Source organism: Rhinatrema bivittatum, chromosome 1 (genome assembly GCF_901001135.1).
Source record: "Rhinatrema bivittatum chromosome 1, aRhiBiv1.1, whole genome shotgun sequence".
Lineage (NCBI taxonomy): Eukaryota > Metazoa > Chordata > Amphibia > Gymnophiona > Rhinatrematidae > Rhinatrema > Rhinatrema bivittatum.
The window spans coordinates 133,708,206-133,852,384 of record NC_042615.1 but is presented as its reverse complement, the minus strand read 5'-3'; positions in this window follow the sequence as shown (position 1 = coordinate 133,852,384).

The following is a 144,179-nucleotide window of genomic DNA, read 5'->3' as shown; positions in this document are numbered from 1 at the left end:
AAAATATTAAGATATTCTAAGCGGAGGTCAGCCTAAAATCCTGCATAAAGGGGTTTATGTGTTTTCCCCCTAAGATACACAGACCCTCTGAGCTACATTGTTTTAAGCATAAGATGCCAAGTCGACAAATAACATTCTGTTGTAAATGTTGGTAAGTCTACAAATTTGGATAAATTGAGTCTTATTATAGTTGTTAGAAAATCCTATTATGCTATGATTTTGCACATGAAGCAGAAGATGCATTGTGTATGCAATGAACCGATGCTAGCAGACTTTGATAAACATGGCACTAAGTTTGTGCTAAAGCTCATTATTCTCATTATGTATTGCATTAGCTCATTATGTATTGATTTTGATGTTGCAGCAGATTTGCAACAGTGACATCCGTTGATAAATTGATGCTGGTCATATAAAGTGAAGCAAATTTCTAGTTGTTATATTAGTCCTAGAGAAAACAGAATTCTTTGCAGATAGCAGATGTGTTTGAAGAAGAGATCTATTTTTTCTTAAAGGTCATGTACAACAATATGTTCAATAATTCTTAAATTTTAAACAAAATATATCTCTACTATCCACAAATTGAATGGGGGAAAAACAATATTTTTCAGTAGTTTATGGTTGCTTTTGAATGTATAAATATTTTGCATTATATCCTATAGCAAAATATTGTGAGACCGCACTATTGTTGATTTTTTGCCACAGTATTCATGATATTTTCTACAATTTATTTATTCATTTTTAACAAATGAAAGGCATGGATTGGCAGTAGTTGAAATGTACTAAAACTAAATCATACATTAAGTTCCCACTATTTTATCTTTTCTCATCTTGATATTTGTTTTAAAAATAAGCGTGAACATGTAATGCTTTACACAATTGCTGGGAATGCCTGTCCTGAAAAGCAAATAACGGAAGATTGATTCACCCTGGCTATTTTGGGCTACCTTCTCTTGAATTATGAAAGATATTCAGGTTTTCCCAGATAGCAATCATGATAAAATGATTTATTTGGGACATATTTGAGGCTGTATTTATCCATGTAAATGCATGCTCAAATATTTATCATAATGTGCCCCCCCCCCCCTATGCTACTAGAAGGTGTATTGGAAAAGACATGGTGAAATTCTATGCTAAATATCTGATTTTTCCTTCAGGAGGAAGTTCCTGATAGGACATTGGTATACTTCTAAGAGGAAAGTTCCATAAAAGGAAGTTCATCCAAAGGACTCACGGCAAGGGGTGTTAGTACTGCTAATGTGATTGACAAGTGCTACTGACCCTCTTGGGCAGGTACTTAAGGAATATTATATAACCCATTGCTCAGAGTGAGTCTGGGCTCTTCTCAAGGTAACTGTGTGGACTGAAGATGTAGTTGGCACTCCCTGCTTTGGTGTAAAGGAGGGGGATAGGAGTTTTTTCAGGTGGGGTGCTTTTCCAAGAAACAGGAAATCTAGAAGAAATAAGGAGAGCACTGAAGAGCCAATGTGGGAGTGTTACAAAGTGAGACAGACCTATAAGGAGGACCAGCAGGATCAGAAGGAGACCTGTGCCTGTTTGGAATCTCTGAGCAGGGCTGGGAACTGTATTCATTCACAGAAGGTGGGATAAGGAGCATGGAAGCCATCCTGGAAGTTTTCATGAGAAGTGAACTTTGAAAAAAGTAATTGTGGGAAGAGACTGAGTTATTTTGGACCTGGATCCAACCTGGGTTTGGGATTGAGAGGAGAAGAAGAGTAAGTAGGAGTTAATTGTGTGAAAAGTGAATTATGATCTGTTTGATCTTTTGAACTGTTTGTTGAAATTTTTCTTGCAGTACTGGCTAAGAGTGGTGATTTGTAGGGATGTGAATCGTTTTTTGACGATTTAAAATATCGTCCGATATATTTTAATTCGTCAAAAATCGTTAGGGCCACGATACAATACCAATTCCCCCGATTTATCATTAAAAAATCGTAAATCGGGGGAAGGGGGAGGGCAGGAAAACCGGCACACTAAAACCCCCTAAAACCCACCCCCGGCCCTTTAAATTAAATCCCCCACCCTCCCGAACCCCCCCCAAAAGCTTTAAATTACCTGGGGATCCAGCAGTGGTCCAGAACGGCGGTGGTCCGGAACGGCCCCCTCAATTGAATCCTGTTGTCTTCAGCCGGCGCCATTTTGCAAAATGGCGGCGGCCATAGACAAAAACGATTCGACGCAGGAGGTCGTTCCGGACCCCCGCTGGACTTTTGGCAAGTCTTGTGGGGGTCAGGAGGCCCCCCCAAGCTGGCCAAAAGTTCCTGGGAGTCCAGCGGGGTTCAGGAAGCGATTTCTTGCCGTGAATCGTTTTCCGTACGGAAAATGGCGCCGGCAGGAGATCGACTGCAGGAGGTTGTTCAGCGGAACCCCGCTGAACGACCTCCTGCAGTCGATCTCCTGCCGGCGCCATTTTCCGTACGGAAAACGATTCGCGGCAAGAAATCGCTTCCTGAACCCCGCTGGACTCCCAGGAACTTTTGGCCAGCTTGGGGGGGCCTCCTGACCCCCACAAGACTTGCCAAAAGTCCAGCGGGGGTCCGGAACGACCTCCTGCGTCGAATCGTTTTTGTCTATGGCCGCCGCCATTTTGCGGCGGCCATTTTGCAAAATGGCGCCGGCTGAAGACAACAGGATTCAATTGAGGGGGCCGTTCCGGACCGCCACCGTTCTGGACCACCGCTGGATCCCCAGGTAATTTAAAGCATTTGGGGGGGGTTCGGGAGGGTGGGGGATTTAATTTAAAGGGTCGGGGGTGGGTTTTAGGGGGTTTTAGTGTGTCGGCTCACGATTTTAACGATTTTCACGATAGTTTACACACCCAAACGGCAACAATACGATTCCCTCCCCCTCCCAGCCGAAATCGATCGTTAAGACGATCGAGGACACGATTCACATCTCTAGTGATTTGTTGTTTTTTTTTCCTAGACTTTTGCACTGAATTGATAAACCTCACAGTAAACAATTTTATTTTGGAGCACAAAATTCTGGAGTGAAATTATTTTTGTATGTCCTTGGCTCAGTTTAACCCTGCAGATTAGCCTGCCCCCAGCCTATGACAAGAGTAATTACATCTCACCCTGAAAGAGTTACCCTTGTGCTCCCTAGGGCTGGGAAGTTATCCCAAATAGAAGACTTGTTACACTAGTTATAAAAACTAGGGATGTGCATTCATTTGGGATGAAATAGGAAATAGAGATGATATTTCCTATTTTGTCGCATTCTAGGGGGGGCTATGAAACGATAAGAAAACCCACTAAAAGTTTGTGTGGTTTTCTTATCATTTTTTTTTGAGGGGGGGAGAAAGGGCACATTAAAAACAAACAAACTCAAACCCAACCCAACCCTTCAAATTTAATTAATTGCAACCCCCCCAGCCTCCTGACCCCCCAAGACTTGCCCGACCCCTCCCCCCCCAAGAGTTACCGAAAGTTCCTGGTGGTCCAGCGAGGTCCAGGGAGCGATCTCCCCCTCTCGAGCCGTCGGCTGCCACTAATCAAAATGGCGCCAATGGCCCTTTGCCCTTAACGTGTGACAGGGGCTAACAGTGCCATTGGTCGGCCCCATCACATGGTAGGAGCAATGGATGGCCCGCACCATTTTATAAGATGGCGCCAGCTATCTATTGCAATTAATTAAATAAAATCGAAATTTCCCGTGGCGGGCCGATAATGAAGGCCGAATCGAAAAGTTCGGCTGAATCACATCTCTAATAAAAACTGAGTGGTAGGAGATGCACAGTTTATAAAATACTATGCATTTCTGCCTCAACAATACACGGCCCCTGTGACATAGTGAGGGCAAAGGCGATCGGCGCCATTTTGAATACTGGCATCCGATGGCCAGAGTGCAGGAGGTCGCTCCCGGACCTCCGCTGGCTATCGGCGCCATTTTGAAACTGGCAGTGAGAGTGTGAGTGCAGGGGATGGCTCCTGGATCCCCCGCTGGACCACCAGGGAGTTTTGGTAAGTCTTGGGGGGCTCAGGAAGGTGGGGGGTTGTAGTTAATTTAATTTTAGCGGGGAAACGAATAGGAATTAATCGATGAATGTATCGGGGGGGGGGGGCCCTTGCCGAATGCAACGTATCTGCCCCCCGACGAATCCGAATCCCGAATGCAATGTATGGCGTCCCTCTGCACATCCCTATAAAATCCAATGGCCATGCACACATGCACACAGGATTTTATAATCTGCGCATGAATATGCAGGCGGCACACGGGGGGGGGGGGGGGCAATTTTACAAGATTACACGCGGTGATGCAATCGGGCCTCCCCGACTTCCCTCCAGGTCTGCTCCCTACCCATACTCCCTCCCTCTTCCCCTCTCCTCCCCTCTCCTCCCCACCCTCTAAACCCATTCTCCTACCTTCTCCTTTTTTTGTTTTGTTGCTTACTGCTCCATGGGAGCAGAAGCAAGTTGCATGCGCTGGCTGACTGCTAGTGCACACTTCCCTGACATATTGGCAAATGGCTGCTCTACTGGCTGCCTCCAGCCCCGCCCCTCCCCCTGGACTGCCTCCTTTTCAGGCCCCGGCATTTATTCGTGTACCGGGGTTTACGCACGTGGTCGGGCCCATTTGAAAATCTGCCCGGCGAGCGTAAGGCCCAGCCACACATATAAACGATGGGATTTAGGCGGGCAGGGGTATGTGCATGTAAAGATTAGAAAGTAGCAACTTGTGTGTGTATTTTTGAACCCTAATCTGGAATGCCGATAAACTGTCCCATTATTCTCCTGTTCACATTTATGAACGACATTGCAAGTACACATGTTCTCTCAAGGTTTATAACAAACATATGCATGCGTACATACTACTTAGATACATATACAGTATATGCTATACTTATGTGCACAAGCCTTGCGCAATTCTATAAAAAATTCCCTCCTTTAAGCACAACTTGAGTAATGTAATTTGGGGCATACAGAAGGCAGAGCCACCAGAGACTCTGTTAATGTCCTCTGCTTGGCCCCCAAATCAGTCCACCAGGAGTTTAATGTTCACATTTATGTGGTTTATTCACCTCCTAGAGAGATCTCTACCTCAAATGTTACTTTTGCCCGGGACTAGAGTAAACCCATCTGGGCCTCAATTTTTCCTATCAGCTCCCATTATCTTGAATTGTATTACATTTATTTTCTTTTCCTCTCATGAGGAATAATGGGAGCTGAACTGTGCCATCTTCTATCTTTTTACACTTTCATATTCCACTCGTATGGAATATGCATAATGTTTGTTTAAAGATCTAAAAAAATACCCCTGCTGCAGTCTTTTTTGCTACTTTATTTAGACAATACAGCTTTCTTTGACAGAGATTATGGTATTTATTTTTTTTAAAGCACTGTCAGACTCTATCCTCTGCACAGGCATCCTAATACTCACACTAACCACAGATACAAACCCCCTCACTATCATTCATACCTCATCTGCACATCCCGTCCCACATAAATATGCTATCGGTACCCACTTTGTATGCATTCATCCCTACTCCTGCACACCTATTACTCATACTTCTTGGGCATCCCCAGTGTCCTCTGGCTAGCCCTAGTGCCAAAGGATGAATGTGTCATGGTGGGGCTGAAAGAGATGAAATGATAAATCAAAAGGGATGCTTCACAGATCACATAGAACAGCACATGTAAAAAACAATATATGAAACAGCACATAAATTCCCACCTGCAAAAGGATCATCTCTTCCACTCCACAGTAAACAAAAAAACCATGTACGCATCCTCTAGTGGCAAACCTGGACTTGAAGACGTGAGTCCTTTTGAGAAGCAAAATCTTAACCACTTCTCTTTAAGAAATACACTTTCCATAGATTTGTTTGTCATATATATGTCTTTACTTGATTGTAAACTCCATGGAGTAAGGATTATCTCTTGGGTGTATCTGTATTGTAGTCCCTTAAGTGGTATTAGTCATCTCTATGATCTGTGTACTTTTAGGGAAAAAAGAAACAACCAATACAAATTTTAAAAACATGGTAAAAATATTGACATATAAACTTAGCCAAGTTTCAGAATGTTATAATGATGTTAGAAAGAAAATATAACAATGGGTAGGACAGGTAGGAACCAAACTGAAATATGATTCACACTCTGGATATGAACAACACGTGCATTTCCTTTGCATGCAACATGGACCTGCAACTAAAGCACAGAATCAAAACTAGGATATAACACACATGGGGCCGATGCAACAACTCTGTGTGGAAAATGGACGCTCAATGTTGAGCGTCCGCCTTCCTAATGTGTACCCAGCCACCTCTCCTAGGTGCGTGATCGGATTTTTAAATGAGGGGTCGCGCTGTCAAGGAGGCTCTAGGGACAAACATGTGCCCCTAGTGCCTCCTTGGCAGCGGGCACCCAGGAGAGGTGGCTGTCAATGGGTTAGGAAAATGGATGCTCAATTTTACGAGTGTCTGTTTTCCTAACATTTGCACAGCTATGGGTTAGGAAAACGGACGCTCGTTAATTGCGCGCCCCTTTTCCTAACCTGACCACAGCACAATTTAAAAAAAATTATTTTTTAAACATTCTGGTCCATTTGGTTCCTGTGACTTAATATCACCATGATATTAAGTCACAGGAACCATGATATTAAGTCAGAGGAAGTACAGAAAAGCAGTATTTCTGCTTTTTTTGTTCAATTTTTGGGCTGCTCAGAAATTAACGCTTGCTCTGGGTAGACGTTAATTTCTGAAGATAAAAATGTATGCATCGGGTGCATATATTTTTTCAATTGGGGAGAATGTCTAATAGCCTCATTAACATGCACATGCACTAATCCTCTTCTAGAATAAGGGGTTGTGGACATGCTTCCAAAACCCACGTCCAACCATGGTTTAACCAGTGCACTCAGAACAGTAGGTGCAGGGCTTCTGGAAACTGGGGCTGTGGAGTTTGAATCCTGGATCACTCATGGTGACCTCTGGAGTTCTCTCCTAGGTGATGCTGGGAACAGTATGCAGATGATCCTTCTGGTCCTCTTCTACCGCAAAGAGTGCAGGGCCTCTGGAAGCTGGGGCTGTGGAGTTCGAAGCCTGGATCGCTTGCTGTGACCTCTGGAGTCTTCTCCCAGGGGATACTGGGAACAGTATGCAGATGAGCCTTCCGGTCATCTTCTACTGGGAGAGCATGTGAGAGTGAAAGCGTGTGTGTTTGTGGGAGAGCATGTGTGTGTTTGTGTGTGTGAGTGTGTACTTTTGGAAGAGCATGTAAGAATGAAAGCTTGTGTATATATTGGGGAGAGCATATGAGAGCAAGAACTTGTGTGGGGAGGAGAGCATGTGAATGTGTCTGTGAGGGCGGAAGGGAAGAGGAGAGAAACAAAACAGATAGAGACCATGCTAAATTAATTAGGAAAAGACCATCAAGGGGAAATTGGAAAGCAAAGACCAGGACTAATCATTTTAGGAAAATAAAAAGATCAGACAACAAATGTAAAAACATATATGTACATGGAGAAGCCCTGGCTGAGTGAGGAGAATGCTGGGGAGCCATGAAAGAACAGACCCGCTGTGTACTGTGTGACATCACTTTTTGGTACCTGAACTGCTCTATAAATTCTCCCACCTGTGGCCTGCAGCCACCAGCATGCTTCAACTGCGCACTAAAGGGGCTCACCCCCTATGTCCATTTCCTCCTCTGCTTGGAATTGCTTTGATGGGGAGAGAGCAAAAGGGGAATGTGCATGTGAATACAGCGACTGCATGAGCTACTCCTTTTTCTACCCAGTCAAGATTCAAAACTTTTTTTTTCTGGAACTGTGGCAGCTTCAAGAATTGGATGTATCCTCTCTGCCACTGGATTTTAATAAATCTCTTAGTCCTGAAGCTAGGCTACTATCTCCTGCTAGGGGGACAGAGAGGCTTGCAGCACTGGGTGCTGAGGATGTTATGCCAGAGAGTGTTAAAATCCTTTGAGCCAGGATGTGCTCACTTCTGACAAAATGAATACATCCCCTGAGTCTGTCGCTGTTGGGATGGAATGGGTACTGCAGGGAGATCGTTAGCTCCTTCCATCCTGGTTAAAGCACCTCCGGTTACCCTAGAGATGCCGTAGATTGCAGTCATGTCTTTACAGGGGTCTCTCTCTCCAAGGATTAATAAGGCATAATCCTCAGTTGAGCAATGGCACATTCAAGTACTTAATCATTCTGAAGTTATTCGGGATTGTCAAAGAAGAATGGGGATAATGGAGGGCCAGAGATCCACTTTACAGAATACTTCTCTTACCTTGATTAAGGATAATGACATTCTTCAGAATAAGTTAGAAAATCGGGATAACTATCTTAGAAATTGAATTTGCATTTTATTAATTTTTTCTTTGTTGCTTTCAATATCTCCTTTAGCAATGCTGAAAAGATTTTATCTCAGAGTTCTCCAGTTACCTTCTAATGAGATCCCAGATCTTGTCAAGGCTTATTATTTTCTGAGGAGAGGTTTTGTAACTCTTTTACCTGACCCTTCTGTTGTTGTTTTGTCCCCACCTGAAGGCATTTATTTTACTACTCCCCCCAGTTTGACTCAAGACCTTCTGTAGTGCAGATGTAATACTTTTGGTTTCTTCAGAGCTAGGCAGGGATCGAAGTCTGAAGTTGTTTTTAAGCTTACAGAGAAGACTTTTCTGAGGAGGAAATTACAGGCAGGCAGAAGTTATTTCTCCAGAAAAGCCGAGGGTTTATTGCTCTGAGTGCCACCTTTCTGTTATGGTTTCCCTGTAAATGCCATATTAAATTAGTGGATACTAAATCTATATTCTGTGATCCTGATGTCAGAGAGATTCCTGCAAGATAATACTGTGGGTTCATAATTTGGGTTACTGAACTTGTATATAATATGCCCAGTTGTTTTTTTCTTATAATTTTTCTTCTTATCATCTCTCCCAGTTGCGGTTTATACACAGATAAGTCCTGTATTATTTTTTTGTCTCATATTAATATTTATTATGTTGATTATTCTGTTTGTTTTTTTCAACTTTTATTAAAATATATTTACTTGAAATCAATAAAAATATGAATAATAAAAAAAATCTAGATCTATAAATATCCATATTGGAATATCTATTTATTTATTTAGATTTTTATATTCTGCTTTTTGCACCTTTTTTTTAAGCACTTCAAAGCGGATTACATTCAGGCACTGTAGGTATTTCCCTATGCCCTCTTTGGAAAGGTGCATTTCTTATATTTTTGCTCTTTTTTAGAGCTCCACTGTTTAGAGTCTAGTTTCTTGGCCTTTCTGTTTCAGTTTTGTCTGCTTGTTTCTGTTTCTAAATTGTAATCCATTATTTCTGTATTAAATAGGGATGTGAATCGTTTTTTGATGATTTAAAATATCGTCCGATATATTTTAAATCGTCAAAAATCGTTAGAAGCGATATTTAATAGGAAGTCCCCCGATTTATCGTCAAAAATCGTAAATCGGGGGAAGGGGAAGGGGAGGGGAAGGGGGAGGGCGGGAAAACTGGCACACTAAAACATCCCTAAAACCCACCCCGACCCTTTAAAATAAATCCCCCACCCTCCTGACCCCCCCAAAATGTCTTAAATTACCTGGGGTCCAGTGGGGGGGTCCCGTTGTGATCTTCCACTCTCAGGCCACGGGTGCGTTGATAGAAATGGCGCCGGCGCTATCTTTGCCCTGTCATATGACAGGGCAAAGGTAGCGCCGGTGCCATTTTGCTTCCTGTCCCCCGACGTCACGAGCGTAGGAGATCGCTCCCGGACCCCCGCTGGACCCCAGTGGGGGTCCAGCGGGGGTCCGGGAGCAATATAAGCAATATAAGTAAAAGGTTAAAAACATGCTAAAAATGCCTAAAAAACTCCTATGTTAATTTTACTCATCTGCATATGCTTGCCGGAACAGCCATGTTTTTAGTCCTTTCCAAAATTGTTTCTTATCTTGCTGTAATCTCAGTTCTAGTGGCATTTTGTTCCAATATTTGAGACCTGCAATCGGTATAGCTCGCTCTCTTACTTTGCATAAGTGGGCTGATCTGATGTTTGGAATTGTGAGTAATCTCTTATTTGATTATCTCAAGTCACGTTGCGGTATGTGTAATCTTATTGAGGTATTCAACCAATCTGTCATATCTCCGTGAAGAATTTTGTTGATGATACATAAAACCTTAAAAATTATCCTCTGTTCAATTAGCAGTCAATATAAATCCTTCAAGACTGGAGTTATATGATGTCTTCTTCTAGTACCTGTCAGTATACGTGCCGCGGTATTCTGTAAAATCTGCATGGGCCGGAGTGCGACTTTTGGTAGGCCAAGAAGCTTCGCATTACAATAGTCTATTCCTGTAAATATTAGGGATGTGAATCGTGTCCTCGATCGTCTTAACGATCGATTTCGGCTGGGAGGGGGAGGGAATCGTATTGTTGCCGTTTGGGGGGGTAAAATATCGTGAAAAATCGTGAAAAATCGTGAAAAATCGAAAAAATCGAAAAATCGCAAACCGGCACATTAAAACCCCCTAAAACCCACCCCGACCCTTTAAATTAAATCCCCCACCCTCCCGAACCCCCCCCCAAATGACTTAAATAACCTGCGGGTCCAGCGGCGGTCCGGAACGGCAGCGGTCCGGAACGGGCTCCTGCTCCTCAATCTTGTTGTCTTCAGCCGGCGCCATTTTCCAAAATGGCGGCGAAAAATGGCGGCGGCCATAGACGAACACGATTGGACAGCAGGAGGTCCTTCCGGACCCCCGCTGGACTTTTGGCAAGTCTCGTGGGGGTCAGGAGGCCCCCCACAAGCTGGCCAAAAGTTCCTGGAGGTCCAGCGGGGGTCAGGGAGCGATTTCCCGCCGCAAATCGTTTTCGTACGGAAAATGGCGCCGGCAGGAGATCGACTGCAGGAGGTCGTTCAGCGAGGGTTCCGGCGCCTCGCTGAACAACCTCCTGCAGTCGATCTCCTGCCGGTGCCATTTTCCGTACGGAAAATGGCGCCGGCCATACGCGTATGGCCGGCACCATTTTCCGTACGAAAACGATTCGCAGCGGGAAATCGCTCCCTGACCCCCGCTGGACCTCCAGGAACTTTTGGCCAGCTTGTGGGGGGCCTCCTGACCCCCACGAGACTTGCCAAAAGTCCAGCGGGGGTCCGGAAGGACCTCCTGCCGTCCAATCGTGTTCGTCTATGGCCGCCGCCATTTTTCGCCGCCATTTTGGAAAATGGCGCCGGCTGAAGACAACAAGATTGAGGAGCAGGAGCCCGTTCCGGACCGCTGCCGTTCCGGACCGCCGCTGGACCCGCAGGTTATTTAACTCATTTGGGGGGGGTTCGGGAGGGTGGGGGATTTAATTTAAAGGGTCGGGGGTGGGTTTTAGGGGGTTTTAGTGTGCCGGCTCACGATTCTAACGATTTATAACGATAAATCGTTAGAATCTCTATTGTATTGTGTTCCATAACGGTTTAAGACGATATTAAAATTATCGGACGATAATTTTAATCGTCCTAAAACGATTCACATCCATAGTAAATATCATTGTTTGTAGTACCATTCTAAAATTTTCTTGGGATAACAATGGTTTAAGACATCTCAACATCATTAGCTTACCGTAACCTTCCTTAACTTTCTTAGAAATATGTGCTTGACAGTTAAATTCAATATCTATATAGAAACCTAGTTCTCTTGCATCCCTGCTTTAAGCCTGTGCTCTTATCTCCTTGCTATATCCATCTTGCATCCCTGCTTTAAGCCTGTGCCCTTATTTTATCTCCTTGCTATATTCATCTGCTAATCCCGTGAAAAAGGGGGCGGGGTGAAGGGGGGGGCGGTCCAGCGAAAGGCCACATCTGTTCGCACCACGGTGGTGCAATTTTGCCGGCCATGGTGGGGCCGGCTGCAGCCTTTCGCAATGAATAGCGACACCGGAAAAAGTGTTGCTATTCACTGCACTACTGCAGGCAATAATATTCCTCACATTATCGCCGGCAGCGGTGCCATGGCCGACTCCTCCCACTCCCCACCCTGACTCCTCTTCTCCCCGCCCTGACTCCTCCCCTCCCCCTAATTTGCATTATATCAAATGCAAAAGGCCCTAAAACATGTGATAATGCTTTGAAAAATAACCCCTTTAAGCAGCTAACTCATAATATTTGCATTAGGGTCTTATTAAAACAGGACTGTTTCCAATTCAGCATCTATAAAAAGAACCTTAATTGAAGCAGGTCCTTAATTTGGAGAAGATGGATGACATTTTTTATCTAGCACAATCCTTTTAGCAAACTTAAGCCAAAACTTTATATGAAAAATCTGCAACTATATTATTCTGTACAGAACTGGGCAAATTCAGATCTATTTATTGCTAAAGCTGTAAATAAGAGCATCAATCTAATCTAATAATGAGAACATTTGAAATGAGCATTATTGTTTCTTAACTTCTTCCATATTTTGTATTATTTTAGAAATATATAACCTTTATTCAGAAAATACATTTTCTATTGACACATGATGGGAAAAAATTAGTTTTTAATAAAGTCCTAGGTATAAAAGAAAAAGAAAATGCCTGAAATTCAAATGAAAAGCATCTTAAAATATATATTTTTTTACATTCACAAAAGATTGTTCAGCATTTGAACAGTTAGAAAAATGATAGGGAGGGTAATTTGCAAAACCAATTGCGCAAATAAAATGCATTTTTTTCCTGAGATATCGGCCCGCTGAAAATGATCTAACCTGAATACCTGCAGTTCCACGACCCGCATACTTACACCTGCATTTGGGAGAGGCATTTACAGTGTTATGATCGTGAACCCTTGGGCCGGTTAGGAGATGATGATGCAGAGCTGAGGGGTGGCCGGCAGCAAAGTCATAGATGGGAGGTGGACCAGAGCCAGGAGACAAACTGGATCTTCACCATTGGAGACCTGAGATCCCCCCAGGAGGAACCCTTGGGGACCCGAGCTGCTTGGACTTATGTGTGGTCTCCTGAAGACGAGAGTCTGAAGAGAATCCCGGGATTCTAGAATCCAGAGAGGAGCCGGAGCCAGGAAACTAGCGGGATCATTAACACTGGAGACCCAAGATACCCCCGGGAGAAGCCCTTGGGGACCCTAGCCGCTTGGACTTATGTGCGGTCTCCTGGAGACAAGAGTCTGAAGAGAGTCCGAATTGGGACAGGTAGCAGGAAGAGAAGCCAGGAGTCAGAACGAGCAGTAAAGCAGGATACCAATGAACGAACCGAAGTCAGGAGCCAGGAAGACAAGCCAAAGGGATGCAGGAACCGAAGCAGGCGAGGGCGGGATGGAAACACAAACAAGGCTGGAATGGAACAGGAGTCAGGAACACACTGGTACAGGAATCAGGAACAAGCCAGGACAGGAACAAGCAGCATCTAGAAGACTCCAGGGAGCAAACCTCGTTGCAAGGCAAAGATGAGAGTCTGGGCAAGATTTAAATACCTGAGGAGCATCTGATGTCACTTCTTCGAGAGTGGTTTCCCGCGCTGGTCCCTTTAAATAATCAGCCCCTGTGCACGCGCGCGCCTAGGGGGCGGGGCTAGGAGCGAAGGAGGAAGTGCAGGAGCTCAACGGCATCTTCCTAGTGGAGATGCCGCCTCAGAGTGCCCGAGTTGTGGCCTAGGAGGAGTTTTATTCGAAAAAATTACCCAAAAAGAAGGTGCAAGTAGGTGCGGTTATCTATTTTTCAAGCCAGTTTTCACAGTGGAAGCACCTGCTTACTTTCACCTTGAAAACAATGAAAATCCACAAGCAAAAAGTACCCACAGACTATGCATACAGTGCTGACAGTTAAAATTAACATTTTTCCCCTACATGGCCAATTGTTGATGTGATTTCCATGGAAATTTGCCCACGGAAAATTGACTTAAAACTGCTATCCCTCACCACAGTTAGCAGTCTGTGCATTGCCCCACAATGCTCATACTTTTAGCTGTATTGAGAGAAGACATTCTTAGGAGCTGCATTTAGAAGGTAAATTCTTGTCTGTCTTCAATATGCACTCGGGCGGATTTTAAAAGCCCTGCTCGCGTAAATCCGCCCGGATTTACGCGAGCAGGGCCTTGCGCGCCGGCGCACCTATTTTCGATAGGCCGCTGGTGCGCGCAGAACCCCAGGACACGCATAGGTCCCAGGGTTTTTGGAAGGGGGCGTGTCAGGGGCGTGTCGGGGTCGGGGCCGAACGACGTGGTGTTTTGGGGGCGGGACGCAGCATTTCGGGGGTGGGCCCGGGGGTGTGGTTTTGGGCCGGGGCATTCCGGGGGCGTGGCCATGCCCTCCGTAACTGCCCCCGGGTCAGGTCTCAGCGCGCCAGCAGCCCGCTGGCGCGCGTGGATTTACGTCTCCCTCCGGGAGGCGTAAATCCATGGATAAAGGTAGGGGGGGGGGATTAGATAGGGCCGGGGGGGTGGGTTAGGTAGAGGAAGGGAGGGGAAGGTGAGGGGAGGGTGAAAGAGAATTCCCTCCGAGGCCGCTCCGATTTCGGAGCAGCCTCGGAGGGAACGGAGGCAGGCTGCGCGGCTTGGCGCACGCCGGCTGCCCAAAATCGACAGCCTTGCGCGCGCCAATCCAGGATTTTAGAGAATACGTGCGGCTATGCACGTATCTTATAAAATCCAGAGTACTTTTGTTTGCGCCTGCTGTGCAAACAAAAGTACGCAGTCGCGCATTTTTTAAAAATCTACCCCACTGTGAGCTTCTACTGACTTAAACACCAAGGGGCCGATGCAATATCAGGTGCTCCAGTCAGTGGGAGGCTGAACGTGTGGTTGGACACATGTGTTGAACGCGCTAAATAGATACCCATGCAGTACAGGGATTAGCAAGTCCATAACACAGGTGCAAACTCGGCACATAGCAAATAGTGCTGATGGCATGTAAATCCTATTTAAATGCAACTATTATCTATTACTACCCAATCCAGTAATGCTTGCCAAAAACATGTGCGTCCATAACGAGTTTTTTTACGTTCAGAATTTTGCGCCTGCTTTACCCTGACATTATTGTACTGGAGCTAGTGATAGCTGGCGGTTCATGAAGGCTTCTCTGCTTTTCAATTTTGGAAACTCTTTGCTTTGCATGTGCAAGCAAGAAAAAGGGCAGCCAGATGAGGGAGGGTGATTGTTAATAGAAACAATCCTGCCAAGGATAGAAGACCAGAGGACCATGCGGTGGCACAAGCACAGGTTAGCAAGTAGCTCATTTAAATAAAACCTGTAAATTTCTTGTCTCTTTGATGCCCAATTCTGGGCCGTTACAAGATGCTCTGGACTTCGGTGTCTGTTACATTCAACACAAGGTCGCCAGAGGACTGGCCTAATAAAGAAGCCCAGAACCTGGGTGTTCGTGAACGGCCATTACTAGACAATGGACACCCAAGTCTGGGGCTTCTGTGAAAGGCCCAGCTCTTTAGAGTGCCCATAATTAACAAGGGCCTTTTATGAACGCTCAAGTCGTGAGCCTGTTTAAAAATGTGCACTTTTGGATCCCACCACCCCCACAGCTGTGATAGGCCAATGATTTGGTTAGAGCGGTTGGTTTAGCAGGGATTAAAAAAACCTCTGGTAGTTCCTAGAGTGGAAGTCCATAACACGTTATTGACCAATAAGAAATAGTAGCTTGTTTGTGTACTTGCGACTTTTGGATTGTACACTGTTGGACTTGATGGACCCTTGTTCTGACCCAGTATGGCATGTCTTATGTTCCTATATTGTTATGTTTTCAGGTGCAGCCCAGAGCCATCCAAAGACCTGCAAGTAGTGAAGTATGGATTTTGCTTACACACAAGCAGAAGCAGAGAAAGAAGCATGGCAGCCTCCAAATGTACTCAGACGAACAAGGAAAAGCATGATGTTCTAAAATAAAGAAGTATATTAATTAAAATAACAAGAAGAAAATAAAGGAAATAACTGGGGTTGATGACCAACTTGTATACAATGCTGCTTGAAAGTAAAATCTGAGGAGAATTGAATTTTTTGTATGCAGTAAAAATTTATAAGGCAATCATGAAATATTCAGCTGGCACACTAATGAAATTTATTCATTCTGCACCTCATACCAATGTCTCTCTTTTATTCAGTCTTGCTCTATACTTATCGAATCAAAACATTTGAAAGAAGTAGACCTAATGGCAAAACATCATTTGGAATCCTAGATTAAATTTGAAATATAATTCAGTAATCCCTTCACATATTCTCCCTGTTTTCAAAGGGTAGGTGCAACCTAAGTGGTCCCATGGTGCCATACCTAATTAAGAACATATTTTTCTATTAGAAAACAGCAGGATACATTTCTAATTTAGCCTTATCCCATTGTGGGGGAAAGAAGGGGTTGTTATTTATCCTTTCCCAATGACCTTTTAGTCTGCCAAGTTTCAACTCGGTGGCTTTAATAATCCTCATAAGAATTTGCATCTTAAAGTGTTGTTATTCAGAGGAGAATAACTGACAGTGTTAATGTTGCCTACCAAAACTGCAGAAAATAAAAGATACTTTCTTTGAACCTTGTGAAACTGGGCTGTACCTTTCATGACAAACTTAGTACAAACAGGATATGTTGAAATGTTCTATTTTTTTCAATTGGAACACAATTTACCAGCATAGATGTGGTACTGAGTGTTCAGGACTAGCCAGAGACAGACTCCAAGCTGGACTCTGGCAAAAATCTTTATATACTTCTTTATTGGTGAAAAGTAACAAAATAAACAACTTGGCTGTTTCATGCAGTTCAACAAAACAAACATAGCAATTACAACTTACAATTCAGTTTTGTTCACATTCTCAAGGCTTAATCATCCCTTTGGGCTCTGGTCTTTTAACCTAGGCTACCAGGGTCCAGCCTAGTCCAGAATTCCTTGCTGGGTTGGGACTTAAGGAGAAGCAGTACAGATAGCTGTGGCCGGTCATTTAAGGTGTTCTGAGGGTGTTTCTTCTACACTCCTTCACATACCCTCCCCGTCAGCTTGGCCTTGCCAGGCCAGGTGTCTGTCCAGCTATGCCCGGGATATTTCTAACTCCTCCTGCTAGATGACACATCCCTGGGTGGCCTTCCCTGATTCCCTGTAAGCTGGATCCATAGGATCATAAACTGGGGACAATCACATCCCAGAATAACTGGGTGTGGGAGCTCAGGAAGAACTCTGCTGCTATAAGGGCTTGACCTGCCTGGGTTGTCAGCAGGACCTGACTGTTTGGGTATTCCTGTTTGTCCCCATGTTTACAGGTAAGGGTCTCTTTTCCCTTATGATTGATGTGTTCTTTTTGGTGTAGGTCCTCATGAATGAGAGTCTTTCCAGACCCTGAATGCCAAAGCTTGGGTGGAACTCCATCTAGTTCTACCTGGATCACAATTCCTTATGACACTGGTGAGGAATATCCACTAAGCTAGAGTTTTGAAGTTTTGCAAACATGTTCACCCAATCCTGTTCCCATTGCTCATTCTCATTCTGGGGTTCTGCCACTGCTCCTTGATCTTTCTTGTGCTGTTCCTCCAATTTGCATTCCCACTCCATGTCTTCTAACCATAGATACTCTTCATCAGCATGATCCACTGTCTTTCAAAAAGAGCATGCCCACAGAGTAGATTTCCCTTTAGCCATTCCCCTCAAGGGTTCTTCAGTTTTGGCCTTTCCAAATGGAGAGCAGTCATCTTGATGACCATTCCCTGCACAAGAAGTAAAAGTATCTGTAGTTTCATTCCTGGGGTGATTTGAACACTCTGGTGTTACAGAATTATGGAAAACTGTACCTTATTTCATTTCCAAAAATCTTGACATCAGAATATATTGCTTTATAGGTCCGTCTTTTGTCTCCAAAGCAACTATAATATGATACAAACAGGCCACACTGAAATTAGTTGCAAAAAGCCAATCTTGAATAGGGAAAAATAAAACTAACAGTTGCTATGCCTATAATCACATGGGCAGATCATTATATACTTTTCCTTAACTTTACAAACATAGCAAACCAAACAATTTCTTTTTCTTCTTGCTCATTTCCATTTTCTCATACTCTTCTATTTCTGTCTATTAGGATTTGTAAGTATGTGGACCCTTAGACCGAGGTGAGAGGTGGAACCGCCCAGGGGGAAGAGCCCCACTGAGCCTCGCCGTCGGGAGGAGGAGTCTCGGCTGCGGGATGGGATACAGCACCGGGTAGTATGAGAGAGAGAGTGACCCCTGGAGGCAGGCCATGGAACAGCAGTGCAGCTGCTGATGTCAGACTCAGCTGTGAAACTGGAGTAGACAATTAGTAATGGCACTACCCAAGGAGCAGGGGTGCCGGTAGAAGTAACTAAAATACATTGGGTCCGTAGAGATGGTAAATGAGAGGGTCCCTCGTGGGAGGTCACGGTAGTGGTCCACAGAGCCAGGTACACCGGTGAGGGTTCCTCTTCAGATGTCACGGTAGTGGTCTGCAGAGCGGGGTACACCGGAGAGAGATCCCACATAGAGAAAACACAGGAACTGCAGCGTAGTACTCATAGAGACTGAAGGCAATAGTAGGTACGGAGAAGCCTCGGGAAGTGAGGCAGAGAGGAATCCATGTGAAGGCCCTCCAAGGAGCGGATAGCCAAGAGATGAGAGAGGGCCTCTGAGGAGCGGGTACCCGGTAGTTTCCAACACGGAAGCAGGAACCGGAACAGCGTTGCAGAGAGAAGTTTTAGCAAGTGAACTCGTTGCCAAGTCACTGTCTGGGCTGGTGAGCTTAAGTATCCAGGTTGAGTGATGTCATCTGGTGGGGATGCCCCCAAGGTTCCCGCCATGATGTGATTAAAGCAGGTCGAGGAGCGCGCCTAGGGAACCCCGTGGGTAAGATGATGGTCAGCAGCATCCATGCTGCTCGAGGAGGACCGAGAACGGAGTGTGGAAGGCTGGTGGTAGCTGGCAGAGGCCGCGAGTTCTCCTAACGGAGCTAATACAGCAAAGAAAGAGGTGAGCAACAGCAGCCACAGCTGCCTGGGCTGCGGAGCATAACAGTACCCCCCTTCTTAGGGCCCCTCCCCGGGGGTTTGAGTTTCCTAGGATGAGCCATGTGAAACTGCCTGATTAATTCTTTGTCGAGAGAATGTTAGCTGCGGGCTCCCAGCTGTTTTCCTCTGGTCCAAAGCCTTCCCATGCTATTAGGTATTCCAATCATCTTCCTCTTTTCCGTATATCCAGGACATCCTGTACCTGATAAGTGATATCTTCTTCTGATGCCAGAAGTTGAGGTTTAGGCGGCTTTTTGGAAAACTTGAGACAATAAGAGGCTTAAGTAGTGAGATGTAGAAAGCGTTATGTATCTTGAGTGACATGGGTAGCTGTAGCCTGTATGTAACTGGACCCAGGCAACGAAGTACGGGAAATGGTCTGATGTATCTGGGAGCAAAGCAGGCAGAAGATAGTATCAGGCAAATGAATTGAGTACTAAGCCATACTTTATCTCCCGGGCTGAATTGAGGGGCTGCTCGATGATGGATATCATAGCATATCTTGGACTTTAGAGCAGCTTGTTGATTGAGTCGTTTAGTGTCTTCCCAGAGTTGATGCAACACTTGAGCTGTAGCTTGTGCCGCAGGAGATGCCACTGACAAGGGTAATGGAAGTGGAGGCAGGGGCTGATGTCCGTACAACACTTGGAATGGAGAAGACCCAGTAGAAGCAGAGAGATGAGAATTGAGGGCAAATTCAGCCCAAGGTTGTTATGGTTTTGAGGTGTTGGAGTAGATTCTTGGGTACTGCGGTGATGGCCCCTCCCATGGGGAGGAGCCCCATGAGGAACCGCAGTACTAGGCTAGACTCAAGACACGCAAACATAGATTTGTCTTTATTATACAGCTGAATGATACCACCAGAGCTGGCAGTAGTGAGGTGATCCAGTAGTAGCAGTCCAGAGGCCCTCGGCAGAGGAGACCCATCACACAATGGTAGATGTTAGCAGCACACGGTAGTATAAGGAGTTCCAGATGCATGTTCCCAGTGCTGATCTGTAGATGAGACAGACTGACAAAGGTTAGATTATTCAGTAAGTTGGTAGCTGTATTGATGAAGATCCAGACAGGCAGAAATTGTTTGATTGCAGGCACCAAGGCAGGGAGAGCAGGCTCTAGAGGAGCAAGTACCTGGTATCTCAGATAGGCACCTGAAAGAAAGCATAGGGCCCCTAGGAGCAGGTACCCAGGTTAGATGAATAACCCCGAAGGGCAGAGAGAGCTCCAGCAGAAGCACAGAAGCGGCAGAGTAGCTTAGACCAGAGGCATTCCAATCCTTGCTAACTCGAGTTGTTAGCAAATGAAGGGCAGGCTAAATACCCGGATGGCGTGACGACACTTGAGGAGGACACCCCCGAGGTTCCCGCCATGATGTGGATAAAGACGTGGCTGGCGTTTGTGCGTGCACACCACCCACGGAGGCCCTCAGGAGAACATGGCGGATAGCCTTGCCATTGCCTTGCCATTGCCGTTCCGGGGACGCCGGAGAGAGCGGCATGAAGACGTGGTGGCAGCCATCTTCTCAAGGCTAGAGGAGAGAGCAGGAAGAAAGGTGAGGCACAGAGGTCGAAGCCGTCTGAGACCAATGGACACAACAAAGGTAATAGCTCAGACCAGTTAATTTGTCGTGAGTTGACGTAGACCTGAAGAAACTGTTTCAAAGTCCGATTAGTCCTTTCCATCTGACCATTGGCCTGCGGGAGGTAAGCCGACTTGAGATCCAATGCGAAGTCAAATTTATTACATAAGGCCCTCCAGAACCTGGCCATAAATTGCACTCCCCAGTTGGAGAGTATATGCCTCGGAAGGCTGTGGAGTCAGAATATGTGGTAGATGAACAATCTTGCCAGTTCTGGGGCAGAAGGAAGCCAGGTAGAGCCACAAAGCAAGCCATTTTTGAGAACCGGTCCACCATGACCCAAATAGTATTATTTGGGTCACGGTGGACCAAATAATACAGGAAGGACCAAATAATACAGGAAGATCCACTATAAAATCAGTGGCAATGTGTGTCCATGGTTCACTGGGTGCGAGCAGTGGTTGCAAGAGACCCCAGGGTCAACCTATCAGTGGATTCTGATGGGCACAGGTGGGACATGACTCCACATAGGCTTGGGAGTCCTTCCTCATAGTTGGCCACCAGTAAAACCTCTGAAATGATGACAGGCTTGGCCAGGATGGCCCGCAAACAGGGAATCATGCACTGCAGAGGGTTAATTTACAGAAGCTAGAGTCATTCTGTTGAAAAACCTAATAAAGATCCCTTATTAGTTCAAAATGATCTACCTACTTCCATTATTAATTTGGATTATAAAATATATGCAACATTCCGGCATTAAAATTGGTGAAAGTTATCATTTCTATTATATACAAGGATAAGAATGCTAGATAAAATGATTTTTTATAATGGTAATTTGCTTTGTAATGTTCTTTCTCTTGCTATTAGTTCAGACACTCATGGCCTTTTTAGGGGATGCTGAAAAATCCTTTGACCAATTCTGAGTGGGGATATATCTTCTCTGTCCTAAATTGGTTTGGTTTTCACCCTAGATTCATTCAGAGGATACAGTTCACCAAAGCCAAGACTGTTTATAAATAATCATATTTCAGAAATTCTACATTTTCAAAGAGGAAACTGGTACATAAGAACATAAGAACATGCCATACTGGGTCAGACCAAGGGTCCATCAAGCCCAGCATCCTGTTTCCAACAGTGGCCAATCCAGGCCATAAGAACCTGGCAAGTACCAAAAAACTAAGTCTATTCGAAGTTACCGTTGCTAGTAATAGCGGTGGTTATTATCTAAGTCAACTTAATTAATAGCAAGTAATGGACTTCTCCTCCAAGAACTTATCCAATCCTTTTTTAAACACAGCTATACTAACTGCACTAACCACATCTTCTGGCAACAAATTCCAGAGTTTAATTGCACGTTGAGTGAAAAAGAACTTTCTCCGATTAGTTTTAAATGTGCCCCATGCTAACTTCATGGAGTGCCCCCTAGTCTTTCTACTATCCGAAAGAGTAAATAACCGATTCACATCTACCCGTTCTAGACCTCTCATGATTTTAAACACCTCCATCATATCCCCCCTCAGCCGTCTCTTATCCAAGCTGAAAAGTCCTAACCATTCCTGCGCACGCTGAGCCTATTTTGCATAGGCCTGGCGATGCGCGCAAGCCCCGGGATGTGCATATGTCCCAGGGCTTTATGAAAGGGGCGGGCAGGGCAGGACCGAGGCCTCCGGCACAGTGGCTGTGCTGGGGGATCGCGCGCCGGCACTTGGCCAGCGCATGCAACCTACGCCTGCCCAGAGGCAGGCGCAACTTATTAAACAAAGGTTGGGGGGGGAGGGGGGGTTTAGATAGGGCTGGGAGGCGGGTTAGGTAGGGGACGGGAGTGGATGGTGGGGGGGCTCCCACAAGAGACTCCCCAGGGCTCGGCGCATACAAGGTGCACTAGTGTGCACCCCCTTGCGCGCGCCGACCATGGATTTTATAACATGCGCATGGCTGCGCGTGCATGTTATAAAATTGGGCGTACATTTGTGCGCACCTAGTAGCGCACACAAATGTACCCTGCGCGCTTAGGGGTACATTTTTTAAAAAAGCGCACGCACGTACATTTGTTTGCACAACCGGCGCGAACAAAAGTATGCCGGATTTTAAAAGATACGCGCGTAACCGCACGTATCTTTTAAAATTCGGGGTCAGCTTGCGGAAAGCTGTGCAAAATTGGCAGCCTGCGTGTGCCGAGGCGCAGCCTGCCTCTGTTCCCTCCGAGACCGCTCCGAAATCATAGCAGCTTCGGAGGGAACTTTTTCTTTCTCCCCCCCCATCTTTCCCTCCCTTCCCCTATCTAACCCACCCCCCCCGACCCTCCCTAAATCCCCCCTACCTTGTTTGATGGAGTTACGCGCACCGGCTGGCCAGGGCCCGACACAGGCCGCTGTGTCAGGGCACTCGGCCATGCCCCCGGACCGCCCCAGACCGCAGACACGCCCACCAGACCACCCATTTTATCAAGCCCCGGGACTTACACGCGTCCCGGGGCTTTGCATGCGCCGGCGGCCTATGCAAAATAGGTGTGCCGACATGCGAGTGCCCTGCGTGCATAAATCCGGCAGGATTTACGCATGCAGGGCTTTTAAAATCTACCCCTTAGTTTTTAAAATCCTGCCCTTATTGTAACTTAGAGATGTGCATTCATTGAAACAAATGGGTGAAATATAAAGAATGAATCCGTTTTCTGTAAAAATTTTTGTTTCTGAAACAAATGGACACTACCTCCAAATATGCCTGTGAAGGCGTGTATAAGAAACTCCCTCAGAATACCTTAAAGGAGCAGCCACGGCCAACTGGTCCAGTCTTCCTTAAGAGCTAACTCAGCAAGGGATACTGGGCCAGGGATGATCCGTGCAGCCTTGGATAAGAAGGTAGAGCCCAGAAGGCTGGGATGCACCAAAGAGAAGACATGAAGTCAGCCTAAGTAAGAGTGTGTGTAGATAGGTGAAGAAAAAAAATTACTTGTGGCCGTGGTAGGACCTGAATGGTCCATGGTAGTGCACCTGATTTTCTTTAGGGTGAGAGAGATGGCCTCATTGAAGGGGGAGGGCAAGAAGGAAAAAAAATGTTCCAGTGGCTGAAATGCCATGTTTAAAAGTAAAGTGGCAAGGGCCGCGGGGAAGGCCTTCAGTAGCTTGATCATCCAATTGGAAGGAAGGGGGCCCACAAGAGGAGTGAGCCTGGTAGCAGCATGGTCACTGGGTTGTTTTGTTTAAAGGTGCCGCGAGTGAGGGAGGATTTCGGCATCTCGAGACGCGTTTAAAGTTGAAGCGCGTTGAATGCCACGAGTGAGATGTCTGCTGCATGTGCAGCTGAAGACAGAGAAGCAACAGGACTCAGAACAAGTGGCTATTTTTAGTGCCGTGGCTGATCCCAGGTTCCCAATGTGTCCCAATGCATATGCCAATGGACGTTGGAGTGCCAGCATTTGCTAAAGATGCTGCGGGAGTGTGGGGATTCCCACCGGCACAGATCTGGATCAAAAGGTAAAAAAAAACAAAACAGGGACCACATTCTGTGGGGAGACGGAGCAGGCAACAGATGTCAGTGTTGCTGCTTCAGATCTGTTCCCTGCCTGCGGCCCAGAGCCGCTGATAAAATATTTTTTAAAAATTAAAAAAAGATAAAATGAAAGTGTGTCAGTGCTGTAGTGCGTTTGCCCCAATTGGCAGCGATAGCCTAGGGAGCTGCTGTTGCAGGAGATTAAAGAGATTAATTAAATAGAAAAATACACTCGGTACAGAGCTCCCGGTGCATGGAGAGTGAGGATCCTAGATGATGTCATCAGTGACATCAGTGACTATCCAATATAGTGCCTGGAAGATGTCTTTTTAAGTAAAAATACATTGTTTTAAGTAATTTTAAAGTTTAAAACTTACCGTTTTTATTGGGCAATAATTAAGGAGGCTTCCATAACATTTTTAAAGGACTACACATTCATTTTAATATCCATTGTGGGAGGGGTCAGAGGGCTTATAAAACTTTAAAAATTCAGAGTTTTGATAGTGGTGGTCATGAGAAGACATTTAAAATGTGATTCATGTAAAATGAGACTTTGAAAAAATTTATTTGAAAAGTTATATTTATAAGTAGTTCTGGAGTCCAGATATAAAATATAGATTCATAGCAAAAATTTGTTTTGTATTAATAAACATCTAAGGAGTTTTAAAGAAGTTTTTGGCTACTTTTAAAATTGTTCTGAAATGTTTTTATATTCAACATTGAACTGAAGGGAGTTCTGAGGGGTTTTCATGGGATTTCAAACAAAACTTAGATTGTAAACCCTCTAGGGATAGGGAAATACCTACAGTACCTGAATGTAAACCCATGTGAAATCTCAAGTTGAATGTCGGTATATAAAAATAATAAATAAATAAATAAATAATAAAATTATAATATTGTGAATGATGAAAGAATGGATTTGAAGTGTTTATTTAGTATTTTAGGAAATGCAATATTTTATTTGGAAACTATAGATGTTAATTTAATTTAAAAATTCAGACTCTGCCACTTTAGAAAGAATGGGTTCCATTAGTTTAAACAGAGCAACTGTAATTGGGGAAGCTGTTGCAATAGAGTCTCCTTGTCAATGGAGTCTTGTTAAAATTTTTGAAGTGAAAAGTCAGCGTAGTGTTACTGTTTTAAAGTCAAAACACTTTAAAAATATTTTTCCTTGTGAAGATAAACAAAAGAAAAAGTGAATTAAAAATTACTTTAGCGTTATTATTCACTAATAGGATGGTTAGATCTTATATATATATTCTTGTTTACCTAAAACTAAGAGGCAAGGAACTATTTTATTTAATGACTTCATTCAGAGTAATAATCCCTTGAATCTGATATAGTAGTTTCAGTTTAGAATACTGGCTGGTGTTGCGATGGCCGGTCGCAGGGCAGACGACCGGTCCGTCTCACTTATTTTCCCGTGCCATTCCGGAGCTGTCCCTGCTCCGGGGCAGGACAGGGGAAGCATTCCCGAGAGCCTCAGGGCATTCCCGGATGGCCCTTCCACTGCAGGCCCTCACTTCACAACGGAGACACAGCCGCCGATCCTCTCAGGATGAATTAGCAACCCGTGAGCTGCCTACCTCCCTGGAAGGCCTTATCGACCTCACTGGAAAGATTGATCATCGGCTCCAAGAACGGGCCAGAAAGAAGGGTTCCTCCCAGTGGGGCCATGACAAGGAGCTACTCTTCTCGACGGAAGGAACCAACTCAGTTGCAGAGGAACTGATGCAGCTAGACTACGGCCGTCTCACGGCATCTGAAAGATCCCGTCATCTTCAGGGCAGTTTGTGTCTGTATTGTGGGAACTCTACACACTTCTTGTCTCAGTGCCCTGAGAAAAAGGAGCAAATTCCATCTCAAGGAATGCCCACGAAGATAACGCTCGGCCTTACTACACCAACAACGTCCTTGCTCTAACTACCTGCCTCCCAGGAACTTCTCGCCACCAGCTTTTCCACTCAAGTTTTAGTGGACTCTGGCGCTGGTTCCAACTTTATCCAGCAGGATCTCAATTAATATGCAATTCCTATGTGTCCTCTGACTTACCCAATAAAACTCTCCTCGGTTCATGTAGATCTTCTTCCAGGTTTGGTGACTCAGATCACGACTCCTCTTACTATGAAGATTGGACTGGATCACACGGAGCATATCTCCTTCAATGTTCTACCTTCAGCAGTGAGCCCGGTAATCCTGGGGTTGCCTTGGCAGCAGAGACATCAGCCATACTTTGACTGGACCACCAGCAGTCCAGTTCTTTGGGGTCCACAATGTTCGGAGTCTTGTTTAAAGTCATTGGTACCACCCCAGACCTTAACCGCAGCCACTGTTCTTCCAAAGTCTCTCCCCCCTGAAAAAAAGTCACAGCACACTCAAACTCGATCTTCCATCCTTCATAAGAATGTCTTGGGAACAATGTTCAACCATCTGAAGGAACAACTGACACAGAGGACGTCCGAGATCAAGATGCTCGAAAAGGAACATAGGCAGGCCATAAATGGCTTTGTGTCTCTCCTGGCTTATAAGGAGGAAGATGTTCTGAGTCTGCATACTCAGCTGCATCCGAAGGAACAGAAAAAATTGCCTAGAACTCCAGTCATCCCTCTGGACCACTCTGAGAAAGAAGTAACTCAGTATTCTACTCAAGACCGCTTCTCCTATATACAAGAACCCCAATTTGAGCTGCATCCAGTTTTCTCGATCCCTCCTGAGGGGGCCTTTGAGGAGGGGACACTGTTGCGACGGCCGCTCACAGAGTGCATGACCAGTCCATCTCACTTACCATCCTGTGCCATTCTGGAGCTGACCCTGCACCGGGGCAGGATGGGGGAAGCATTCCAGAGAGCCTCTGGGCATTCCAGGATGGCCCTCCCACTGCAGGCCCTCACCTTGCGAAGGAGACAACAATGCCAATCCTCTCAGGGCTGGCCCTTAGGTGCGCGCCTGCACCCCTTCATTCCATTCAAAGGGCCAGCGGCGCACCAGAACTGCCAGCCCTTCCTGATGACATCAGCGCCGGAGTACTATATAAGGCAGCTCCTAGTAGGGATGTGCAGAGCAAAATTTTATGTTCATATTTTTTATGTCCGAAAGGGGGTCCCACTTGCGGCCAATATGGACATTAAAAAAATCCAATGAGTTGGGTATATGTACATATGTGCAAAAAAAAAAAATTAAACCCCCTCACCCTCCTTAATCCCCCCCCCCAGACTTACCACAACTCCCTGGTGATCGAGCGAGGAGTGAGGACGTCATTTCTGCAATCCTTGGCGAGAAGCATGTGACGTCGGTGGCACGTCGAGTGACGCGGCGTCACGTGATTCCCGGCTCGTTCGCGCCGGACGGCTCGTTCGGCCCAAAAAGAACTTTTGGCCAGCTTGGGGGGCCTCCTGACCCCCCCAAGCTGGCCAAAAGTTCTTTTTGGGCCGAACGAGCCGTCCGGCGCGAACGAGCCGGGAATCACGTGGCACCGCGTCACTCAGACGCGACGTCACGTGATTCCCGGCAAGTTCGCGCCGGACGGCTCGTTCGGCCCAAAAAGAACTTTTGGCCAGCTTGGGGGGGCCCTCCTGACCCCCTCAAGCTGGCCAAAAGTTCTTTTTGGGCCGAACGAGCCGTCCGGCGCGAACTTGCCGGGAATCACGTGACGTCGGCGTCACGTGATTCCCGGCTTGTTCGCGCCGAACGAGCCGTCCGGCGCGAACTTGCCGGGAATCACGTGATGTCGCGTCTGAGTGACGCGGCGCCACGTGATTCCCGGCTCGTTCGCGCCGGACGGCTCGTTCGGCCCAAAAAGAACTTTTGGCCAGCTTGGGGGGGTCAGGAGGCCCCCCCAAGCTGGCCAAAAGTTCTTTTTGGGCCGAACGAGCCGTCCGGCGCGAACGAGCCGGGAATCACGTGACGCCGGCGTCACTCGACGTGCCGCCGACGTCACATGCTTCTCGCCAAGGATTGCAGAAATGGCGTCCTCACTCCTTGCTCCATCACCAGGGAGTTGTGGTAAGTCGGGGGGGGGGGGATTAAGGAGGGTGAGGGGGTTTATATTTTTATTTTGGCTCAACAATCGCGATTTCCCACATATCGAACATATCTATGTTCGATATGTGGGAAATCCGATCGTTTATGTCGAATCAATTTTTTAAGTAAAAAAAAAATATGAGTTGCGTTTTACTAATGCGGTCAATCCGAATGCACACCCCTAGCTCCTAGCACTCAGGAGTCGCCTTAACAACTTCTCCTTTTCTTGGTTTAATTGTCCTTTGGCTTGTCTGTCCACTGACCAGTTTAATCTTCCTTCCGGAATCTTCCTGTCTTGACCTCTGCCTGTTACCGACCTTGTCTGACCGCCGCCTGCCTTGACCTCTGCCTATTACTTGACCTTGTCTGCACACTGCCCAGATTTGACCTCTGCCTGTTACTTGACCACATCTGCACGCTGCCCAGATCTGACCTCGACCACGTCTGACTGTCTCCTGGAACTTGACCTCTGGTTTGCCTGACTATCCACGGACTCATTACTGGCTTTGACCCTTGCATTGGCTGACCAAGCTTCCTTCAATCTGGCCTTAATCCTTGCCATACATTCAGAGACTCTCTTCTGGCCTTCTCAGGCACCCAGGACTTCTGGCCTGAATATCGACCACGCACCCTTGATCTTGATGTGCACACCCCTGAACTTCCTATCAAGGAGATCCTGCGAGGCCCACCTAAGACCAGGTGGCCCGGGTACCCAAGTGCTCAACCCGGGGGTACCTAGGGTTGCTAGTGGCGAAGCTCCAGCTAGCCTCTGTCTCCTATTGTGCTCCGCCTCCTGGTGGCAGGCGCTCTCTAGGTCCAACCGTGGAGCCTACCAATCCTGCACTAGGCCAAGGGTCCACCTCCTGGCACAACAGGTGGATTCCTGAACTGACTGAGGAGAAGACAAGACCTGCGCAGCTGCTGCTTATACCCAGAGGCCTAGTAGAAACACTTATTAGATAAAGATAGCTAGGGTGAACAATTGAATGATTGTGAAGGTGTTTGTGATTATATTTATTAATTATCCTGAGGTAAGGAAGGAAAATTGAAGTTTTAAAAATAATTTTAATTTGATTGACCCGTGGAATGTATTTGTCAGTCTTGATAGTGATTGAATGTTAAATGGATGGATGAATGCTAGAATATTTTTATAAGTTTCCACAAAGATTTAGTGAACTTTTAAATGCTAAATTAAAGCATTGGAGATATAATGCTGATGTAGATAAATCAGTATCTCACTATTTTTTTTAGAAGGGGATATAAAGCTGATGAGGATAAATCAGCTCCCTAATGTTAAAGAAAAGGTAAAACTAAGGTAGATACATTAGTACCTTTACTTAGTTGTAATTGGAAATTTGAATCTTGCCCGAGCATAAATACTGATATTCTGAATGACTACAATGAGGGATGTCAAAGAATGTGTGAATGAATGATTGGGTCTGAGATTCCTGATTTTTTTCCTGAGGCTCCTGAAAAAGAAGATCTGCAATCAACTAAAACACTAACAGGGTCATTCATCAAAATGCATTAAGGTGTTAATGGCTGCATTAATAGCATAACACATGCGCTAATTATGGTACCGCATGGCATGAATGCAAAATTTTGAAAGGGTGGGATCGGAGAGGGGTTTGGGCAGGATTAATAAAAAAGAGAGGCGGGGGATCATGTGATGTGGTTAGCTGGGAGGAAGTGTTTCTCACCAGCTCCGGGGCCCGCACCCTCCATCGCAAGTCATCTGAGCCAAGCAACAACTGGGACTGAGAAGAAACCAGAGCGTAGTCTCAGCACGGATGTCCATCATCCCATACATGCAGAAACTTACACCTTCGATGGCATCTAAGGGAGGAAGGAGGGAGAAAGAGAAAACCAAGGCCTCAGACATGAAGATGACGGCCGCTGGAGAGGGGGATGCTGCCCACCCTAATCTAATGATCGAGGACATAAAGGAAGCAATCCGGGAGGCTTTGGATGAAAAGCTCACTCAGATAACAACACAGCTTGGGGAAGTTAAAGAATCTTTGCAGGACTTACAATCCCGGTTGGAACACGTCGAAAATCGAATCTCTCTGTTGGAGGATGTTGCGATGCAGGCAGAGACTAAAATGGCTGATGCAACGAAGAAAATCCAGGCCCTCCAAAGCAAGATCGATGACCTCGAATACCGTGCTCGTCGAGACAACCTCCGCTTTCTGGGATTCCCAGAGAGTGTAGAGGAAAGCTCGCTCTGTTCTACCCTGGAAAACTGGCTCCCGGAGACACTAGAACTCCCGCACTTACAAGGCAAGTTAATTGTGGACCGTGCTCACCGGCTTGGGGGGAGGAGAGACACCAGCACTTGACCCCGCTTAGTGATTGCTAAAATACTAAATTCTGCCCACAAAACTGAGCTCTGGAGGGCTTCCCGGTCTAAGAAGGACTTAAAGTATCAAGGCAACACGATCCGCATTTTTCAAGATTTTTCGGCGGTGGTCTCTGAGGTACGGAAAGGTTTCGTGCCAATTTGTTCCTCCCTTCATAACCAAGGAATCAAATTTTCCCTTCTCTTTCCGGCGCGATTGAAAATTTGGCAGGGGAACCAGACGCACCTGTTTGACGCCCCAACTGCAGCGAAAACATTTATGGATGCTATGCATAAATTATTTGTGGAGACTGACGGCGATTGCTACAGCCAAAGATTTTCTTTGTGGTTTACAAAGGAGTTTTTCTTTTATTTATCAAGTTTTGATTTCGAGGTATTCCCCAGTTGGGGGGGGGGGGGGGCAGGGTAGGGAGACTCTAACTCGTTTCTTCACTCTTCCAAAAAAATAAAAAGTTTACAACAGCCCGCTGTTCTATGAGTGGGATTTTGTTTGGTTGTGCACAGAGTGGTCGTCCTTTGTTTTCTCTTGGTGTGGGGAGAGGTCCTTCATTCCCTTACAAAAGACTAGGGATGTGCAGACAAAATGTTTGTGTTGATAAGTTGATAAGTTGAAGTTGAGGGTCGATTTCGTTCAATATGGACATATGGAGAATTCCATAAGTTGAGGGTCTGTCCATAGGTTCACCGGTTCCCTAAATAAAAATGTAAACCCCTCACCCTCCTTAATCCCCCCCCAAGACTTACCAAAACTCCCTGGTGGTCCAGCGGGGAGTCAGGAAGCCATCCCTGTATTCCTTTGCGAGGAGCACGTGACGTCGGCGTCACGTCGGAGTGACGCGTACGTCACGTGCTTCTCCGCGCCTCTGCTCCCGGACCTCCGCTGGACCCAACCGGAACTTTTGGCCAGCTTGGGGGACTGCCTCGGGACCCATGGAATGTAGCTGAATTCTTACCGGACCTAGAGGACACGCCAGCAACCTACTTGGATGGGGAACAATCCATTTAACAGACTATTGTACATTACCACAGAGAGGTTGGTTGCAGAGAAAGGGGGTGGGGGAGAAGGGAAAGAGATTTACCTGTTCTCTTTTTGCTCTTACGCTGTTCATTTATAAGAACATAAGAAAATGCCATACTGGGTCAGACCAAGGGTCCATCAAGTCTATTCCATGTAACCATTGCTAATGGCAGTGGCTAAGTGAACTTAATAGCAGGTAATGGACTTCTCCTCCAAGAACTTATCCAATCCTTTTTTAAACACAGCTATACTAACTGCACTAACCACATTCTCTGGCAACAAATTCCAGAGTTTAATTGTGCGTTGAGTAAAAAATAACTTACTCCGATTAGTTTTAAATGTGCCCCATGCTAACTTCATGGAGTGCCCCCTAGTCTTTCTACTATCTGAAAGAGTAAATAACCGATTCACATCTACCTGTTCTAGACCTCTCATGATTTTAAACACCTCTATCATATCCCCCTTCAGCCGTCTCTTCTCCAAGCTGAAAAGTCCTAACCTCTTTAGTCTTTCCTCATAGGGGAGTTGTTCCATTCCCCTTATCATTTTGGTAGCCCTTCTCTGTACCTTCTCCATCGCAATTATATCTTTTTTGAGATGCGGCGACCAGAATTGTACACAGTATTCAAGATGCGGTCTCACCATGGAGCGATACAGAGGCATTATGACATTTTCCATTTTATTCACCATTCCTTTTCTAATAATTCCCAACATTCTGTTTGCTTTTTTGACTGCCGCAGCACACTGCACCGACGATTTCAATGTGTTATCCACTATGACACCTAGATCTCTTTCTTGGGTTGTAGCACCTAATATGGAACCCAACATTGTGTAATTATAGCATGGGTTATTTTTCCCTATATACATCACCTTGCACTTATCCACATTAAATTTCATCTGCCATTTGGATGCCCAATTTTCCAGTCTCACAAGGTCTTCCTGCAATTTATCACAATCTGCTTGTGATTTAACTACTCTGAACAATTTTGTGTCATCTGCAAATTTGATTATCTCACTCGGCGTATTTCTTTCCAGATCATTTATAAATATATTGAACAGTAAGGGTCCCAATACAGATCCCTGAGGCACTCCACTGTCCACTCTCTTCCACTGAGAAAATTGCCCATTTAATCCTACTCTCTGTTTCCTGTCTTTTAGCCAGTTTGCAATCCACGAAAGGACATCGCCACCTATCCCATGACTTTTTACTTTTCCTAGAAGCCTCTCATGAGGAACTTTGTCAAACGCCTTCTGAAAATCCAAGTATACTATATCTACCGGTTCACCTTTATCCACGTGTTTATTAACTCCTTCAAAAAAGTGAAGCAGATTTGTGAGGCAAGACTTGCCCTGGGTAAAGCCATGCTGACTTTGTTCCATTAAACTATGTCTTTCTATATGTTCTCTGATTTTGATGTTTAGAACACTTTCCACTATTTTTCCTGGCACTGAAGTCAGGCTAACTGGTCTGTAGTTTCCCGGATCGCCCCCGGAGCCCTTTTTAAATATTGGGGTTACATTTGCTATCCTCCAGTCTTCAGGTACAATGGATGATTTTAATGATAAGTTACAAATTTTTACTAATAGGTCTGAAATTTCATTTTTTAGTTCCTTCAGAACTCTGGGGTGTATACCATCCGGTCCAGGTGATTTACTACTCTTCAGTTTGTCAATCAGGCCTACCACATCTTCTAGGTTCACCGTGATTTGATTCAGTTCATCTGAATCATTACCCATGAAAACCTTCTCCATTACGGGTACCTCCCCAACATCCTCTTCAGTAAACACCGAAGCAAAGAAATCATTTAATCTTTCTGCGATGGCCTTATCTTCTCTAAGTGCCCCTTTAACCCCTCGATCATCTAACGGTCCAACTGACTCCCTCACAGGCTTTCTGTAATCATATTGTAATCATATTGGAAAAAACTCAATAAAAAATATTATCAAAAAAAAACAAGAGAGAGAGGCATTATCGCATTGTGCGATATGGGGTAGATTTTCAAAAGGTGCGCACGCTACCCTGCGCAAGTTATAAAATCAAGGGTCGGCGCACGCAACGGGGTGCACAGTTATGCACCTTGTGCATGCTGAGTCATGCTGCCTTACCCCGTTCCCTCCCCCCTAGCCTGACCATCCCACCCCTTCCCCTAACCTTCTCCCCCATAGCCCTACTCTACCCCCCCCCCCCCCCCCCCGATCTTTATTTTACCTTTTGCGCCTGCCTGGGTACATTTTGAATGCCAGAAATAACCACTTTTTTCCTGGCATTGAGCTGTGTGATATGCCGGAAACAGCCATAACGCAATTTGCAATAAAAATAGCAAATTGCATTTTGGCCATTTGTGGGCTTGGGGGGGGGATAGAGAGAGGGAGAGCCTCTAGGGTGGCCTTCAAAGTATTCAACTATTTATATTACTATAGGAGGGCCCACTACAAACTCGAGGTTATTCATGTTAAAAAATCCTTGCACTGGATTTAATAATCCGTGTGTGTATGTGTGGACGGTGTGCACAGGGGTGGGTGAATTTTATCAAATTACCCACAGTATAATCAGGCCTCCCCCAGTTCCCTATTCCCCTGCCTAACCTTCCTTCCATTTCCCCTCTCCACCCTGATCCCTACCCCATACCTAACTAAAATAATTTTTTAAATGTTATTACTTACTGCTCTGTTGGAGCAGAAGCAACTTTTGCGTGCTGGCCGGCTACCGGCGTGCGCTTCCCCTGGACAGCGGCTAATGGCCACTGTCCCAGCTGGCCTCCATCCTGCCCCGCCCCACCCATCCCAGCCTAGACCATGCCCCCTGGCCTTCCCCTTTTTCAGGGCCCAGCACCTGTGCACGTATCTGCACTTACGCGCGTGGCCGTGCCCTTTTGAAAATGTGTACGGTGCGTGCAGTGCCCGGCCACATGCGTAAGTGTTGATTTTTACATGCATGGCCATTTTAAAATTTGGCAATTTGGTTCCTGTATACACTACATGTAGCAAGATTCTAGTCATCATGGGAAAAAATTGGAGTAAGGAGACAGGGTTTTCTTTATTGATTTATTAAGAAAGGATAGTAGGTATTATAGGGATGTGAATCGTTTTTTGACGATTTAAAACAATCGTCAGATATATTTTAAATCGTCAAAAATCGTTAGAGCCGCGATACAATAACAATTCCCCCGATTTATCGTCAAAAATCGTAAATCGGGGGAGGGCGGGAAATCCGGCACACCAAAACAACCCTAAAACCCACCCCGACCCTTTAAAAAAAATCCCCCACCCTCCCGAACCCCCCCAAAATGTTTTAAATTACCTGGGGTCCAGTGGGGGGGTCCCGGCGCGATCTCCCGCTCTCGGGCCACGGCTGCGTTAAGAGAAATGGCGCCGGTGGCCCTTTGCCCTTACCATATGACAGGGAAAAGGTAGTGCCGGCGCCATTTTGGTTCCTGTGACCCGACGTCACGAGTGCAGGAGATCGCTCCCAGACCCCCGCTGGACCCCCAGGGACTTTTGGACAGCTTGGGGGGCCTCCTGACCCCCACAAGACTTGCCAAAAGTCCAGCGGGGGTCCGAGAGTGACCTTCTGCACTCGGGCCGATTTGCCAATGGCGACTTAGTGAGGGCAAAATGGCGCCGGCGCTACCTTTGCCCTCACTATGTCGACATAGTGAGGGCAAAATGGCACCGGCGCTACCTTACAAAAAGTAACTTTGAGCTGTCACTATTTTGTTCAGTCATTTGTCTGTATGTCAGAGAGGTTCTAATTCTGCTCTTTCACAGACTGAAGGAAACATTTTAAAACATAAAGTTAAGAGAAAGCAATGTGGGCTGTTGCTTGTTTACATTGTGTCAGAGGAGACACTGTAATTTTCCTGTTGATGGTTACATTATTACTCAGATAAAACCTACTGACAATTCAATAGCATATATTGTAGCATTTTACAAAGGCTTTTGGGAATTACTACAATATATGCTATTGAATTGTCAATAGGCTTTACCCACATTAAGTGCACTTAATGCAGGTAAATGGCCTTTTGAAAATTGCTATGATAATATGTTACATTTACATTTTCCTTTGAACATTACCCCTGTATCTCTTCTGCCATCTGTTTGTGTCCACACTAGTACTGGGTAAGGATATTTACATTCTTTTTTTTTTTTCATTTTCAGTTCACCCATTCTTTTTTTTTTTCATTCTACTTTTTCAGGACTTTTTTTTTCATTTTTTTTTGTGGTTTATTTGTTTTTGGTGTGCACTATTTGGAAACAGCATGCACTATTTGCTGAAAGAAACACGGAAATATTTGTGTTTCCCCCTCATTTTCAGTTCATTTGCAATAAAATAACAGGTTCATTGGAAGGAAAAACTGGTGGCTAGGGTACGAGAATGGGAACATCAGAGGCAGAGGTTCAGTGGGATTGCAGCAGGGGAAACAGTGCTGTCAGCATGAACAACACCATGTCAGGTACCACTGCATCCCCCTCTTTTATCCATCACTCCACTCCTCCTGCATAGAGCTAGTGGCCACTGTACAGCAGGCTCTTCTGACACAGGCCATAGCTGAAAGGGTTGGAGGCAGAGACTATGACCTTGTTCTTATGACATTATAGTTCACTTGTTGTTTGTTCCTATGCTTCTCTGCTCTCCTTTTGGTTTTTTGTACCCCTTACGCTTCCCCTATTACTTGTAATTTCCGTTGCTTTTGTTCCATGTAAACCGAGGTGATGTTTCGACTAACATCGGTATAGAAGACTTTTCAAATAAATAAAATAAATAAATAAATATTCCCAGCACAGGAAACACCTGAACAAATTTCAGTCATGTGTCATCTCACAGAGATCATCAAGGATATGGCCAAAGACCCATTACCATACTTGGCACATAGCATAAAAATCAGATCTGAACCCAGTTCAAAATGGATATATCAATCTGAGAAACCAATATGGAAGAGAGTGTCTCAAATACCACTTTACAACTTCTATAATAAACCTTTCAGGAAATAAACAAGAGATAAAGGGGCATTTGACTCATGATACCTTTATGGGGGAGACCTGTATTGCACGGCTGGTGCTACCATAAGCTTGCTGGGCAGACTAGATGGACCATTTGGTCCTTTTCTGCAGTCATTTCTATGTTTCTATCTTTAGATCATAGTGAAATGGCAACAATTTAACAAGACAACAAATTTCCGGAGTCAGCTGATTCAACAACTGAGGAACCATAGGAGAAAATGACTGATTTCTTACCCTAACAGATCTTATAGTTTTAAGGATGAAATATTCAACAGTCTCTCCTCTTGCGAGCGCAGAGATCAGAATGAGCAGGAACATATGACAATAACCTGATCATATTCTATGTACCATTGAAAAAGCTAAAATCAAAGCTTTAAATTAGGCTCAGGCCACAGCATGCAACCTAATGTAGGTGACATATGCTGCCCTTAGTTATGGCCAACCAGTACATCTGCTTCCACATTTTGTACCATCTGGATTTACTTTATCATCTTCTTTAGCATCCCCAAGTACAGCACATTGCAATAAACCAGCCTATCAGTTATTGTGTTGTGTAAAACACAGACAAAATCTACTTGCTTCAATAATGGTCACTCTTGGCTCGCCTGTCTTAGGCTGAGAGAAACAATTTCTCACCATGGAGGAAATTTGTGGCCCTAAAGATAACTCAGAATCAATTATCGCCTCTAGACTATGAATATGGTCTTAATTGCATTAACCACAGCAAAATAATGTGCGGCAATAAATTAAACTGGACAATAGCACTATAAATGAAGCATAAACAGTTTAATAAGTGCACACACCAATAGTGCACAAAATTTAAATCAAGCGAAGCATAAACACATAGTTATACAAAGCCCCGACACGGCTGTGTTTCGCGGCAGACTGACGCATCCAAGATGAAATGGCCACTAAATTTGCATTCAGGGTGTCTTGGGATACATTATTACAATGGTTATTTAGTGGTATATAATCTGCAAAAACTGGTAATTTAGACCAAATCCAGAAATAATCTTAGCTCAAGTCTATTTAAACAACAGGAGTGAAAGCAAAGATGCAAGTGGGTCTCCATAATGCAATAGGAATAACCCAGAAAAGTCTGATCCCATAGATATAAACAAGGACTAACCAGAAAGAAAGGGAACAAAACCAATGCAGAGCCCCTTCATGCTCCCTCTAAAAAGAAGCCACTCAGCAAGAATTGTATGAGCCACTAAACTGAAAGTGGCACTTAGATCCAGGAGGACCAAAACTGAGTCAATGCCATTATTCAAATTCAACCACAAATCATCTAAAATGACTGCCAGTGTAGATTCTGTCCTATGAAAATATATAAAGCCAGCTTGGTAAGTACCTAAAATACCACTGCTTTCTCCATTAATTTAGATACAAATGAAAGCTGAGAACAGTAATTTCCTAGGATCTTTTTATCCAAATTAATCTTTTTCAGCAGTGGTTTCACTGTTGAAGTCTTTAGGGCTTTGGGAAATTCTTCTTTCCTAAGAGAAATATTAATCACTAATCAGGAGGGGTCTTTTATATAACCCCCTTATTAAAATCAATCAGTCTAGCTGATTTCCAATAGCCCACACTGATTCCCCTAAATGATGATAAGTGTGGAACCAGAAACTCTTTTTTAGGCAATGCTATGTCCAAAACCAGTCCCCTAAGTAACGATTATTCCTGCTGTGAAGCTATCTCATCTGTAGAGAATGCTTCTGCTAAAATCAACTCCCTAAATGATGAAAATTCCAACTGTGGAGTCACTGCCCCCTCATTAGGCAATACCAAAAACAAATTAACATTAATTTCCCCATCCAGTCACCCTTTGTATAGACTGCCTGACCTAAACCTCTCCATATTTTAGTCGTTTTCTTTCTAAAAAATACACATTTCAGACAGCAAAGAAACTTGAGAATTTATCATTGACCTAGACAAGACAATCTATTAATCACTGTAAAAAGTTCCTGAGGATGGTTAACCATGTCCTGGATCATAGTGCTTTCATAAGCCTTTTTTACATCAATATTGCTAATCTATATACTTTAAATTAATCTCTATAATTTTGTCTAAATTCCTCTATCTTGCTCTGGTGCCATGAGTGGTCTAACTGATGTGACTGTCTCTTCAAAAGATGCAATGTCTCAGAAAACTGCAAGGCTGATTAATGCTGATTAATTAGCATGCTTTCTCTTGGAGTTAACTGATGCAAAGTTATTTTCCGTATCTCATTCCCTCAGCTAACCTGTTTGCCCTTGGACAAGATATTAGCAAAATCCCCTAAGCACTTTGGTAATAATGACAGCTCTATCTTGACTCCACCACTGACTGCTTTCCCCAACCCAGCCCAGCAATTTCCCTTAAGTCCAATCCCATCACTCTCTTGAACCCAGCATTTCTGCCTCCTCTTGCTGAACCGAAAACTTTCCCTACCTTGCTGAACCCAAAATGTTCCCAGTTGAGTCTTTTGATTCAAGCACTCTTTGGCATCTTCAGTATGACCTTAACAATCTCTTTACCCCTTAACAGAAAGATGGGGCAACCTGCATGGAGTTGCAGCTACTACCATAAGAAACATGCTGGGCAGACTGGATAGACCATTTGGTCTCTTTCTGCTGTCATTACTGTGTTACTATGTTACAGGTGCCTGGTCACTTTGAAAATCACTAAATCATTTAGGAGATAGCCTCAGTCTTGCTGTCAGAAGCCAGTCAAATGGTCAGGCCCTCGCATTGGTCCTAGGACTGGGCTAAGGTCTCCAGGCTGGGCCCCAGGATTGGGCTTAGACCCGGTCCTGGGCTGAGACTTCGGTGATAGAACCTGGCCTCTTATCAGGATCTGATATTAGTGCTGTGCCTGGGCCTTTGCCTTAGCATCAAGCCTCATCCTCCAGACTGGGCACCAGTGTCAGGCCTGAGGCTAGGCCCAGGCCTTGGAGATGGGATTGATTTATCTATCTATTTCTTTATTTATTTAAAATGATTAAAGTCTTCCAAAGTGATTTACAACATAAATTTAAAACAATCAAAATAATAATCACAAATAAAAACAAAAACAATCATAAAATGATCATAAAACAATGAAACATAAATTTTATAAAATTCTAATAATCCAGAAGAGCATAACATACTTAACTATATGACATCAAAACTTCAAGGAGAGAGTCAGTTACCAATCTGCATCTTATCATTGCCACCATGATTAAAAGCCAATGTCATAAGCCATGTTTTCAGGTTTTTACAAAATTTTAAACCATCCTTCTCTTTCTTTAGGGCCAGTGGAAGTGAGTTTCATAATGTTGAGATTCCTGCCACAAACAAGAAATTTTGCAATCACTTCCAGTGAAAAGCTTTAATACTCGGTAATTCAAGTGAATAGCCTTTTTTTGATTGCAAATTCCTGTTAGCCTCATACCATTTTAATTTCCCTTTCAGATATGGATCACGAGGGCATTCAAGGATTTAAAGGCAATCAATAAAGATTGAAATTTACAGTGCATGTTCACTGGGAGCTAGTGCAGGCTAAATAACAATGGCATCTCAAGAGTTCTTCTGGTACTTCCAGAAATTATACATTCTGTGGTATTTTGAATAACCAGTAACCTGCATAACAAATTTACTGGAAATCACATGAACAGCACATTACAGTAATCCAAATGAGATAAAATAAGTGCATAAGCCACCATTTTCAAAGAATCCCAATCCAAAAATGGTCTAAGCTGTTTTATCATTTTTACTTTCAAATACACATTACGAGTTACTTGCCATATGTGTTTCTCTAGACAAGGCTCTGAATCTAGAATGACACCTAAGGATCTTTCCTCATTTTTCATCACCAAATCCACATCAATCAGTTTCAACACTTTTTAAATCTCTCCCATACCAAGCCAAAGCACCTCTGTCTTACTGGTATTTACCACTAAATTACTATTATTCAACCATTGGGCAAGATTAGCTAAACAATGATTTATATGTAGATAATCATCATCAACAAACTTGCCCAATGGGGCCAAATTCTGCACATCATCTACATAAATGAAGTAACTAAATCCCACAACCTGAATAATGTGGCCTAATGGTGCCAAGAAAATGTTAGAACATAAGAACATACATAACATAAGAACATAATATATGCCATACTGGGTCAGACCAAGGGTCCATCAAGCCCAGCATCCTGTTTCCAACAGTGGCCAATCCAAGTCACAAGTACCTGGCAAGAACCCAAACATTAATAGGTCCCAAGCTACTATTCCTTATTGATTAATAACAGTTTATGGACTCTCCTCTAGGAACTTATCCAAACCTTTTTTTTTACACCCAGTTACACTAACTGCACTAACCACATCCTCTGGCAATGAATTCCAGAGCTTAATTATGTGCTAAGAGAGAAAGAATTTTGAATAACATCCAATAATTAAAAACTTATGTTAAAATTTTCAAAAATTTATCTAACACCAATAAAATATTTCAAAACATATAACATCAAATAATTTAAAGTAACAGGGATACAAAAGATTATCTACTCTCCATGCCTGAAAACTTTTGATTTCCAACCTCCCTGAGATTTTTCTGGATTAGTAAGGGAGGGTGAGGGTATACAAACTATCTTCTCTCTCTCTCGTACATATACTAACACATATTCATTCTCTTTCTCGCACACACGGGCTCACTGGCTCTCTCCCCATCACACACACATGTACAAGCTCTCACATACTCAGTTGCTCTCTCCCTCATATACACAGGCTTGCTTACTTTCTCTAATACACACACACAGGCTTGTACACTCACTTTCCCTCACACACACAGTGGCTCTCTCTCACACATACACAGGCTCTCTGTCTCAGAAAAACACACCCAAGCTCTCTCTCTCATATATACAGGCTCTCTCTCTCTCTTACACACACATGGACACTCATATATACACACACAGGCACTCTCTCTTACACATACACACAGGCTATCATTCTCAAGTTGCTCTCTCCCCCACACATGCAGATAGGCTCCCTTTCTCTCATACACACACATACTGTTTCTCTCTCTCATACACACACACATATATATATATATATATATATATATATATGTGTGTGTGTGTGTGTGTGTCTGTCTGTGTATACACACACACACACACACACACACGCACATACACACATAGACTCTTTTTTCTCTTGTATACACACATCCATAGGTGCTCTCACACTCAGTTGCTCTCTCCCTCAAAAATGCAGATATCCAAGCTTCTTCTCTCTCACACATGCAGGCAGGCAGTCTCCCTCTCACACCCACACCCACACCCACATGCACAGGCAGACAAGCAGGCTACCTCACACAAACATGCACACAGGCAGGCAGGCAGGCTGCCTCACAAACACACATACATCCGCATGTAGACAGGCTGGCTCCCTCACACACACAGGCAGGCTCCTTCTCACACACACATATGATTGCAGGCAGGCTGCCTGTCATACTAACACAATTGTAAAAAAAGGGCTCTACTTATGTTAAATAATAAGGGAAAGAGGGCCAATCCCTGAGGGACCCTCCCTAACTAACTTCTTTCACCTTCGAAATTTCACCCTGAAAACTCACCAATTGTTTCTTATTTGATTAAAAAAAAAAAAAAAAATCCTCTCTAAGCATGATAAAACTTGATTTCTCAATCCTATAGATTTACATCGATGTAACAACAAAGTGATTTACCACATCTAGAGCACTAGAGAGATCCAAAAGAATAAAAACTGCATTTTCCCCTTTATCTAACCTGGGTATAATTTCGTCTACTAAAGAAATCATCAGAGTTTCTGTGCTGCATCTTTTTCTGAAGCCTGCCTGAGCTGGATCCAAGATTTCCTCCTTTTCTATAAAGGTCGAGATTTGTCTTATCACTACCTTCTCCAAAACCTTGGCAGAGAAATGTAGATTAAAGATAGGTCAATAGTTGTTACATAACCTAGGGTTGAAGCCCACTTTCTTCAGAAAAGGAGCCACCACATCAGTTTTACAGTTTTCTGGCACCTTTCCATTCTCCAAAGAACTGTTAAAAACTTGTTGCAGAAACTTTAAAATGTTATCAGAGCAACCTTTAACCAGCCATGATGGACAGGGATCTAATGGATAATTAGAAGGCTTGATCTGAGACAAACATTGTTTCAATTCTATTAAAGAGATAGCACTGGGCTTTGGCCCAGGCCTCTAACCTGGCTCCAACATCATGCATAGGCCTAAACCTAAGCATAGAAAGTTTATGGAGGCAATTTTCATTAAGCTAGCTAGAGGTAAAGTGTTTGGGTTCTTTAATAGCCATGTAGTAGATTTTCAAAAGTACTTCACCTCTGTAAATTCACATCTACACGTCAAATATACAAACCAGCCTGTATACTTTACTAGTCTAATGAAAACTGCCCCCCAAAAGTATAGAAGGAGTATAGTTTGGAAAGTCCAACAATAGTTTTAGTCCACCTACAAAAGTGAACAGTCATAAGTATCAAGTACGAATTTCAATCAAGGATTAATGACTAAACATATGTATCTTCTATCCAATAATAACACATATGATCTTACACAATTACTATATATAGAAATTATTGTACAGCTACCATTGTATATAAAAAAAAAACATTGTCCTTTTCTAGTACAAATCATGTGCAATTCTCCTTCTCTTTGTCTGCACTAGTCTATCAAAAGCAGGCTACTGCATTTCTTATATAATATAGCATCCTCCTGTGCTGAAAGATTCTGAGACATCCTTTGAATATTTAGATTATAGAGCTGCTTTGCATTTCCATCATTTTTTCTGTCATTATCGAATGCACTTCCTTCCAAAGACATCATTTGTGCAAATAAACACCGCTATCTGGTTTTAAGATCAGAAAAATGATATGCAAAATTACAGTTCTGCCTTCAGTATCAAGTCGGCAGCCACAAAAATTATGAAAACTACTAGGTGATGGTGCAGTTAATTTTATTATGTCACAAGTATTATCATAAAAAGCTTTCACTGGCCTGTGCCCCTGAGCAAGATAAGATTTATTTGCTATAGTAACTTTCTTATTGATTTGCATAAAGTTTGTAAAGTGACACTCCTTTCTCAGACAGTACTGCTGTTTATCTTGCTTTTGTAACCTGTGTATTGGAGGGAATGCTTCCTTAAGAATAAGCTCTGGCCTAGATTTTGATATTCTTTTATCTTCCAATCAATTTGGGGAACTACTTAGGGCACAGAATATGGAGTGTGCTATTCTTACTCATTCGTACAAGTCATATATTTTAAATTCTCTTTTCACATGAGTTGTAAATTCTGTACAAAAAAATGTTGTCAAACTGGATTGGCAGCATGTATTCCTTAGCAAGCACAAAACATAAGGTCTGGGTTAAAGAGACACAATACTAAGGTGGGGGTTAATTTCCAAAGGTAATTAACAAGCACAAAATCCGGTTATATACTTGTAAGTGGCTCTTTGAAAATAAAACCAATGGCTATGCATAGAAAAATACACATAGCACGATATCACATGTAATTATGCACTCATTCTAAACAGGCATTTCTGGGAGCTGTCAAGTAAATTGTTGCGTCCGTTGGTCTCAGACGGCTTAAACTTTTGTGCCTCACCTTTCTCTCTGTTCTCGCCACTAGCCTCGAGAAGATGGCTACCACCACGTCTGCATGCCACCCTCTCCAGCATCCCCGGAACGGCAATGGCAAAGCCTCATGCCATGTTTCTCCTGAGGGCCTCCTAGGGTGAGTGCGCACACACCACCTACATCTTTATCCACATCATGGCAGGAACCTCGGTGGCGTCCCCATCGAGTGACGTCACACCATCCGGGTATTTAGCCTGCCCTTCGTTTGTTAGCTTATCGAGTTAGCAAGGATCGTAAATGGATGGAAGCATCCGGTCTGAGCTACTCTGCTGCTTCCTTGCTGCCACTGGAAGCTCTCTCTGCCCTTCGGGGTATTTCTCTAACTTGGATACCCGCTCCTTGGGGGCCCTTTGCTTTCTTTCATGTGCCTATCTGGGATCAGGTACTCGCTCCTTGAGGGCCTGCTCTCCCTGGCTCGGTGCCTGTATACAACTACTTCTGCCTGCTGGGATCTCCACCTATACAGCTACCAACTTAGTGAGTAATCTAGCATTGTCAGTCTGTCTCATCTACAGCTCTGCTGCACAGGGAACCTGCATCCAGATCTCCCTATACTATCTCTGTGAGATGGGTCTCCTCTGCTGAGGGCCCCTGGACTGCTACCTCTGGATCATCTCACTACTGCCACCTCTGGTGGTATATCTCAGCTGTATAATAAAGGACAAATCTCTATGTTTGTGTGTCTCGAGTCTAGCCTAGTACTGTGGTTCCTCACGGGGCTCCTCCCCGTGGACATGGTCATCTCCACAGTACCCAAGAATCCCTCAAACACCTCAACACCATATCAGATTGATAACTCCATGGATTTGGCTCAGTTCATTGCATTGCAGGCCATGCCAGGTCTGGCTCAGTGAATCTGCAAACAACAGAACTCGCTGGATAACTTGACTACTGCCTTTAACCAGTTGCACGCACAGATGAATATACCGACCACCACAGGTAAATAAGTTACACCACCAAAAGTGACATTGAAGACAATTGTACCTCTATCTGCTCCAACAGGCTTCTCAGGAGAAGTTTGGAAATGTAGAGGATCTATCAATCAATGTTGCATGTACTTTTCTCTGCAACCTAATCATTTTCCTATAGCCTATGCCAAGACCACCTATATCTTGTCATCTGGATGGAAGAGCATTGGCTTGGGCCTTTCCGCTGTGGGAGCACGATGACCCTATCCTGTACAATCTTGCCGGGTTCCTTGAGCTGTTCAGATCAGTATTTGATGACCCTGCCCGGTACACGACTGCAGGATCTACATTGGTTCATCTGAAGCAAGGCAATAAACCTTTACCAGACTTCACCATAGAATTCAAGATGTTGGCGTCAGAATTACATTGGGACCCTAAATGCCTGAAGACCCTCTCCTTTGAAGGACTGAACTCCCGGTTGAAAGACGAGCTGGCGGCTCGTGAGATGCCTGAGACCTTGGCTGAGCTAATGAAGATGGCAACAAGGATTGATTGCCGACTTCGTGTCATGGTTCAAGAAACCAAGACTCCCAGAAGACCACTTCAGGGAGAAACTCAAGTTAAGTCCACACCCAGGCCTACTCTCTCTGTCCAGTTGCTGGCGAAGAAGAACCAATGCAATTAGGCTGCAGTCACTTAACCTCAAAAGAGAGAAGAACATGAAATAGTAGGGATGTGCAGAGCAAAAGTTTATGTTCATAAGTCCATAAGTCGAAAGGGGGTCCCATTTGCGGTCAATATGGACATATGGAGAATTCCATAAGTTGAGTCTATGTCCATACGTGCAAATAAAAATTTAAACCCCTCACCCTCCTTAATCCCCCCCCCCAAGACTTACCACAACTCCCTGGTGATCCAGCGGGGAGTCAGGACGCCATTTCTGAACTCCTCTGCGAGGAGCGCCACGTCGGAGTGATGCGGCGTCACGTGATTCCCCGTGGGTTCGCTCCGGGACCCTTGTTGGGCCCAAAAGGAACTTTTGGCCAGCTTGGGGGGGTCAGGAGGCCCCCCCAAGCTGGCCAAAATCTGTAAGTTCCAACACAACCCCAGAATACTATTTACCATACTCACCAAAACCACAACCAACCAGATTACACCATGCACAAAAAATGGAAGCGATGACTTTGCCGAATTCTTTGATAAAAAAATAACCAACTTAATCAACAACAACCTTACCTATAGCAGCAAACCCATCAAAATGGAAATAAAGGAAATACCAAAATGGTCAGAATTCGACCCAGCATCATCCCTTGAAATACAGTCAACCATCAAAAAAATGAACCCAGCCAACCACCCCCTCGATACCATCCCCATATCAACCATCAAAATCATAGAACCCATCCTAACGGAAACAATCACCAATATTGTCTTGGGGGGGTCAGGAGGCCCCCCCAAGCTGGCCAAAAGTTCCTTTTGGGCCCAACGAGGGTCCCGGAGCGAACCCGCGGGGAATCACGTGACGCCGCGTCACTCCGACGTGGCGCCGACGTCACGTGCTCCTCGCAAAGGAGTTCAGAAATGGCGTCCTGACTCCCCGCTGGATCACCAGGGAGTTGTGGTAAGTCTTGGGGGGGGGGGGGATTAAGGAGGGTGAGGGGTTTAAATTTGTATTTAGGATCAACAATCGCGATTTCCAACGTATTCAACATAGCTATGTTGAATAAGTTGGAAATCCGATCATTTTCGCCTCATCACTTTTTTAAGTTAAAAAAAAAAAAAGTTGCGTTTTACATTTAAGTTCAAAACGAATGCACACCCCTATGAAATAGACTACATGGAGCCAAGTTATTCTCCAAACTTAATCCTAAAGGAACTTATAACCTAGTTCTCATCCACTCTGGTGATGAATGGAAAATGACTTTTAATACCCGGGATGGGCACTGAATACCTGGTGATGCCCTTTGGCCTGTGCAACGCCCCGGCTGTCTTCCAAAACATGATGAATGACATTCTGTGTGATCTACTCTACAAATGTGTCATTGTGTACTTAGACAACATCTTGATATTTTCCCAGGACCTGAATACTCACCTGGAAGATATCAAAAGAGTACTGCTAAGACTTCGCGAGAACCGCTTGTACGCCAAGTTATCTAAATGCGAATTCCACAAGGAATCTGTGCCTTTCTTAGGATACATTGTTTCAAACAAAGGCTTCCAGATGGACCCAGAAAAGCTTGAGAGCATTCAAAAATAGACACAACCCACTGGTCTAAAAGCTTTTAGACAATTTTTGGGATTTACCAACTACTACAGAATATTCATCAAGAATTACTCTTCACAAACTGTTCCACTAACAGCAATGACTAAGAAAAGTGCCAACGTCACCAATTGGTCTACAGAAGCTGTGACAACATTTCAGAAACTGAAAGATGTTACGTTTAGGCAGTGGTCAGATGTAGAGAACACCACCTGCAGGGGTGCCCCCGGGTGGAGAGAAGCAGGAGTGAATAGTACTGGGTGATGATTGGAACCTGTGGAGCAGGGTACTGGCTGGCAAGGAGGCTGGGGCTGGCTGGAACTTGTGGAGCTGGATTGTAGCTGGGTGCGGGCTGGAACCTGTGGAGCTGGATTGTAGTTGGGTGCTGGCTGGAACCTGTGGAGCTGGATTGTAGCTGGGTGCTGGCTGGAACCTGTGTAGCTGGATTGTAGCTGGGTGCTGGTTAGAGGGAATTCTATGCAGGCTGAGGGAGTCTCTGATACAAGGTGCGTGGAGGTAAGGGTGAGCTTGATACACCTAAGCAGCATGGAGTTATGTATGGAAGTGAGTGCAGGTAAAGATGGTCAGAACACAGGAGCAGAGTGCAGGTAAGAGTGGATACAGGTTAGTGTGCAAGTAAGAGTGATCTAGACTGTGAGTATGTGTGAACTGAAACTGAGGGAACCTGGGGAAGATAGACTGACAATGAACAGACAGACAAACCAGGACAGCAATAACACTGAACAGAAATCACATAAGCTCGAAGGCTACGCAACAAGGCAGAAGCCTGAAGGCAACACGGCTAGGAAGCAAGGTAGAAGCCCTAATGCTACACAGTAAAGCAGAAGCCCAAAGGCAAGGCAGGAAGGCAGAAGCCCAAAGGCAAGGCAGCAAGAGAGGCTAGAGCAGGGAGCCCAAACGAGCTCGATGCCAAAGCACTGGAGTTTTGGGTAGGCAGGATTATAAAGACAGTCCGGGACATAGAGCAGCTGACTAGGGCAGATTGGACCAGCCAGGAGAGCAAGCTCTTGAGGGACCCCTGGTGGTGAGGCGGTTGCACAGCAGCCATAGCCATAACAGTACCCCCCCTTTAAGGCCTCCCCCTCCTCCTGGGTCCCAACTCTGCAGGGGGTACTGAATGACAACAAGGTTAGATCTCTCCTGGGGTGGCATGGCAATTTCCAGCCCCTCCTGAATTACAGTGGCGGGTTCATTCCCCTCCTGGGGTAGTGAGGTGGTCTCAACATCTTTCGGAGCTGATGTGGTGGGCTCAAACCCCTCCTGGGGCAACCAAACAGTCTCAAACCCCACCTGGGGTGAACAAACAGTCTCAAACCCCTCCTGGGGTGATGTGATGAATTGTACCCATTCCTGGGGCGGTGAAGCAGTCTGAAACCCCTCCTGGGGTGACCAAGTAGTCTCTAACCCCTCCTGGGGTGACCAAGTAGTCTCTAAACCCTCTCGAGGCAATGCGGCAGGCTCGAACCCCTCCGGGAGTTGCACGGCAGGCTCGGACCCCTCTTGGGGCGAAGTAGCAGACTCAGACCCCTCTCAGGGCGAAGCAGCAGGCTCGGATCCTTCTCGAGGCAATGTAGCAGGCTCGGACCCATCCGGGGGATGCACGGCAGGCTCAGACCCCTCTTGGGGTGAAGCAGAAGACTCGGATCCCTCTTGGGGCGAAGCAGCAGGCTCGGATCCCTCTCGAGGCAATGTAGCAGACTCAGACGGCAGGGTAATGGAGTCTGGTATGGATTGTTTACCCATTGTGGGAGGAAGTGTGATGGAGCAAAAGGAGTCTAACGACTGGACTGCTGAGGAGTTGGAAAACAGAGATGAATTCTTAAGGCCTAAGTCATGGTTCCCTGGTCCTGAAGTGTGGATTTGCAGCTTCTTGAAGGAACAGGCAGCTCTAGAACACCTTGAAACACAATTCGTTAATCGTGATTGACCTGCAGCTGTGGAAGAAAGCGCTCTGCTAGGTTTAATTAGCTCTTTCTGCTTTTGTTTCTGGGGTTGTATTTTGGAAGTACAGGAGCCTCCCTGAGCAGGTGAGTTTTAGGCTTTTCTATCCACAAACTACCTGTAATGACCACTTTATTAGTGGGGCCAGAAACAGAGTACGGACTAATTAAGCTGGCTGAGTTTTCCTGTGAAACAGCTGGACCTGTAGCAGTGCAAAGAGGACAAGGTTTGCCTGGAGGTAACAGACTGGGTATACAAGGACATTTCCACCATCCTGGTCTAGGTGAGTTGCAGTTTAAACATGTTTGGTAAACTGACACATTCTTTCTATGACAGTTATTACATGCCCAGTGTTCTTGGTCAGAGAGTTGACATGCCAGACAGTTCTGGTAACTTGTGTAATTCAAGGTCTGACAGAATGGACAAGAAAAAAATTGTGGAGACTCACCGGAAAGACACAGAATCCTATCTCTCCCTCCGGAGGTGGATGGCTTCGGCATACTGTTACGTTTAGGCAGTGGTCAGATGTAGAGAACACCACCTGCAGGGGTGCCTCCGGGTGGAGAGAAGCAGGAGTGAATAGTACTGGGTGATGACTGGAACCTGTGGAGCAGGGTACTGGCCGGCAAGGAGGCTGGGGCTGGCTGGAACCTGTGGAGCTGGATTGTAGCTGGGTGCTGGCTGGAACCTGTGGAGCTGGAATGTAGCTGGGTGCTGGCTGGAACCTGTGGAGCTGGATTGTAGCTGGGTGCTGGCTGGAACCTGTGGAGCTGGATTGTAGCTGGGTAGGGGTGTGCATTCGTTTTCACTGTATTGGCGATCCACAACTTATATTGCACTATTCGTAGTATTCGTGGGGAAGCGAAACGTATAGCGATCCCCACGAATACACGAATCTTCCCTGAATTATACGGCAACCTAAATAAAAATTTAAACAAACCCCCCACCCTCCTGAACCCCCTCAAGACTTACCAAAACTCCCTGGTGGTCCAGCGGGGGGTCCGGGAACCATCCCCTGCACTCACACCCTCGGTGCCGGTTTCATCATGGTGCCGATAGCCTTTGTCACAGGGGCTACCGGTGCCATTGGTCAGCCCCTGTCACATGGCCATCAGTGCCATCTTGTGGGCCTACCATGTGACAGGGGCTGACCAATGGCACCGGTAACCCTTGTGACATAGTATGGACAAAGGCGATCGGCGCCATTTTGAGTACTGGCATCGGACGGCCGGAGTGCAGGAGGTCGCTCCGGGACCCCCATTGGACCCCCAGGGACTTTTGACCAGCTTGGGGGGCCTCCTGACCCCCACAAAACTTGCCAAAAGTCCAGCAGGGGTCCGGGAGCGACCTCCTGCATGCTGGCCGTCCAATGCCAGTACGCAAAATGGCGCCGATCGCCTTTGCCCTCACTATGTCACAGGTACTGATGGTCTGCCCCTGTGACATTGTGAGGGCAAAGGCTATCGGCCCCATTTTGAATACTGGCATCGGACTGCCGGCGTGCAGGAGGTCACTCCCGGACCCCCGCTGGATTTTTGGCAAGTCTTGTGGGGGTCAGGAAGCCCTCCCAAGCTGGCCAAAAGTCCCTGGGGGTCCAACGGGGGTCCCGGAGCGACCTCCTGCACTCCGGCCGTCCAATGCCAGTAATCAAAATGGCACCGATAGCCTTTGCCCATACTATGTCACAGGGGCTACCGGCGCCATTGGTCAGCCCCTGTCACATGGTAGGAGCACAAGATGGCGCCAATGATCATGTGACAGGGGCTGACCAATGGCACCGGTAGCCCCTGTGACAAAGGCTATCGGCGCCATAATGAAACCGGCACCGAGGATGTGAGAGTGCATTGGATGGCTCCTGGACTCCCCGCTGGACCACCAGGGAGTTTTGGTAAGTCTTGGGGGGGTCAGGGGGTGGGGGGGTTGTAGTTAATTTTAATTTTAGCTGGGACACGAATAGAAATCGCCGTATTAATGCATTGGGGTGCCATACGGCCGAATGCAACGTATGACGTCCCTCTGCACATCCCTATAGCTGGGTGCTGGTTAGAGGGAATTCTATGCAGGCTGAGGGAGTCTCTGATACAAGGTGTGTGGAGGTAAGGGTGAGCTTGATACACCTAAGCAGCATGGAGGTATGTATGGAAGTGAGAGCGAGTAAAGATGGTCAGAACACAGGAGCAGAGTGCAGGTAAGAGTGGATACAGGTTAGTGTGCAAGTAAGAGTGATCTAGACTGTGAGTATGTGTGAACTGAAACTGAGGGAACCTGGGGAAGACAGACTGACAATGAACAGACAGACAAACCAGGACAGCACTAACACTGAACACAAAACACATAAGCCCGAAGGCTACACAACAAGGCAGAAGCCCGAAGGCAACACGGCTAGGAAGCAAGGTAGAAGCCCTAATGCTATACAGCAAAGCAGAAAACAAAAGGCAAGGCAGCAAGGCAGAAGCCCAAAGGCAAGGCAGCAGAGCAGAAGCTCAAATGCAAGGCAGCAAGAGAGGCTAGAGCAGGGAGCCCAAACGAGCTCGATGCCGAAGCAGTGGAGTCTTGGGTAGGCAGGATTATAAAGACGGTCCGGGACATAGAGCAGCTGACTAGGGCAGATTGGACCAGCCAGGAGTGCAACTGCCTCCTGATGGTGAGGCGGTTGCACAGCAGCCATAGCCATAACAAAAGATGCCTTCTTGAGTAAGCCATGCCTCCACCATCCGAATCCGACATGACCCTTCATCGTGGAAGTCAATGCCTCAGATGTTGGCGTAGGGACCGTGCCAGTCCAGTGACTCTAAGATCTTACATTCATGTTCCTTTTTCTCCCGACGCTTCTTGCCAGTGGAGAAGAACTACGGCATTGGGGATAAAGAGCTACTAGCAATAAAGATGGCGTTCGAACAGTGGCACCCCTGGCTTGAAGGTGCACAACATCAGATCACCGTTTTCACGGATCACAAAAATCTGGAGTACCTCCGTCACGCTCAGCGCATAACCATAGGTAGGCAAGATGGTCCCTGTTCTTCAACAGATTCGACTTTGTGCTGAAATATCGCCCTAGAGAAAAGAACGTCAGAGCAGATGCCCTATCTTGCTCATTTCTCTCTGAAGACGTACCTGATGAACCCCAGCATATCATCGACCTGAAGAGAGTTATCCTGTCAGCTACACATCCGGTACCTGCAGGCAAGACCATTGTACCCAGTAACCTAAGGAAGAAACTGTTAACATGGGCTCACGATTCGAAACTGGCTGGATATCCTGGCCAACGAAGAACTCTGGCTAAACTACAGAAGTACTATTGGTGGCCCACCATGAAGAAGGACATGTTCTCCTATGTGGCTTCTTGTTTCAATTGTGCCAGACAGAAACCTCCGCCTGAACGTCCTTGGGGCTTGCTTCATCCCTTGGCAGTACCAGATGAGCCCTGGACTCACATTGCTACAGACTTTGTGGTAAACTTACCACTTTCTTGAGGTAACAATACCATCTGGTTTACAGTGGATCGTTTATTGAAGATGGTTCACTTCGTGGCTCTCCCTGGCTTACCCTCAGCTATGGAGCTTGCAAGACTTTTCATCACCCATGTCTTTCGCCTACACGGCATGCCAAAGCACATCGTCTCTGACAGAGGAGCTCAATTTACAGCAAAGTTCTAGAAAGCTTTGTGCAAGAAGTTTGACATCTCTCTCGACTTCACCTTTGCATACCATCCTCAGTCGAATCGCCAAACTGAGAGAATGAATAGAACACTCAAGCAGTTCCTTCGTGCCTATGCTGGTTCATGTCAAAATGACTGGGCTGAACTGTTGCCCTAGGCTGAATTTGCCATCAACTCTCATCCAGCAACATCAACTGGATCTACACCATTTGGTTTAGGGATGACTACCTTTACCACCCTTACCACTTCCACTTTCAGTGTTGTCCCCAGCAGCTCAATCTACTGCCACAGATGTCCAACTACTGTGGAATAAGACTAAAGAGATGCTCCAAAAAACAGGACAAAGAGCAAAGAAAGGCTATGATGCTCACTACATCAAGGCTCCTGAATTCCAGCCTGGTGACAAAGTCTGGCTGTCTACTAAACATCTAAGACTCAAGCTACCATCAACTCATTTTGCTCCACGCTTTGTCTGACCCTTTCCCATCCTCCAAAGACTGGGTACTCTCACATACAGTCTGAAACTTCCACAAGCGATGAAGATGCATAATGCATTCCATGTCTCGCTACTGAAACCGCTAATCCTTAGCGAGTTTTCCACCAAGACACCTGAACCTACTCCTATTGATGCAGAAGAAGACATCGAGTACAAGATTGATGCCATCCTTGATGTGAGAAAGAGAGGCAGAGTTTGGGAATACCTCCTGTCATGGGAGGGTTACAGACCTGAAGAAAACTCTTGGGAACCTTTGGCTAATATCACGGATAAAGATATGCTTCAGCAATACCACAGATCACATCCTCAAAAACCAAGACCAAGTAGGAGGTCTGGAGGGGGCCCTTTTAAGGAGGGTACTGATGCATCCATCGGTCTCAGACGGCATCATCCTTTGTGCCTCACCTTTTTCTCTGCTCTCCCTGCTAGCCTCGGGAAGATGGCTACCGCCACGTCTGCATGCCACCCTCTCCAGCGTCCCCGGAACGGCAATGGCAAAGCCTCATGCCATGTTTCTCCTGAGGGCCTCCTAGGGTGCGCACGCGCATGCCACCCACGTCTTTATCCACGTCATGGCGGGAACCTTGGGGGCATCCACCTGGAGTGACATCACGCCATCCGGGTATTTAGCCTGCCCTTCATTTGTTAGCTAATCGAGTTAGCAAGGATCGTGAATGGATGAAAGCCTCCAGTCTGAGCTACTCTGCTGCTTCCTTGCTGCCGCTGGAAGCTCTCTCTGCCCTTTGGGGTATTTTTCTAACTTGGGTATCTGCTCTTCGGGGGCCCTTTGCTTTCTTTCAGGTGCCTATCTGGGATCAGGTACTCGTTCCTCGAGGGTCTGCTCTCCCTGGCTCGGGGCCTGTATACAACTACTTCTACCTGCTGGAATCTTCACCTATACAGCTACCAACTTAGTGAGTAATCTTACATTGTCAGTCTGTCTAATCTACAGCTCTGCTGCACTGGGAACCTGCATCCGGATCTCCCTATACTATCTCTGTGAGATGGGTCTCCTCTGCTGAGGGCCCCTGGACTGCTACCTCTGGATCATCTCACTACTGCCACCTCTGGTGGTATATCTCAGCTGTATAATAAAAGACAAATCTCTGTGTTTGCATGTCTTGAGTCTAGCCTAGTACTGTGGTTCCTCACGGGGCTGCTCCCCATGGGCATGGTCACCTCCACAGTACCCAAGAATCCACTCAAACACCTCAAAACCATAACATAAATGAAACTAACTATGTAGATCTACGCAACATGGAGTTTCTACACACACAAAACCATGAATTTTCAAAGCAAATTTATGTATATAAACCCATTTTGAAAATTCTGGATTGTCCTTGTGTAAAAAGTAGACGCAGACTTTAGTCTATATGGGCTGTTTGAAAACTACCCTTCCATTATACAGGAAAAGCTGCTACTCCAGGGACAGAAACAATCCAGTATGAAATTTAAATAAGAAGACAGTGGGGATGTTCAAGACATTAAGATATGTTAAGAGTTTGAGGCCTTCTCCTCTATTGCTCTCCTGACTCTGTGCTCTTCACTTTGCTGCACTACATTCCTGGAATAGCCTTTCTGAGTTGATGCATCATGTTCCTTCTCTCTCCCTATTCAAATCTAGCCTAAACCCCCCATTTCTGAGTCTGCTTTTAAATCTTAAACCTTGGATATTGCTGAAGAATAGCAGATTGGGCTATGGGGACTTCAGGTAAGCTCCAGTTTACTGGTCGGGCCAATCATATGGGTTATGTTGGCTGCACCGGCCCCATGGAAGCAATTTTCTACAGTGGATGCCTCCTCCATGGCTTTCTGCTCACTTTCAAATTAATTTTCAAATAAGTTACACATGTAACTGTAACATACTATCATACAATTTTCAAAAGCCATTTACTTGCATTAAGTGCACACTGGGGTAGATTTTATAAATTTGCGCGAGCACGTACTTTTGTTCGTGCACCAGGCGCGAACAAAAGTACGCTGGATTTTATAAGATACGCGTGTATCTTATAAAATCTGGGGTCGGCGTGTGCAAGGGGGTGCACATTTGTGCAACCTGTGCGTGCTGAGCCCGGCGCGCTGCCTTTTCCCTCCGAGGCCGCGCCGAAATCGGAGTGGCCTCGGAGGGAACTTTCTTTCCACCCCCCGCACCTTCCCCTCCCTTCCCCTACCTAACCCACCCCCCGGCCATATCTAAACCCCCCCTTACCTTTGTTAGCAGATTTACGCCTGCCGAAAGCAGGTGTAAATCTGCGCACGCCAGCGGGCTGCTGGCATGCCATCACACAACCCGGGGGCTGGTCCGGAGGCCTCGACCACGCCCCCGGGCTGGCGCCACGCCCCCGGTCCCACCCCAAACCACTCCTGACCCCGGACATGCCCCCTCCCCGCCCCATTTACGAAGCCCCGGGACTTACGCGTGTCCCGGGGCTGTGCGTGCGCCGGCGGCCTATGCAAAATAGGCACGCCGGCGTGCGAGGGCCCTGCGTGCATAAATCTGGCCGGATTTATGTGCGCAGGGCATTTATAATCCAGCCCATAATGCAGATAAAATCTATTGCCAATTCAATGGCATATATTGTAGCAATTTTCAAAAGCCTACTTACCTAGGTAACATGCATTTACATGTGTAAAACCCCATTTTAAGTATGTAGATGCTTTTGAAAATCCTGCCCTTTATATTTATTATGATGGTAGCAGTGGCAGCAGCAGCAGCTCTCTGAGCCTGCTCCCACTGCTTTCCTGTCAGGACTGGGCAGGCTTGAATCAGGAATCATCCCAAAGGAAGCAACACAGGGCTGCAGGCCAGAACTGGAGTTAGTTTTCTGCCTACACCAGCCACCTCCAAGCAGGTTGAACCCTTGGGTTCTGGCGGCTGACAGGACTTAGCTGGAGGCATGGCTAGTAATGAAACATAGTACAGGCTGAGTGCTGGAACAAGATACAAGCTAGGAGATGGATACAGGCAGGGCTAGAGACACAGACTAAAAGCAAGGGCAGGCTGGGATCTGAGGACAAGATCAAAGTCTGAGAAAAAGGGAAAGGCCTGGGAAACAGAAAAGGGACTGAACTGGACTAGTCAGGGTAGGACAAGGACTGGAGCTAAAGGACCAGACAGGACAAGATAAGACTAGACATGGACTGGACAAGGATAGGACTAGACAAGGACTGATCAAGGATAGGACTAGAACAGGCATCAATAAACAGGAAGACCCAAACAGGGTACAAGGCTGGCAAGGTGAATCTAGAAGGCCCAAAGGCTGCAAGGCAGGACAGAGAGGCCTAGGAAGCTACTGAGCAAAGCAGAAAGGCTCAAGAGGCCATAGAGCAAGGCAAGGAGGCCTGGAAGGCTGCAGAGCAAGGCAGGAGGCCAAGGTAGGTCTCAAGGGAAAATGCAACAAAAGTAGGGTAAAACTAATTGTTGTATAGTAAAAAAGTATTTATTTAGCATAATATTAAATAAAATAATCTTGCTCAACTCTGGCCGAGTTTCACCTTAATAAGAGGCTGCATCAGGGGCTGTAAATAAATAAAAGTGCTATTCACATTTGTCTCCAATCTAACTTAATAATCTCCAATCTAACTTAATAATCTAACTATTCACATTTGTCTCCAATCTAACTTAATAAGAGGCTGCATCAGGGGCTGTAAATAAATAAAAGCGCTATTCACATTTGTCTCCAATCTAACTCATGAAAACCCTTCCGACATACCACCTAACCAAGCTCAAACAAAAGCTGATGAGCTGGCACTCTTCTTCAGTAAGAAAATCACGAACCTGCTATCACAATTAAAGCCCAATACAGGCTCACCAGCTAGCAATTACGTACTCCATAACAAAGACATCTCCCTCCAATCTCTTGAACTCACCACTTCCTCAGAGATCCAAACACTTCTTAAAAAAATGAAACCCTCATCGCATCCATTAGACCAGATCCCGTCTAAATTACTACTGCTAATCCCGGACATCATAACCAAAACCCTAGCAGACATCATAAACTGCTCATTCACCCAGGGTTTCTATCCAGACAACCTCAAACTAGCATCCATCAAACCGCTCCTTAAGAAGCCTAACTTGGACCCCAATGATCCCAACAACTTCCGTCCAATCTCAAATCTGCCTTTCATTGCCAAGGTGATGGAGAAACTAGTCAACACACAACTATTGGACTACATAGAGGAACACGGAATTCTATTCCCTACTCAATTTGGTTTCAGAAAGGCATCAAGCACCGAATCCCTTCTCATTTCACTGACTGACTACATTATATTGTAGGGACGTGAATCATGTCCTCGATCGTCTTAACGATCGATTTCGGCTGGGAGGGGGAGGGAATCGTATTGTTGCCATTTGGGGGGGTAAAATATCGTGAAAAATCGTGAAAAATCGTGAAAAATCTAAAAATCTAAAAATCGCAAAACCGGCACATTAAAACCCCCTAAAACCCACCCCCGACCCTTTAAATTAAATCCCCCACCCTCCCGAACCCCCCCCCAAATGAGTTAAATAACCTGCGGGTCCAGCGGCGGTCCGGAACGGCAGCGGTCCGGTACGGGCTCCTGCTCCTGAATTTTGTTGTCTTCAGCCGGCGCCATTTTCCAAAATGGCGCCGAAAAATGGCGGCGGCCATAGACGAACACGATTGGATGGCAGGAGGTCCTTCCGGACCCCCGCTGGACTTTTGGCAAGTCTCGTGGGGGTCAGGAGGCCCCCCACAAGCTGGCCAAAAGTTCCTGGAGGTCCAGCGGGGGTCAGGGAGCGATTTCCCGCCGCGAATCGTTTTCGTACGGAAAATGGCGCCGGCAGGAGATCGACTGCAGGAGGTCGTTCAGCGAGGGTTCCAGCGCCTCACTGAACGACCTCCTGCAGTCGATCTCCTGCCGGCGCCATTTTCCGTACGAAAACGATTCGCGGCGGGAAATCGCTCCCTGACCCCCGCTGGACCTCCAGGAACTTTTGGCCAGCTTGTGGGGGGCCTCCTGACCCCCACGAGACTTGCCAAAAGTCCAGCGGGGGTCCGGAAGGACCTCCTGCCGTCCAATCGTGTTCGTCTATGGCCGCCGCCATTTTTCGGCGCCATTTTGGAAAATGGCGCCGGCTGAAGACAACAAGATTCAGGAGCAGGAGCCCGTTCCGGACCGCTGCCGTTCCGGACCGCCGCTGGACCCGCAGGTTATTTAACTCATTTGGGGGGGGTTCGGGAGGGTGGGGGATTTAATTTAAAGGGTCGGGGGTGGGTTTTAGGGGGTTTTAGTGTGCCGGCTCACGATTCTAACGATTTATAACGATAAATCGTTAGAATCTCTATTGTATTGTGTTCCATAACGGTTTAAGACGATATTAAAATTATCGGACGATAATTTTAATCGTCCTAAAACGATTCACATCCCTATTATATTGGGCCTAGACAAAGGACAGGCCTTCCTTCTGATTTTATTGGACCTATCTGCAGCGTTCGATACTGTCAACCACGCCATATTACTAAAACAACTGGCGAACATCGGTATTGCAGGATCAGCACTAACATGGTTCAAGACATTCTTAGAAAACAGAGGTTTCAAGGTTAAAATTCACAACAAAGAATCCCCCAGATACCCATCTTCGCAAGGAGTTCCTCAGGGTTCCTCCCTCTCACCGACACTTTTCAACTTATACCTTCTCCCGCTTTGCCAATTGCTAAACAAATTGAACCTTAAACACTTCATATTTGCCGACGATGTCCAGATTGTGATCCCCATTAAAGAATCCATCACTAAAGCTCTAGAACTTTGGGAAAATTGTTCTCATGAAATCAACGATCTCTTATCCAGCTTAAATTTAATTCTAAACCAAACAAAAAGCGAATTCATTCTAATCTCTCCAGACAATTGCAAAATCACTACAAACCCTCCAGCCAACTTGCAAACCTCAAAAGTAAGAGATTTAGGAGTTTCCATAGACAACCGGTTAAATTTAAAATCATTTATCAACCAAACAACCAAAGACTGCTTCCACAAACTGCACGTATTAAAAAGAATAAAACCCCTATTTCACTTCCATGACTATAGAACAGTGCTCCAAGCAATAATATTTGCGAAAATTGATTACTGCAACTCGATTCTTCTAGGCCTCCCATCAGCACATACTAAACCTCTCCAATTGATACAGAACACGGCAGCAAGAATACTAACAAACAAAAGGAGAAGAGATCACATTACACCAGTCCTCAAAGACCTTCACTGGTTACCAATCCATTATAGAATAATTCATAAGTCCCTCACCACAATCTACAAGAATATCCATGGACTGGCTCCACTCCATCTACAAATAGCTCTCAAAAAACACTCCTCCAACAGACCCATCAGAGAAGCTTATAGAGAATATCTACAGGTACCACACAACAATACCACCCAACATATAACATTGAGAGATCGGGCCTTCTCCACAGCAGGTCCCCCACTATGGAACTCAATCCCCTTAGAATTAAGACAGGAACCATGTCTCCTAACCTTCAGAAAGAGACTGAAAACATGGCTGTTCATGAAAGCATTTCCAGACCCTTAAGGATTCACTTCCATCAATTGCAGCAAAATCAAATACAGCAATACTGAACATTTTCTATCAAATAAAATATTTATTTAAAAGAACAATTATTTAATTGAACATTCTCTTCTAACTGAATCAGACACTACAAACCAATCACTACAATGTTTTACCTCTTGTTAAACTTGTTTATCTTTCCTTTAACTCTAATCCCAGTTAGAATAACCCCTGTTTTATTGTAACTTTCTCTTCCGTGCACTTGTTTATACTCCTGTAATGTATACTCTTATGTTTTAGTTATGTAGTTATAATGTATTGATCACCCCTTGTTTTATGTAAACCGACATGATACGTACTCCCGTGAATGCCGGTATAGAAAAACACAAATAAATAAATAAATAAAATAAAATATGTTAAATCGGTAAACCATCAATACAATTGTATAACTTAAACATTAAATTAAAACAATTATAAATATAATTAAGTAATGTTCCAATAATAAAATGATAATACCATTTAGACCTTGACATATAAAAGATTTAACCAGACAAGAAAATAAAATAAAAAGACAACTGAAAGTATAAAAATAAAAATAAAATAAAATAAAGACATGTATTATTTATTTATTTATTTATTTATTTATTTATTTATTTAAGGCTTTTTATATACCGGCATTAGTATGCAAACATCATACCGGTTTACATTGCAACTAAAAGACTGAAAATACAATCAACAGGGAGGGGAAAGGGGAGAAAGTAATTACAGAGTGCAGAAAGTATTGAAAATTAAAAAACATTAAATTTAAATGGTAACAGATAGGCTAATTACAAAAGTCTATATACAATTTAAGTACCATTTATATGAGGACTGTTCGTGAGATTAAAAGGAGAGGCGGTAGATGGAGACAATTAATCTGGGTAGGCCTGTCGGAAGAGCCAAGTCTTTAGTTTCTTAAGAACATAAGAACATTAAGTAAATTACCTTATCAAGTTGAAATCGAAATATGAAAAGTGGATAAAGTTTTCTAATGAGGGCTCTATGGATTAGATTATCTAAAAAATTGTGCAGAGATAAAAGAAAAATCTTTGTCTGTTATGCAAAATCTAAAATTCTCACATTTGGTCATTAAAATTGTGTTACTACATCGTTTGATCTTTATATTTAAATGAATTCATAGTCCAACATTATTAATCATATAGACAGAATTTCATATTGTGTAGTGTTAAAACCTTAACAAGGACCTTCTGATTATAAGGAACTACTTATTTCTACCTTAATTGATTAACATTAAAAACACGTTTATGTAAAGGCAAATAACATTGTAAAAACGATAAAGTAAGAGACAGAGTAACTTCTCGTTAATGTTCATTCAACTAGATATTGCCATCATTCTTTTAACTTATAAATAAAATTACTTTCACAAGTCACTACCCATGGTCTAATCTTTCTACGGTAGGGGCGATTATGTGCAACCAACCATATTTCAATATGTAAGAAAACGATCTTTTTGGTACTGCTTTTTTATAAGTTAAATTAAATTGTTGTCATCATATGTATATCACTGAAAAGGTAATTCAAATATAAATATTAAATAATTGAGAATGACATGATTAATATTTAATTTATTAAAGAAGTTAATTAGAAAAGTAAAAGAGGCACTCACTATGTTAACTAAACTTACTGTTTCCGCATTAAGGGTGTCATTTATCAAAGGCTTATCGCACGTGAAGCCGTATTGTGTGCGATAAGCCTCTATCACAAGCGAAAAGGCCCTTTTCGTGAGTAATAGCATGTAAATTAAATTGGGGCAGACTCGGGGCGGGGAGGGGAGGAGTCGTGCCAGGGAGTGGGCAGAGTTGATGGTGTCTCCATCTTTCACCACCTTTCACGGTGGCGCTATTCGGTGCGAAAGCCGGCAGCCAGTGCACCACGGCCACCAAAATTATACTGCCATGCTGTGAAGGCTGTGGGCTTTCACAGGCCCGCCCCCCCATTCACCTCCCTGTCCCCCGTTTTTGCAGGATTCATCATTCTTCGATGAATGATGAATCCAGGCCTAAAATTGTTGACCTTACTTCTAATACATTAACATTCAAGGTCAGGTATTAGAAATTTTTTTAATTAAAATGCTCCATGAAAAAAACAATATAGTATAAAGTACTTTTTTTTTATAGAGAAATAATGTAAAATACAAATGTATTTAATAATTGATCACAAAGGGTAATCAAAATATCAATATCTATTTTGGCCAGTAGATAAAAAATTGTTACAAAGTAACTGAAGTAAAATAAACAGAACATCTCCGATTATAACAAGCAAAATGTCTGTGGCTACTGTATTCTTTTATTGATAGAAACTAGCAACTCAATGTGAATGTAACGTATTATTTCAATTTAAATTATGCCAATATATACAATAAAAAATGACTCTTATAATAGATATAATAACCAGCCTATCTCTTGGTACCCATTGACCCATGTTGAGCCAGAAACGCTCTTCACATGGAAACCTCCTCTACGTCAACTCACCATGCTTTGAAGGCTCGTGCTCCACTCTAGGGGCCAACCCATTCTAGGGAGCCCTTTCCTGCTCATAGGAAAGGGAACTCTCCCCGGGTGTAGCCAGCCTATCTCTTAACACCCGCCGACCCATGTTGAACCGCTGTTCACATGGAAACCTCCTCCACATCGACTCGCCATGCTTTGAAGGCTCGTGCTCGAGTATGGGCTAACAACCCATTCTAGGGAGCCCTTTCCTGTGCAAAGGAAAGGGAACTCTCTCCGCGTGTAGCCAACCTATCTCTTAACACCCGCTGACCCATGTTGAACCACTGTTCACATGGAAACCTCCTCTACCTCGGCCTTCAAAATTTTTCATTTGTATATCTGCTATGTCCACCAGATTTTAAAAGACCAGCGAGAGCTCACTAGATGCCAATGGAACCACCCCACTCTAGGGGCGAACCCATTCTAGGGAGCTCTTTCCTGCACAAAGGAAAGGGAACTGTCCCCAGGGCCAGCCTTCTTGCCCCTATCAAAACCACAGGGACCTGACTACTTAAGCTCTGCCAGCCTCTCTTGCCCCCTATCAACTTTCTGGCCCTCTGCCTTGCTGCCATACAGCAGATGGCTCACTCTACTCCTTGTGGTGATCTTGCCACTATCATGGTTCCTCAGTGTGTTGGTGCTAGTCTCTCTGCTGCTTTGTCCCTTTATCGGCGCATTGTGGTTTTTTTCTGACATTCTTTCTGCTTGCTATGTTCTCCCTTCATTGTGCTGTAGGATGTTGATGCCACTTGTCTTGCCACTTTGCCTGTTGTGCTGCCTTTGAGGATTCATGCAACTGTTATCGGTGCTCTCTTTTGAAGCTGTGGTGTGTTTTTAATGCCCTCGCTGCTGCTTTGCACCTCTGTTAAAGTTCTCTTGCCACTCCTGGTACCCCTTTTCCCCTTTACATTGCCTTAGGCTATTCATGTCACTTTGGTGCCACTTTGCCACAGTAAGTACCTTGGAGCTCTTTTCTTGTTCTTATGATTGCTCCCCAGAAGTTTCATCAGAATTGATAAGAAACCCCAGCGTTTGAGGTCAGGCCCTTGTAGTAACGTAAGGCTGGATGTGCAGGCACAGTGATTGAGGTCATGCCCTTGTAGTGACATAAGGGCTGAACAGTGGAAGACAGGCACAGCGTTTGAGGTCAGGCCCTTGTAGTGTCATAAGGGCTGGACAGGCAGGCACAGCATTTGAGATCAGGCCCTTATAGTGACGTAAGGGCTGGACAGACAGGCACAGCGGTTGAGGTCAGGTACCTGTGCTGATATTATCTGGAGCATATGAGGCAATTGGAGCTGCTGCAAGACTTTAAATTGATTTTATTCATCTTGCCATTCACAGGGAAAATTTGGAAACCCAAGCAAAGGCATGTTTATTTTAAAAAACATTAGCTGGTGCCAGCTTTGAGCGATGAGGGTTCATGATATCCCCTGTCATTGAACATACACGTTCACTGGGCACACTGGTTGGTGGACATGACAGATATCGCTGAGCCAGTTAACAGAGTGTTCAAAAGATTCATGCGAGAGTTAACATAGTTATTATAGGCGTTAGGGATGTGCAGCAGGGATGGATATGTTTGATTCGGTATTCGTATTCGTTGGGACCCAAATCCATTACATCCGTTTTCAGGGGACCCTGATTCATCCATTAGTTACATATGGGATTCATTTCCCATTAAAGTTAAAAAAAAAAAACCCATCCCAACCCTTTAAACTTAATTAACTACAACCCCCACCCTCCTGACCCCCCCCCCCCAAGACTTGCCAAAAGTCCCTGGTGGTCCAGCAGTGGTCCTGGAGCATTCTCCTGCACTCGGGTATTCAAAATGGTGCCGATAGCCTTTGCCCTTACTGTGTCGCAGGGGCTACCAGTGCCATTGGTCGGCCCCTGTCACATGGTAGGAGCAATGGATGGCCGGTGTCATCTTATGCTTCTACCATGTGACAGGGGATGACCAATGGCACCAGTAGCCCCTGTGACATTGTAAGGACAAGGCTATCTGTGCCATTTTGAATACTGGCAGCCGATGGCCTGAGTGCAGGTGATCGCTCCGGACCCCCGCTGGACTACCAGGGACTTTTGGCAAGTCTTGGGGGGTTCTCCAACCTGGGTAACATCAAGCTATGTGGAGAGAACATTGCACAAATATCATCTTTGGGTGAGTTTCCTCTCTCAGTAGGTCATCAAATCTTCACAAGAGACCACTGTTCTATTCGTATGTCTCACATTGAATGTCATAGTGGCCCCTAACCCCCTGAACTAATACCTAATCGTCACCTCGAGTTACTAGGTGGGGATCCCATAGGGATACAAATACCTATCTAGGGAGAAGACATTATGGTTAGTCTATCTCTCTCTCTCTCTCTCTCTCTCTCTCTCTCCATTTGTATGCAGGAAAGACAACAGGTCTGGCACTTATCACAAAGTCTGACAACATTATCACAATTTGTGCTAACTTAGCTCTTTGCATAGGTAATTAGTGCAAATTTCAATAAACTGTCTATTAGCATAAACCATGCCCCTTTTGCTATCGCATGCGATATTTATCATATTTTGATAAATCCAGGCCTATGTGTTGGAGAGTTGATGACCCCCAAAAACTCAAGAGACATCCATCGAATGCAAGTTTCAGAGGAAACCAAGCAGCTACATTTTGCTGCTGTGTGGAAAGGAATTTTCCTTTCTTACCATTTCGAGTTAGGAAGCTGGATAATTCTTTTTCACTCAACGCACAATAAATCTCTGGAATTTGTTACCAGAGGATGTGGTTAGTGCAGTTAGTATAGCTGGGTTCAAAAAAGGTTTGGATAAGTTCTTGGAGGAGAAGTAACTCGAGGTTACTGTCGAAGATGACATTCAAAGTGAGACGTACAAACAGAACAGTGCTCTCTTGTGAAGATTTGATGACCTTTGGAGTGAGGAAACTCACCCAAAGATTAGATTTGTGTAATGTTCTCTCAACCTAGCTTGATGTTCTGTTCGTACACCTCACTTTGAATGTCAAAGTGGCCCCTAACCCCTACACTAATATCTAAACCTCACCTCAAGTTACTAGGTGGGCCTCCCATAGAGATATAAATATCTATCTAGTGTGAGGACATTATGGCTTGTCTCTCTCTCTTTCTCTCTCATTGTAGGAGGGCCCTGAATTTAATTGTGGCACTCATTACAAAGTATGAAAAACATCACAAGTATAGACATCATTCATCGCAAAGTATGAAAAAATATTCTGATTCTAAGCACCTTACAGGCCTCATACAGCACACATCCAGACTACACCCCCTCAAACAGCACGCATCCAGACTACATCCCCAACGTCTCTCAACTAATCACCACCTACCCAACAAGTCAAAATCAGAAGAAAACCAGAGGACAACCGAATTCCCAGACAACAACATCAAAGACAGAGAGCACCTGAACTCCAAAAACTCCAAACAACTAGATCATGATTTCACCCCACAAAATGACACTTCAGATGAGATTCAGGCACCTAATCAACGTCCCACTTAAGAATAGCATAAAAAACTTATTTTACCTTACCTTCTTCCTAATAAACACCCAATCTTTCTTACTAATAACAGACCTGATCCAAGATAAAAACCCCGACTTCATAGCAATAACAGAAACCTGGTTTAAAAATACTGATCAAGTATTAATGAATCAGATAACCAACAACGACTACGACTTATTCTCACTCCCATGAAAGTCCCGAAGAGGAGGAGGACTACTTCTTATAATAAAAAAGAATCTCTCCATGAAACTGATCCCTCACAACCTCCCCATAAAATATGAAATCTCTCTCTTTAAATCAGATCACCTACAAATATGCCTAGCCTATTGCCCCCCCAAGCTTCTAGAGAATGAAATATCCCCACTCACAGAATACTTAATAACCAACATCAGCACTAAAAAACCTACTATAATACTTGGGGATTTCAACCTCCACATAGACAACAACCCCAGATCGCAAAGCTGCCAAACCTTACTCGACATACTATCCAGCTTTAACCTGAAACAAGTGAACTTCCCCACTCATAAAGCAGGTCACACTTTGGACCTGATCTTCACCAATCACCACTTCTCTGACCTATCCATCTCAGCCAACCCAGTCCTCTGGTCGGATCACTTCCTCCTACAATGCAGAACACAGGCACAGATCAACAACACTACAAGTGCAATCGATACATCATTCAAATACCGACCTCCCTTCCAACTAAAACTACTCCAACAAGAGCTAGGAAAACAACTCGCAAGACTAGACCTATCTAACATCAACAGAGCGATACAATCCTGGCTTCACATAACTGAACAAACCGCAAATAACACAAATCCCCTAAAAACAAAACGGCTGAAAAAAACCAGAGGTAAAAACAACCCATGGTTCAACTCTCAACTCAGATCGATGAAAACAAACCAGAAAAATGGAAAAAGAATGGAGAAAATCCAATTGTCCTACAACCCTTCAAAGATACCGCACTCAACTTGCCACATACAAAACACGATAATGAACACTAAGAGGCAGATTTTATAAATCTGCGCACACGCGTACTTTTGTTCGCACACCAGGCGCGAACAAGAGTACGCGGGATTTCAATAGATACGCGCATAGCCGCGCATATCCATTAAAATCCGGGGTCGGCGTGCACAAGGCTGCCCAAAATCGGCAGCCTGCGTGCACCGAGCCACGCAGCCTGCCTCCGTTCCCTCCCCCCACCTTACCCTCCCTTCCCCTACCTAACCCACCCCCCCCCGGCCCTATCTAAACCTCCCCCCTACTTCTATCCCGAAATTTATGCCTGCTGGAAGCAGGCGTAACTTTGCGCTCGCTGGGCCGGCTGCCGCGCTCCATGTTCCGGTCCGGGGGCTGGTCCAGGGGCCGCTGTCATGCCCTCGGAACGCCCCCGGGCTGAAACCACGCCCCCGGACATGCCCCCGAAACGCCGTGTCACTCTGGACACGCCCCCGAAATGCTGCATCACTCCTGGTACGCCCCCCCCGACACGCCCCCCGACAAGCCCCTCTATGCAAGCCCCGGGACTTACGCGCCTCCCGGGGCTTGCGCGCGCCACCGAGCCTATGCAAAATAGGCTCGGCGTGCGCAGAGGGGGTTTGGGGTAGGTTTTCGGGGGGTACGCACGTATCTTATGCGCGTACCCCTTTGAAAATCTACCCCTATACGTGACTACTATAGTCAAAAGATAAAAAACTCATCAAATGCACTGTTCAACATCGTCAGAAACCTCATAGAAGAGAACAACATCAATGCCCCCACAAACAAAACAAACAATCTATGCCAAGACCTAGCCATGTTCTTTAAAAACAAAATATTCAAAATAACTAGCACCTTCAGCAACACCCCATCCACAGAGGAACAACGTGAAAAAAAAACCATAACTCCCTGGTCATCTTTCGACCCAATATCGAACACCGAAGCTGAAAAAATGCTAAGAAAAATCAACCCAGCATGTCACGATCTTGATGTAATCCCTACACGCATTCTGAAAGAAATGGCGCACATCATCGCCCCAACTATAGCGGCAATTATCAACAAATCACTCGAAGAAGGTGAGCTTCCAACCGAACTAAAAACCGCAACTTTCACTCCTATTCTAAAGAAGAAGAGCCTAGATCCTGGTGATTTGAATAACTACCGTCCTATCTCAAACCTACCCTTACTCGCAAAGATGACTGAGAAAGTGGCACCGATACAGCTGAATGAACACCTAGAGAACAACAACATTCTACATACCTCACAACATGGATTCAGGAAAAATCGGAGTACGCAAACACTACTCGTCAACCTTTCAAACAAAATAATAAGGGGTTTTGACAACAAACGAAGCCACCTTCTAATCCTTCTCGGTCTATCCGCGGCATTCGATACTGTAGACCACAAAAACCTGTTATTAAGACTTGCAAGCATCGGTTTCTCCCGTAAAACTCTCAACTGATTCACATCATTCCTAAAAGACTGATTCTTCAAGGTCACCATTAACAACAAATCCTCCAATCCCCTCCCACTGGAAACTGGAGTACCTCAAGGATCCGCCCTCTCGGCCACACTCTTTAACATCTACCTACTCCCACTCTGCCACCTCATCTCAAGTCTCGGCATAACATATTATATGTACGCCGACGACATTCCTCATCCCAGTAACCACCACAATTGAAGATGCACTGAGCTCTGCAGCCAAACACCTAATCTCAATCAGAAACATGCTGAACCAACTAAAGCTATGCCTCAACGTAGACAAAACCGAATGCATCCTCATAGGTAGAAACAACTCAGAACAAACAACCCCAATACACTCCCTACAAGTTGATAATCTCAACAGCCAGCTGAAAAATTCAGTTAAAGACCTCGGAATCTGGATCGGCAACGAACTAAACCTAAAAAAGAACATAGCAACTAAAACTAAAGAAGGATTTCACAAGCTTCACATCCTGAAACATCTAAAACCGCTTCTTCACCAACATGAATTCCGAACAGTGCTGCAATCTCTTATCTTCAACAGCCTCGACTACTGCAACTCACTCCTGATTGGCCTTCCTAAATCTACATTAAAACCACTACAACTGTTACAAAACGCCGCAGCCAGAATCCTAACCGGCAAGAAGAAATCAGAACACATCACCCCTGTTCTGAGAAGTCTTCACTGGCTTCCAATTGAGCAAAGAATCGAGTTCAAAACTCTAACAATAGTTCATAACGCTATATACAAAGCAGAAAACACCACACTCAACAACATGATCCAACAACACAAACCTGGACGAATGACCAGAACCACCGACAAACTACACCCAGACATCCCCTCTCTTCCTTTGGCGAAGCTCACTAACACTAGGAACAGAGCAGGACCAAAATTATGGAACTCTTTACCACAATACCTAAGCACACTGAGCGACATCAAATCCTTCAAAAAATAATTCAAAACCTGGATTTTCAGCCAAACGTACAGAGATGGCGTGGGCTAAGCGGCATACCACTACCACTACCATTACCCAATTTCTTTTCCCGGCTACTCACACTAAACCATTACCCACTGTCCATTCCCGGTTACTCACACTAAACTTGTTCAAATGTTCTCCTCTCCCACCCCCCTCCCATCCAATTCTCTCTACCCTCCACGATCTCCTTCATCGCACCACCCATATAACTAATGAATGATCCGATACTCCCCGCCTACAATACCATTCATAGCGCCTGATGTTAGTAATCAGTTAAGTGCCTGATGTTAGTAATTGTTCGGTTAAAAATTTGCTACAGCTGTGCTATTAAGAAGTTTATCGTTCAATTGTAATATACTCTCCTATGTTAACTATAATATACTTTACAATTTTAAATCGATGTATTAAGTTGTTACCAAGTAAACTGATGTGAAGGCAGATTGCTATACGTCGGTATATAAAAAACTTGAAATAAATACATAAAATAAATCACTATTTGCAGTATGATAGCACTTCACATAGGTATAATTGCAATAAAATGTCTATTACCATAAAACACACCCCTTTTCCTATCACATGCAATATTTAGTGCATTTTGATAAATCCAGGCCTAAGATTGGTTAAGACTTACTACTTAAGTAACTGTCAAAGTCTTTGCTTCTTAACGACTGTGCATTGCCTGAGATTAAGGTCACTGCTTGAAATGCCTTGCTTTCCCTTTGCACTGCTTGTTTGAAATACCTGAAATGAAAGTCTGCTGCCATTTTGTTTTGAACATTATCTTCATTGTAAATAAAAGTGCACTTAAGCCACAGCTAGAGTCTACTTGCGTTTTACTTTGACAGTTATCAAGCCACCCACCACTCGAGCTACCACAAATCGTTTATGGACTTTCTTCTAGGAGCTTGTCCAAATCCTTTTAAACCCAGCTACGCTAATGAATGGTAACTTTTAAAAAGGTGTGCAGGCACACATGTGCGCACATTTGCAGGCTCATGTGCATGGATGTGGCTTTTTTTTATAACATATGCGAGTATAAGCTCGCATGTTATAAATAGTCTGAGGGCACGCACTTGTGCACGCAATTTTATGTGGGTGCACATGTGCATAAGTGGGGGGAATTTAAAAGAGGTGCAAGTCCATGGCTTTGCCAGTTTCACCAGCTCATTCCCAGTTCACCTAGGCAAAGGACAGGACTTCAAACATCCCCCCGCCCCCCCCCCCCCCCAGTTTAACAGCCTTCCTTTCCCCCTGTTAGCACCAACCCTTAAAATCCCGCTGAATAGCCTAGAATTTTTTTTATATTACTACTTACATGCCTTCCAAAGCAGTAGTAAAGTTATGCAGCAGGGGACCCCAGTGTGCGCCTGTATGCATAAATATTTACACACATATCTCTTGGTCTTTCCCTGTAACGTCCATGCCCCACCCAGATCACATCCATTCCCCACCCCTTTTTCAAAACTTTTGATTTGTATGCATAGCAGGAGATACGTGCATAAACGATTACGCACAGCTTTTAAAATCCACTCCGTGCGTGCCGGCCTGACTTGTGTGCATATCTCCTGGTTTTCGCATGCATAGGACTTTAAAAATTGTTTTTACAGCTTTATGACATTCACTGGCAATAAATTCCAGAGTTTACGGTAATTATGTGATGAGAAAAGAAATATGTGTCCTATTTGTCTCAAATGTATTACCAAGTAATTTCATTGCTTGTCCTCTAGTATTTGTACTTTTTGAAAGAGTAAACAGTTGGTTCATCTTTACTAGAGACGTGAATCGTGTCCTCGATCGTCTTAACGATCGATTTCAGCTGGGAGGGGGAGGGAATCGTATTGTTGCCGTTTGGGTTTTAAAAATATCGTGAAAAATCGTTAAAATCGTGAGCCAACCCCCTAAAACCCACCCCCGACCCTTTAAATTAAATCCCCCACCCTCCCGAATCCCCCCAAATGCTTTAAATTACCTGGTGGTCCAGAACGGCGGCGGTCCGGAACGGCCCCCTCAATTGAATCCTTTTGTCTTCAGCCGGCGCCATTTTGCAAAATGGCCGCCGCAAAATGGCGGCGGCCATAGACAAAAACGATTCGACGCAGGAGGTCGTTCCTGACCCCCGCTGGACTTTTTGGCAGGTCTTGTGGGGTTCAGGAGGCCCCCCCAAGCTGGCCAAAAGTTTCTGGGAGTCCAGCGGGGTTCAGGAAGCGATTTCTTGTCGCGAATCGTTTTCCGTACGGAAAATGGCGCCGGCAGGAGATCGACTGCAGGAGGTCGTTCAGCGGGGGTTCCGGACCGCCACTGAATGACCTCCTGCAGTCGATCTCCTGCCGGCGCCATTTTCCGTACGGAAAACGATTCGCGGCAAGAAATCGCTTCCTGAACCCCGCTGGACTCCCAGAAACTTTTGGCCAGCTTGGGGGGGCCTCCTGACCCCCACAAGACTTGCCAAAAGTCCAGCGGGGGTCCGGAACGACCTCCTGCGTCGAATCGTTTTTGTCTATGGCCGCCGCCATTTTGCGGCGGCCATTTTGCAAAATGGCACTGGCTGAAGACAAAAGGATTCAATTGAGGGGGCCGTTCCGGACCGCCGCCGTTCTGGACCACCAGATAATTTAAAGCATTTGGGGGGCGGTTCGGGAGGGTGGGGGATTTAATTTAAAGGGTCGGGGGTGGGTTTTAGGGGGTTTTAGTGTGCCGGTTTTCCTGCCCTCCCCCTTCCCCCGATTTACGATTTTTTAACGATAAATCGGGGGAATTGGTATTGTATCGTGGCCCTAACGATTTTTGACGATTTAAAATATATCGGACGATATTTTAAATCGTCAAAAAACGATTCACATCCCTAACCTTTACCCATTGCACTCCTCTCATTAGTTTATAGACCTCTATCATATCTCCCCTTAGCCATCTCTTCTCCAAGCTGTAGAGCTTTAACCTTTTGCACATAGGTAAATTGTTCTATCCCCTTTAACATTTTAGTCACCCTTCTCTGTACATTTTCTAATTCCACTATAACGTTTTTGAGATGCAGTGACCAGAATTGCACACAATACTCAAGGAGCAATACAAAGGCATTATGATATTCTCTGTCTTATTTTCCATTCCTTTCCTAATAATTCCTTGCATTGTGTAGCTATAATTTGAGTTGCTTTTTCCTACATGCATTACTTGCACTTGTCCATATTAAATGTTATCTGCCATTTGGATGTCCAGTCTTCCAGTCTTGCAAGGTCCTCCTGCAATGTTTCATAATCCTCTTGTGATTTAACAACTTTGAATAATTACCTATCATCTGCAGATTTGATCACTTCTCTTGTTGTTTCCATCTCTGGGTCATTTATAAATATCTTAAAAAGCAGCAGCCCCAGAACAGATGCCTGGGTACTCACTATTTACCTTTCTCCTTTGAGAAAAGTGACCATTTAATCCTACATTCTCTGTTTTCGATCTTTTAACCAGTTCTGAAGCCACAATAGGAGACTGTATCCTATGCCATGACTTTAATTTCTTCAAGAATCTCTCATGAGATACTTTATAGGGATGTGAATCATTTTTCAACGATTAAAATTATCGTCCGATAATGTTTATATCGTCTTAAATCGTTATAGAACACGATACAATAGAAATTCTAACGATTTATCGTTAAAAATCGTTAAATCGTGTTAGTGCGCACTAACTCGAGTTAGTGCGCACTAACTCTTAGTGCGCACTAACTCGATTTAGTGCGCACTAACTGAAAATGATACAAATAAACACTTTCCAGGTCACTGAAGGTCAGTTAGGAATGAATATGTGTTCCTATTGGCTGGCTGCCCTCTTATCTATTGATGTTACCAAGGTTACCACTGAGGTGATGGTTGGGAGGATGGGTAATGGAACTGGAAACTAACGAACACCAACAGAAAATGAAACAAAGTGTTCACACTTCCCAGGTCAGTAAAGGTCACTTAGGAATGAATATGTATGTATGTATTCCTATTGGCTGGCTGTGCTCTTATCTATTGATGTTACCAATATGGTTGGGGGGATGTGAAATGGAAACAGTTGGAAGCTTGACAAAAAAAGTAATGTAATGATCAGCACTCACGTGACTAGAACTTGTTTGTTTATTATTTTTGTTAGCAGGCACCTGAAATGCTAGTGCATGTTGAATTTGCCAATCACTGTGCATTTTAGAAAGGTGGTCCTGGCTGGAACTGTACACAGTTCAAATATATGTAATTGATTGTTGGTAAGTGTATTTTTTAAGTAGCCACACTGGCACCAGTATGTTTACTTTTCCTCCTACTTAACTCACTAGCTCAGCTTTGTAAGAAGGGCTTCTCTGCTTGTGTGTTGTTTTTGTTTGGTGTGAGGAGAGCAGAAACATCAGATCTTTATTCAATCTACTACAGTCATCTCTTACAGTGCCCTATCCCTATTAATACCAGGAGTGTTGTGATCTTCCTGCACACAGTGCCCTAACCCTGATACCAGTCTGAGACAGCTCCCTCCCTGCATTACTAGTGAGAGGCTGGCTTCACAGACAGGGGGGAGCTGCCTGACCCTCACTCCTGACTTCCCCCATGTCCCAGCTAGTGAATGGTGTGTGGGTGAGGGGGGGGGGGAGGATGGTGAAGTCTGAGACAGCTCCCTCCCTGCATTACTAGTGAGAGGCTGGCTTCACAGACAGGGGGGAGCTGCCTGACCCTCACTCCTGACTTCCCCCATGTCCCAGCTAGTGAATGGTGTGTGGGTGAGGGGGGGGGGGGGGAGGATGGTGAAGTCTGAGACAGCTCCCTCCCTGCATTACTAGTGAGAGGCTGGCTTCACAGACAGGGAGGAGCTGCCTGACCCTCACTCCTGACTTCCCCCATGTCCCAGCTAGTGAATGGTGTGTGGGTGAGGGGGGGGGGGAGGATGGTGAAGTCTGAGACAGCTCCCTCCCTGCATTACTAGTGAGAGGCTGGCTTCACAGACAGGGGGGAGCTGCCTGACCCTCACTCCTGACTTCCCCCATGTCCCAGCTAGTGAATGGTGTGTGGGTGAGGGGGGGGGGTGGATGGTGAAGTCTGAGACAGCTCCCTCCCTGCATTACTAGTGAGAGGCTGGCTTCACAGACAGGGGGGAGCTGCCTGACCCTCACTCCTGACTTCCCCCATGTCCCAGCTAGTGAATGGTGTGTGGGTGAGGGGGGGGGGGAGGATGGTGAAGTCTGAGACAGCTCCCTCCCTGCATTACTAGTGAGAGGCTGGCTTCACAGACAGGGGGGAGCTGCCTGACCCTCACTCCTGACTTCCCCCATGTCCCAGCTAGTGAATGGTGTGTGGGTGAGGGGGGGGGGGGAGGATGGTGAAGTCTGAGACAGCTCCCTCCCTGCATTACTAGTGAGAGGCTGGCTTCACAGACAGGGGGGAGCTGCCTGACCCTCACTCCTGACTTCCCCCATGTCCCAGCTAGTGAATGGTGTGTGGGTGAGGGGGGGGGGAGGATGGTGAAGTCTGAGACAGCTCCCTCCCTGCATTACTAGTGAGAGGCTGGCTTCACAGACAGGGGGGAGCTGCCTGACCCTCACTCCTGACTTCCCCCATGTCCCAGCTAGTGAATGGTGTGTGGGTGAGGGGGGGGGGGGGGTGGATGGGGAAGTCTGAGACAGCTCCCTCCCTGCATTACTAGTGAGAGGCTGGCTTCACAGACAGGGGGGAGCTGCCTGACCCTCACTCCTGACTTCCCCCATGTCCCAGCTAGTGAATGGTGTGTGGGTGAGGGGGGGGGGGAGGATGGTGAAGTCTGAGACAGCTCCCTCCCTGCATTACTAGTGAGAGGCTGGCTTGACAGACAGGGGGGAGCTGCCTGTCCCTCACTCCTGACTTCCCCCATGTCCCAGCTAGTGAATGGTGTGTGGGTGAGGGGGGGGGGGGGTGGATGGTGAAGTCTGAGACAGCTCCCTCTCTGCATTACTAGTGAGAGGCTGGCTTCACAGACAGGGGGGAGCTGCCTGACCCTCACTCCTGACTTCCCCCATGTCCCAGCTAGTGAATGGTGTGTGGGTAAGGGGGGGGGGGGGAGGATGGTGAAGTCTGAGACAGCTCCCTCCCTGCATTACTAGTGAGAGGCTGGCTTCACAGACAGGGGGGAGCTGCCTGACCTTCACTCCTCCGGGGTATTGTGATCTTCCTGCACACAGTGCCCTATCCCTGATACCAGGGGTGTTGTGATCTTCCTGCATGCAGTGCCCTATCCCTATTAATACCAGGAGTGTTGTGATCTTCCTGCATGCAGTGCCCTATCCCTATTAATACCAGGAGTGTTGTGATCTTCCTGCATGCAGTGCCCTATCCCTATTAATACCAGGAGTGTTGTGATCTTCCTGCATGCAGTGCCCTATCCCTGATATCGGGATGTGTGCAAGAAGATCACAACACCCCCGGTATCAGGAATAGGGCACTGTGTGCAGGAAGATCACAACACCCCCAGTATCAGGAATAGGGCACTGTGTGCAGGAAGATCACAACACCCCTGGTATTAGGGATAGGGCACTGTGTGCAGGAAGATCACAACACTCCTGGTATTAATAGGGATAGGGCACTGTGTGCAGGAAGATCACAATACCCCTGGTATCAGGGTTAGGGCACAAGTTCTAGTCACATTGACTGATCACATTACTTGTTTTGTCAAGCTACCAACTGTTTCCATTTCCCATCCCCCATATACTGTCAGTAGGAAACTTGGTAACATGAATAAATAAGAGGGCAGCCAATAGGAATACATATTCATTCCTAAACTGACCTTAACTGACTTGAAAAGTGTCAAATTGTATCATTTTCAGTTAGTGCGCACTAACTCCCAGTTAGTGCGCACTAACTCCCGTTAGTGTGCACTAACTCGAGTTAGTGCGCACTAATCGGAAAAAACGATTTTTAACGATTTTTTAACTAAAAAATCGTGCCTAAGACGATTTTCTTGCCCTGCCACACGATTTCTATCGTTAAGACGATATGGAAAACGATTCACATCCCTAATGCTTTATTAAAATCTTTCTGAAAATACAGAAACACTATGGGGTAGATTTTAAAAAAGTACACCCGCGAGTACTTTTGTTCGCACACCAGGCACAAACAAGAGTACGCCGGATTTTAATAGATACGTGCGTAGCCGCACGTATCCTTTAAAATCTGGGGTCAGCGCATGCAAGGCTGTGCAAAATCGGGAGCCTGCGCGCGCCGAGCCATGCAGCCTGCCTCCATTCCATCTGAGGCCGCTCCGAAATCAGAGCATCCTCAGCAGGAACTCTCCTTCCACCCCCCCCGCACCTTCCCCTCCCTTCCCCTACCTAACCCACACCCCCAGCCCTATCTAAAACCCCCCCCCTCCCCACCTTTGTTTGGCAAGTTACGCCTGCCCGAGGCAGGTGTAACTCGCGCGCGCTGGCTGCATGATTCCCCAGCCCGGGAGCAGTTTCGGAGGCCTCGGCCATGCCCACGAAATGCCCCCGGGCCGGAACCACACCCACGGCCCCACCCCTGTATGACGCGCCATCACGACATGCCCCCCTGACATGACCCCAACACGCCCACCCAGGAAAGCCCCAGGACTTACGCACGTCCCGGGGCTTGCGCGCGCCGCCAAGCCTATTCAACATAGGTTCGGCGCACGTACCCCTTTGAAAATCTTACGCGCGTACCCCTTTGAAAATCTGCCCCTCTATCAGCCAGCTCACTTTTATCCACGTTTATTTAAACCTTCAAAAAAATGTAGTAGATTGGTGAGGCAAGACTTCCCTTGACTAAATCCATGTTAGCTTTGTCCTATTCAACTATGACTGTCTATATGTTCAGTAATATTTTTCTTTATAATTGTTTCAACAATTTTTCCTGGCACTGATATCAGGCTCACTTTTCTGTAGCTTCCTGGATCACCCCGGAATCCTTTTCAAAAACTTGAGTTATGTTGGCTACCCTCCAAACTTTAATTATCATAGCTGATTTAATGATTGTTTATAGATTACTAATAGTAGGTCTGTGATTTCAATTTTCAGTTCTCTCAGCACTCTGGAATGTGTATTATCTGGTCCAGGTGATTTGCTACTCTTTAGTGTGTCAATTTGACTATTACATCTTCCAATTTCACTGAGATTTGTTTCAATTGTTCTCAATGATCACTTTTAGTTATCACTTCTGGATATCTGCCTTACCTCTTCCTCAATAAAGACCAAAGCAAAGAATTAATTTAATCTCTCTGCTTTGGTCTTGTCCTCCCTAAGGAGTCAATTTTAAAACAAGCGTATGTGAGTCCATGTGCACACGCCTATTTTATAACATACATGAGTCACCGTGCACATGTTATAAAATACGGTTCCCACACGCACAGGCATGCTGGATTTTAATATCCATGTGTGCACGTATACTGGGTCACGACTCGCATGCACAAGGGGGATGGAATTTTAAAAAGCAATGTGCAGTGACACGAGTAGGCCTACTCTAGTTCCCTCCCAGTCTGCTCCAATTAAGGTGGGGATGGGGAGGGAACTTCCCTATCTCCCTTACTACCCTTCCTACCTTTTCCCCTCTCCTCCCCAATCCCTAATCCCAACCTAGCTCTCCACAATTTTTTTGTTTTAATACTTACTGCTTCTTCGTAGCAGAAGTAACTTCTACGTGCCGGCTGGCTGCTAGCACGCACTTCCCCAGGACAGTGTCTAATGGCGCTGTCCCAGCCCCCACACCCTGCCCTGCCCCCATCCCACCCATATCCCACCCTCGGCCCACCCCTTTTTGATCTGCCGGTGCTTCTGCGTGTATCAGCAGATACGCACGTGGCCAGGCTGTTTCTAAAATGCGCTCGGCATGCACATTGCGTGTATCTGCCAGATTTTACTTGCGCTGGTGTTTGAAAATTTGGGCATTAGAGCCTCTTTTACCCCTCGATAATCTAATGGTCAACTGACTCCTTCACAGAGATTTTGCTTCAATTGTACCTGAAAAAGATTTTTTTTATGAGTTTTAGCTTCTTTAGCAAGCTTATGTTCAAATTCTGCCTTTGCTCATGCTATTTTCTTCATTTGGATCTCTTTTCCATTTTTTGAAAGATGTTCTTTTTTCTAGAATAGCCTCTCTCAGCTTACCTTTTAACCATGCCAGCAGTCATTTGGGCTTCCTTCCATCTTTTGTAATACATGGAATACATCTGATCTGGGTTTCCAAGATGGTATTTTTAAACTGTGTCCATACATGACGTAAACTCTTATTCTTAGAAGTTGATCCAGTTTTTTCCTAACCATTTTGTCATTGTACCATAGTCTCCTTTTTGAAAGAAAAAGGATATTTTTAAAAAAAACTGAATAATTACAGAAGAAGCCCTTCCCTCCCTCCCAAACTCTGCCTCTTTTCTCAAAATTCTCCCAGGCCTCTGAAACCTCTACGCTCACTTTATCCCTCCCATTACCTTCCCTTGCAATATCTTTCAATCCCTGGTGGCCTAGTGGGGCCCGGAATGCCTTCTACATTCTGAGCCCTGCACCATCGCTGTTAAAATGGCATTGCCTGGCCAGTTATTTTTTTTATTTATGCCCTATTCGTGTCGCAAACACCTAACTCAGTTTAGTAAATGACCCCCTTAGAATGTAAGCTCTTTGTGGCAAGGAAGTAACTAATATTCCTGAATGTAAGTCCTCTGGGAATAGGGAAATACCTACAGTAGCTGAATGTAATCTGCTTTGAAGTAACTGAAAAAGCAGAATATAAATAAATAAAAATAATCTCTTCTTGTGAGTGCTTGCTTGTTCCTGTTTATTTCTTTCCAGAAATGACACTGTTTATGGAAAACAGCATACTATAACCGTGGAATAAGCACTACATGACATCTATAAAGCATGAGTTTATTGCGTATGATCCTATAGAGGAAATACACATCTATAAATGCTTTCCTTCATGGATCTCATACCACTTAAAGTCCACTTAGAAGAATTCTGATTAATCAGTTTTTACTTGTGAAAGGTGATTTTTCAATAGATTAGGATTATTTACAACAGTTTGATGAGTTTACATCAACATTCTTACATATATTATTTTATAACAGTTGCTGAGACATTTTGGCAACATGCCAATTATTCTGATCATGATAGATTACTATTTAATTGTGATAAATCTACAACTCCAAAATAAAATGACAAGAAAATGTTTTTTATTACTGGGTATGGTAACTAAAATAAATTGATTTATAATACTTTGAAACAATACTGGCACATTCTATAGAGAGATAATACCTTGAAAAATCTATTACCTTGAAATCCAAGAATAGCATACCCATGTTCCACAAATCTGGGAGACTAGTATAAATAGCAGATTCAATGATAAATACTCATAGAGGTAGATTTTAAAAGCATTGGTTGCACAAATATTCCCACAAACACGTGTATGTGGGCTGTGTGTGAGCAACACAGAGTTTAGAAAGCTGCAAAGTATGCATGTATATACCAGTGTGTGCGTCAAAATTAAGAGGGTGGAAAAGGGGTGGGGCATTGGGTACAGCATGGGCATTCCAGGGCGGGGCCAACATTTGCGTGCCTACCTCCATATTTTAAAACTGGATGCCATAGCACGAATCGGCTTGTTATCCATGTAACTTTGCTGCTGCTCCAGATGAGGAGCAAATCTGTATATCCCAAGTTTTATGGCCTATAGGACAGGGTGAGGGATCTGGGTCAACTGGGGGCATGCAGAATGAAGAACCAGAGGGGCTGGAAGACCTAGATATTAACTGGGCAATCTGGTGGTCTAATTGGAAAAACTGAGTTGTCTCTCGTGCAAGAATGTTTTAAAATCTATCTACATAGGCACGTTAAAGCCAAAAAGGCCCTCTGGTAGACATGTGAACTAGCTGGATTTGAGTAACCGCTTAAAATGAGGAGGTCTGATTGACCGTTTTGCCATCAAGCTGGAGGCTCAAGATCTACAAATCAGTGAGCTGCCGTTGGATAGTTATGTCAGACGGGTGCCCCTTCAACTATCCCAGACTTGGAAGCTACACTTAGCCCCGATAATAGAGCTCTGCCACAGCAACCGATAGGACAAACTACATCCGGGGTAGTGGCTGCTCAGACGAGATAGGACGATATCCTCGAAGCTGGAGCATTTGAGGGGAGCAAGAGGAAGTCCTGGTTCTTCAACATCTGACCCCTTTGAAGCCTTTGGATGTTGGTACAATCGGAACTACGATGTCTGTGCAGATTTGGGAGTCAACTTCTTCATCGAGAGATTCTGAACACTGCTGAGTATCACAAGTTTCACTCAGTGAACAAGATACTGTTTTACCTGGGAGTTTCTCTTTGCCTCCCCCTAAATATTTCAAAATTGAATCTTCATGGGAATCACTGGTGGCTATGGAACAATCTCTTTCATAGAAAATATTACAGATTTCTATGAAAATTGATTCTACTATGGCTTCAGCATAAAATATCAATAGACTATAAATATCCATACATCATAGTGTAACCTAAATCAATAACATCCTGTCTAAAAATGCAGAAAATCCACATAGCTCATCATAAACAGAAGCTTACAATTTCCATCATACTTTAAACCTGACTCATATAATTCAACTAGTGGAATACCCGTGCTTCACAATGGTGGAGAAGTTGATAGAAACGTGTGAGCTTATTTCACGCAAGTTGAAAAGTAATTGTTTTGAGTGAGTGAGGGCTTTGGAGTTTATATATTTAAAATGAACATGTTATTATTATAGAGTGAGGTTAGTAGTAATTAAAAAATGTGAAATGAATATGTGGAATGAATGTACTGTGAGTTGCCTGTCACGACCCAATGATTTTTTTGTATACAACTTTTGCTGTGCGACCCTCTGGTTGCAGTATGATAAGGCTATCAGCTGAGCTGACTCTAGAGCAGGCCACGTACTGCTGGCCGTGCGAGAAGCAGTGATGCCTCAAGTCAACACCAATGACCTTGAGAGTCTGGCCCTGAGATTTGCTAATAGTCATCACGAAGCACACTCTGACCGGGAACTGCAGGTGTTTAAATTGAAAGGGTACGTCTGATGGTATAAGGGGGAAGTGAGGGATGAAAACTGTTTCCCCTCGTGAACAGGTTTGCTTCAATGACATTTCTGTGGAGGGACTTGACTTGAAGTCTGGTGCCATTGCAGAGTTTTGATGGCTGTAGATTTCTTAGGAACATAATTGGTGCTCCGACCTTCAAAATGAGATTGTGCTGAGGAATGCCTGGAGGGTTGAGACTGTGCAGGAACTTGACAGGGTAATGTACCGTGTCGTCGACTTCAATGACCAAGTCCACAGACTTATAAGTTTTTGTTTCTGAGGTGAACGCCTGCAGGAGTGTGTCATTGATAGAGTTTGTTGTGTCATTTGTAGAAGTTAAAATTGCCCTCTCTCAAAACCACTATGTGTCCTTCATGTGGATGTTTTGAAGATCCGGGTATACCTTTTGTGTAAGACTTTTCAAATCTGTGAACAGGTGACATAGATTTGCCGACAGTTTCACTTTGCCATCTTGTTCATGGAGTGTACCATCTCCTATAGCCAAAAGAAGGCGTGAAAACTCTCCTGCCTTGACGTTGCCTGTCAGGTGCACCCTCATGTTCACTCTCAAGGACAGAACTTTCACTATGGGCCATAGGTAAGAGGACTTGAAAAAGGCTTTTACTTCATTGGCATGGGGCCCTCCCGGAACAAGTGGCAGAGTCTGTCTTGTCCCCGGCGAGCAGTACTGTCAACCCTCCCATGAGGCTGCTGTTGTTTCGGATGTCTGGGAGCATCCTTGGAGAGCCTCGATGCCGCCTCTGTGGGCCATGGTGCACTCATCCCACACTATGAGTTTGCACTGTTGGAGTACCTGCGCCATGTTGCTCTGCTTGGAGATGTTGCACAGAGGTGTTTCAGTGTTGTTGAGATCGAGAGGAAGCTTGAAGGCAGAGTGTGCCATCTGTCTACCTTCCAGAAGCGTCACTGCAATGCCAGAAGAAGCCACAGCAATGGCAATGTTTGAGTCTCTTCGTACCCTGGCAAGAAACAGGTTGATGAGGAATGTTTTACCAGTATCTCCTGGAGCATCTAGGAAAAAGATTCGGCCACTTTGAAAGTGAACGCTGGCCATGACTTTGTGATAGATTTTCCTCTGCTCGGTATTCAGCATTGGCTCGTTGTCGTCGACTGTCTTGGCCAGATCGCAGATGTTGTAAGCCAGCTCTCTGAAATAGTCAGGGTTAGCTGCATTGTGTTCATGTTCGTGTGATGGCGCAGGCAAGTCGTACTTGTGAAGAGGTTGACCTCCTATAGCCAGTACACAATCCTGAAGGAAGGTGAAGCATTTGTTATAGATTATGAATGTCCTTTCTTGGACATCGTCTTGGAGAGATTCCCTCTGCAGCTGACTATGAATATCCTCTGAAAGACTATGTTTATGTTTTTCCCATAGTGGTAAGAGGTTTGCCATGTGACAGAACACCAATATAATAGCGAACAGCTGATGGACCCTAGGTGGCGAATGTATGAGTGCAGCTTCCTGGAGAGTATTATCCAAGTGCACATCATCTTCTAACAGACCGAGTGCTCGACAGGCAGACTGGAATGTCTGCCTGTCGAGCACACCAGCGACAGTTTTAAGATATTAAAAGGACATGGGCCCTCTGACCTCATGAAGCAAGAGTCTGAGATGATAGCACTCCGAATTGTTTGGGTGGACTATGTACACTCTGCCGAGAACTTGGTCCTTTTTCACTCCTGGGTAGCCTGGTCCCTGTTTCCTCCTAACAAATTGGTTATTTTTCCAAACGTAGTAAGCTGGAACCTCAGATTACAGGAGCTGTTTGGCAAAATCATCCTGTGCGCAAAGATCAAAGAACTCCAAGAGGGTTGTTTGGGGAGGATTGTGTACTTTTTCTACAACGATGTCAGCTATGAAGTAAATCCTCTGGCCGTTCTCCAGATGAACAGCGAGATGAACAACTGGGGGAAAACGTTCATGAATAGAGAAACAAAATATGTGCCATGCTGCTTCAGAGCTATTGATGTAATGCCCTGTCTCATAACGTGATACCTCGTCATATTGTTTCTCCAGGGCAAATACGGCCTGGTCACTGCCCTTGTTGATGTATTTACAGATGTACTTGATTGATTTTACAGAACTGCAAAATAATGTAATATGAGCATAGAAGGTTCAGGAAAGTACACGGTTGTAAGGGACCACCCATCTATTGTCTAGTTCAACTCCATTGATGGTGACGGTGTGGCCCTCATCAGAAGGAACGACCCGTCGGTACTGGGGGTATCTGTCATCTCATGTCTGAGTTTCTTTGATGAGCGGACGGGGTACTTCTTACTGCAGGATCCACTTACCATGCAAGGGGAGTTTCTGTTTTGGTGTCCACACGGTCCATGAAGCATCGTTGACTTAACAATTTGGTGGAATAGTGGGTCAACCTCAGGGTCAGGAATCTCGGCAGCCATAGGAAGATGTGGACATGGGGAAGACCTCACTTTTGCCACTCTATCATATACATGTAGCAAGTAGTGGAGCTGAAAAGGAGTACTCAACATTTTTTTGATGACCCCGACATGACCCTGGTGGGGTGTTGCGTTTGATGACTGGAATGAACCATCAAATTTAGGAAAGTGAGAAGTGGTTAGTTTTTCCAAGGACATGATAGGGAATGAAGGAGCCAAGTTTCAGCCTTGTAGGTACTCGGAAAGTGGGAGAATTAGTGATGAGTGAGTGAGTGAGTGAGTCAGTGAGGGCTTTGGCTTTTATATATATAGATAAAAACTACTGAAACCACCCAGACACTTACACCATACTATAAGCATGGCTCAATAAGACATTTAGGAAAACATCCACTCATTTACTAGTTCTTAACATCTATGAAAATATACCAATAATAAAGTTTTCTTGTATCCCCCAAGTATAGCTGTAAACATGTAGGTCTTCTTCAAAGACTTTCAAAGTTGATATAATTCAGTAAAAAGACATCTTTCAATTGAGAGGCTGTACCACCAAACTGGAATCACTGCTGAAAATGCCCGCCTTCTTTTTAAATGTTTTGGAGCTGGTAATTTAAAAAATATATTTCCTTCTGATGTTCAAAGGGTTTGTGTATTACTATAATATGTCTTCCTTTCTTCTAAATACATTGTGCCAAGCTTATGTAGTGCCTTGATAGCAAGCATCAACATCTTAAACTTCTAAATTTTATTGGGAGCCAATGTAGGCCCTTCACTATCTTTCTTATATTCTCCCTGTCCATGTTGCCTCCGAGCAACCGTGCAGCTGTACTCAACATGGGCTGTATAATACATGGTCCAAACTTTCTGAGATCCATTCAGGCCAATGAGTCAGCAGCAGAATGCTGCTGCATGCACAGCTTCAAACTGCTGTAGAGCAGCCAGAATGGCTGATGAGATGCCTACATATCAAAAAACACGGGAGTGACTGGTACTAATTTTATCACCAATATGAATTCCAGAACCTTGTAGACAGTCGACAGAAAAATGAGATGCCTAGCCATTATGATACCTTTTTAATTAATTTATTTTTATTTTATTATTTATTATTAAATACTTTTATTCCGCTACCTCCATTAAATGTTCAGTGCAGATTACAAAGTAACAATCATAAATAAGTAAAAACAGACATATATAAACATAAAACATAATCATACACATTCTCAAGTATATAGCAGTAGTAAAAAAATAAAATAAAAGAATAAAAACAAGGAACCACATGCCTCAACCAAAAGCAACTATATAAAATACTGCTTTCAATGCCTTTCTAAACATTTTGATATCCTGTAGCTGTCTCACTTCCAGTGGGAGTTTATTCCACTCACTGGGAACAACATCTGAATTCTTAGCTTGCTATTCCAAATGGTGCTCAAGGCAACTTACAACATTATTAGTATCCAGGTTCAATGAACCTGACCCAGGGAGGTAATACCTCATTCAAGCTCACCTCTCAGCCCGGCACTGCAGTTATCCCTTGCAACCTCTTAAGAGGTATCTGTTCCACCTAGAACACTAAGAACACTAACATCTGTAAATGCCTCTTCACAACTTGTGTTTTACAGTCACAGAATTCTTCAGAATGAGATGGTGGGAAATTGTAATACAAAATTTGCAAATGTTACAAACCAGCCAGAGCAAAAAAACAATATTCAAAAAAGCTTTCATAATTCAATGGCATGCTTTGCTGTTCAGTAGTGAAACAGATTTGTTAGTGTACTGGATTGCCTTAGCCCTATTTGAAAAATGAAGCTCCATATGATTAAAAACAAAAATAGAATGCTTTTCCTTCTTTAGTTTGGTCTCATAGGAAACACAGACTGGAGTCATTTAGAAAAAGTTAAATAATCATCATATTCTACCAATAATTTGTCATGTAACAGTAAGAGACAGATATTCAATTTTTATCCTGTAATTGTCTCCCATAAATGTTATGCTTCAGCTCTTCAAAAAAGGCTTTTCAAATATGTCAACTGCTGTCAGCAGGCAATACAAAACAATCAAGGCAGCAATGAATACAGGAAAATGTAAAAAAAAAAAAACAATTCAAATTTGATTTCTATACTCTGAAGAAATGGTATGCTACTTTGAACGTTTCTCACATTTTGATAGGGAGTTACTGTACATGCTTTACTGCTAAATTATCTGTGTTGTTTCCTCCAAGTTTTTCACCACTTAAGCAATTTGTTTTCATCAGTCTATGGTTCTGGGATCATGCACCCCTACCAATGAGACAAGGAAACAGAAAAAAAAGTATAATAACACATTTTATTCCAAGTTAATTGTAAAATAAAACTCATTCCTTCTTTAATAAAAATGTTTAACATTTTGCAGGCAATGAAGCTCTATATATTTGAATTTCATGCAAAAGCATGTTTCTGATTCAGGAAAAAAAAATATTTCTTCATCTGATCGGTAAAAGGGCTGTTTAAAGATATGTGATCAGTACAGTTTTTGAGAAATGTGGGCGAGTAATGACTCATGGAAAAAAAAATCTTTATTTCTTCTTTAAAACAATATGGAAAATCACGCTTTTCTAGCACCACCACAGTGTAATCAATAATAGAGGTAGTTTTCAAAGAGTTATGTTGGAGTTGTGAGTGCAAAAATAGCATAAGTGCACATATATAGCATACACTCATGTATATCCTATTTTGTAAACCTTGGGAGTACGTGGGCGGCTGCCTCCCCCCTCCGAAGCAGCCTGTGGTGGGTGGGCAGGTGCCACTGGCAATGGGAGACTAGGGGATCTTCCTCACCATGGCCTTCACTGCCTCCTGGCCTCAGCCCCCCCTTCTTTCATCCCCCCCCTTCCCGTTCAAGAGACACGATCACTCATGTACTCACCGACAGGAGGGGAAGACAATGGGTTCCCTCAGAAGCACTGGGGGTATCCAGATCTTCCTTTGAAGGTGTCAAGTGGTGTGGGAAGCAAGAGGCAACATACCGGAGCCTCCCCTTCTCGCCCCGCGGTCCGGTGTCATGGCAGCTGCCACATGTTGATCATGGCATGTTGGGGGATTCCCCAGCAGAGCACATGGCCATGCACATTGGTACTGCCAGCAAGAGAGGGGATTGGATGGCCGGCTGCATTAGGAGTGGGGTGTCAGGGGATATTAAAAACCCCTGCGTTGATGGCAATCTCCACTTTTGTGATTGTCATCACCAGCCAGCCTCTCATGTCCCCGTCCCCCCCCTTCCCAGTCCAACACAAGCAGCAGGACAAATCCATTGATTACATGCTTGTTATAGGTGGAAGATATTTCAAAAGTTAAAAGAGTACAAGAGTCCGCTCCTCCTTAGTCAACATGGACAATCACGTACAGAGAGTGGAAGGACGTACCACCCTCATTGAAGATGACATCGGGGCGCTTGAACGCCACATGATTGAGTTGGAAAAGACCACAAAAAATCAGAAAAGTTAGACGAGTTAGAGAACCATGCTCGAAGGAACAACCTTCTTTTTGTATGGTTCCCGGAATTTATCGCAGAAGCAGATATCCTTACCATCCTATAAACCTGGCTCACTGCACAGATCCCTGAGATACAGCTCTCACAGAGAGAACTCATAGAACATGCACACCGATTGGGCCTGAGCCTCCAAGAAGGTTCGGCAGCATGACCAAGGGTAGCCATAGCTCGACTATTAAATTATGCCCATAATATACTGATTCTGCAACATTATCACAAGGAGCCCGAGATCAAATATGGAAATCAGAAGATTCTAATTTTTCAAGAATTCTCCGCATGCGTCTCTGGGCTTAGAAAGGCCTATTCCCCAATATGCTTGGAGCCGGTTGCCAAGAATGTCCGATTTTCATTACTTTACCCTGCGATACTAAAAATCTGGCATCAAGGGGCACAGAAAACCTTCGAGGAAATTTCTTTAGCCCGTGATTTTGTAACCACACTCACACAGGCCATGGAAGTTGCAAACGACTGAGTCCATGGTGACCCAGCCACATGGCTGTATCCTGATTTAGGTTCTGGCTCCCTTCCTTAGTTGCTTCCTTCCCTGCATGATTGACTTCATCTGGTCTTGCGGGGGCTTCCTGAAGCGCTGGAAGAGAGAGTCATGGGGTGATGAAATAACCTGGCAATTTTTGTGGTGGGGCACATATCTGGACACTCTTTGAGTTCACAGCATTCTGGTAACCTATCATCTCTCAAGCACTTAGCATGTTTTTATTTCATGGATCCAAACTAACTGTGAGCATGCCAAATTTAAAGTTTTGGTTTCAAGGGTGAGACGGCTGAATATGTCAATAACGATGACTCCTGGTCCCAAAACTGGGGCACTTGACTTAATGGGGGGGTGGGGGGTATATAAGAATTTTCTGCAGGGGTATTTTTTTGGGATAGGGGAGGGGATAGAGGGCGATTTCAAGGGGGTGCAATGTCAAACAAGGATTGATTGTTGTATCTGTGTCACCATTTGGAGTATATTCAGAATATGGACTGTTGCCCGAGGTCTAAGGCTTATTCAGGTACAGGGGCAGTGTCCGGAACACCTTCTGAGACTATCTATGTATCTTGAGCCGGAGGCCCAGCACTGAGAGGAGAGGATCTTGCTGGTGCCTGAAAGGAATCAGTAAGTTTTTGCTTGGGAAATATTCTTTGGGAATATTATTTAGTGTGTTTGTTCTTTTAATAGTCAGTAAGGCAGCTAATAAGCAGTAGTTAGTGTGTTTATTTTTAATAGTCTTTAAGGCAGCAGAAGTTAGAGTGTTTGTTTGTATATTAAAAAGAAAAAAAAAGTAGCCAGAAGCTAGAAATAAGCTAGGAGCAGTGTATACCTAAGTAAAAAGGTTGAAAACTTCAGAACTCACCTCGGAAAAGTGTTAAGGTAGTGTGATTTGGTTTGATTAGGTACCAACATTTGTTAATCAAGAGAGCAGTGAGTCACTCTGGCTGACTAACTGAAGTTAGACTGTTTGGATTTCCCAACCCTCCCACCCCTCGTCCACCCACTCCTAACTCATCCTTTAATTTATAGGCAGGTGCCACTTTCACAAAAAAACCCAACCTTATTGAGAGTTTGATCATTCCCCTGTAGGCTACTACCAGACATATAGGGGCAGATTTTTAATCCTACGCGCGCGGCATACTTTTCTGCACGCTACCCGGCATGCACAAATGTACACCTGATTTTATAACATGCTCATGCTGCCGCACGCATTTTATAAAATCCAGGGTCGGCGCGCACAAGGGGGTGCACACTTGTGCACCTTGCACGCGCAGAGCCCTAGGGGAGCCCCATGGCTTTCCCCATTCCCTCCAAGGCCGGCCCTCCAAGGCCGCTCCGAAATTGGAGCGGCCTTGGAGGGAATGCCTTTTTACACATGCCTCTTGCAGGCGTATCTTGCGCGTGCTGGCCGGATGTCAGCGCGTGAACCTCCGGCACGGCCGCTGTGCTGGAAGACTCGGGACAGCACCCGGACCGCCCCCATATCGGTGCCACACCCACAACCCCACCACTTCCCACCCCTTTTTCGAAACCCCAGGACATATGCGCATCCCGGGGCATGTGTGCGCTGCCAAGCCTATGCAAAATAGTCTCGCACACACAGGGGCAGGTTTTCGGGGTTACGCGTTAAGTTACGTGCGTAACCCTTTGAAAATTTACACCATAGTGAATTCACAAATACATTTAAAGGACGTTAATTAGACACATTCCTACTCCCATAGCAACCTAAAACTTAACTAGGAACTGAACACATTTGAGATGATGACAGCAGTCCAGCAGCAAGAGGGGGGCTTCCCAGTATTTTGCATCGAGTGTCACATATATGATTTTTTACCCGCCGGTGAGAAATTCTACATGTGCATGCAATGCAAAGAGCTCCTGTCTCTCAGAGAACGAGTCCGATCTCTGCAGGCTAGAGTGGCAGACCTGGAGGAGCTGAGGCAGACAGAGAGGTGTATAGATGAGATCTTCAGGGACATAGTAGCCAAGTCCCAACTTCAGACTGGCAGCCCTGGTGCTACCTTGGAGGATGAAGGTCTCATGATCCGAGAACATCAACCTGGTGCAGCAGGAAAGGATCCTGCAGCAAAGACCTGCTCTCTAGGTAGTGCTTTGCCCTTTTGCACCAAGGATGTGTGTCCAAGGCCTACTGTCAAGGAGGAAAGGTTTAGATCGGTCATCAAAGTTAGAGATTTTATTATTAGGAATGTAGACAGCTGGGTGGCTGGTGGGCATGAGGATTGTCTTGTAACATGTCTACTTGGTGCGAAGGTGGCAGACATCACGCGTCACCTAGATAGGATTTTAGACAGGGCTGGGGAGGAGCCAGCTGTCGTAGTACATGTGGGCACCAACAACATAGGAAAATGTGGGAGGGAGGTTCTGGAAGCCAAATTTAGGCTCTTAGGTAGAAAGCTTAAATCCAGAACCTCCAGGGTAGCATTCTCTGAAATGCTTCTTGTTCCACGCGCAGGTCCCCAGAGACAGGCAGAACTCCGGAGTCTCAATGTGTGGATGAGACGATGATGCAAGGAAGATGGATTCAGTTTTGTTAGGAACTGGGGAACCTTTTGGGGAAGGGGGAATCTCTTCCGAAGGGATGGGCTCCACCTTAACCAGGGTGGAACCAGACTGCTGGCACTAACCTTTAAAAAGGAGATAGAACAGCTTTTAAACTAGAACAAAGGGGAAAGCCGACAGTTGTTCAGCAGTGCATGGTTCAGAGGGAGGTATCTTCAAAGGATATGAATGATGCATTAGAATTAGGGCATCCCGACAGTGAGGTTCCAATAATAAGAAAAGTAGTTCAAGTGCCTGTAACTAAAAACTCACTTGAGCTAAAAAATGCTAACTTATCCGTATCAATTAAAAAGCAGAATGAAAATACAATAAAAAAACAAACTTTGAAATGTTTGTATGCTAATGCCAGAAGTCTAAGAAGTAAGATGGGAGAATTAGAATGTATAGCAGTGAATGATGACATAGACTTAACTGGCATCTCAGAGACATGGTGGAAGGAGGATAACCAATGGGACAATGCTATACCAGGGTACAAATTATATCGCAATGACAGAGATGAGCACCCAGGAGGCGGTGTGGTGCTTTATGTCTGGGACGGCATAGAGACCAACAGGATAAACATCCTGCATGAGACTAAATGCACAATCAAATCTTTATGGGTAGAAATCCCTTGTGTGTTGGGGAAGACTATAGTAATAAGAGTACTACTGTCCACCTGGTCAAGATGGTGAGAAGGACAAGGAAATGCTAAGAGAAATTAGGGAAGCTAACCAAATTGGTAGTGCAGTAATAATGGGAGATTTCAATTACCACACACTATCTAATATACAATGAAAAAAGGGTACACTTGTAAACAATCACGTTGTATCAGCCAATTTTTGCAATTTTCAGTGAAAAAACTATGTTAATTACTCATATTAGACCCTCATATTTCCCACGGTTTGCAAGTATTTCAGACTTATAATTTTTACCGCTTGCGGGTTTTTATTTAATTATCGGTCCATAACCATATACTGCGAAATTTTTTAAGTTTTTTGTTAATTTTCAATAAAAAACGGTACTTCCCTTAAGGGAGCGCTGTCGTGCTTCAAAGTCCAGGATCTGAAGTTTTGCCTGGTGAGATGCTATCGCGCTTTCAATGTCCAAAATCCAGAGATGAGTCCAATGCGTCCACGTTTCATGGGCTGCTGCTTCAGGGACTATGCAAAATATGCTCCGGTTGCTGGTATGTCTTCAACACAACTTTATGAAAGTTTTATCGGGAGTCCGGTTATAATTTCTCTAAAGGAGATTTATTCACAGATAATATCTTTAACAAAAATAGTGCATATCCTTTGGGAAAAATATTATACTTCAAAGACAAGATGTTATGTTGCATATATTTCAAAAAGAGTCTTTCTTACCAGACCTTACTGCCGTCTCCTCTTGTCGGTGTTTGTGCAAAGCCGATCATGAGAGCGAGGCTATTTATATGTAAATTGTATGCTACACCTGGGTGAATGTATCATCGGGACATACTAGAGAGATAAAGATCCTTGATGGAATAAGTGGCAGTTTTATGGAGCAAATGGTTTAGGAACCGACGAGAGAGGGAGCCATTTTAGATCTAATTCTCAGTGGAGCACAGGATTTGGTGAGAGAGGTGACGGTGGTGCGGCCACTTAGCAATAGTGATCATAATATGATCAAATTTGAATTAATGACTGGAAGGGGGACAGTAAGCAAATTCATGGCTCTCGTGCTAAACTTTCAAAAGGGAAACTTTGATAAAATGAGAAAAGTAGTTATAAAAAAACTGAAAGGAGCAGCTACAAGGGTAAAAAGTGTGCAAGATGCGTGGTCATTGTTAAAAAATGCCATCCTAGAAGCACAGTCCAGATGTATTCCGCACATTAAGAAAGGTGGAAAGAAGGCAAAACGATCACTGGCATGGTTAAAAGGGGAGGTGAAAGAAGCTATTTTAGCCAAAAGATCTTGGAAGAAGGATCCAACAGAAGAAAATAGGATAATGCATAAGCGTTGGCAAGTTAAATGTAAGACATTGATAAGATAGGCTAAGAGAGAATTTGAAAAGAAGTTGGCCGTAGAGGTAAAAACTCACAGTAAAAACTTTTTTAAATATATCCGAAGCAGAAAGCCTGTGAGGGAGTCTGTTGGACTGTTAGATGATCGAGGGTTTAAAGGGGCAAGTAGAGAATATAAGGCCATTGTGGAAAGATTTAATGATTTTTTTGCTTCAGTGTTTACTGAAGAGGATATTGGGGATACTCATATCAGAGAAGGTTTTCATGGGTGATGATTCAGATGGACTGAACCAAATCATGGTGAACCTAGAAGATGTGGTAGGGCTGATTGACAAACGGAAGAGTAGTAAATCACCTGGACGGGATGGTATACACCCCAGAGTTCTGAAGGAACTCAAAAATGAAATTTCAGACTTATTAGTAAAAATTTGTAACCTATCATTAAAATCATCCATTGTACCTGAAGACTGGAGGGTGGCTAATGTAACCCCAATATTTAAAAAGGGCTCCAAGGGCGATCCGGGAAACTACAGACCAGTTAGCCTGACTTCAGTGCCAGGAAAAATAGTGGAAAGTGTTCTAAATATCAAAATCACAGAACATATAGAAAGACATGGTTTAATGGAACAAAGTCAGTATGGCTTTACCCAAGGCAAGTCTTGCCTCACAAATCTGCTTCACTTTTTTGAAGGCGTTAATAAACATGTAGATAAAGGTGAAACAGTAGTTGTAGAATATTTGGTTTTTCAGAAGGCATTTGACAAAGTTCCTCATGAGAGGCTTCTAGGAAAAGTAAAAAGTCATGGGATAGGTGGCGATGTCCTTTCGTGGATTACAAAGTGCTAAAAGACAGGAAACAAAGAGTAGGATTAAATGGACAATTTTCTCAGTGGAAGGGAGTGGCCAGTGGAGTGCCTCAGGGATCTGTATTGGGACCCGTACTTTTCAATATATTTATAAATGATCTAGAAAGAAATACGGTGAGTGAGGTAATTAAATTTGCAGATGATACAAAGTTGTTCAGAGTAGTTAAATCACAAGCAGATTGTGATAAATTGCAGGAAGACCTTCTGAGACTGGAAAATTGAGCATCCAAATGGCAGGTGAAATTTAATGTGGATAAGTGCAAGGTGATGCAGATAGGGAAAAATAACCCATGCTATAGTTACACAATGTTAGGTTCCATATTAGGAGCTACTAGGAATGTGAATCGTGTGCCCAATCGTCTTAACGATCGGGTTCGGCTGGAGGGAGAAAGAAATCTGATCAGTGGAGATGTGAATCGGAATCAGTTCCGATTCACATCGTTAATTTTTTTTTAGTGAGGCCCGACCCTTTAAAATTGACCCCTTACCTTCCCCCACCCTCCCGAACCCCCCAAAAACTTTTTACGAGTACCTGGTGGTCCAGTGGGGGTGCGGAGACCGATGTCCCACTCTCGGGCCATTGGCGCCATTTTGGCTGCCACTCAAAAATGGCGCCGATGGCCCGATAAAAAAAAACAACCGACCTGACCCTCCTGATCCCCCCAAAACATTTTAAAATTACCTGGTGGTCCAGTGGTGGTCCCTGGAGCGATCTCCCGTTTTCGGGCCGTCGGCTGTCATGCATAAAGATGTCTGCCATTCATAAAGATGGTGGCGCTATCTTTAAAGATGGCGGTGGCCATCTTTAACATGGCGGCGGCCATCTTTAAAGATGGCGCCGGCCATCCAGTGCTCCTTCCATGTGACAGGGCCGGCCAATGGCATGGATACCCTGTCATATGGTAAGGGCAAAGGGCCTTCGGCACCATCTTTATGAGTGGCAGCCAACGGCCCGAGAACAGGAGATCGCTCCCGGGACCACCACTGGACCACCAGGTAATTTTAAAATGTTTTGGGGGGATCAGGAGGGTGAGGGAAGCTAAGGGGTCATTTTTAAAGGATCGGGTGGGTTGTTTTTTTTTATCGGGCCATCGGCGCTATTTTTGAGTGGCAGCGAAAATGGTGCCGATGGCCCGAGAGCGGGAGATCTGTCCCCGCGTCCCCACTGGACCACCAGGTAAAACATTTTGGGGGGTTCGGGAGGGTGGGGGAAGGTAAGGGATTAGTTTTATAGGGTCGGGTGGGTTTAGGGGTTGTTTTGGTGTGCCGGTTTTCCCGCCCTCCCCCCAAATAAGTCTCGTTAGTGGATACAAACGGGAGTAATGATTTTTCATGATAAATTGGGAAAATTTATATTGTATCGTGCACTCTAACAATTTTTGACGATTTAAAAAATATCGGACGATTTTTTTAAATCGTCAAAAAACGATTCACATCCCTAGGAGCTACCACCCAAGAAAGAGATCTAGGCGTCATAGTAGTTAACACATTGAAATCATCGGTTCAGTGTGCTGTGGCAGTCAAAAAAGCAAACAGAATGTTGGGAATTATTAGAAAGGGAATGGTGAATAAAATGGAAAATGTCATAATACCTCTGTATCGCTCCATGATGAGACCATACCTTTAATACTGTGTACAATTCTGGTTGCCGCATCTCAAAAAAGATATAGTTGTGATGGAGAAGATACAGAGAAGGGTGACCAAAATCATAAAGGGAATGGAACAGCTCCCCTATGAGGAAAGACTAAAGAGGTTAGGACCTTTCAGCTTGGAGAAGTGATGGCTGAAGAGGAATATGATAAAGGTGTTTAAAATCATGAGAGGTCTAGAACGGGTTAATGTGAATCAGTTATTTACTCTTTCGGATAATAGAAAGACTAGGGGGCACTCCATGAAGTTAGAATGTGGCACATTTAAAACTAATAGGAGAAAGTTCTTTTTCACTCAACGCAAAATTAAACTCTGGAATTTGTTGCCAGAGAATGTGGTTAGTGCAGTTAATGTAGTGTGTTTAAAAAAGGATTGGATAAGTTCTTGGAGGAGAAGTCCATTACCTGCTGTTATGCACACTGCCCGTGGGTCCCCCCGCGAGCAGGCTCCACTCACCTCACTTCTGCTGCTGCCCGACGCGGCGCATGCCGCTATAGTCAGGCCTCTCATGTGGCCGGAGCTATGGACTTGCTTTCCCCCTGCGGCCCGGAGGCCGCTCATCGGGTTCCCTCTTCATCGCAGCTGGAACTGCGGACTTTCTGCCATCTTCGCGGTATGGAGCCGCTGCCGACGTCTTCTTCCCTCCGTGGCTGGAGGCCGCAAGTCCCAGCCTGGATTGGCGGCTGGAGCCGCCCCCGGGGCCTCCCGCAGCGGCTGGAGCCGCTGCTGACATCGGGGCCTGCTCCTTGGCCCAGCCTTGCTGTTCCTGCGTCAACATCTGTGCAGGCTGCTGTCCATGGTCCTGCACAGTCAGCTTCCTGTTTCCTGCCTTCTAGGCACGCAGCCGCACCTCTCTTCTATATTTAAAGGGCCCACGGCCGGATATGCCCTGGGCCCCACTGTGACTATTTCCTGTTCAGCCCTATAAAAGAGCTGGTCTTGTCATTGTTCCTTGGCTTGCATCAGAGTTACTTCACTCTGGAGGCTCCTGCCTGCCAGAGCTCTGTCTGGTCTTCTATCTTCTTCATGGAGCTCCTCTTCTCGTCTCGTCTTCTCGTCATGTCATGTCTTCATTGCCTGAGGTCCCCGTCCAGATATCCTGGTGCCTCATCTCCTGACGTTTCAGCCTTCCTGGTGTTCTAGCCCTCCTTGGTGTTCGTTCTTGCTCTGGAGCCTTCTGTTCTGCTGGCCGTGGATCTCCGGGTGACGCAGCTTCATCATGGGAGATGTCGGCAGTGGACTGGTGTCCTGTGCTCCTTAGCCGTCTTGTCCTGCCAGCCTTCGTGGTGCTTTGGATGACATCTGGCTTCGTCATTGGAGTCCCACCTTGGCTGGATTCTTCCCTGCGCTTGTCCCACTCTCCTCGTGGTCCGTAACCAGCCTCCTTGGGCTGTGTAGGGTGCGTAGTGGGATAGGATGGTCCGCGACCAGCCCATTGGGTCCGCCCATGAAGGTGGGCTGAGTAGGACACCCTGAGCGACAGTGCCAATGTCTACCCGCCCAGCTTCTCATCTCATCTGGACTTCATCAAGTTCCTCGTCTTGCCTCTGATGCCATTGCATCAACCCTGGTGTCATGTCTTCAACAGCCCTGGTGTCATGTCTTCAATAGCCTTGGTGTCATGTCTTCGCTTCAGCCCTCGTATGTGATGCCGTCGCATCAACCTTGGTGTCATGTCTTTGTGTCAAGGCCTCCGTCTGCCCTCATCCTCAGGCCGGCCTGCTGCTCCATGCCGATCCAAGAGGCAGGTCCGAAAGGGCTCGGAACGGTCGGAGGACCATTCATCTACCAACATCATCTTGTTGTTGGCGCTGGGAGCTTGCAGGCCCGGCAGAGGGTAAGACCGTCTTTGCCATCCTGGGATACATCGCCAACCCTCGGTTCGGTCCTGGATCCATCTGGGGTCGGGCTGATGCCCAAGGCACACTAAAACACCCGTTACTCAACAACCTGCTATTGATTAAGTAGACTTAGAGAATAGTCACTACTATTACTAGCAACAGTAGCATGGGTACTTGCCAGGTTTTTATGGCCTGGATTGGCCACTGTTGGATGCTGGGCTTGATGGACCTTGCTCTGACCCAGTATGGCATGTTCTTATGTTCTTATTTTCAGGGAGTCCTGGAGGGATTCAAACTGATCTGGGCACAAAGCATTCTGATATGGACATACTGGCATTATTGTGAAGAAATTAGACACTTTTAGCTTGCAAATGAACTTGTGTATGTAAGATCACAATGTGATTGGATCATATAAATTGGTAGGCTGAACCTGCTCTTAGGCAGAACTTCCAAGGCCTGCTGTGACTCTCAAAGCCTTACCAGTGGATTGCTGAGCCTTAGCTCACCTTCATGCTTCTAGAAAAGGTGGTCTAAATAGATCCAACACCAATCTGACTAAATGATTCCCCCCCCCCTTTTTGAGACACCTGCTGCTACAGAACAACTACTTACTAATACATAAAATCATAAGAATCTAAGAAGTTTCCATACTGGGTCAGACCAAGGGTCCATCAAGCCCAGCATCCTGTTTCCAGCAGTGACCAATCCAGGTTACAAGAACCTGGCAAGTACCAAACACTAGGTTTTCCATTTTGTTTTAAATGTGCTACTTCATGGAGTGCCCCCTAGTCCTTCTATTTAATCATAATTTTGTGACAGTATTAGTCTTGATTTTATAAAATTTTCCATGTGCAGTTTTACCCCAGGGGTATATATATTCACACCAATAGACCCTATAAGGAGGGAAGTGACATCACTAAAATATTAATTAGTATAAATTAATATTATTGTAAGTTTTATTATACAATGTCAAAAATTATCAAAAAGTATATCTCATACTAAAAAGATATGTCAAAATAATCCCACACTCATATTTTATTACACATCAATCATTGAAAATCCTGCCATGTTGAACAGCCCCAAGGTAGCCAGATAACTGTTAATATCTGACTCAAAAGATATTTGGCTAGTTCAGGGGAGGGTTGGGAGCCTTCTGGGATGGAGTAAGTTATTCAGCATTATCCACTAAGATAGCCAGATAATTTCAGGAATTCAAAAACCATTCCTAAACTTAACTATATAAACTTATCCAGCTAACTTTAACATAGCCTGGTATATTCATTCATGAACCTGTGCCACTGAATATCCCTTCAAAATTAGGTGAAAGATTTTATCCAGCTAAGGGGGTCATTTATTAAAGGTTTTCTCCCATTTTATGACTATGGGAAAAAGGCTTAGTAAATGACCCCCTAAATTTGCTAGCAGGCCAGCAGCTGAATATGGATCACTTAATTTACATTAAATTTGTGCAATTAGATTTAGACCTGTTCTTTCCATGGGCACACTGAATTAACTGACTTAGCCTGTAGTGCTGAATAGTTTCCAGGCATCTCCTTACTTCTACTTTTGGAAAAGAGGTGCCATATCTGCTTTTCTCCTCCAGTCCTTTGAAACCACTCCCAGCTGTAAAGAAGTGCTATAAAGTTCAGTGAAGCTATCAGAACTTGCCTAATACTCTCTTAATACTCTTCAGTGTATCCCATCTGGCCTCATTGCTTTATCTACTTTTAGTTTTGATAGGCCCTCACAAATGCAATATTCTGAAAATTATTTTAGGTATACCTTACTTATAATCCTGTATAACTATTTTGATTAGTTCTATTAAAAGTCCTTCTTCCATGATCACTTTGTTAAGCAATTCCACTTTGTTGTTGTCAGCCTTTATATATTCTGCCCTTCACCTTTGAGTTTTATAATTCCACTAGCCGTTAAGCCCGTAACAACGGGCTACATTAAAAACAATTTTCGGTCCACTTTCGAACACTGCACCCGTCTACACTTCTTTTCCCTCACTCCCCCTTCCCCTTGCTCATTCACCTCAGTCACTCACCCCCCCCCCTTCTCTCCCCTGCCCCCACTCAAACTCCCTTCCCTCACTCTCACTCCCCCCTCACTCTCACCTCCCCCCTCATTCTCCCTCCCACTCCCTCCCCTCACTCTCACCTCCCCCTCATCCTCCCTCCCACTCCCACCCCTTCTCTTACTCTCACCTCCCCCCTCATTCTCCCTCCCCACTCCCACCCTTCCCTCACTCTCACCTCCCCTTCCTTAGTCACTCCCCACCTCTCTCAATCCCATCCCTCACTCTCATCCCCTCCAGCTCATCCACACCCCCTTCCCACTCCCTTTTTCTCTTCTGCACAACATCTTACCCTTCCCACTTACTCACTCATCCCTTTTCCTTCCATCCCCTCATCTTCCCTTTCCTTCCACTATCACCTCATCCACAGCCCCTTCCCTCTCCCTCAGCCCTCCTCCCCTCCCTCTTTTTCTCTTCTACAGGGCCAGCTGGGAGGGACCAGGCTAAAGGAGGAGGCATTTGTTGACGGAACTGCAGCATGTTAACAGCCTGAGCCTGTCCCTCCCATCGCCGTCCCTACTTTCTACTCCCTCTCCCCTTCCCCGGCAACGGAGGGCCAGGCTCAGGCTGTTAACATGTCTGAGGAGCCTTTTCTTGGAGCGCCTGACCACGGCGCTTGTTGCTTGCCCGCCTGTCGCTCAGCTTTCACTGCCGCTGCTCCTCCACGCCACATCCGCTGCTCTCTGTTGCTGGCCCGACCAATGCTGACATACCGCTGCCATTGCCACAAAACGCCGTGTCTGCCACTCAGACCGACGTGCTCTCTCGCGGAACGTCGGGCAGAGTTCTTTGTGCCGCGCATGCACAGTAGAGCTGCTCCCTACTGCGCATTTGTGGCACGTCGGTCAATCCTCATTTATCTAGTAGATGTTTTTACTTCTTCCTGTCACTAACATATTTTTTAAAAAAGGTCTTGTCCTCCTGTTTTCCTGCATTAGGTGTTTATCTAAAAGAAACAAAGTCCTGAAAGCTCAATCAAAATGAGTGGATGACAAGCATTATAGATATATAATCATCCTCAACAATATTTTAAATGAAACTATATTAGACCTTAGGGATGTGCAGAGCAAAATTTTATGTTCATATTTTTTATGTCCGAAAGGGGGTCCCACTTGCGGCCAATATGGACATAAAAAAAATCCAATGAGTTGGGTATATGTACATATGTGCAAAAAAAAAATTTAAACCCCCTCACCCTCCTTAATCCCCCCCCCCAGACTTACCACAACTCCCTGGTGATGAGCGAGGAGTGAGGACGTCATTTCTGCAATCCTTGGCGAGAAGCATGTGACGTCGGTGGCACGTCGAGTGACGCGGCGTCACGTGATTCCCGGCTCGTTCGCGCCGGACGGCTCGTTCGGCCCAAAAAGAACTTTTGGCCAGCTTGGGGGGGCCTCCTGACCCCCTCAAGCTGGCCAAAAGTTCTTTTTGGGCCGAACGAGCCGTCCGGCGCGAACTTGCCGGGAATCACGTGGCGCCGCGTCTAAGTGACGCGGCGCCACGTGATTCCCGGCAAGTTCGCGCCGGACGGCTCATTCGGCCCAAAAAGAACTTTTGGCCAGCTTGGGGGGGCCTCCTGACCCCCCCAAGCTGGCCAAAAGTTCTTTTTGGGCCGAACGAGCCGTCCGGCGCGAACGAGCCGGGAATCACGTGACGCCGGCGTCACTCGACGTGCCGCCGACGTCACATGCTTCTCGCCAAGGATTGCAGAAATGGCGTCCTCACTCCTCGCTCCATCACCAGGGAGTTGTGGTAAGTCGGGGGGGGGGGGGATTAAGGAGGGGGAGGGGGTTTATATTTTTATTTTGGCTCAACAATCGCGATTTCCCACATATCGAACATATCTATGTTCGATATGTGGGAAATCCGATCGTTTATGTCGAATCAATTTTTTAAGTAAAAAAAAAATATGAGTTGCGTTTTACTAATGCGGTCAATCCGAATGCACACCCCTATTAGACCTTCATAATAGGCATCATCAGAAAAATGTACTTAAACATTTTAACTGTCTTCCGCCCTTATATATAATCATAGGTCTACAATATTGTCCCACTTTTTTTATTTTTTTCTTTGCAATTAAAATATATTATGTTGATACAAAAATAGTCCAGCAACTTATCTTATTTAGGATCAATCATAGTAAGGGGTAGATTTTCAAACCGCGCGATTTGGCGTACTTTTGCTGGCGCATCAGGAACAAGCAAAAGTATGCGGGATTTTAGTAGATACGCGCATAGCCGCGCGTATCCGCTAAAATCCTGGATCGGCGCGCGCAAGGCTATCGATTCCGTATAGCCGGCGCGCGCCGAGCCGCGCAGCCTAACCCCGTTCCCTCCGAGGCCGCTCCGAAATCGGAGCGGCCTCGGAGGGAACTTTCTTTTGCCCTCCCCTCACCTTCCCCTCCCTTCCCCTACCTAACCCACCCGCCCGGCCCTGTCTAAACCCCCCCCCTTACCTTTGTCAGGGGATTTACGCCTCCCGGAGGGAGACGTAAATCCCCGCGCGCCAGCGGGCCGCTTGCGCGCTGGGACGCAACCTGGGGGCGGGTATGGAGGGCGCGGCCACGCCCCCGGACCGCCCCGGGCCGTAACCACGCCCCCGGGCCCGCCCCCAAAACGCTGCCGACACGCCCCCAAAACGCCACGCCGACCGGGCCCGCCCCCCCGACACGCCCCCCTCAGAAAACCCCGGGACTTACGCGAGTCCTGGGGCTCTGCGCGTGCCGGTAGGCCTATGTAAAATAGGCGCACCGGCGCGCAGGGCCCTGCTCGCCTAAATCCGCCCGGATTTAGGCGGATTTAGGTGAGCAGGGCTCTTAAAATCCGCCCCTAAGGGAATGCCACTCAGCCACTGCAGGATTATTTGTTTCTTCAAGAACACCAGTCTCTTCTTAGTTCAAGACGGGTCCGTGTTTCAAACAAAAGTTCTTATTCAGGGTGCTATCTTACGATCAAGGTCTAAGAACAAAAATAGTATTAGGTATATAATGATGAAAATTGTCAAAGATTTTTGCCGCATAAGAAACTCACATGCATCATAGCTTCTATTATGAAGGTCTAATATATTTTCTTCTATTTTTCCCATCACTATCCTGACAAATTTCCTAGCTTCTCTTAGCTTTTTCAGATATTTTCCTGTGTCTTCCCTCTTTCTGCAATCTCTTACAGTTTATGAATACTTAAGTTTTTATTCTTATATTTTCAGTCACTTCTTCAGGAAACCAAGGTTGCTTCTTTTTCCTCTTATCTTTACTTTCCTCATTTAAAGGTCCTGTTGCCTTTACAATATCTCTTCTACTTGCCCTAGATTTTTCCATACTGTTAATGAATTCTTGAGATACTTAACAATCTTAACAAAGTTATTTTTCCTAAATTCACCTTTGAATGAACCAGCATGCCTGTGCTGAAATACTAACCCATGCCATCTGATAATCACTGGTAGCAGGTGAACTCCACTGTGGCATCAAATATATTGTTCCAATTTGTAAGCATTAGGTCCAGTAACACCTTCTCGTATATTAGTTCTGTTCTAAACAGCTTTCCTGCAGACCCTCAAGGATCTCCCTACATCTAGATCATTGCAGCTGAAATGACCAACCATTGTTCAGCACAGCAGATTGAAATTACCTGGCAATAGCAGCAATTACATTTCTATTGATTTCTTCTTACTAATATAAATGGATGATCCATTCCCTCTTTCTAGATTAACTCAAACTGCCTTCTCCTTATTTCGTAAGACTTGCAATTCTGTTGTTTTAATATTATTTTTTATATACAGCAGAACTCCTCCATGTTTTCTTCCTACCCTATCCTTCTGAAAAGATTATGGCATTGCATGGCAGTCATGGTTCACTTTGGGGCAGATTTTTAAAAAATACGCGAGCGCGTACTTTTGTTCGCGCACCAGGCGCGAACAAAAGTACGCTGGATTTTATAAGATACGTGCGTAGCTGCGCATATCTTATAAAATCCGGGGTCGGCGCGCGCAAGGTGGTGCACATTTGTGCAACCTGCGCGCGCCGAGCCCAGTGCGAGCTGCCTGTTCCCTCCGAGGCCGCTCCGATTTCGGAGCGGCCTCGGAGGGAACGTTCCTTCGCCCTCCCCCCACCTTCCTTCCCCTACCTAACCCACCCCCCGGCCCAATCTAACCCCCCCTTACCTTTGACGGCAAAGTTACACCTGCTGAAAGCAGGCGTAACTTTGCGCGCATCGGCTGGCAGCACCGCTCCGTCTTCCGGTCCCGGGGGCTGGTCCGGAGGCCTCGACCACGCCCCTGGGCCGGCGCCACGCCCCCGAAACGCCGGGGCCCGCCCCCGAAACGCCGCATCGTTTCGGGAACGCCCCTGGACACGCCCCCTCCAGCCCCTTTTCGAAAGCCCCGGGACTTACGCGCGTCCCGGGGCTTTACGCGCGCCGGCGGCCTATGCAAAATAGGTGCGCCGGCGCACATGGGCCTTTTAAAATCTGCCCCTTTGTGAGAATCTATCCAAGTCAGCCTCTTCCATGGTTGCCTTTAGATTCCAGACTTTATTTTCCATGCAATGAGAATTAATGTACATAGGTTTCCAGATATTGCCCTATTTTCCTATTTCTCTATAAGTATTTATTGTTTTACCTATCTGAAGACTTTTATTTACCTTAGGATTTGTTTGCCATCCCCAATAATTCTAACTGAAAGTCCTTCTTGGTAGATTTGCCATCTGTTTTAGAAGTTGCAGATGCTGCACCCCTTCTTCAACAGATGGACCCCATTTTTGAACAGCAATCCTTGAAATATGATCCAATGGTCCAAGGAAGCCAAAACACTCTCATTGACACCATCTATGCAACCATTCATTGATCTCCAGAAGATGACATTATTCTTTGTCTTGGCATTTATTCTTGACCAAGAGGATTGAGAAGATATCACCCCCTCTCCCAGAGCTATGAAGTAACTTTAAATGTGCTCTGTCCAGTACCTAGTAGGATCACTTTTGCCGACGTGGATGAGATGTACCAGATAGTACGAGGCAGGCAGCATCAAAAGTGGTAAGATAGTGCATCAGAGAAATGATTTCCAACCTCTGCAGATTGTGGAGAAGCTGGTATGACAGTGGCTGCTGTACTTCCTAGCTGCCAATTACAAAGTACATTTCAGGACAACATTCAGTATGCAGATTATCCCCACCCTATACACTCAGTGGCATATTCACATGTAAACACAGCTGGCCAAGGTAGAGGGGACTAGCCCACATCTCCCTGATGGCATACTGGTAGCAGATGGATGAGGCAAAGGCAAGCAGCAACTCTAGTGGAGGAAGACCAAGATCCAGATGGACTGTGCTGCACATCCAGCTAATGGACATCAGGCATATCTTGGTCAATATCTTGTCAGTAATAAGGAAGATGACATAGGGCTTGCAGCTAGACCAGAGTGACAGGACTGTTGTTCCTGTTATTTTTGTTGTTGTTGTTTCATACAATGGCGCAAACATTAAAAAGAAGTGGAAGATGGGGGTTAATGAGAAGATCCATTGCTTTATAAATTATCTGTACCAGGCATTACCCTGGTGGACAAGGAAGAATGGTGAAGCCTAGTCCTGAATATGAGAGCAGTGCAGGAAAATATAAGGGAATTTTTCACTAGCATGTGAAAGGTGGAAAACAACTCTGTGAGAAGCAGGAAATAGTGGGTGTGTCTCAGGCTGAGTTCCCAATGTCAGGACTCCCTAGGCCCAGGCCTCGTTAACAACATGTGACCTTGAGCTGGTCCCCAGCAGTGAGCCTGGGCCTAGGCCTGGCCCTCAGTGATGGGACCTGGACTCGAGCTGGGCCCTAGCATTGGGTTTGGGCCCCAGACCTCCCCTATGTGGGCCTCAGCCTGCTTTTATATTTACATTGAATTCAATGTAAAATGTAAACTACAAAATGAATGAATGAACAAAGATTAATTTGTTGACTTTGCACATTATATTACATGTAAGGTTGCATTAATTTCACCAACACTAGCATTTACATTTAAGGCTCTGTCAGCCATCTTGATTGTATATTTTCTATATATACATATTTATTTTCTATTGCCTTTTAGTTTTTAGGTTTGTGATTTCTAAGCTTGTTTACAGTCCAGTGATAACCCTTCTTCTCCTCTTAGCTAGGAGGTATGCTTTAATTCCTATATATTTTGTTTTTGTTTTAAATTATTTATCATCTTGCCATATTATTATGTATCATTTGTTAGTTATTGCAGTTTTAAATTTGTAATATTTTAAATTTGTATAAATTTAATTTTAGTCCTAGAGAATTATTTATTTCTTATGTTTTGAGTATTTTTTGTTATTGTTTATTAAAAATGTTACCACTTTGATGATAGAGTTTTATGGTTTCTTGTTAGGGAATAAGGACAATCACCACTGAAGCAGACATCTTGTCAAAAGATGCCCATGTCGGGTGTATTGGATCCATCATTGTACTAATTTTATGTTTGATTTTATTTTTATTGATATTAAATTTGTAAAATTTTATCACACATTTTAAAATATTTATTTACTTATTTATTTATTGTATTGTCTGTTCATCATTTTGTGTACCATTCTTGTTGTTTTCATACTCTGAGGGATGACATGCCTCTACCTAATGAAGTTAGGTTACGCAGTTCTTGCCAGCAAAAGGAGAAAGCATAAAAACTGTCCATGAACAGTCTCTCTTGAGGAACCAGATACACAAATCTGTAGTTGCCCTTTCCTTCACTGTACGAATCAGCTGAAGAATACAGAATAGTCATTAAAAGGTCACTAGTGTTACATTGTTGTCTACACAATGATCATAAGAAGGAGAAAGGAAAACAGTGAAAAAGTTTCCAGAATGTACAGCTCCATTACATCTTCTAGGATGAATCATGAGGCATCTTGATTGTGTTCTGGACTCTGAGCTTTAGTGTGTAGTCTTGTTAATGACAGTGAAGATGTAAATACCTCCCTTTCCTGTTCATAGAGTGTAGCAAATTTAGGGGATTGGAAAGTTCTTCTATATCCTGGACCTCTCCTTTTCTCCCACACTCTTGACAAGAACCCTTAGTGGGGGAGTATTATTAACTTTTTGGTCTCCTGGTGCAGTCATGGATACGCTCACCCCACTCTCTACCCTGGTTCCACTGTGTCCCATTGCTGATCCTACATCTGCTAGACCTCTGAGGTGCTTATTATGTCAACATCTTTGTTTAGTGCCATATATTCCAGTTCTCCAATCTTATTTTTTTAGACTTCTGGTGCTTGCATGCAGACATTTCAAAATATGTTTTCTACTTCTTTAATTGTCCTGTCTAGCAGTTGAAATGGGCAGTTGGGATGATTTATTTCTATACTCTCTTTATTTAAAAGTGCCTGGATTACCTCTGGCTCTATCACAACCTCTCTGTTAGGATATTCTAACATGCCCATTACTCCAGTATCTACTGAAGATACCTCACTCTGAATCATGTGCTTCTGAGTGACTGTGGCTTTCCCCCATGATCTAGTTTAAAAACTTTTCTATCTCCTTTTTAAACATTAGTGCCAGCAGAGGAGAAGGGAATAAATATGTAGCAATTGATGAAGAAAAAGTGGAATTGCTTAATATATTTTTCTGTTTGGAATTGGATTCAGACCACAGCCAATGCTGTGCCCTGACTTTTCGATTCAGACAATAGGCAATGCTGGGTACTGACTCTTATGGTCTGGGATGCTGATATGCAGACATTAGGAATATAGTGCAGGACTGCTTCTACAGCCAAGGCCAAAAGCAAAGCACATTCAAACAGCACTGTCTGAATTATCAAAGCTGCTCACCACATAAAATCCTTGCTAGAAGTAATTTTTTTATGGGTTTGGCAGTTGCTTGGCTTTGATTGCAAATATTAGGTCCCTTAATATAAGGCTTGGGGGTAACCTGCACTGAGCGGCAATTACTATCGTAAGAAACTTGCTGGGCAGACTGGATGGACCATTTGGTCTTTTTCTGCCATCATTACTACGTTACTATATATTACAGTTCTTTCAAAAACAATCAGCTCAATTTTAGTCACAGAAAATATGAAAGGCTGCTTATCTTAATCGTAGGCATTGTGTCAGAGCAGTCTTCCTTCTGTGCTGGGATAGAAGAATCAGTCATCTGCTGGCACATGCTCTACAGCTCTTAAAGAGATAACAAACAATTTGCTGCTTTGCAATATCGCAAGTAACCCATTTTACAAGACTTCATTTTCTTTTATTACACAACCCACCCATTTCAAAACAGACATATGTGCATAAGTCTGCTTTGAAAATTTGAGCTAAGTTCAAAGTATCTGCAGACTTTAGCCCTAGATGGATTGTTTGAAAATGACTCTGCCTGCTCTTAGGTATGTAATATTTGTTGTGACAGCTCCTTTGTATTAACATGTTTTTCTTTGCAGGAAGCTGAGGCTCACTATATGCTCAGTTAGTCTTGATTATGGAGTTTGATTTATTGTGACAATCTGTTTGTCAAGATGTTTGCTTGCAGTGGTGTGGTCTGCAACATGCCTGCTGAGGATTTTCATCACTGCACAGCCTTCTGGAGCTGTATTGGGGCTTGTGCTTGAGCTCCCATCATAAAATGTTTTGCAGGGCGCACTCTGGCTGACTTCCAGGTCAATGCTTCTCAACCTTAGGTTTTGGTTACTCTTCAACAGTTTTCTGTTTAAAAATTGTCTTATGCATTTTAAAATTTCCTCCTGCTCTATTTCAAAACCATAGATTGCAAAAGACAATTTTTGCTAACAATGATGTACTATTGGAAGACAGAATTTTATTTAGATTTACTGCTACAGTTGGTAAATGAGCATTCAATAAATAGAGGAAAAATGTATCTATAGATCAGCATGGCTCAGTGTAATCATATCACATGCTTTTAAAATGTTCCTGTTTTAATATGAGAGGCCTGCAGAGTTACAGTGAGCACTTAAATGCCCCCAGGGACTTGGATAAAATGAAATCTGATATACACCTTTTACAAGAGACTTACTTGCTGGCTAAATATCAAGGTAAACTGAGAGCTTCTTGGATAGGGTACATATCTCAAGACTCTCTAATAGTGCTGATGTTGCAATTGTACTAAAGAAACATCTCCCAATTAGTATTCTCAAGAAATGGAAAGATAAATTGGGAAGAGCAGCTTATCTGGAACTAAATATTTACAGAGAAGGCTTTACTGTGACCCTGTAAGGGCCAATAGTAGTCAGGCACAGTTTCCACTGGAAACTCTAAATGTAACTGTTATTGCACTTTTATATCATTATGCCATTTATATCATTTTCATATGAACAAATATGCCAATGACATAAATAACATAATGTTATAAATGGCCTTTATAATTTGGGATCTTGGAACTTTGATTGTATGTTGAACTTACTTTGGAGAATGTTTCTTTTGAAAGTTAAACCTGTGGGATTTTTGGAGTGCTTTGTTAGTGATGATTACAACTTATGACTGCCATTACAGTTGGAGCACATTTTTGGAATGAACTAAGTTTTTCACTCCATTGGCATGCTTTGCATGCAGTTTGCTTTTTGTATATTTTGTAATTAAAAGAGATTTCCATGATTGAGAATTTACTTTACAATTTATTAAGTTATGTGTGAATTTAGAGCGTAGTGTTCAATAAAATTTATTGCATATGCATTTTCGGTGAATTTTAAAACATGCAAGCGTGCAAATACCAAGGGATATGCGTGTGGCCGGGCCCTGCACTCACCAAGTGTATTTTCAAAAGGGCCTGGTCACGCACATATCTTTCGATATGAGGAGAAGTGCCGGGCCAGCCAAAAGGCATGTGTAACTTACTTCTGTTCTGAAGGAGCAGGTAAGTTAAAAAACAAAACAAAAACAAATAGGGTAGATAAGTAGGGGTTGGGGGTCGGGGAGGAGAGGGGAAAAGGTTGTAAGGTTAGGTAGAGATATAGGGAAGTTCCCTCCCAGTCCCCTCCTTCTAAAATCGGGCACGCATCTGTGTGCGGATATTATAACATGCGCGCGGCGACAGATGCACATTTTAAAATCGGGGCGTCTTTGAAAATCGACCCCTTTGTGAATACCCTCAAATTTAATTTTCTTTTTTGCCTATCTTTTGTTAAAAAATACTGTTTTCCCATGGAGATGCCTTTGATTGCTGTTCTTCCTATGCTTTATTGGTAGTGGAATTGCAGCATTTGGTTAAAAGGTCTGAGCAGGTAAATTCTATAAGGGCAAAACAGACAAATTATTAGCATTACTATATCAGAGAAAAATGAAGAATGCAATTCATGTTATAAACACAGCTTGTCATTCCTTATCATCAATGCAAAGCCAGTCCAAACAAGTGAGTTATTTCCACTTGCCAGCAGGTGGAGACAGAGAAAAAGCTCAAAGCTAACTTCACTTTCCTTAAAAAGATCTGTTGCTGCTGTTAGCTCTTCAGTATTTTTTCTGACTCAGCAGATGGTTCAGACATATGGATTAGTGCTGCAACTATGAATAGGTGTATCCTGGGAAAGCTTTAGGCTAGGGTCTCGGAGGAAAATTGGCAGAGTACTTGGGTGCTAAAAACAATAGTTCTGTTGGATTGATTCTCACCTCCCTCTTGCGAACTGATTCAGTTTTAGCATGAGTTCCCACACCAATGGATCAAGCATTCATTGGACTGATTTCCCAGGTAGAGTAACTTCGTAGAGCAACAGTATTCAGACTGATTTCCCTGCAAGTACAGTAGATAAGTTTAAAGTTTTGACAACCATTCATAAGTTGTTTAACTCTGATTCCAAGTGTGCTGTACCAGATAAATTATAGTGGTATACACCAATGTATGTGTTAAGATCTAGAGGGACACATTTATTGGTGATACCTCCCATCCAATAGTATCAAAAGAAGTTAACCTGTAAAAGAGCTTTTCCTTTCATAGCACCAACTCTGTGGAACCCGATCCCTTAAAATGTATGAATGCAAATTGATTTAAATTTTTTTTAGGAAAGAGTTAAAAAACCCTATTTAATAGTGCTTTTAAATAGTTCATAATGTTTTATCTTTTGTATTTTAATCTGTCAGTGTATTTTATAATTGTATATGTAATTGGTCTTGTTACCTGAACTAAACAATGATGGAGGCAGTGAGCTACAAGATTGCAAAATAATAATAATAATAATAATAATAATAATAATAATAATAAATAAACTGGCAAGTAACCCATGCAAGTAACCCATGCAAGTAAGGCTGCATGGGTTCCCCAGTTTAAAGCCATGGACCCTGTGAAGGAAGGCAGAATAATGGAGCATGTTCAGTATGTTGTCTACGCAAGCTTCTACTGCTAGGCTGCAAATTAACCAGCTTAATGTAAGCAGATGAACTAACTAATTAACTGCTCAAATTCTGGAATAGTCATAGATATGTTGAATTTATAAGAAAATAAACCTTCCTATCCTGGGTCAGAACAAGGGTCAATCAAGCCCAGTATCCTGTCTCCAACAGCAGCCTGGCAAGTACCTGGCAAAATCTCAAACAGTAAATAGATCCCATATTGCTAATGCTTGGCAATAAGTAGTAGCTTTCCTTAAGTCCAAATGATCAGTAACAGTTTATGGACTTCTCCAGGAACTTTTCCAAACCCTTTTTTAAATCCAGCTTCACTAACTGCCTTAACCAAATCTTCCAGCAATGAATTATGGAGCTTAATGGTGAGTTAGTTGAAAAAGAATATTCTCCAATTTGTTTTAAATGTGCTACTTGCTAACTTCATGGAGTGTCCCTTAGTCTTTGTATTTTTTAAAAGATTAAATAACTGTATCTCATGATTTTATAGACCTCTCATATCCTCCTTTAGCCGTCTCTTCTCCAAGCTGAAGAATCCTAACCTCTTTAACTTTTCCTCATAGGGGAACCATTCCACCCCTGTATCATTTTGGTCAGCCTACTCTGTACTTTTCCAGTTTAACTATATCGTTTTTGAGATGTAGCAACCAGAATTGCAGACAGTATTCTAAGTGCAGTCTCAACATGGAGTGATACAGAAGTATTATGACATTCTCCATTTTATTTTCCATTCCACTCCTTTCCTAAAAATTCCTAACATTCTGTTTGCTTTATTGACCACTGTCTCACACTGATCAAAGGATTTCAATGTATTGTCCATGATGACTTTTAGATTATTTTCCTGGGTGGGTAACTCCTAATGTGGAAGCTAACCATGTTTCCAGCATGGTTATTTCCTCAACATCCTCTTCAGTAAATACTGATGCAAATAATTCATTTAGTCTTTCCGCAACCTCTTTTTCCTCCCTAAGTGCCCCTTTAATTCTTTGATCATCCAACCCACTCCCACACAGCTTCCTCCTTCATATATAGTTTAAAAAGTTTTATTGTGACTTTTTGCCTCTACAGCCAGCTTCTTTTCAAATTCTCTCTTAGCTTGTCTTATCAATGTTTTACATCTAACTTGCCAATGCTTATGCTTTTTCCTATTTTCTTCAGGCTTTTTGTCTAAACTAGCCTCTTTCACCTTGTGCTTTAACCATGCTAGCAGCCATTTAACCGTTTTTCTACCTTGTTTAATGTGTGGAAAGCATCTGATCTAAGCTTCCAAGATATCCATGCCTGATGCAAACTCTTAACCTTTGTAGATGCGTCTTTCATCTTTATTCTATTTCCTCATTTTACAGTCTCCCTTTTGAAAGTTTAATAATAAAGCTGTAGATTTACTAAATGTCCTCCCTCCAGTCATTAAGTCAAATCTGATTGCATTATGATCACTGTTATTATATGGCCCTACTATGGTTACGTCTTGTACCAAATCATGCATTCAACTAAGAATTAGGTCTATAATGGCTCCTCCTTATGTCAGTTCCCTGATCAACTGCTCCATGAAGCAGTCATTATTTTAATCTAGAAATTTTATCTCCTTAGCATGTCCTGATGTTACATTTACCCAGTCAAAATTGGGGTAATTGAAATCTACACACAATGTCAACAGTTATGTTCAAGACACAACGAACACAATTCTCACTAGAAAGACGTCATGCAACTGTAATTCTTCTTAGTTAATGTGCTGTTATTGTTTATAGGACCTTCATAACACCTGCGGGCATACCAGCATATTTTAGCTTAAGGTTTTGCCACTACAGGTCGTGTTTAATCATTGGTCCGAGTTCTTTATTATTTCTTTATATTCTATTTTTTTGTTTTTAATATTTTTTGTAAAAATATGTACCGGGGTAATACCTTCCTTGACTTGGCTCAAACTTTCAAAAGACGTGATTATTTAAAGTCCAGTCCGATGCGCGTTTCGCATCGCTGCTTCAGGGACTGACACAGAACACTTCACTTCTGTATTTTATCACTGACAGGTATATTTATCACTGCCCCGTTGTTTCTTTATTTTCTGCAGAGGACAAATACTGTCGTTATTCAGCATAACTTGCAGCACATACAATTAAATATTTGGCACATACCTGGGCGAAGCTGAATGGAAACAGTGAACTCACCGAACCTTGCCGCCGTTTCCTCTTACCGGCGTCTGAGCAAGGTTGCTGCGAGAGTACCGCTGATTATATGTGGTTTGTCATGTTACAGCTGTGTGAAATCAGCAAGTTTCAGCTGTGTGTGAGTGTTGTTCACATGAAATTGACCCATTCTATTTCCTTATTAAGTCCATAAGGGTTTACTGTTTTTAATGCAAAAATCCAGCGTTGTTCGCTTTGACGGAGGCATTTGATTCTGTCGCCTTGTCTCCAGTGCGCTGATATTATTTCCAAAACAGTCCATTTTATTTCTTACCGCTCAGACGCCGGTAAGAGGAAACGGCGGCAAGGTTTGGTGAGTTCACTGTTTCCATTCAGCTTTGCCCAGGTATGTGCCAAATATTTAATTGTATGTGCTGCAAGTTATGCTGAATAACGACAGTATTTGTCCTCTGCAGAAAATAAAGAAACAACGGGGCAGTGATAAATATACCTGTCAGTGATAAAATACAGAAGTGAAGGGTTCTGTGTCAGTCCCTGAAGCAGCAATGCGAAACGTGCGTCGGACTGGACTTTAAATAATCACGTCTTTTGAAAGTTTGAGCCAAGTCAAGGAAGGTATTACCCCGGTACATATTTTTACAAAAAATATTAAAAACAAAAAAATAGAATATAAAGAAATAATAAAGGACTCGGACCAATGATTAAACACGACCTGTAGTGGCAAAACCGTAAGCTAAAACATGCTGGTATGCCCGCAGGTGTTATGATGGTCCTATAAACAAAAACAGCACATTAACTAAGAAGAATTACAGTTGCATGACGTCTTTCTAGTGGTAATTGAAATCTCCCATTATTAATTTGTTGCCAAATGTATTATCTTCCCTAATTTCTGTTAGCATGTCATTATTCATCTGTTCATTTTGGCCAGGTAATGATAGTATACATTGACCATTATACTCTTACCCATCACACAAGGAATTTTCACCCATATTCTACCGTGCATTCTGCAGGATCTTAATGCTGTTGAACTCCATGCTGTCCCTGACATAAAGTGCCAACCCCACCAAGTTGATCAGCCCTATCATTGTGTTATAGTTTGTACCCTGGCATAGCACTGTCCCATTAGTTATCCTCCTTTCACCCGGTATCTAAGATGGCAATTAAGCCTACCTCTACATTCAGTGCTATCCATTTAACTCTCCCATCTTACTTTTTAGACTTCTGGCATTAGCATGCAGACATTTCAAAGTATGAATTTGTTAATTTTGTTAATTTAGGGAAGAGGATTAGTCACATGGCAAATACTATTGTCTTTTCTGAAGTATTATCTTTTCATGGAAAGGGAAAGTAAAGGTTATGCCATATAGATAATTTCAATTCCTGGCTCAAAACCTGGTGTAAGAAAGTGCTTTTGGATACATTGGAGGCTGGGGCCATATATGGAGCAATACAAGGTTATATGGTAAGGATGGCCAACATTTGTCTGTGGCAGGAAAGAGGATGTTAAATGAAAAATGTATATCTTACATTCTCTGAAGGCAAGCAGAATATTAGTCTTCTCACATGTGTGACATCATCAGTTTCTCCGTAATGGAGAAGGTTTTCATGGGTAATGATTCAGATGGACTGAATCAAATCACGGTGAACCTAGAAGATGTGGTAGGCCTGATTGACAAACTGAAGAGTAGTAAATCACCTGGACCGGATGGTATACACCCCAGAGTTCTGAAGGAACTAAAAAATGAAATTTCAGACCTATTAGTAAAAATTTGTAACTTATCATTAAAATCATCCATTGTACCTGAAGACTGGAGGATAGCAAATGTAACCCCAATATTTAAAAAGGGCTCCAGGGGCGATCCAGGAAACTACAGACCGGTTAGCCTGACTTCAGTGCCAGGAAAAATAGTGGAAAGTGTTCTAAACATCAAAATCACAGAACATATAGAAAGACATGGTTTAATGGAACAAAGTCAGCATGGCTTTACCCAGGGCAAGTCTTGCCTCACAAATCTGCTTCACTTTTTTGAAGGAGTTAATAAACATGTGGATAAAGGTGAACCGGTAGATATAGTATACTTGGATTTTCAGAAGGCGTTTGACAAAGTTCCTCATGAGAGGCTTCTAGGAAAAGTAAAAAGTCATGGGATAGGTGGCGATGTCCTTTCGTGGATTGCAAACTGGCTAAAAGACAGGAAACAGAGAGTAGGATTAAATGGGCAATTTTCTCAGTGGAAGGGAGTGGACAGTGGAGTGCCTCAGGGATCTGTATTGGGACCCTTACTGTTCAATATATTTATAAATGATCTGGAAAGAAATACGACGAGTGAGATAATCAAATTTGCAGATGACACAAAATTGTGCAGAGTAGTTAAATCACAAGCAGATTGTGATAAATTGCAGGAAGACCTTGTGAGACTGGAAAATTGGGCATCCAAATGGCAGATGAAATTTAATGTGGATAAGTGCAAGGTGATGCATATAGGGAAAAATAACCCATGCTATAATTACACGATGTTGGGTTCCATATTAGGTGCTACAACCCAAGAAAGAGATCTAGGTGTCATAGTGGATAACACATTGAAATCGTCGGTTCAGTGTGCTGCGGCAGTCAAAAAAGCAAACAGAATGTTGGGAATTATTAGAAAAGGAATGATGAATAAAATGGAAAATGTCATAATGCCTCTGTATCGCTCCATGGTGAGACCGCACCTTGAATACTGTGTACAATTCTGGTCGCCGCATCTCAAAAAAGATATAATTGCGATGGAGAAGGTACAGAGAAGGGCTACCAAAATGATAAGGGGAATGGAACAACTCCCCTATGAGGAAAGACTAAAGAGGTTAGGACTTTTCAGCTTGGAGAAGAGACGACTGAGGGGGGATATGATAGAGGTGTTTAAAATCATGAGAGGTCTAGAACGGGTAGATGTGAATCGGTTATTTACTCTTTCGGATAGTAGAAGGACTAGGGGACACTCGATGAAGTTAGCATGGGGCACATTTAAAACTAATCGGAGAAAGTTCTTTTTTACTCAACGCACAATTAAACTCTGGAATTTGTTGCCAGAGAATGTGGTTCGTGCAGTTAGTATAGCTGTGTTTAAAAAAGGATTGGATAAGTTCTTGGAGGAGAAGTCCATTACCTGCTATTAAGTTCACTTAGAGAATAGCCACTGCCATTAGCAATGGTTACATGGAATAGACTTAGTTTTTGGGTACTTGCCAGGTTCTTATGGCCTGGATTGGCCACTGTTGGAAACAGGATGCTGGGCTTGATGGACCCTTGGTCTGACCCAGTATGGCATTTTCTTATGTTCTTATGTTCTTATGTTCTAGAACTAAGCATGCCCAACATGCCCTATACCACGGGGTCCCTCTCCAGTCTCTCTTTTTCTGTGGAGTGGTAAACATCGCAATATGAGTGGTTGTTTTTTGGCCTTGTGGAAAAATTCATTTTTCTCGCATTTTTCACAGATTTTTCTAGTTGTTCCATCACCGAGTCCCTCATGGTGCCTTCCTGTAGTGTCTCTTAATCAGTGTTTTTGGTGATTCAGGTAAGTTTCCTTTTGCAGTTGATTCCCCCATGTCAGAGTTGCATCTGTGCTCACAGGCCATCGACACCCCGCCACAATCGTCTACCATTAGAGTCCCATTTGTTTCATACATCATGGATATGTCCAGTTTTCGGTGATGCCCCTGGTGCCCAAGGAGCAAATCCATTATGGATCCACATGAGACATGTCCTCTGCCTAAGGGCATTGCATGACATCCAGGGATGCCACTATGTGCTCATATGACCTTGAAGGGATGTTAACTTCAAGTCAACAAGATGGAGAAACTCTTCAGGTCGAAGAAGTCTGAGCCAATGGCATTGGCATCGGTGGCATCAATATCAAAAAACCAAGGAGCCACACTGAGGGATACTGAGCCATCAAGATTGGCAGGACCATCAATTTCATTGATATCACTGGCAGACGGGAGCACTGGAGACTGACCATTGTTGATATCCTCCATGCCGAGAACATCAGGTTCCTCATCATTGGTCTCAGCACCAGGGAAGGTCTGGGCCAAGCATCAAGGGAAGCTGAAGAAGTTTCAGCACCGGTTCCTGTCGATGCACGGTGCCGGGCACAGGGATGCACTGGCTTTTGCCATGATGCCCCCAAAGAGATCTCAAGGTGAGGAGTGCCAATCCTCTATCAGTGATGGGGGTCTGTGACAGTCTCCACCTGTCCTAATGCTAGTCACCAATCCACCTTGAGGGTCTGAGGAAGAACTAGCTACCCTTCCTTTCTCCCAGTCAGTCATGGCATTGACAATGTTTGAGGAGGAGCTGGACCAGTTGCTGCAGGGTTTTGGTCCCATGGCACCAATGTCACAGGACCCGAGTCTGCCCATCTTCATACTGCTTTTGGAGAAGCTCAAGGTTTTCATTGATGCTTTACCAATCCAGTTGGCATTGGTTCCTGGGACAGCATCGGTACCTGGTGAGGCACTGAGGCCTCCCTCTACCAATATGGTGGTCATAGTCAGTTCCTCTGAGAAGGAAGTTCCACAGAGACCGGCAGAGATACTGAGGCCTACTACCCCTGTCCAGTTCTACAAGTGCCTGCACCTCTGGATGTAGGCTGAGTACCTAGGGATCCATCCCCTGTTGCCTTCAATGAGGATGAGGAACCCCCTGACCCCTGTGGGAATGACATTTTGGAGTTCTCCTCTGAGGGCTCTGAGGGCCTCCCTTAAGACCCTTCTCCTCCAAAGAAGCAAAGGAAGTTTCCACCTGAGGACTTGACCTTCGCAGGATTTGTGAGGGTGAGGGTGGAAGCCACCACTTTTTAGTTATTGATGGAGGAGGATGCCAGACACAAAATGCTTGAGTTCATGGAGCCTCCTAAGGAGATTGTGGTGGGACTGGTGCACAAAGCCCTTAAGGAGTTGCTGCTGAGGATATGGGAACATCCCCTTATAGATCCTCCTGACAACAAGAAGGCAGTCACGGTTTACCTTGTCCAGAAGGCTGCTGGATTTGATAAGCATCAGCTGCCCCATAAGTTGGTGGTGGTCAAATCTGCCCTCAAGAGGGCCAAGTGCCCTCAGACACATTCCTTGGAGCCACTGGGGAAAGACCATAGAGTGATGGACACTCTTGAGAGGAAAGTATTTCAAGGCACCATGATTATTTCCAGCATTGCTGCCTACCAGCTTTACATAAGCCAGTACTTATAGAACATCTGGAAGCAGGTGAAGGAGGTGGCTGAACAACTACCTCAACAGCAGCAAGACACCCTCATGTTGCTAGTGCATAATGGCCTGGAGTGCGGAAAACACGAGGTCCATGTGACGTATGATGTTTTTGAGACGGCATCAAGACTCTGCAGTGGGAATTGGTGCCTGCAGAATGGCATGGCTGAGGCCTCGGGTCTCTGACCAGAGGTACAGGAACAACTCAAAGATGTGCCGTGTACTGGAGAGAATCTTTTTAGAGATAGGTGGGGGATGCTGTGGGTCAACCTCGGGACCACCACAAAACCCTCCAACAAATCTCTGCCAGTACTCAGACCTGTCCTCATTATCCAGGAGACTATAGAGACCAGGGCCAAGGAAGTCTTTCTTTCATCAAAAGACATACCCTCCTCTGTGTCCTTGCTCCTGTCAACATCATTAAAGCTTCCATGGCCAACCTAGGTAGCAGAGACCCCCCCCCCCCCCCGAGCTCCAGCTGGCTCCTCAGTCAACTCCAGAGACGGGGTTTTGACTGGGCCATAGGGAGCATAAGCCAGTTGCCCATACCCTGGATCCTTTACCCTCTGGTCGGGGGAAGGCTGAGGTTCTTTGTGAACTGGTGGCCCAGTATAACCTTGGACCAGTGGGTTCTGTCCATTGTCCATCAGGGGTACCAATTGAACTTATTGGGTGTCCCACCAAATTGACTCTGTGCCCATTTTGCGGGGTGGTAGCACATCAGGAGGTAATGCTAGCAGAGCTCCCCTCCCTCTTAATGGCCAGAGCAGTAAAGCCCATACACCAGGGCAAATAGGGTGGGGATTCTACTCCAGGTATTTCCTGATTCCAAAGACAACAGGAGGACTCTGTCCCATCCTAGATCTAAGGGCCTTGAAGAAGTTTATAAATAAAGGAAAAGTTCAAGATGGTTTCCCTGGGCACCTTGATTATCCTCTTGTGAAAAGGGGACTGGCTATGCTCCCTTGACCTAAATGATACTTACATCCATATCGAGATCTTTCCTGCTCACAGGAAGTATCTCTGATTTGTGGTGGGAAAACAGCACTTCCAGTACTGTATATTGCCATTTAGGCTCACATCAGCCCCAACGGTCTTCAAAAAATGCCTAGCCATGGTGGCGGCACACCTCCATAAGCTGGGAGTGCATGTTTTCTTGTATCTGGATGATTGGCTGGTCAAGAGAACATCTCAAGCAGGGGATACCAGATCCATGCATTTAACCATATGGGTGTGGGAGTCACTAGGGTTCGTTTTCAACTACCCAAAGTCCCATCTCAGTTTGTCACTTCAATTGGACTTCATAGGAGCCCTGCTACAGACGGCTCAGGCCAAGGTCTTCCTGTCTTGTCACAGGGCTGTTACCTTAATGACCATCACAGAGAGATCCAACAGAGCCAGCAGGTATCAGCCTGGCACATGTTGAGGTTTTTGGGCCATATGGCACATTTAAACATGCACAGAGCCCAATGGACCCTGAGGTTGTAGTGACACCAGGCCACTCAGAGCCTCCAGGATAGCCTTCAAGTCATCCCGTTTCTCTGGGAATCATTATCCTGGTGGTGGGTACTTTCAAATCTGGAATGGGGGATCTCATTTCAAATTCCCCTTACCCAAATTGTCCTAACCATGGATGCATCTACCCTGGGATGGGGACCTCATGTGGATGGCTCAGCACTCATGGTCTTTGGTCTGCTCAGGAACACTCTTGTCAAATTATCTTCCTGGAGCTTTGGGTGATGAGGTACACACAATGGGCTTTCATGGATCGGCTGTCCAATCTCCTCCCAGGTACTGAACCTCCTCGATGGCGCACCTATGCCCTCTCGCCGGCCAAGACATAAGCCATGAAAGAGTACATTGAGGAAAACCTGGAGAGATGTTTCATTCGGAAATCAAAGTCCCCAGCAGGGGCAGGGTTCTTCTTTGTCACAAAGAAGGATGGAAGCCTTCGCCCTTGCATTGACTATCGGGGCCTGAATGCTATAACGGTCAAGGACCGTTACCCCTTGCCCCTCATCTCTGAGCTCTTCGACTGACTTCAGGATGCGAAGATCTTCTCCAAGTTGGATCTCCAAGGGGCTTACAACTTTATCCTTATCAAGGAGGGAGATGAATGGAAGACGGCCTTCAATACCCGAGACGGCCACTATGAGTATTTAATGATGCCGTTCAGGCTCTGTAATGCTCCAGCGGTGTTCCAGAACACCATGAATGAGATACTCCTTGGTCTCCTGAATCAGTGCATGGTCGTATACTTGGACGACATTTTGATATTCTCAGATACTCTGACTGCTCACTGCCAGCACGTCAGCCAGGTTTTGCAGCGCCTCAGAGAACATACATTGTATGCAAAGCTTGAAAAGTGCCTTTTTGAGCAGGAGTCCCTTCCCTTCCTGGGATACATAGTGTCCAGTGAGGGATTCCGTATGGACCCCCAGAAGCTGAAAGCCATTTGGGAATGGCTGCAGCGATCAGGACTAAAGGCACTCCAAAGGTTTTTGGGTTTCGCAAACTACTATCGATCATTCATACCACATTATGCATCCATCGTTGCCCCGATGACAGCCCTGACACGGAAAGGCACGGACCCCAAAAATTGGCCTCCGGGAGCGGAGGCCGCCTTTCATCGCCTCAAGGAGGCGTTCCTGCAACAACTGTGCCTTCGGCATTCGGATCCGCAGCGGCCATTTGTCATCGAGGTGGACGCATCCTCAGAAAGCATAGGCGCTGTTCTTAGCCAAACTTCAGAGAGTCATAAACTACGTCCATGTGCCTTCCTCTCACGTCAGTTCTCTCCAGCAGAACGGAACTACGCCATAGGCGATAAGGAGCTCTTAGCTATAAAGATAGCCTTAGAAGAGTGGCGCCCTTGGCTAGAGGGGGCACAAGACCAGTTTACGGTCTACACAGACCATAAAAACATGGAGTACCAGCATCGGGCAGAACGACTCAATCCACGGCAAGCACGTTGGGCCCTGTTCTTCACCAGGTTCAACTTTGTCCTTCGTTACAGACCCGCTGAGAAGAATATCAAGGCCGATGCCCTATCACGTGTCTTTGAGTCTACAGAAAATTTGGAGGAACCCTGGTTCATTATTGAGCCGTCCCGCATCCTCCTGTCTGCTACCACGACCGTCCCTCCCAGGAAAACTCTGGTTCCGCTGCACTTATGAAAACAAGTCCTGGCATGGGCTCACGATTTCCGCTGTTCCGGTCACCCTGGACAATCCCGAATCTTACAGACTCTGCGCCTATACTATTGGTGGCCTAAAGTCAACAAAGATGTCTGGGCGTACGTAGAGTCCTGCCAGTCATGTGCCCACCACAAAAGGATCCCTGGCTTGACCCCAGGCTTGCTTCAGCCCTTACCAGCACCTTCAGAACCATGGACCCATGTGGCAACCGACTTTGTGGTCGGCCTGCCACTCTCCAGTGGCAACACAGTTATATGGGTGGTCGTCGACCGGTTTAGTAAAATGGCACACTTTGTGCCACTCCCAGGATTGCCATCTGTACCACAGCTGGCCCAGCTGTTCATCCAGAACATCTTCAGGCTACATGGCCTCCCAAGAAGCACCCTTTCAGATAGAGGGCCTCAATTTACTGCCAGGTTTTGGAGGGCCCTCTGCCAGAGGTTTGATGTTACCTTAGACTATACATCGGCTTACCACCCACAGTCTAATGGTCTTGCGGAGAGAACGAACCAGACCTTAAAGCAGTTCCTTCGTATTTAAGTCAATGAGAAACATGATGACTGGGCTAGCCTGCTCTTAATTCTCATCTCTCCATGGCTACCAGATCCTCGCCGTTCCAGATAGTGTATGGGAAGCAGCCACGCCCGCCGCTACCAGTTCCCATTTCAGTTACGTCCCCGGCAGCTCAACTCTTGGCAGATGAGCTACACCACCTGTGGACCTCCACACAACGCGCACTGGTCAAAGCCAGTCAGGCGGCAAATAGGTATGCCAATCAGCGAAGAAGACCATACCCGCCTCTCAGGTCGGGCCAAAAGGTATGGCTGAGCACACAGTTCATCTGCCTGGAACTGCCATCAGTGCGACTGGCCCCACGATTTATTGGGCAATTTCCTATCATCCGCGCGAGTCCAAATCCGGACCGCGTCTGTATTATTGGATTAAAATAGCTGCTGGTGATTATTAGGGGTGTGCATTCGGATTGACCGCATTAGTAAAACACAACTCATATTTTTTTTTTACTTAAAAAATTGATTCGACATAAACGATCGGATTTCCCACATATCGAACATAGATATGTTCGATATGTGGGAAATCGCGATTGTTGAGCCAAAATAAAAATATAAACCCCCTCACCCTCCTTAATCCCCCCCCCCCCCCGACTTACCACAACTCCCTGGTGATGGAGCGAGGAGTGAGGACGCCATTTCTGCAATCCTTGGCGAGAAGCATGTGACGTCGGCGGCATGTCGAGTGATGCCGGCGTCACGTGATTCCCGGCTCGTTCGCGCCGGACGGCTCGTTCGGCCCAAAAAGAACTTTTGGCCAGCTTGGGGGGGTCAGGAGGCCCCCCCAAGCTGGCCAAAAGTTCTTTTTGGGCCGAACGAGCCGTCTGGCGCGAACGAGCCGGGAATCACGTGACGCCGCGTCACTCGACGTGCCACCGACGTCACATGCTTCTCGCCAAGGATTGCAGAAATGACGTCCTCACTCCTCGCTCGATCACCAGGGAGTTGTGGTAAGTCTGGGGGGGGGATTAAGGAGGGTGAGGGGGTTTAAATTTTTTTTTTGCACATATGTACATATACCCAACTCATTGGATTTTTTTTATGTCCATATTGGCCGCAAGTGGGACCCCCTTTCGGACATAAAAAATATGAACATAAAATTTTGCTCTGCACATCCCTAGTGATTATGAATGTTTGCCTGATGAATGCCCTTTGGATGTCACGGAACAAGCGCAAAGGACTATTCCCCTGAAACAGGACCCCAATGGTGGGGGTCCGAAACACGATTGTGTTGGGCTGTGCAGATGAGTATCACTGCTGAATTAATTTGAGTTTACATTGGAAAAAGTGACATTGTTGTTATCTGATTCTGATTAGTTGTATCAGATTGTTTGAATCAAATTGAACTTTGGAGCCTTCATCAGTTTGATGGAAGAAAATATTTACGATAAAAAGTGATAAAAAAATTACAAAAAATATATATAAAGTAAAATGGACCTGAGACCATAAAGAGAGTCTGGTTGAATACCTAGACCCCATGAGTAATGGTCCTACAAAACTTATATACTCCTTGAAGCGAGACAGCTTGAATAAGTTTACATAAAAGAGATACCAGGTATACCATCATTTTTGATATGTTGTTTACATTTCAGTTACTGGAATACACGTGTTGTGTTGGAGGGCCTTTTGGTGTGATTGTTAGCATCATACAGGTCATTGATGGGGGAGATAGAGCAAAATGAGGATAATGATGAACAGCAGGCAGCACCAAGGCTGGTGCTTTCATTAAGCAAACTAGGCAGTCACCTAGACCGTGAAAATTATTTTGGGGGTGGAGATGGTAAAATCTTACCAGCACAAGGCCCAGAAGGGGTAAGTCAATACTTAGTTTATTCATCTAACATTTGCTATCCAGACTGTGCCTGAATATAGACCTCCTTGAGTATTGTGTACAATTGTGGTCACCGCATCTCAAAAAAGATTAAAGCAGAATTAGAAAAGATACAAAGAAGGATGACCAAAATGATAAAGGGGATGGAATTCCCCTAAGAGGAATGGCTAAAGAGGTTAGGGCTTTTCAGCTTGGAGAAGAGATGGCTGATGGAAGATATGATAGAGGGCCATAATATAATGAGTGGAGTGGAACAAGTAGAAGCAGTCTGGTTGTTTACTCTTTCAAAAAGTATAGTGGATATGCAATTAATTTATTAGGTAAAAAATTTAAGACAAATAGGAGAAAATATTGTTTTATTAACAAATAAGTAATCTCTGCAATTGGTTACTGGAGGATGTGGTAAAAGCTGTTAGTGTAGCTGGATTTAAAAAGGGTTTGGACAAGTTCCTGAAAGAAAAGATCATAAAACATTATGAAGATGGACTTGAAGAAATCCACTGCTTATCCTTGTGATGAGCAGCATGAAATCTATCAACATTTTTGGATTATTACAGGTACTTATGATCTGGATTAGCAACTGTTGGAAACAAGGTACTGGGCTTAATGTTCTTACATTCTTATGGATATAAAAACTGTCTAATTTTAGTAACCTGGTTATCTTTAGATGACTTTTTAGTTGAACTTAACTAGCTAAGTTTTCAGCTGAAAATTTTTAAAAGCCCCAATCATTCTCTTCACCCATGTTGTTAACTGTTCACTTGGGCATAAAGATATTTATTCCAGTCCTTTGGAATTCTGGGGTTATGACCTTATCTATGGCACTGGACAATCAATCCAAAAATCTCAAAATATATTTCCTTAAAACTCTTGCTTGAATTGCCTTGAGATCCTAGAATAATCTCCATCTCTCCAACCATTTTGACTTGAGATCCTGGGGGATTTTCTAGACCCACTTGGTTTGAGATCTTGGAGGAATCTCTAGCTCTTCTTAACTCCTTCTCTAATCTCTCTCTCCAGTCACCTCACCCACTAAATCACTGAACATGCTCCAGGGACTTTATACTCCATTGAAGTCTTTCTCTCCAAATTCTGGGGCTCTAACAATGGGAGAAATAAAAAATGTAACACACAAAATCCTGTCACAGATTTAATAATGATATACAAGCTTTAATTGTAAAAGAATTAAGCATATGACATGAGAAAAATAATACAAGAATACAAATAGATTAAAAAAAAAGGAAAATAAAAACATGCCCTTGCTAATATAGATCCACATTATGGAAGGGGACCAGAAAAGAAGGTACATATTGATGAAAAATTTAAAAAAGCAAATTCTTCTGAGAGGGCTTTAACCCCATATTACTGTTGAGTCCGTCAGTCCTAGATGGCTTCGCCCCATTTGCCTCACCTAGTTCACGGCTCCTCCCACACCTTGGGAAAATGGCTACCACCGCGTCTGCAAGCCGCCCTCTCCAGCATCCCCGGAACGGCTATGGTGCTGCCTCCCACCATGCTCTTCCCAAGGGCCTACTAGGGTGCATAAGTGCGCGTCACCCACGTCTTTATTCCAGCATTGGCGTGAACCTCGGGGGCATCCCCCTCAAGTGACGTCACGCCATCCGGGTATATAACCTGTATTCAATTGCTAGCTTACTGAGTTAGCAAAGACTCAGATTCATCCTGTCTACCGCTTCCGTGCTGTCGCTGGAAGCTTTCTCTCTGCCCTTCGGGGTATTGACTAACCTGGGTACCTGCTCCTCGTGGGCCCTCTGCTTTATTTCAGGTGCCTTACAGGGATCAGGTACTCGCTCCTCGAGGGCCTGCTTTCTCTGCCTCGGTGCCAGTACCATCTACTTCAGCCTGGTGGAATCACATACCTAAAGCTACCATCTAGTGAGTAATCTTACTCTCAGTCTGTCTCATCCACAGCATTGCCTTGCTGGGAAACCTACACTGGAATTCACCTATACCAAAGGGGTGAGAAGGGTTCCCTCTGCTGAGGGTCCTGAGACTGCTACATCCAGACTACCTCACTACTGCCACCTCTGGTGGTATACATTAAGCTGTACAATAAAAAAGCTAATTCTGTGTTTGTGTGTCCTGAGTCTAGCCCAGCACTGTGGCTCCCCACTGGGCCCCTCCCCATGGGCGTGGTCATCTGCCACAGTACCCAAGAATCCACCCAAACACCACTTAACCATAACAATTACTAAAAAGCAGACACTCCTACCGCATACCACCCCAACATAATGAGATCGAAAAAACAGAGATAATAATTCTCAACAGAAAAACCAAACCAATACCCCCACCACCCCTAATTATAGAGAATCAAATAACTGCAATCTCCCCAATCTCACATACACGCAATCTTGGAGTCATCATAGACAGCGAACTCTCATTCAAATATCACATCACAATAAAAATAAAAGAAGAATACCTAAAACTACTAACCCTGAGACACATAAAACCCTTCCTAACCCAAGTGGACTTCAGAACAGTATTACAACTTCTCATTCTCTCCATACTCAACTACTTCAACTCTCTACTACTCGGACTACCTCTATCCACCATCCGTCCCCTCCAAATTCTACAAAATTTCAGCAGCCAGATTACTCACCAGAACCAAAAAACATGAGCACATAACCCCAATTCTTACATCCCTACACTGGCTTCCAATCAAATATCAAATTGACAATATTAACCATTGTATACAAACACATACATGAACAATGAAACGACTGGCTAAGCAAAGCGATTAAACCACACAAACCACAAAAAACCCTCCGCTCTGCCGACAAAGGACTCCTGGCAATCCCCCCCTCCCCCCCGCCGCCAAGCCACACAATTGACATCAGGATATGAACGCCCACCTCCCTCGCAAGCCCCCAACTATGGAATACACTACCGACTGAACTAAGACTACAACCTAGCCAAAAAACATTCAAAAAAGAACTGAAAACATGGCTGTTCACCAAAGCCTACCAAAACACACACTTCCACTAACCTACCCCACACCACTCTGAAAGTTCACAAACACCCATGCTACTTGTCTAAACCCATAAGCAAAACCTTGCTATATACTGATAACTGGGTTACCCTTAACTATTTACCTTATACTATATTTCCTACTATTTCCTTTTAATTGTTGTTCTATATTTAGACCTTGGTTACCTTTTAAAAATCTAACATTAGAATGTACTTTCTATGAAAAATTGCTAACCATGTTAACAAAATATTAGAATTGTAAACCGTTGTGATGGCAATACCGAACGACAGTATATAAAACTCTACAACAACAATAATAATAATAATAATAATAATAATTTATTGTTAAATGTAATAGTGAAGGTTTAGGAGTTCAGGCTCTTTTCAAGAGGAACATAGCTAGTATATTTTGTTGCAACAAAGACACCAAGGTCTCCTTAAATGAGGTCAATCAATCAAAGGGATAGAGCTTGTGATAGTATCTACACAGCGAGAACTGCCTCCACTACCAGCAACTGTTGACTTGTTCCATGCTATACTGACTCCATTAATGACGAATCACCTGGTTTTATTGGCCACCTTGTGTCTACATCTGGGACACTTTCAACTGAGCCCCCAGTGCACACAGATGATGCTGATGTGAAGAAGGCTGAGGATGGAGAAAATCCGTATCCTTTCTCAGCAGCTGCACTGTTCCCTTAGCAATAGCCACAATGGTAGCAACATCTGACATCAACTGAGAAAACTCAAGAAGTTCCGTAATAGCCGTTTGCCACAGATGGGTTGTCTGAGGGACCCCCACCACACACACATATCTGAAGCTTAACCTTTTGCTTAACCATCAAGAAAATACAAAATTAGAAGAAAAAATACACAAGCAGGCAGGAACTTCTTTCAGGACATCCATAATATACAGTGCCATCTTGGTCCCCTATATTCCAAAAGCAGAAATTTAGCCAGCTAAATTCCAAGGAGGCCAATGTACTAAAGTGTGATAACAGGCCATTAAAATGTAACCATTATCTTGGATTAATGGCCATGTTAATGCAATGCAAATAAGTTTCAATGTAAGTTTCCCTAAGCGCAGTTAAGTTTTTTACATTAATGGGTCAGAGTTACCATTTGCCCTTTTAATGCCTAATATTTTACTATGCATTCATAAATTCATTTGTTTTGCATAATTATGTGGTTCATTACTTATTTTGCATAGAACATGTTAAGTTGAAAAGATGCACTATCAGAATTTGTACACTTTAGTACACTGGGCTAAAACTTATAGGGAGATACATTAAGCCACATTAGGGCTGTAAGGCACATTAAACAGCATATCGAGGATAAATGCTGTATATCATGTGATATAGCCCTATCGTGGAAATATTGTGCGATATTTGCTATATTGTGCATATTTTAGGCCAGATTCCCACCTCCCACCCATTCATATCTAGTCCTATATAAATAAAATAAGAAGACTGACAGAATTATGTCAGTCATGTTATTTTATCTACAGCTTTTGGGAAATCAGTAATCTACCACGGGAGCATTGAGATCCTAATGCAGGTCCCAATACTCCTGTGGTAGATTTAAAAGGCCCTAGAGCCAAAACTAAAATTGCCCTGAAAACTGAAAAAATGTGTCTGGGGGTCTAACTTGACTTCCCTCTCCACCCCAGTAGAGACAGTCCTGCCAAAAGAAGTAAAAAAATAGATTTACTGTTGCACGCATTGATGACCCAACCCAACACTGTCCACATATATTAAAGCACCCTAAAATGTAGGCTCCCCCCAGCTCCCGGACCCCTCCATACCAACAATAAATAGTGTGCCTCCCCTCACTCTTCACCCCCAATCCCCAAGTCATAAAAAAACTTCATTGATGGCATCCTGCCCCCCCCTCCTCCCCACAGACACCCAAGTCAAATAAAAATCATTGGTGGTATGGTAGGTATCCCCCAGACCCCTTCCCACACCCTATTAAAGAAAGCATAGTGGTCATTGTAAGGGCCCAAGATACCCTCGAGCCCTGTGCCTGGTTATGCCATTTTCCAAAATGGCACTGACCAGGCCAGGACTGAACTACAGCCATGTGGTCATGGTCTGGTCACTGGACCTTGCCCCTGTTATGTGACAAGAGCAAGGACTGGTCAGCATTATTTTGAATAATGGCATGACCAGACCAGTGGCTAGGGGGCACCCTAGGCACTTTTGATGACCACTGATGCTTTCTTTTAAGTAATAGGATGTGGGTAAGGGGCCAGAATGGGTGCAGGGGGACCCACTATACCACCAATGGTTTGCTTAGTGTTGGGGGTCAAGAGGGCCCACTATGCCACCAATGGTAGCTTTTGTGAGTTGGATGTTGGGGGAGGAGTGGATGGAAGGGGGTCTGGAAGATAAGGGCCCTATATTTTTGGGGTACTTTAATCTATCTTGACAGGGTTAGGATAGGTAGGATGGGGGTCATCATTGTAACCAACAGGAAATCTATTTTTTTTACTTCTTTTAGTGGGGTAACTTCTATTGGTAGCCCTGGGGTGGGAGTGGGGGGTCAAGTTGGACTCCCCATCACATTCTTAACTTTTTGGTGTAATTAATTTTATTTTTTACCACAAGGCCCTTTAAGTCATTGATGGCCTTATGCATTGTGGGCCGCCATCAAACTTTGCAAAGGCCTCTGTTGTGCTGTTTTGGCTCACAGACATTTCCTGTGAGATATAACAATGCAACAATACTACCATAATATTTTGTTGGAGGGGGGGGGGGGGGTAGCAAAATATTATAGGAATGCCCTTTCTGCAATGAAACATCTGGATTAGTGAATTCAGGCCTTAGTGGGTTAAAGCTTTGGAAAATGTACCCAATTGTGAACAATTGTTTTGCAAGACATATGGAAATAATAGCTCATCACAAACTGTGGGCAGATAGTGTTAAAGGTTGCAATATTGAATCACAAACCTAATGGTTTGGTTCGGTCAGTTACTAATTTTAATCTAATAGCTGAATATATTCTTCTTCCCATATCCAGAAGACTTCTCACCAGTAAGGGTTCCTGTGACTCCCAGGTATGCTGCCTGGGAAGAAGGGATACACACAGAAAATCCTGAGAAAAAAAATCTACCATGCAAAATCTTCAAACTTGTATTTTTTCCTTTAGCACTCTTCCTTTGTTTTACTAATTATTGTCATACTTTTCGGTCTTGTCATTTATGAATATTTTTAGAAGAAAACTTTTACATTGGAATAAGATATGCAAAATATAAGAAGTCATTGCCTCAGGGCAATAGAAAAAGTTCAGTTTGTGAAGCAGTATATTCATGGCATACAAAGATTTTTTATATATCCACAAGGGTATAAATAGATCTTTAGCCTCAAGGAATAGCAGCAAACAATTTATTTGCATATGTCCATTACAGAAATTTCTGGTATCATGTGTTTTGACCTTGTGGATTGTCTCAGTGCAGTATTCTTTTAAAACAAAATCATAAACATTAATTTTTATGATAACTAACATACATTAATTTACCTTGTGCATAATATATGCATTCATACCAATTTTAATATAAAAATGAGAAAAATTGAAATATCTCTAATATTTATATTTATATGGTGGAAGGAAAGGAACATAGTAATAGTAGTAGTAAAACTAAAAATATTGTTGTATTGTTGATGACGGACTAGGAATGTTGATGGATTGTCAAGCCACGGTAACTAAGGTGTCCAGTGTACTAAACATGGCTTTCTAAAAAGAAAATTGCAAGTAGAGTTCATGTTATCTTTCTAGATTTGGTCCAGTCTACTGATAAATGGTGCTACCATGAAACTCATTAACTAAAAGAGTATCTCGCAGAATAGAGATGGCGAGAATCCCCCGATTAAAAAAATGACAGCAAATCATTGATCATGCCATGTTTCTAAATGTTTTCAATACAGATCTTAAAATGCACTTGTACTCTCTGCAATGGCCACTGACTATGGATGACTTGAATGACCATAGGGTTTTATTCTTATACTGACTCACTCTGAAAAATAATTTTGTGCAAATAACTTTGAAAATAATTTTTTTTTCCATGAATGAAAATGTTTTTAGTCTCCTGCGGAACATAGTAAGGCCAAACAATAGAGAAATTAACTCCAGTTTCTGATAGGGATGGAATAGACACAACATGGCATCTGTGTGGTCAATGCAACAGAAAGTGGAAAAATATCCGATCATCAAGAAGTCAGGCTGCATATAAAGAGGAAAGATAGAAACCAACTTCCACAGATTCATTTTTTGCTTTGTAGGCAGAAGCATGTCATGGAGGAATTCAAAAGGGGAAATTGTCTTCTGCCTTGTAATAAAAGGTGGGGAATACAGTAGGGGTGTGCATTCGTTTTGAACGCATATGTAAAACGCAACTTTTTTTTTTTTAACTTAAAAAAGTGATGAGGCGCAACGATCGCGATTTCCAACTTATTCAACATAGCTATGTTGAATACGTCGAACCTAAATAAACACTTAAACCCCCCACCCTCCTGACCCCCCCAAGACTTACCAAAACTCCCTGGTGGTCCAGCGGGGAGTCAGGAAGCCATTCCTGTATTCCTTTGCGAGGAGCACGTGACGTCGGCGTCACGTCGGAGTGACACGGACGTCACGTCGGAGTGAATCGGACGTCACGTGATTCACCGCGCCTCCGCTCTGGGACCCCCGTTGGACCCAACTGGAACTTTTGGCCAACTTGGGGGGGCCTCCTGACCCCCCAAGCTGGCCAAAAGTTCCGGTTGGGTCCAACGGGGGTCCCGGAGCGGAGGCGCGGTGAATCACGTGACATCCGCGTCACTCCGACGTGACGCCGACATCACGTGCTCCTCGCAAAGGAATACAGGAATGGCTTCCTGACTCCCCGCTGGACCACCAGGGAGTTTTGGTAAGTCTTGGGGGGGGATTAAGGAGGGTGAGGGGTTTAAATTTTTATTTAGGGAACCGGTGAACATATGGACATAGTCTCAACTTATGGAATTCTCCATATGTCCATATTGACCGAAATTGACCCTCACCTTCAACTTATGGACTTATCAACATAACTTTTTGTCTGCACATCCCTAGAATACAGTATATTTGAGGTTATTATAAAACAGGAGAGAAGGAACAGCAGAAACTAAAAGAGAATTTGAATCTGCAAGTGTTTACATTAGGTCTGACCAACACAATAATATTGTAGCATTCTAGGTGATAGCAGAAAAAAAAATTGGTCTATCCAGTCAGTCCAGTTGTATCACAATACAAGAATGTACCACAGCTGCAAGCCATAGAAATTGGACACTTGTACATGGATATGTCACTCTTTATCCAAGATATAAATAACAATAAATGTAGAAATTAAACTCAAAATAATTTATAAAAACAAAACTATATATTGGTTTAAAAGAGACAGTAAACTTGGAGCTTCACAAAGGATTTTGTAAGTGAAGCATTCCACTCCATGTCATCTTTTGCCCAAAAGATTTTTTAGTTATAGTGTTAAGAACATAAGAAATTGCCATGCTGGGTCAGACCAAGGGTCCATCAAGCCCAGCATCCTGTTTCCAACAGAGGCCAAACCAGGCCACAAGAACCTGGCAAGTACCCAAACACCAAGAAGATCCCATGCAACTGATGCCATTCCCTAAGTCAACTTTATTAATAGCAGTTAATGGACTTCTCCTCCAAGAATTTATCCAAACCTTTTTTGAACCCAGCTACACTAACTGCACTAACCACATCCTCTGGCAACAAATTCCAGAGCTTAATTGTGCGTTGATTGAAAAATAATTTTCTCCAATTAGTCTTAAATGTGCTACTTGCTAACTTCATGGAGTGCACCCTAGTCCTTTTATTATCCGAAAGTGTAAATAACCAATTCACATCTACTCATTCAAGACCTCTCAGGATTTTAAAGACCTCTATCATATCACCCCCTCAGCCATATTTTCTTCAAGCTGAACAGCCCAAACCTCTTCAGCCTTTCCTCATAGGGGAGTTGTTACATTCCCTTTATCATTTTGGTTGCCCTTAAAAAATGTTGTGTCCAATATGTGAATTTATGCATATAACAACTCTTCACTTAAATGAATGTAAACGATGATAACAGTGTCAGTCACAATGTAACAGCATATATTGATGAAGTCTACTTAACATCTCCACTGTAACTTGGTGATCTTGAAAACTGGAATTTTCATAACGGCAAGTTCTGACATCAATGTGTCAAAGACTGCAAAAAGACTCCCAAGAATACTTGATCGGGTCAGCTTTTAAATACTGAAATTTGTGAAAACCTTGTGACAGCCCGCTGAAAGAAATCACTTGACAGGTTCCTCCCAATCAGAGTATATTAATATTTAAAACTACATAAAAGTTAAAAGAAATACTGTGCAGTCAATATCCTGATGAAGTCCAAATGGTGAGATTTTTGTAATCTAAAAATCCGTTTTTGTTCGTTGTAATATAGTGAGATCTAAGCTTCTATAAAATGAGGGCAACACTGTATCCAAAATGCCTGAATGTTAGGAGTCACTTGAATGGTTAAATGCCATGCAATGATCTACAATGGGAGCTTCGGTACAACTATGGTGTTTAATCATCCTTTGTTGAAATTTCCAAGAAGTTTTCCCTACATATAACAATAAGCAAGGATATTGAATGAAGTAAATTACCCCCTCAGAGTCACAATGAAAGACATACTGTAAAAAAATGGGGTGTTGATCATGAAATAACAGTAGTGAGCCCCAAATTGCTTGATGGCAAGTCACACAGCCTTTCTCATATGTTGAGTATCCCATAGTATGAGTGGAGGAATGACCTACTAGAGAAATTACAATAGGACCAGTGGTAACATATGCACTAAATAATCTCTCAGATTTCTGGCCCACTTAAATGCAAATAAAGGTGGCAGCCTGAACGCAGGGTGAACAGAACGTACAGGCCAACGCTCCAAAATTATTTGAATAATGCAGGCTTGTGCCAAAAATTGGATCATGCAGAGGTCTCTGAAAAGGTTTTTTTATGAGGTATAAGCAATAAATCACGATTTGCATATAACCCATTTTTATATGCCTTTTTTAAACATGAAATAGATATCCTCTATCAAGAAATCTAATTACCATCTGATGTGCTTGAAGTTTATATTCTGTCAATGAAGAACATATTCTATGTAGCCAAAGAAACCGGCCAGTTGCTAGGTTTGTTTTCAAGTGACAGGGATGTATGCTGATGCCAGTTCTGTTCAGTATCTGTGTGAGCAATACTGTGGAAGGGTTAGAAGGTAATCTGTGTTTTTGCAGCTGACACTAATATCTACAAAAGAATGGACAAATCCAGTTTTGACAGTTTAATTTTAAAATTTGCATTTCAAATTAAATACATTTGAATTAATCAAAGATAATTCCAAACATCAAAAGAAGGAAATAAACTGCAAATAAGACAAACAACTGATCAACATAGTTTGCAACAACTCCACAAAACAGATGGGAAAAATGATACACAGAACAAAATAAAAGGAAAAAGAGAAATGTATTAAAAATTACACAAGCATCCATGTATCATTTATTGCATTACTTTGATTGCCCTATTCCTCATTTAAGGCCTGCACAACTAGAATGAATGTACACCAGACAAGTTGAGAATAGGAAAATGTAAGCAATGATTATTTTGTCAACAAGGAAATTGTCCAAATGAGAATGATCAGAAAAATAAATGTATTTCTTTCATATTGTATTATACATTTACATGGAAACTTAAAAAACAAAGTGGAACCAATTCCATTATTCTGCAGTTGGATTTTAGAAGTATTTTCCTCTAGATTTGAGCTGACTATTCCACATCAGGGAAATGTCTAATATTATATGTACATAAACAAGCCTGTCTGTTCATAAAATACAACTTGAACTCCAGGTCCATACAAGTTTAAAATTGAAGGTTAACAGTAGTATAGCCCAAGTGGGGATTTCATCTTGAGAGGCTTCTAGAAAAGCCAACAATACTAGAATGTCTGTACTTGAATCTGTGTCCATGTCTTCCTCACATGGGTTTATATCTTATCTAGTTAATGGTATATAAAAACATCTCAGCTATTGATGGGATAGATTTGGCATGGATTTTCAACACCTCGAAAAGTTTTTGATGGTACAAGTTCAAGAGCCTTGATTTGGGAAAGTTTCTAAACCTAGTATTTTCTATAAATTCTAGTTTGTTATGCAATGTCAGACGATCTTTGAGAAATCTCACATTTGAGGTTTGTAGCTTTGAAATCTGCCTTCCCATACATATCAATTAACTGCTATTAATTAAGTTGACTTAGAAAATAGCCACTGTTATTACTAGCATCAGTAACATGGGATTATCCTTAGTTTTTGGGTACTTTCCAGGTACTTGTAGCCTGGATTGGCCACTGTTGGAAACAGGATGCTGGGCTTGATGGACCCTTGGTCTGACCCAGTATGGCAATTTCTTATGTTCTTAATATTAAAATGGTTTAGGGATGGAGAGGGTATGAGTAAAGGATCTAGGTTAATGATAAGGGGGGGGGGGGGAGGAAATTATACCATATGCTTACTTATGCTGGAATTATATTTTAATGATTTTAGGATTTTCATCTTCATTTAGGTCTCTATAGTCTTTTTTTTTTTTTCTTAAGACAGTTTGGTTACATTCTGGATTAGCCAGACAAACTGCAAGATTTGAATTTCCTATTGCACCAAATGCCGTTGATTTGTCTGGGTGAGTCTTTAGCTAAATAAAATAAATTGGAGATACCCTAGGGGTATTCCAGAGCGGGTTAACTTAACTGGATAACTTAGTCAAATAATGCCAATATTCAGAATCAGCATTATCTGGCCAAGGCTAGTGATGCTGTAGAGCAACTCTAAAGTTATCCAGGTAACTTGGACTTTATCTGGGTATATTCATCAGAATGCATAACTAGCTGCATTCTGCTGAATATATGAGTAAAGTTATTCAGGTAACTCTGCTTTGATAAGTTACCTGCCCCTTCCCCATATTGCTAAATATAGGCCGCATTATATAAGCTCCTTTTTATTTTATTTTTATTTGAAGTAAAAAATCTTTCAAATAAAGAGTAAACATTCCAATCATAGACAGAATTACTAACCATATGGTTATGATATTTAACACAAAACAAAACAAAATACTGACTTCCCATTCTTGTCTATTAAATGCATATACCTTCTAAAGAGAGAGCCAAAAAAGGCTAAACATTGGGCAATGAGTCACCTACTATGCCAGACAAAAACAAAAAAGATCTAATTAGTCTTCTAGAGAAAATATGAAGCCAGTATTTCCATTTTTAACCTACAAGGTAAAGTCTCCAATATAAATTAGAACAGTGGTTCTCAACCTTTTTGCTATCAGGACACACCTGAGAGATGATGCTCACATGTGTGACACATTGAACACGTGACTATCATGGGACTAAATATAAGCATATGCTCTGCATCCACATGAGTCCCCCATTTCCTAACAATGGGTGCAGAGCAGAACTAAGACATTTCCCAGAACAACACCATACAAAAAAAAGATATTCTGATTCTGGTGTCATCTTAACAGTATCACAAACTTCCTCTTGTTGCGCCCGTCGGTCGCAGATGGCTGCGACCTCTGTTGCTCACCTCTCTTTTCCCTGCACCAGTGATTTTCAAGGCCATGGCAGGCTCAGCCTGCAAACACTGCCTTCCTCAGCGTCCCCGAGACGGCGTGGGCGATCTTGTCCGCCATCTTGAATCGGGGATTACTTAGGGCACACACGTGCACACCAAGCCCTCTCTTATTCACGTCATTGCGGGAACCTCGGGGGTGTCCCCTCTTCATGACGTCAACCACCAGAAGTATTTAACCCATCCAGCCTATGCTTCCTACAAGTTAGCAAGGACTTCCTTCCTGCTTATTCCACTTCTTTGGAGACGCTTCGCTTCACTACATTGAACTGGTTCCTGTACTCCCGGACTTAGAACACTTTAGGTACCCGCTCCTCGGGGGCCTTGTCACGATCTGTCTCTCCACTCCTCGGAAGGCCTTCCTGCCTGGAGAATTCATCTGTCTGGGATCCTGCCTAGTTCCAGCCTTGTGAGTGTAAATCTCATTCTACTACCTTGCTGTTGGAACCGCCGGTGTACCCCGAGCCTTGGGCCATTACCGTGCTCATCCCAGTTACCTTCTTCAACACTTCGGAGTGAGTACCATCATCTACATTGCTATGCTGACCTCCTGCACCTCTCTGAACTTCGATTTGTTGATTCTCGGTGTACCCCGCACTGCTGGCCACTACCGGATCTACGCTGAGAGGTGTGCCTTCCGGAGAGGAGTTCCCTGGTGTACCCCGCTCTGCGGGCCACTACCAGGGATATCATCATTGAGCAACCTTATTACTCTGGACTGTGTTTCCTTTCATCTTGTGGGTATTACCCATGTTCCATTCTAATAAAGTTTCTTACACCTGTGTCCATCTCAGCTGAGGCCACACCTATCGTAGTGAGTCCCCACAGGGCCCCTCCCTGTGGGTGGAGTCAGCTCTCACTACGATCCAGGATCCACGATCATACCAGATTGTAACTGATTGCTAACTCCATAGACCCGGCTCAGGTCTCAGCCCTGCAGGCCATCCCTAGCCTGGTCCAATGTATTGCTGAACAACAGAGGACCTTAGAGACGTTGTCTAATGATTTCAATCAGTTGAATGCCCGACTGGACATTCTTCTACATCTGATAAAGATGCTTCGTCGTAAGTGGTTCCCGTTCGAACTGCAGTGCCTTTACCAGCCCCCATTCACTTCTCAGGAGATCTCCTGTTGTGTAGGGGCTTTCTCAGCCAGTGCTGTATGCACTTCTCGCTATAACCTACTTACTTCCCTAATGTACTAGCCAAGACGACGTATATCCTGTCTCTTTTAGATGAGAAAGCCCTGGCCTTGGCTTCATCTTTATGGGAAAGCAATGACCCAATCCTCAGTGACTTGCCAGATTTTCTTGCTCTCTTCAAGTCAGTATTTGACGACTCAGCTCTCAAGACTGTCGCTGGATCTGATCTGTTACACTTCCAACAAGGAGCTAAACCACTTCCGGACTATGTTATTGAATTTAAGACCCTGTCTTCAGAACTTTATTGTGAGGGACCTGTGGTGCTTACATGCAATTTTCCTAGAGGGCCTTCACTCCCGCAACAAGGATGAATTGGCTGCATGTGATTTGCCTGACACCTTGGACTCACTCATTGACCTTGCAGGCAGAATTTATCGCCGCCTACATGCACATTCATCGGAGGTAGAGTCCCAAGAAACTTCCATCAGGGAGTATGCGCTCACGACCAACACCTGTAACCCAGATGCAGCCTTCTCCTGTCACTGAAGAAGATGAACCCATACAATTAGGCAGCAGTCACCTAACTGCCAAAGAGAGATGCTACCTTAAGAGATTAGGTCTCTGTATGTACTGCGGACAACCTGGTCATGTGGTTCAATCCTGCTCCATCTGTCCGGGAAACATGCAGTCCTAGGATCCGTGGGAGGACTCTTCCTAAGTCTTACTACACCATCTCCTCTACTGACTCTCCCAGTCTCAATCATTTCTGGGATTCTTGAATTTCAGACTCTGGAACTTATTGATTCCGGTGCAGGTGGCAATTTTATACTAAAGAGACTGGTGGAACATTTTCGGATTCCCATCATTCCGACACCCAGTCTGCTGCTTCTTGCCTCTATACACGGCAAGCCACTACCAGGAGAGGTTTCCTTCACCACACAACTGATATGCCTGTGCACGGGTTCTCGTCATAACGAGACCATCTCGTTTTTGGTCCTTGACAAAGCCATTCACCCAGTAGTGCTTGGTCTACCATGGCTGCAAGACCATACACCCCAGTTTGAGTGGGGCACCCTGGAACAATCACAATGGGGAGCAGCTTGTCACAGCAGATGCTTGAAGAAGATAACACCTATGCCCTGCATGTCTACCACTACTACTCTCCCAAGGGTTACCGCCACAGTACTCATCATTTCAAGATGTGTTTTTGGAGAAAGCAGCCGATGTATTACCACCACATCAGTCCTTCGATTGTGCTATTAATTTAAAGCCTGAATCAAAGACCCCTAGAGGCAGGGTATACCCACTGCCTCTCTCAGAGACTGAGGCCACGTCGGCCTATATTCAAGAACATTTCCAAAAATAATTTATCTGGCCTTCCAAGTCACCTGCAGGAGCCGGATTCTTTTTTGTTGGCAAGAAGGATGGATCTCTTCGTCCTTGTATAGACTACAGAGGACTTAATGAAATTACTATAAAGGACCGATACCCTTTACCTCTGATTTCAGAGTTATTCAACAGATTCCAGGGAGCCAAGATTTTCACGAAACTAGACCTAAAAGGGGCATAACAATCTGGTTCGCATTTGTCAAGGGAACATGTGGAAGACAGCTTTAATACTCACGATGGCCATTTCGAGTACTTGGTCATGCCCTTTGGCCTATGTAACGCTCCGGCCATATTCCAAAATATGATGAATGAGATTCTGCGAGATATGCTTTACCAATGTGTAGTTGTGTATTTAGATGACATACTGATTTTTTTCCCAAGATCTACAAAGTCATCAGGTAGATGTTGCCAGAGTCCTGCAAAGCCTACGGGATAACCATCTTTACGCCAAGCTTGAAAAGTGTGCCTTCCACCAGGAGTCTGTTTCTTTTTTGAGCTACGTGGTGTCCAGTAGAGGTTTCCAGATGGATACACAAAAGACAAAAAGCATACAGGAATGGCCTCAACCCACTGGTCTCAAAGAACTCCGTCGCTTCCTCAGCTTCACCAATTATTATTGCACATTCATTCCTCACTACTCTACCCTGACTGCACCACTTACTGCCATGACTAAGAAGGGAGCCAACCCTTCGCAGTGGTCTCTAGAAGCAGTTGTGGCCTTTCAAACCCTCAAAGAGGCATTTCTCAAAAAACCTTGCCTTTGCCACCCGGACCCTCAACGTCCATTTATAGTCGATGTTGATGCCTCCGATGTCGGTGAAGGAGCCGTTCTTAGCCAGAACAGTGACACCCATACACTACACCCCTGCATGGCATGCCGAAGCATATCCTCTCAGATAGAGGTGTACAGTTTACGGCAAAGTTCTGGAGAGCTCTTTGTAAGAAATTCAATATTTCTTTAGACCTGACGTCAGCATACTATCCCCAATCAAATGGTCAAACTGAAAGAATGAACCGTACACTTAAACAGTTCCTCTGCTCTTACATCAACTCCAGACAAAGCAACTGGGCAGAGTTGCTTCCTTGGGCCAAGTTTGCCAAGAATTTTTATCCATTAGCTGCTACTGGATCATCACCATTCCAGATAGTGTACAGCCATCAGCCATTACCTTGGCTAAATATACCCTTGTCAGTTCCATCTCCAGTAGCCTAGGCTTTGGCTGAAGAACTCCATAATCTCTGGGAGCAAACCAAAGGCCTCTTGCAGAAGGCAGGACAACGGGCCAAGAAATGTTATGACGCTCATCACAGAGCAGCACCTCAATTTCAACCAGGTGACAAGATATGGCTCAGTACCAAATTCATCCATCTCAAGCTGCCATCTGTTCAATTCACTCCACACTACATTGGGCCTTTCTCCATCCTCCGCCGTCTGGGACCTGTAACATACAGCTTGCAACTACCCACTTCCATGAAAATACACAACGCCTTCCACGTATCTCTCTTGAAGCCACTCATCCTCTCTGAGTTTTCAATGAAGACTCCGGACCCGCAACCTCTTGCTGCTGAAGAGGACATCATGTACCAAGTTGATGACATTTTGGATGTATGCAAACATGGAAAGCAATGGGAATATCTCATATCCTGGGAAGGATATGGGCCGGAGGAAAATAGTTGGGAGCCTGCTAATGACATCCTTGACAAGAATCTCATCCGACAGTTTCATCTAACTCATCCAAGGAAGCTGAAAACCCCTGGGAGGGGCCCTAAGAAGGGGGGTACTGTTGCGCCCATTGGTCGCAGATGGCTGCGACCTCTGTTGCTCACCTCTATTTTCCCTGCACCAGCGATTCTCAAGGCCATGGCGGCCTCCACCTGCAAATGCTGCCTTCCTCAGCGTCTCTGGGACAGTGTGGGCGATCCCGTCTGCCATCTTGAATCAGGGATCACTTAGGGCATGCTCACGTGCGCCAGGCCCTCTCTTGTTAATGTCATGGTGGGAACATCGGGGCATCCCCTCTTCATGACGTCACCCGCCAGAAGTATTTAACCCATCCAGCCTATGCTTCCTACGAGTTAGCAAGGACTTCCTTCCTGCTTATTCCACTCCTTTGGAGACACTTCACTTCACTGCTTTGAACTGGTTCCTATACTCCCGGACGTAGAACGCTTTAGGTATCTGCTCCTTGAGGGCCTTGTCATGTTCTGGCTATCTGCTCCTCGGAGCACCTTCCTGCTTGGAGAATTCATCTATCTGGGATCTTGCCTAGTTCAAGCCTTGTGAGTGTAATTCTCGTTCTACTACCTTGCTGTTGGAACCGCCGGTGTACCTCGAGCCTCAGGCCACTACCGTGCTCATCCCAGCTACCTTCTTCTACACTTCAGAGTGAGTACCATAATCTACACTGCTCTACTGACCTCCTGTACCTCTCTGAACTTCGATTTGCTGATTCTTGGCATACCCCACGCTGCGGGTCACTACCTGATCTACGCCGAGATGTTTGCCTTCTGGAGAGGAGTTCCCTGGCGAACCCCGCTCTGCGGGCCACTACCAGGGATATCATCATTGAGCAATCTTACTACTCTGGACTGTGTTTCCTTTCATCTTGTGGGTATTACCCACATTCCAGTCTAATGAACTCTCTTACACCTGTGTCCAGCTCAGCTGAGGCCATGCCTATCATAGTGAGTTTCCACAGAGCCCCTCCCTGTAGGTGAAGTCAGCTCTCACTACGATCCAGGGTCCACAACCATACCAGATTGTAACACCTCTATTACCAGATGTATTATAAAATAATGCAAACATACCTCACTCTGTACATGTCTATCAAACTTGCCTTACCTCAGCAGCACTAACTCCAAGAAATGAAACAGCAATTGTCCTACCCATGAAAATGCAGACGTGCAATATAATATTGAGAAAATACAAAAAAATAAGCTGATATAAACCTCTAGTAAAGTACCTCATCTCAGCCACATGCACACAGATCTGCCTTCACCAAATATAGAATAAAAGACCACAAATTACAAATGTGCAAACAAATTACAAATGTGCAAACAAAATCTACACTGGAAACTCCAAGACTACCTTCTGCATGCAGTGCAAAATTGGAGACTAGAAAAAAAATATTTCCTCCTCCACTAAGCAAATTTCAAAGAGAGACGAAATGTGAATTCTCAAACTGACATAGTATTACCCTTAAACCCAGTTGCTCCCCTCCATGACCCCATGACCCCTCACTTCTCCCAACTACTCAATCATCCCTTTACTTGCTCATATCCCTATCCAACATTCCCGACACCCCCACCTTGCATCCTCTTCCCTGTGCTGCTCAACTCTTTCTGCCCTTCCCTTTTCACTTCCCTACCCAGAATACATCTGACCACCTCATTCCTACCCCTTCCTGCTCAACTCCTGCTCCCCTCTACCCCAATCCAGCAGCCCCACACCTCCATCTATCTCCACTTTATCTCTCTTCCCTGCCCAGCAGCTCCCAACCCCTCCCTCTTCCATCTCTCCCTACCCAGCAATCCCAATCTCCTTTCGCCACCCCTTCCTATCCAGCAGATTCTTGAACTCCTATCTTCCCACACCTTCCTGCCCAATACATTTCCCCCTCCTCCTCCTGGCTCCCAGCCTGCAGAAAAGTCTTCAGTCCAATCCAGAGTCTCACTCCCTCTTTATCAGCAGCAGATGAGGGCAAGAAGCATTAAGGAGAAGATGATGAGAGACTGCAGCAGTGGATATATATGCACATTTCTCCCTTAGGCTCCTGCTTTCACATCCAGGCTCCATGGGGTGAAGAGAACATCAACAGCCTCACAGCCAGACCAGGCAGAGGAAGATAAAAGTTGGTGTTCTGCCGGGCGCATATGAATAGGAGTTGATTTTATCATGCTCTGATCTGGGTGAAGGAAGAGACAACTGGCCAGGAAGAGGAGAAGGAAGCAAGGGCAGCTTCCTGTCATACCCAATAAAAGAGAAGTCAGCCAAATCCTACTCAGACTGATGAGGAAAGATCAGTCTTCTGCAGGCTCTACTACACACCTCCCGGGACTTCGCGACACACTAGTGTGTCCCGACACATCTGCTGAGAACCACTGAATTAGAAAATGGTAACTTTCAAACTGGTGTACGGGGTGCACATGTACGCACATGCATCAGCCCGCACCAAGGGCCATGACTATTTTATAAATTGCACGTTTCTGCATGCATGTTATAAAATAGCCTGGCTGTGCGCACATGTGCACCAAAGTTTAAGTGGGTGCGCAAATCCATGTTCTACCGCGTAAATTGGGGGATTTTAAAAGGGGCATTTGTCAACAGTATTCCCAGTTTCACCAGTTCATCCCCAGTTTGCCCAGTTAAAAATTAGGTCCTCCAAACCTGCCTAGATTAATAAGCTTCACTCCTCACAGTTAGCCCCAACCCTTAAAACTCTGCAGATCTGCCTAGTTTTCTTTAAATTTTAACTTGCACGGCATCCATATGGGTCACATAAATATTTATGCACAGATTTCAGGTTCATGTCCAAAACGCCCATGCCCAGCCCATACCCTGCCCACCCCCTGCCCCTTTTTCTTAACTTTCTAGATGTGCAGGCTGCCGGAGATATGTGCTCACCTTGCCGGTTTTTTAAATCCACTCGGTGCGCACAAGCCCAACTTATTCGTGCATCCCCTGATTGATGCGTGTGTCGGGCTTTTAAAATTCACCTTCAAGCTCTTTCATTATTGTTTTTTTTTTTTTGTTTGCTTGAATTTGTCATATTCTTGAGAAGAGCATATGAAAATGTTATTCAGACCATTAGAGCTGAGCTTCCATAAGCATGTTTTCAGTAACGCTAATTTGACAGTGATTGAAGGTATTGGTAGTAAGAAACTTATGCTAGTCTATGATCATACAGATAGATCAAACAGTACATATGTATCCGGTCAAACTTGTTGTGATAGTATATTACCCTATTAGTAATATAAGTGCAATCCTTTTAACCATAATGAGCATACATTTCTTTATAATCATTTTTTATTAACAGTAGTGTGTCAAATATTGTTTAGCAATTAACAGTAATCCCACAATAACTTAATCTCTCCCTTTATGGTATATACAGTGTAGAATATGTGAAATGAGCATGAAAATATTTTGGATGTTAAGTAATAAATTAATATTTTTATAGGCATACTCAATATTTCTGTAGAAAGTTTTATCAAATTGGCAAAAATGGTATGATGAAAAAATGTATGCTGCATGATAATTAATGGTATAAAGCCTTGTCTCTCTTTATTATACAACTATTCATGAAGGAATAGGACCAATGATAACTGTTATGTTTTGGTATGGATGTGAACCCTGGGCCGAGGTGATGGATGACTCCACCCACAGGGAGGAGCCCTGTGGGCCTCATCATTGGTAGGCGCGGTCTCAGAGGCTTAAGACACAACTGTAAGGGAGAAGTTATTATAGAGGAGAAAGAGCAGAACCCGTGGAGCAGGGACTGCAGTAGAGATACAGTTCTTGAGCAAGGGGTATGCCCAGGGTGATACCTCAGATGTAAATATCCGGTAGTGGCCCACGGCAGCCTTCCTAGTGATGAAGTAATTACCGCAGGTGTGCAAATCTGGTAGTGGCCCACATCGCAGAGTATGCTGAGGATGACTGTACAATGACAGTGATGCTGAGGTAGTCAGAGGTACGGAAGCTCAGAAGGTTCCTGAAGAAGTTGAGGCAGCAATCTGCAGCGCAGGGTATGGTGAAGCAAATCCTGCTGAGGAGAACGTGGTAGCATTTGGAATTTTTAAATTTTTATGTTGCATTTAAAAGAAAAGAATGTGTGGCTACTTATCTCAGTTTGATGCT